This window comes from Catharus ustulatus, chromosome 8 (assembly GCF_009819885.2).
Source record: "Catharus ustulatus isolate bCatUst1 chromosome 8, bCatUst1.pri.v2, whole genome shotgun sequence".
Taxonomy (NCBI): Eukaryota; Metazoa; Chordata; class Aves; order Passeriformes; family Turdidae; genus Catharus; species Catharus ustulatus.
The window spans coordinates 19,786,848-19,909,560 of NC_046228.1; the positions used below are offsets into that span (position 1 = coordinate 19,786,848).

The 122,713-nt window shown below is 41.3% G+C and overlaps 4 protein-coding genes across 6 annotated transcripts; 2 read left to right on the top strand and 2 right to left on the bottom strand.

Annotated features, from left to right (window-relative positions):
* Nucleotides 1-2,383: 2,383 nt before the first annotated feature.
* LOC116999822 (2-hydroxyacylsphingosine 1-beta-galactosyltransferase-like) lies at nucleotides 2,384-15,127 on the bottom strand. Its single transcript, XM_033066820.2, has 6 exons — nucleotides 15,018-15,127; nucleotides 7,961-8,808; nucleotides 5,107-5,246; nucleotides 4,858-4,934; nucleotides 4,260-4,479; nucleotides 2,384-3,326 (listed from the first exon to the last, which is right to left on the bottom strand). Exons 2-6 carry the CDS (start codon nucleotides 8,804-8,806, stop codon nucleotides 3,011-3,013), a joined length of 1,599 nt encoding a protein of 532 aa, XP_032922711.1. The 5' UTR covers nucleotides 8,807-8,808; nucleotides 15,018-15,127; the 3' UTR covers nucleotides 2,384-3,010.
* Nucleotides 15,128-16,410: 1,283 nt separating this feature from the next.
* On the bottom strand, nucleotides 16,411-26,899 carry NOLC1 (nucleolar and coiled-body phosphoprotein 1). Of its 2 annotated transcripts, XM_033066565.2 has the most exons (14): nucleotides 26,767-26,899; nucleotides 26,600-26,655; nucleotides 26,400-26,521; nucleotides 25,248-25,363; nucleotides 24,330-24,477; nucleotides 23,716-23,825; nucleotides 22,910-23,060; nucleotides 22,251-22,394; nucleotides 21,772-21,861; nucleotides 20,864-21,010; nucleotides 20,067-20,636; nucleotides 19,252-19,364; nucleotides 18,782-18,862; nucleotides 16,411-18,536 (listed from the first exon to the last, which is right to left on the bottom strand). In XM_033066565.2, the coding sequence occupies exons 1-14, from the start codon at nucleotides 26,875-26,877 to the stop codon at nucleotides 18,378-18,380; spliced, it is 2,118 nt and encodes a 705-aa protein (XP_032922456.1). In that variant the 5' UTR covers nucleotides 26,878-26,899; the 3' UTR covers nucleotides 16,411-18,377. The 2 variants fall into 2 exon arrangements, with proteins under 2 accessions (XP_032922456.1, XP_032922457.1); XM_033066566.2 differs by lacking the exon at nucleotides 19,252-19,364 and having other exon boundaries at nucleotides 18,451-18,536.
* Nucleotides 26,900-26,993: 94 nt separating this feature from the next.
* On the top strand, nucleotides 26,994-70,198 carry PIK3AP1 (phosphoinositide-3-kinase adaptor protein 1). Of its 2 annotated transcripts, none has more exons than XM_033065822.1 (17): nucleotides 26,994-27,175; nucleotides 36,579-36,995; nucleotides 48,118-48,266; nucleotides 49,849-49,993; nucleotides 51,501-51,643; nucleotides 52,768-52,900; nucleotides 53,578-53,774; nucleotides 55,972-56,161; nucleotides 58,970-59,065; nucleotides 59,584-59,763; nucleotides 60,538-60,600; nucleotides 61,265-61,470; nucleotides 63,003-63,075; nucleotides 63,183-63,338; nucleotides 65,050-65,120; nucleotides 65,304-65,413; nucleotides 66,466-70,198. In XM_033065822.1, exons 3-17 carry the CDS (start codon nucleotides 48,192-48,194, stop codon nucleotides 66,518-66,520), a joined length of 1,893 nt encoding a protein of 630 aa, XP_032921713.1. In that variant the 5' UTR covers nucleotides 26,994-27,175; nucleotides 36,579-36,995; nucleotides 48,118-48,191; the 3' UTR covers nucleotides 66,521-70,198. The 2 variants fall into 2 exon arrangements, with proteins under 2 accessions (XP_032921713.1, XP_032921712.1); XM_033065821.1 differs by lacking the exon at nucleotides 26,994-27,175 and adding an exon at nucleotides 31,173-31,288.
* A 943-nt stretch (nucleotides 70,199-71,141) lies between these two features.
* On the top strand, nucleotides 71,142-116,253 carry TM9SF3 (transmembrane 9 superfamily member 3). The gene is made up of 15 exons (XM_033065823.1): nucleotides 71,142-71,252; nucleotides 79,052-79,247; nucleotides 85,070-85,192; nucleotides 89,890-90,050; nucleotides 92,199-92,276; nucleotides 93,197-93,328; nucleotides 93,854-94,020; nucleotides 96,388-96,482; nucleotides 98,347-98,477; nucleotides 106,562-106,701; nucleotides 108,187-108,255; nucleotides 108,347-108,493; nucleotides 108,649-108,732; nucleotides 108,843-108,919; nucleotides 113,328-116,253. The coding sequence occupies exons 1-15, from the start codon at nucleotides 71,175-71,177 to the stop codon at nucleotides 113,393-113,395; spliced, it is 1,746 nt and encodes a 581-aa protein (XP_032921714.1). The 5' UTR covers nucleotides 71,142-71,174; the 3' UTR covers nucleotides 113,396-116,253.
* The last annotated feature ends 6,460 nt before the right edge of the window (nucleotides 116,254-122,713 follow it).

Consider the following 122,713-nt stretch of genomic DNA (forward strand, 5'->3'; position numbering starts at 1 on the left):
GACCCTGCCAGGAGCAGGACAGAGGGGCAGAAGGCAGCTTGGTCTTGCTCACAGCTCAGCTGAGGTTGCAGCTCTTGGGTGAGGCTTCTTTAGTCCTCTGAAAAGTATTGACTCACGTCCTACTTTTGCTTGAGGGAAAAAAAAGGAAAAAAAAAAGCTTGCTCCCTGCTTGCTGCCTCATAAGCCACAGTTTCAATTTTTTAATATCCCAAGTTACACCACAGCCCTGCGTGCCTGCCTCAGTACCTATGACAGGGAGGGCATTTAGTAACTGCAGGCATGGTGCCCAGAGATCAGGCACCAAGCTGAAGGCAGAGCTGCATGAAGGATAAAGCTCACCTACATCCCTTCCCCCACCGTGGCTTTTAATGTGTGTATCAGGCTTCTCATTATTCCTAATTTAACTTAATAACTAGCTTAAGGCCTTGCTACACTTTCCTTCTGTATTGAATACTGAAAGAATAACAAGGAGTAAAGTAGAGAGAAAGCTATGTGTTTATTAGGAAAAGATTTACAGAGGGCAGAAATAAGTTGGAAAAGCTAGAGGAGCCTTCATCTTTAATGAGTGTATTCAAATACTTCTATAAAATCACCTTATAACTTACAGAATGGCTCCTGACAGTTTCTAAGCCAGTACACAGCTTTTCCTAGGAAAGAGTCTTTACTTCAGGGGTGCTTTTTAAATGCCCTCTTCTTACTCACAGAGTCCTTATCCAGGTTAGTGCTTTATTCCATTAGAAAGAGTTGTTACCAAACTTTGGAAACATTTTAATAGACTGTATATATGTCTTGACTCCCTGGATAGACATGCCTCCTAACTGTGCAATACTTTTGGGAATGAGAGCAGCCATGAGAAGTTCAAGAAGTTAAGAGCATATCTGATAGGAGACGACATGCTAATGCTGCATGTGGTGCTTGCATGAACGTCTTTTTGAAATTGTGAATAGCAAGGAGGAATCGTGGGAAAATAGACTCACATTTTTGTACGCCCACCAAAGGCTCTTGGGTTTCAAATATTTCTCTCTGTTCTTTTGCTTGCAAACAAAGCAATGTGCAGGTCTCTGTCCTCAACAGGCCATGTTACCTCCATTGGTGCACCAGTTTGCAAACCTGGTGTGTTTGTCCTCTCCCTCTGTTTTCTTCAAGTTCAAAACAATCCAACATTGTCACCAAGCTGCAAGCTTGCCAACTCTCTTCCTATATTCAGCCTAATCTAAACATCCAAACTCTCACGTAGGCAGCAGTAATGATCTCCTTCTTCCACCTCAGAGATTACAAAATGCCCCACCTCCACCCCCTTGTCCAAATTCATCTGCTAGGAAATGACAACAAGGTCACCATAGTGCAACTGGAAAAAGGCAGGAATGCTGAAAATTTGTGGCAATATCTTTTCTATCTAAAACCCAAATCCTATCAACCTCTTAATTTCAACTTGAAGACAGAAAGGTGCCAGGCAGACAGTGTTCCTATTACCTACCTACAATGCCCATTTCCCCCCAAATATCTATTAGCACCTTGCTCTGATCTCCCTCTTCCTACCATTAGGGACTCCACAGCTTCAGCTCAGAGGGCATGAAACCACAAAGTGCTGCTACAGAGCAAGGCTGATGGGCCATCCAAAGTCACCTTCACCTCAGCCCCTCTGCAAGCTGAGGCTTGAGGAGGGAAGACAGCACGGCCTGGCCTCAGAGGAGCCAGGCACTATCCCAGCCTAGAGCAGCCCAGGAGCCCAGCCAAACTGCAGTAGTAACATATCTTTCATCTGGAAAGAAACGCACATGGAACAGCAAGAGAGAGCAGAGCCTAGAACCACCAGTGAGGCCAGCTGTGGCAGTGGGGTTACTCTCAGCTCTTGCCAGCACTGCAATGGCCTCAGTGGGAGCATGGAGCAGAGCCCTCGATCCTCAGTGTGGGACACTGGTAGTGGACAGGTTGTGCAATTGCACCACAGTTATGTTTGCCTTGGAGTCCAGGGTGAGTAAAAACACATCAGGTATCACTCCATACCACAGCCCAAGTGGGGCAACAGTATTGTCTGTTCACATAGAAATGGGCAAAGCGTGCTGCTTCTGTAAATGTGGTGTATGGCCCATTGCCTCTGAGCTATTGGCTGCTGGTCCTGTGGTCCTGGCACGTGCTTCTGTTCCAGATTTTTCTTTCATCACAGGCTTGGAGATGCTATGGGCATGGGTGTGTGCCACATGAAGGCAGAGGAGGGAAGGCACTACATGAAAGCCTGCAGAAAGGCCAAAAAACTGCTGATGGAGGTTTGTGGAGACCATAGCAGCAGTAATGAGAAGGAAAAAGCACTTTAATCTTGCTTGAATAACTTCCTGTTACAGGAATCACAGGTTCACATTAAACCAAGACCAGAGAACTGCCACACGGGAGAAAGAATATAAGTTTATTTTAAAAAATAATAATTTAGCTCGAACACAAACTGGAGTGCAGAGTGTTGACTGAAGCAGGAAGAACAATATTTATCCACAGAACTTAGGCCAATTTTTCTCTCTTGTAGATGATACTTTCAGTGCCCTTCCTAATCCACAGCTATGCTTCAGGTATTTTCATCTGCACAAAAAGGTATCCTGACTCCTGGGGCTCTTAGTAAGAACGCAGAGGAGAAATGGTGTCTGCTGCACATGAAATGCTGTTCCTACCTCCAGAGCCTCCACGATCCAAAAAGCCAGAAGAGCAACACCAGCATCTAAACCAATGTGCAATATACAAAGAGAACAACTTGCACTCCTCCCTGGAAGTCTACCTACCTATGCCCCATTCCCAGCATCCTGGCCAAGTGCTCCCACCCACGCCTGAATTCACCCCCCCGCCCACAGGTGCTGTACACAGAGGTGTAGACACAGGCCTTTGCAATACTCCTCCCTCCCCTTCTCTTCTCATCCATACCTGCAGATCTTTCACCTCTCTCTGTGCCTGCATGCCACACATTTCTTGGCACAGCAGCAGTTCATTTCACAGTGATGGGATATGCCCTGGAACATAGTGGCCACTACTGCAATTTCTTCTCATCTGTGAAGTGGCCTTTCATGCAATTGCCGTTTTGATACACAGGGCTGGCCCCCTTCCTTCTGCACCAGACCACAGATTTGTAGAGAACAAATCCAATACCAGCCAGACACAGCAAGAGAAGAGCCAGTATGTCCAGGCAGAAGTACTCATACAGGGAGAGATCGTAGACAGCCGGGCGAAGGTAGGGTGCCCCATCGTGACGAAGGATGTACTCCAGCCAGTACACTGTCCTGTTGAGAGCGTGCATTGGTCTGTCCAGGTGCAGAGCTGAGATGTGCTGGGCTGCTTTTCTATAGCTGCAAGGGAAGATGGCAAGACATTTACCTTTTGACAGAAACTTCACACGTGAGAAGTGGCCTGAGACATCCAGTGATGCTTTCAAGTCCCAAATTATACCTTGGAAAGGGGCAAATTTCTTCCATTCTTTTTCTGAAAGCGACTCTGATGGCACTGGCCAGCCACGAAGGCATAAGCCAGAGTGTATTTTACTTTGTGTTTTGTTAACAACACTGACAGTTTGGCTTGCAAGTACCTGTTCAGTGAGTTCAATGTGTATGGTATTTTCTGAGGGGAGTTTGCACCCTAAGACCTCACCCAACATCAAGCAAAAGTTACACACTTGATGAGTGGCCAAACCATTCCAGGTATCAAATTGCAATACGTCTTAATAGGTAAGAAATACAAAATGTTTTAAAAATCAAGCTCTCATGCAGCATTTCAAAAAACAGCAGTTGCACATGTCCCATTAAAAAACAGGAGCCCTGTGCCCCTTTTCTGTCCCTGCTTCAGTTCTAGGAAAAAAACAGAGTATATGATTGACAGAAGAAGCAGACGGAGCATTACCTGCAATTCCCTCTCTGTTTCTACAGCCAAGTTTTTTTGGACAAGTTCAGGAAGGTCCCAATGGGAGGTTGTGATCTCACTCCCTGATGACAGCCTGGCATTAAGAGAAGAGGTCTGTTCCCCAGCATCTCAGAAAACTTTCTGAGAACATTACAGTCAGTCAAACAGGACTAGATCACACTCTTTGGCAGCTAATGTTGGAGTATCTCCTCCTGCACTGCATCTAAGGATTCTGAGGCACTGACACATGGTCAGCTGAGCAATGCTTGCAACTATGCTTGGTACAGATGCCACCACAGGCGGTATAGGGATCAACACAAAGACTGGTCCCTACACACTGTCTGCCCCAAGGAAGAGGAAGAGCCTGATGCTTCCAGATGCCTCACCTGGGGTCAGAGATGACTGTAATGACAGCCTGGTAAAGCTCCTCTTCTTTTACTCTGCTCCAGTCCATGAGGATACCCATGCCCTTCGCCTGCACTCTGGTCATGATGTCAAACTGGTCTCCATAGAAAGGAAATCCCACCACTGGCACACCGTGATAAATTGCCTCAAATATACCATTCATCCCACAGTGGCTGACAAAAGCTTTCACATTGGGGTGCCCTGCAGATAAAGAAATGGTAGCAAGTCAATGCCTTCCATGTTGCAACAGGGCTACCAGCAGGTTCCTCAACACACAATGTTGATGTTTGTTTAGGGAAAAACAGGCATGCTGAGCAGAAAGGATGCTTCCCTTTGGGATACATCTGGCTTTTGGCTGTCCAAAATTGCTGAACAGAGCCTGGAGAAGAAGGCAAATAGGAGCCAAGCAGCTTCAAGCAAGTGTTAGATGAGGATCATGTTCTGTACAGATCAGACACACAAGAAGCAACAGACTTAGATCCACAGAGGTGCTGCTATCCTTATGTGCCTTTACTGTGGTTTGGGCTAAACTCCAGGGGTGTTGCTAGTGGCACACGCATGCACAGAACCCAGTCTTACCTAACAGGTCATTCTGGGGCAGCCACCCCATCATCAGCGTATTCTCACCCAGGTTTTTTGGCTTCTGACCAAAATATCTGTGGGAGGAGACAGAAGAAGGGAAAAAAGGAGAAGAGAAACACACAGAGAACAATAATAAATTCAATCAGATCAAGAGACAGAAAGCAGATTCTGTGATTTGAAACAAATCACCCCTCAACATTGTTTTTCATCCAACTCAAATGAGAATGAATCCCGTTCCCTTTTCACCTCCACACCACCCTTTGTGGGAGGCGAGCAAATGCACCAGCCATCTTCTCCACCAAATCGCCCGGAAGAGCTCGGATCCCGATGCCAAAGGAGACAACAACGACACCTGCCTCTGCTGCTTCCACCCAGAGACGCAGACCCTGTGGGCAAAACACACACAGCTGCCCTGAAGTATTGCTGCAGAAAGGCCCTTCCCACTCTTGCCTCTGTCAGGAGAAAGCTGTCCACAGAGAAGATGAAGCAAAGTCCACCTGGAGCACAAGGCTACATGGTTTTCACCACACAATGAACTCTAAAACCACTGTGATTTTTGTACCCAGCCAGGGAGAAATTAGTTGAGCACCTGCTGGTCTCAGGAGTTTGCAGGTAGGTGTCCAAAACCTGCATTTCATAGCATTATCTCCTGCACTGGAGGTAACACAATTACTCTTTGACAAGAAGGGTTCTGGAAATAGAGGGGCTACACAGGAACAGCCAGGGCAGAGAAGGAGATTGTAGTAAAAAGAGGAAGGCTATTTTCCCATTACCACTAAGACAGGAGGCCTGTCAGGGTCTCTAGATGTAGGCTGATACAAAACATCACAGTCAAGAACAACTTCTTCCTGGAGAGTTCATACAAACTCTCCAATGTCAAAAGCTCCTGGAGGTGGCAGGAAGTCTTGCCATCTTGACAGGAGACTTCTACCCATCCTTGATAGCTACAACCACTAAAACCCACAGCCATTTGCCCTTCATTTAGAGGCTACCTGCAATGCCACATATACAGTTCTGTATCTATAACACAGTCTGTACTTTTTTCAACCAAATCCAGAAGGTAGAAGGGAGAAGAACTCAGCAGCCATAGCTGCTGTGAAGCAAACATGGACTATTCCCTCTTATGCCAGGCTGGGCCGAGTCTATTGCTCATTATTAATTCTGTCTTGCTTCAAGTTTCCCATGTATTCCTGTCAGGAGCATTTTAGGGAAATTCAACAAAAATCCATCTTTGAATATAGATACTTCCTAAAATAAACATGTAGGAGAACATGAATTAAAAAAAAAAATCTGTTATTAAAAAAGAAAACTAGAGTGATTAATTCAGAATATTAATTGCAGTCTAAAAGTTAGGGGATAAGAGTACAAAAGAGTTACAAAGCACATCTTAGTGTTACTCGCCAGGCATATTTCTCCTTTGTTGTATGCTTCAGAGACTCAAGCCTATCTTCTCAGAAATGCTTAGAGTGCCCTGAAACAATCCAAGAATCAAGAAGTTTACAACAGAGATATTTTGGTTTCTCCATTCTTTTGAGTTTCACATCCTTTGAGCAGTACAACCACTGAAATTGTTACAGAAGAGAAAGTGCTGGCTTTCCTTTTCTAAATAAAAGTACAATGACTCCTAAACCAGATGACTATGTCATCCATTATAATTGGGCCATAACATTTAACTTTCAGAAACAGCACTGAAGTTGCCAGGGAAGCATGGTTGACCACCAAATGTTCTCACTTTCTCTCAAATACATACCTATATTTAACCAAGTCCTAATTAGAAGCAATCAATACCACCGTGTTTCGAATAGGAGGAAAATATTTAATTACATTTCAGATGGGACATTCTATAAGGTACACCTAGACCTACAGAGGCTCTCTCCTCTGCTGGCATCCCATGATGTGGACACAGACATGCCTACCTGCTAGCATGACAGCCATCACCTACTGCAGGGCTCCGGACTTATCTCCATCATTGTTTCCTCAGGTGCCCTGGGGTCTGTTCTGGAAGCTGGGAAGTACATGAGTAATTCCCCTGCAAACAACTCCCTTCTTTATAAGGCAGGTGTGTACGTGGCCAGGTTGGACCAAGCCAGAGTTTTGCAAGAGCTGTGAGGCAGCCACCCTCTGACACAGCTTTCGGAGCACCCTACATGCGTTTCATTACCTGCAGGCCGTGCCACGTGGGCAAGGCTCATGTGCAGTCACACACACCTGGACAGCTTCTTTTTAAGGCACCTGATCTCACTTTTTTTTAACTGAAAAATATTGGCATCCACAACATCAGTTAAAGTTGCCACCAGAGATCTTGACAGGCCTCTTATAATTTAAATGTTGAAATCTTATAATCTCCATTTCAGACCCTTAGTCAGGACATCTTGACTGCCCAAGTTCCACTATCCAGGTTTATTTCCCCTCAATGTTTGTAAAAGTGGTAAAACAAGTCCTACTCTGCTCCAACACCGCCTTCAGCCAGAGGCTTTAGGACCTTGTCCCTCTGGATTTATTCCTGGGATTAGTGAGGCATAGGCTGGAGAAAGCCTTGAGAGGAGTTTTCAGGACTGAACCTTGTGAAAAAGGGGATGATGCCCTTCAGTTTTCCACATTTTGGGATTCTGCACTGAACTTAATGAAGGAACAGGAATAGCTCTCTCCTATTAGCTCTCCCCTAAGACCACAAGCTCAAGGGCAGAAATGCTCTTTGGGAAATAGGGCAAAGGAGGAAATTCTGGATTAACCTATCAGTGATGAAACAAAAGAAGATTAATTGTTCTTTCCATTTCCACTTCAGCACAGGAGCAAACAAATTATTTATTATCAAGTCTCAGGGGCAACACTTTTATCTTAGGAATTCCACACACCATTTTACATGGACAGTGAGGCCAAATCCAAGTTCAGAGTGGACCACTTAATTCCACATCCTCCCAGCAGCCTGACAGCCTTCAGTGTTCTCTGTCTCACTGATGCACCCACAAGCACCAAAACACAGCGGTTTTCCAGACAGTTGGGGCTTCAGAACTTTTACAAGGTTCTTCCAAAGAAGATCTGAACTAAGTAGCTTCCCCAGTTGATGTGCAATCATAGATCAAAGCTTTCTTGCACTTACCACTGGAAGGGGCTTTGCAGGCTCAGCGAGGATTCCCCCTGTGAAAATGACATGGGGGAGCGTTGGACGGGGGAAGTCCAACACCACGTCATTACAGAGGAAGAAAAGACTAGTTCCATGAACAAGGTCCAGCATGGATGTCTTGGGCTCCACCCTGTGCTTCTCCATGAGACGTTCAAACTTGGGCAGGATGACCAGTTTTGTAGCCACACGAGTGATTATGTAGACTAGAAGATTCCAAGTCCTACCAAAAAAGCCCATCCTGTCTGTCATCAGGGAATTGAATTCAGGGACATAGGCAATGGGGGAGGTGGCACCGATCTCTGCTGGGAACCAGAAACCAGTGGAAATCACAGCATATTTGACATGCAGGATGTGGGCCAGGATAAATCCACACATCTCATTGGGGTCCACCAAAAGCAAGTCAAAGTGCTCCCACTGGAGTTTCTGCAGAAGGGTAGAATTTCCCAGTACTAGGTCACAGTTTTCCAGGTACTTCTCCAAAAATGAAAACACCTCCAGAGAGGTCATCTTCCCTTGAAAGACACGCTTTATCTTCTCCTGCACCCAGGCATCTGCGCTCTCTGTGCTGAAGGTACCCCAGTACCTCTGCACACGGAATCCAGGCAGGGAGGTTTCCACATCCCGACCCTCATGGAGCAGCAGCACAGGGTCGTGGCCCCGGTCAGTCAGCGCCTCTGCCACCCGCATGAACACTCGCAAGTGGCTGTCAAAGACTATGGTGGGCATGATCAGCACCTTGGCACCGTGAGATGGCTCCACAGTGAATGCAGTCACTAGGAAAAGAAGAGCAGCAGGGCACGGTAGCACCTTCATCATTTTCATCACTGCAAGGAGACAAACACACCATTAATGTTGTATCTCTGTCATGTACTCAGTAACTAACAGCTGTGATTGTGGCTGCAAGCCAGGACTCTTGAGCTGGGAGAGCAATCTGGAGCTCTTCACTGGGTATCCATCCCTCCCCATCCATTTTGCCTTGCCCTATTAAAAAGAAAAAAAAAAAAAAAAAAAGCCAAAACCACACCCACAAAAGTACCCCAAAAACCAAAGTCAGATATCAGAGGAGTTTTCCAAAAAACCTCTTCTCTATGCTCCTAAGGCTCAAAAAGCAGCAGACTGACTTGCAGAGAGGTACTAAGGGTGAGTGGCTGGAGGAGCTATGCTGGGTCACAGCACCAGCAGGGACACTTACTGCTCAGTCCTTGATTACCGCTACAGAACCAGCTCAGCTGGATTTTATTTTTATTTCTGTCCAGCCAGAACAGCTGGTTCTCTCTGAGCCCTTTATGTCTGTGCAAGCTCACAGGGAGACCTGCAGAGCTTGGTGGAAGTGCCAAGAGGTGTGTTCTGGCTTTGGCCCTCACATGGCTGGCAGGGCACCTTGCTCAGCACAAATGGGGCGGGAGCAAGTCCAGGTCACAGCAGGACCCGCTGAGAGGAGCCCAGAGAGCACAGAACAGTCTGGACATACACTCCGGTATGGATCAGTCATGGGAGGCTCTGGGAAAAGGAAAGCAGGTTCCAGGATACTCATCCACTAGAAGAAGGCAAACCCAAAGAGCAATCCCAGAGATGTCATGCAACACCTGTGGCACACTGACGCCCCTTAGTCACACTCCTAAAGCCGTCATCCCCTCTTCAGTTTAGTGAAACACCCAAGATTTCTGTTGTGTAAGGGATGTTGCTACATCACTGGAAGCAAACGCGCCTCACCCACACCTAGCATTATTTTAGGAGAAGAATTATGTGATAATTATTTGGGAATAGTCAGAAGCACGGTAGTTTTTGAGAGCCCAGTTCAGACATGCTAGGAAGCAGCAGTGGGAAGAGGAAGAAGTTACAATGGGAACAACCAGAAGTGGATTTTGGATGGTCCCCACACACTAAGCCCCAGTGGGGCTGCAGGGATGTGGTAGAGCGGAATTTGGTACAAAATTTTCTGACAGTCCCTCCACCAGTGCTTGACCGATTAAGAGGTGGGAAAGAAACTAATGGACAAGATTCTGCTAAATACAATCTTCAGACTACCCTCAGCAGGTCTCTCTCTGGCCAAACTAAGCACATAAGGGTGCAGATAAAGGAGAATAAAACTGCTCTGTTCTTCCTCCATTGCTTTCTTGCCCCATGTGGAGACAGGATATGGGAAAGAAACAGAGCAGCTGCTGGTTGGGACCCTCCCCTGTTTCAAAGGCAATTCCTGCTAATGCTTGCACTCCCACCCTTCCCACACTGTGGGACAACTGTGTGGCTGTGCCTGCACGAGTGATAAGAAACACAAGAAAAGCTAACAGATACCAAGAGGGTCATTGGACCCACAGAACAAGAGCTCCAGGAGAATGTACACAAAGGTGATGGGCTGGAGGAGAGGAAGCATAAGCTCTGCAAGGAAAGTAAGGATTTGCCCAGCATCCTGCCTCCCTAACAGCAGGAAACAGGCTGTCCTGTAACAAAGTGTTGGTCACAACAGAGCTACAGCCCACAAAGCTGGTCTAGTACTCAGATTACTTGAGAGGCCCAAAGGGAACTTATCCTGCCCAACACCTGGGAAGGTAAAGCTTTTAGCTATGACATTCACAGCAGATCCAGGAGCACATGCTGCTTCCAGGAAGCAAGGGAAGGATGGCAGCCATGTACTCCTGATCTCCTCTGGGATGACAGGGAGTTAAGGAGGGAAGCAGGCATAGACTTGTCCTGGGGCACCTAATGGGTCATACATACACGTAAGTGTGCCAAGAAGAGTGGAAGTTTTGTATGTGGGGTAGGGTGTTTTCTTATTAGGCAACGAGAAAAAGATGAAGAAATAGTCCACATAAAAGGTATAGTTATTTAGAGAAAAAAATTGTCACCCATCTTCAGCAAGGACTGTGCTCTGCCATGAACCTATGTGCCAGACATTGCTGAGACCCTCAGCTCAGCCAGGGCCCTCTGGGGACTACCAAAATCCAAATGACAAGTAAGCTGTCAATCTCAGCCCTCAGGTCAGGGCCAGATGCTGACACAGTGAGACTTGCAAACTGCTCTTGGTGGTTTCATCTCTTCCAAAATCAGGAGCAATCCCTAAAGGTGCTGGCTCAGGAGCCTCTTCTCCCTGTGCAAGCAACAAGGGAGGCTGTAAATCTTGCTAAGAGGTGAGAGGATGCCAAGCTGCAGGAAGAGACTTTTCTCCTACTCCAGCTCAATACCACCAGAGATAATCTCTGTTCTATCCATGCTCAGAAATGTACCCATGTCATAGCTCCAGTCCTAGAGCTGTGCTGGATACACCAGATAAATCCCTGATTTTTAGTGCTATTGCGATATAGTGAAGGCTAACTACCAGCAAAAAGGGCACAAGGGTTCTCTGTCTCTTGTCTAGCAACTAGTCATTGTTGCAGTCTCAGGTTGATAGCAAAGTCGAAGGAAGTCCCAGACCTAGACAAGGGCTAAATAGCCCAACTGAGGAAAGGCTCAAAATCCACCTGCTCACCTCTCTAGTTTACCTCTTACTAACACTGAATAAAAAAGCTGCTCCATGAGCTCTGCAGCAGGATCCTCCAGCCTGGGCAGCTGCTGTGGCCAGTGCAGCACAGGCTCAGCCCAGCTCTCTGACTATGGGAGCTCAGCTACTGCAGGCAGGTAGTCTTCAACAGAACTTTCAAACACCTGGGCATAGGAATGTGATTCTCGGGGAAGGTGAATTCACAGCTTGTGCCTTGTCACAGGTGCAAAATCCAGTAAATGACAGATCCCACACTAGGCCTGAGAGCAGAGTAGACAGAACCATCTCCTTGTTTGTGGTCTGGAAGTCCTAGTGGCTACATGACATAAATACTGCAAAAATAACCCTGCCACTGCAAGGGGAAGGCTTGTAAAGAGAGAGAACAGACCTTTCCCTGTTTTCATGACAAGTGCTTGTCAAAGCAATGCCCCTAACATCACAGTTATCACTGGCAGGCAGAGTAAGGGTTCAAGGGAACTGTTGGAAAGCCCATGCCACAAATGTCTCAAATGTTTTAAGTTTCACCACAGCAGTATTCAGGGCAGAGCAGGCACTTCAGTAAAAGAAGGAACTGGGAAATTGAGGCTGTCACTGCAAGCAGCAGCATCCCCCCCTACACTGTCCACCTTCAGCTGCTAGGAGATTACTTTCAAAGTCACAGCAATGCATTGACACTGAAAAGTGAGGCAGCACAGCCCTCTGAAATGCCCCTGAGAAACCACTTACTGGGCTGAAATTTGTCCCATGATTTTGTCCTGCTTAACATGTTTGACAGGGTATGGCTTTGTTATTGATGGAAAATTACCCCGATCAGCTTAAGTGAAATAACTGAACAGCTACAGCTCTAATTTAATTCAGATACCTTTTATTAGACTGAAGTACTAAAACCTCTGATGGGGAGCAGTGTAAGCAAAGAACCCCACAAAGAAAGGGCTATGAACAGGTTCAAATGCAAGGTCTGCCATTTATAACTCTCTTTTTTATATTACCTAGTTCCTGCCCAGGACCTGGAAGAATTAGTTCCCCTCCTGCATCCTTGTCTCTTTGCAGCTCTTGCCCACAGTAAGAAATGGTTTCACTGAAAACTTCTCAGGAGTTAACAAAGCATCAGAATTAACTGAAAACCAAAAGCAAAAGATATCTTCACCTGGATGGTCTAAACTCTTCTTGAAATAAGATACTGAAGTTTGCCTGTTCTGTTGGGTATGATCCAGAAAAAACAGGACCATCTGCTACCATCACGTTGATGACAGCCAGCCTAACTGCAGCTAATTTATGGAAGCCAAGACTGTGAAGGCAGGCAGGTATGCAGCTCCAAGAGCAACTTTGTCACTGCAGGAGGATGTTGCACTACAAGCAGGGGCTGCTCAGAGGAATCCCTAGTAAAAACCTAGAGGATACAATACTGTACAAAGCAAACAAAGCACAGGTTGAAACAGGAAGTTTAACCATCAATCATATCCAGCCTAGAGCTTGGTGGGCTTCTGTACTCTGGTTTTGGTTTATCACTCTGACTTAACCAGAGTCACCTGGGTAAATTACACTAACACTAAAATATTAATATTAGCATTATAGTATACTAATCACAGTACACCAATACTAGCATTAGTATTTTAGTATAGAAAACAATGATAAAGGGAAAAAAACCCTTCATATATAAGTATTCCCTGTCAGTCTACAGCCCTGAGGGCTTTTTAAAATATTGTTTGCACACAGGCTGAATAGTGCACAGATACTCCACTCAAAACAACATATCTTTCTAGCTTTTTTCCTTCTACATATTCATGGCAGCCCACTACAAGCATAGAGAATGAAGGAAGTCAAGATCCCCAAAGGGAACAATCGCAGCAGTGATCAGGTCAGCATCAGAATGATTTATACTTTTCACCACATTGGTGCTACTGCTGCCACAAAACACTAGAAGTGCTTTGACTCATCTGTTTTGGACAAAGATTGATGTAGTTCCCAAACAGTTCCTAACTTTTGGTATTTTGGCCCATCTTCAACATCCTTCCTGTCTCATTGGAGTTATATGGAAGTTGTACAGGCAAGGTGGGAATCTGTGGGCTAGCAGGAGGTTGCCAGATGATAGATCACTGCCAGGGAACCATGATACTAAAGGAAATAGTGGTCCATAACAACTGAGAAAAGAAATAAACATCTGATCTCAGCTTGTCACAGTATTTGAAACTACACACATCTTCAAGACCTTGAGCTGGGTGATGGTGTCAGATACCACACATCTGCTTCCCCACCTGGCCTCTCATCATACATTCAATCTGTCTAGGTAGTAAGTGAGATTTCCCCCATTCAGTATCCACAGGCTTCCTGTTTGTCTTCTGAAAGGAACAGAGATGGTTTGTGACACCAGGGTGCTCTGCAATAACAAGTTCTTCCGGACAGCCTTTTTCCCTCGCTTACAACACAGTTGTAAGACAGAAGCAGCTGATGTGAGACTGTGTCCCTTTTGAGTGGTCTGAGGTCTGCAGCGTGGAAGCAAGTCAGAACACTATTTGTAATCCCTGGATGAAAAAGAAAGAACGGCTTGGGGCCATTTCCAAATAGTCATGTGAGCCATAGACCTCAAAGTGAGAGCACATGACAGGGCAGAGAATTATTTGGTCTTGAGAAGAAATTTTGTTTGTATGACACTTTTGGACTGCAGAGAAAACTGCGAAGATACAGTGCACCAAACCTTAGGGAAGTAGTCAAGAGGAATGGGGAGGAAAAGAGTCTTCCCATTTAAAGAAAAGTTATTTAACGTGCCAGAAGGTTGAGAAATCTCGTGTAGAAAGCTATGGGGACTGATAAAGTCCTGACAGACAAGTCTGATCACATTTGACAGAGTTACAAGAGTAGAGAAGCTAGGGGTGAGTCTTATCTTCAATGAAACAATTGACGCCCTCATGTAAAAGAAACCCACAACCAACCCAAAGAGCTTCTTCGCTGTGAGCACGCCAGAGGAATGAGACCTGGCTGAGCTACCGTAAACAGGGGTTGAAGAGGTTGCATAGGATGAGGAGGCAGAACAGGAGATGGAAGATACTCCTGAGATTTAATCTTCTAAAGGAAGATGAAGCAAGTTATACAAAAGCGCTCTGAAGGGGTGTCCGTGTGCCAAGGCTCTGGTGCTGCGCATTGAAGCAGATGCTGAACTCGAGCCTCTCTGGAGCAAGCCGGGCTGCAGATACGCGTCCGGGCAGAGCCGGGACGAGGCTGACAGCCGGGAATTCAGACCGAGTCGCTGTCCCCGTCTCTCCGGCCGGGCAGCGCTCAGGTGCCATCAGCTCAGCCGAGCCCAGCCCAGCCCTGCAGCGCTCCCAGCCCGCGGCTGCCAGCCCCGCCCGCGGCCACCCCGAGCCCCCCGCGCATCCACCGACCCCGCCACGCCGCGGGCGAAAGAACGCTCCTAGCACGGCAGCCGGGCAGGGCAGCACGCCAGCCGAGGAGCCTCGCCGGTGGGACGGGTCCAGCAGCACCGAGAAGCACCGGCCGCGGCTGCTGCCGAACCGCTCCTCCCGGGCCGCCCGCCCCCGGCGCGGTGCCGGCACCCACCTGCAGCGAGTCCCGGCGGAGCGCGGCCCGAGCGAGAGGCGCGGCGGTGCGGGAAGTGGGAGGGAGGCAGGGAGGAAGGGAGGGATGCCGCCGCCACCCGCCCGCCTTCCCCTTTCAAGCCGGCGGGCGCAGGTGGGGCCGGGCGGCGCAGCCTCGGCCCACGGGCCGCACCCCGGGCCGAGCCGAGCCGAGTCCGGGCTGTGGCACGAAGGCGGGGCCAGAGAGGGACGGGATGGGCACAGAGAGCCGCGCCTGCTGCCCCGGCACCTCAACAGGCAGCTGCAGCTTCTTGTGCCTCTGGCCCGGCCAGCGCGTCTGACCGCTGTCAGAGCATCTCTCCAGTGACCGCTGCCCGGACACCCCCAGGGCCAGAAGCCCCGTGAGAGGAGGGCAATAAGAACACGATCGTCAGGACAGCAAAAGGGAAAGGATGGTGCACAAGGGAATCGGGATGTGAGGCAGTGTTCCAGCACACAGCAGAGGGGGATGTCCTGTTGGTCCAGTTCCAGCACTAGTAACAGCTGTAACTGCACCACTGTGGCACTGGGAAACCAGGCCTCTGCAGCAGAGCAGAGATGTTAGGCTAAGTATGGCTAGTAGCTGCAAAATCTTGTGAAAGGACCAGTTTTTCCCAGGAATGTCAAACATGTCACTTTGAGAGTGTCATAAAGCATTTCCCACCCCAACAGTTGTTGCACTTGCTCAGTCAGGTGCTGATCTCCAGCAAGGCTAATGACATTCTTTACATCCTGTGCTGAAACTTCAGACAGCATTACATCTTCTACAGCCTCACGTTCAAGGTAGAAGGCTGTGGCAAAGAGTGTTGGTTACAGAGCACGAGACTCCAACGCACATGGTGAATCATCCCACCCTTTCCAGATAACCATAGTGCAAGGGGTTAAATTGTGCGTTACAGCACTCAAGATCTCCACAATGCCCTACCTACCTGCAAGTTTCTTTTCGTTGCACACATAGAGGAAGAAATCTAAGGGGACATACAAATCACTTATTTTAACTAGATCTATACAGGGGTTTTCAGTTATGCCTATTCTTTCTTCTTCCTATATGCTGGTGTTTTTATATAGCCAAATGCCATACAGCTGATTTGGCCAAGGTATTTGAGAAGACCTGATGAGAAATTCTGAAGGGAAGGGACTTACAAAGCCTCAGTTTCTGATATAAGCTTTTACCATCTTATCCAAATTTCTCAGCCACTCACCAGCCAGCTGCACAGGCCACCTTTCATTCTGAAGATCTGTTACATGTCCAAAATCATGTAAGATAACAAGTAGCTGTAGACAGATGTAGAGACAGTGCTATTACCCCCAAGCACTGGTACCCTCCTTTTTCCCACCCACTATTCCATACCTTTAACTACCAGATCCACTCAGACTACAAAGGCAGCAATCTTTATTGTCTGACACATTAAATTCTCACAGTTAATAGACTTTAAAAAACCTCAAAGCAAAAAAGTATTTTAAAGAGTTTCAAATATAAGTTCCTGATAAACAGAAAAAAAGAGGGCAAATGACAAGAAAGATGATATTCAAATCCCCATGCAGAAATACTCTTCCCACCTTCCTCTGGCCTCTAACCTTTACTTTCTTGTAATAACCATGGTCTCCTGGGCCCCTCTGTACTGTAGCCTTGAATCCAGGCCCCAGTGATTGTGCAAGCTGTGGGGGGAAGTCCTGAAAAATGCTCACTGGAAAAAGTTGCCACTCATGTACATGGGGGTGGCTCATCAAGTCTCATCCAACCCTCAATTAGGTGACAGTGCTTTGCACACAAACACAGCTTCCTGTAACCAGGCTTTTCTCATTGGCACCCTTTGGGGAGGGAATGGAAACATGGAAATCAGGCCCTGAACTACCACCTCTCAGTGGCTAGCAGTTTCATCACGTGGAATAAGCATATCTCACAGCCCACTACACTCCATTTCCAAACATGCACTACCACTATTCAACTCATACTGGCGGTGGGCGTAACCCACTGCTCCTCAAACTAATTAATTTAACCCACCTAACAGAGGCCAAAGTATTTGGGGAATATTTTCTACCAGATGCAAGCTGCACCTAAGTAAGGACGCAGTCACATAACTGAGTGAATGCAAGCCCACCCCTCAGTACACCATTATACTGTCAGTTGCTTATGAAATCTCAGTTTAGGCTGCAAGTTTCCCAACTTTTTTGTGGCTCTCTATACTGAACATATACACTTGTGGCTGGTACTTCAAACCTTACAGCACCAGGGTTTGCCTTAGTGCTAGGGAAAATGGGCTTTTTACTTCTCAAGAGGGACTTAACAGATGAAAAACAGCTCAAAGACCAAATGATCCAACTCAGAAAAAAAATTAAGGCATTAATGATACATTCATCTTGAGTCCTAAAAAGCTGCAGCTCACAGTGCTGGCAGTAAATGCAAGCTGGCACGTTTTATGTTCAGACATAACAAGGTGTAATGCCACACTGCAGCCAGAGCCTCTGAAACAAAAACCACTGCTTATCCACCTCTGCCTTTTGCTAAGAGGCCTCTGTATCTCCTCAGTCACCTTTTACCTTCCACCAAGTGAAACTTCACAACTTCCATGCAGTCAAGTTTCTGTACAACTTCACTCCCCAGCTACACTAATGGAAGTGTTATCAAGAGTGCCACAACAGCACTACAGACCTTGGTCTTTCTGACAAAGCCTCCACCTTACAACTGCAATTGATACTGTTATTTAACTACTAAACCATATTTAGAGACTGCTTCTCCAAATACTCTGGTATTGCCCTCACAGGAGTGCAAGGAAGAGGAAAGTAGGTATTTATTGCAAGGTGAAACCACAAAACAAAACAGAAAAGGAACCCTGTCACACTACAAGGGTAAACTTGAAATGTCAGGTGGTGGTGGGGATTACAGCCAGAGTGCTCAGATCAGTTGTTGCTCTTACAGGAACTAGTCAGAGGCAAGTGACATTACTTGTCTTTTCAAAGGCATGAGAGTTAAACTGGCTGAAGAAATGGGAGGTTAAAATACAAGACAATGATTTCTCTTTCTTCTACTACATGGGCAGGAAACCGAAAGTAAAAATCACTGCCAGCCTTTTAAAATAAGACTGTAGAAAATATAAGTCTTGGCGGTCACCCTAGTGGTGCCAATAACACCAGCTTAAGGATGGTTTCAAATCAGGAGACTAAAACAAAATTAGAAATAAAATAGGAAACATCCAACCATTCTTCCATATCCCCACACTGGAGCTGCCTGCCCCACAAGGGGCTTGGGGAGGTAGCATTCCAGGGAGGCTCGACATCCCTAATGTCCATATGCCCATCCAAGATGTTCTGGTGAGCAGATGGTTTATGAACTCCAATATTCTCAGTCACTATCAAATTTGACAGAATTGACTTGGGTCGATATAGTGCCCCCACGGTAGCTGCCTCGTTTTTTCTTTGTTTTCTCATGACGGAAAGATTTGCCTTTAGTGTATTTCAGGATGTTGTTAGCTTTCTCACCCCAGTCACCAGCTGCTCCTTTCTGTGAGAGATGGAGGGGAAGAAAAAAAAATTCAAGTCAGTACCCAAGAGAGGAAGGCAATGCCTTGCACTTGGCTGTACCCAGCAAACCCCAGCACATTCACACAGGAGCCGATACCATTCTCCCACGCGCCTCCTGGTGGAGGAAGTTCTCACCAAACCACTCCCAGAAGCACACCGAGGCCGCTCTGCAGACATGTAATTCCAGAGACCAATTGTTACCACTCTGGCACCACCTTACCCTACCTTTGCTTCAAATGAGTTATCAGCCACACGGGCATCCACCTCAATCTCTTCTTCCCTTACGCGGCGGAATGGAGAGGACGGCTGTAGAAAAAGAAAATGAGATACAGTAAGCACATACAAACACAGGTAGTTTAGTAACTACCTCCTTCCTTGCCCAGCAAATACAGAACCCTGTTCACATCACCTCAATCTTTAAGTGTTTCTCAGATTCACCATTCTTTCCCTGCTTCAAATCAGGCAGCTCAGGAGTGCTTCTGTGCAAGTATATCTGATCAGTTTTGGCCAGAATAATATTATGTTCTTATGTGCACTCCCTAGGGCTCTCCAGATGAGGTTAAAGTGCTTAAGGAGAGAGTAAAAAAACCAATAATCCTGTGGGCCCAACCACCCAGAAAAACCCCTAACAAGCCTACTTGTTCAGAAGGCAGAGATGCCTCTTCAGCCTGCTGCCACAGTCCACCCTCACTCACCCGTTTCACCTTGGGAACTGTGTGTGGTGTTTTGGCTTTGATCTTTGCTTTTTTACTGTGTGGTGTTTCTGTCTCCTGAACATCTTCCCTCTTCTGTTTCTTCCCGACTGTGCCTGTTAGATGTACAGCAGCAGAACTTTAAAGGCAGTGTTGGGAAAAGTAATGGCTTCTGTTCCCCAGAAAGCAAACCCAATGTTGACACAGGTGTGAGAACTGGTGCCTGCACTACTTCACCCAGAAAACAGACTGCTGTACCAGACACTAACAAATTCTGAGTCAGCAAGGACCTCCCCATGCTATCCTAATAAATAAAATTTAATGCGATAGAGTAGCTCTATATGAATGATTTTGCGTACTTGAGAGATTTCTGTTTGTCAAAATTTGCCAGATTTTGGATTTGTACCATATGCACTTGGATCTATCACTAGTGCATCACTAGTTGTTTTCCTCCTGGAGGGTTAAAGAGCGAGATTGTGCAACCAGGCATCAGCTGTGGTGTCCACTCCACACAGACAAGGTCCTCCAGCAGTCTGCTTTGCTGTCACTAAATCTTGTGCATGCACAGATGGCAACTGGCAACAACTACACAGAAATGTACTTCACATTACCACAAATTTCACTGCCAGCAGCTATGCAATATAGACAAAAAGGATCCCACCAAATTCAAAACTAGCCCTTCCCTCTTACTACTGCATGAGATGGCACAACCTAGTAACACACAGAGATTAGAATGAGTGTTGTTTCAGAAAGTCTTCCATTCATGCTTAGCTCAGTAACATTGCCTGACAGACCCACTTCCCAGACATTGATAATACCTCCATTGACTTTTCCAGTCTCTTCTTCAGAGCTGCTTTCACTGCTACTACTGCTGCCACCAGCTGGCTTAGACTTCTTGTTGGTCACAGCTACTGCAGATGCTTTTGCTTTCTCTGTGGAGGCAGTGGCTTTAGAACCGTTCTGCACCCCCTTCACTGCCTTTTTGGGCTTCCCATCCTCTTCACTGGAACTGTCTGACGAGCTGCTGCTACTTCTAGAAGCAGCTGCCTTCTTCCCTGCAGTTGCTTTTGCTGCCCCTGTAGATTTGGCGGCTGGTTTTCCTGCTGGCTTTTCTTCTTCACTGCTTGAACTATCAGAGTCAGATGTGTCTGCTTTGGGAGCTGGAGCAGGTTTGGACAATGGCTTAGCCACTTTGCCAGCTGGTTTAGCTGGAGGGCCTTTCTTCTTCTTCTTCTCATCCTCAGAACTGCTGGAGCTATCTGAATCAGAGCTACTTTGTGCTTTCTTTGTGGCAGCTGGTGACTTCTTTGCTGCAGGGGTTGCTGCAGGCGTTGCTGCTTTAGTTGTGGGCTTCACAGGAGCTGCCTTCTTGTCAGAACTATCAGAATCTAGAATGGAAAGAAAAAGAGCAATCCAGACTAAGTCCCATCCCTTTGACACAAGGCTAACATTCAGATTCAGTGCAGATATATAGTACACTTCATCATCTGGTTGAAACAATACTGCAACGGGTATTCCTGTCCAACCACACCCTCAGACCCTGCCTAGAAACAGAAAGGTCTGTACAGTAACAACATGCACGTAGAAATTCTCCCTCTCTCTCCCACCCCAATACCTGAGCTGTCTGAGGAAGAACTGGAGTCTTTCTTTGCTTGTCCAGGCTTGACAACTACTTTTGCTGGTTTGGAAGTATTCTTTATCACAGGTTGTTTAGCAGGGAGCTTATTCCCTACTTTCTTTTTATTATCTTCAGAGCTAGAATCTAAAAAAAACCAAGAAACATTCTTCAAGTTAATAGGCTTTATGTGCAATTTACATTAGTGGTAACTTGTGTGTAATTTATGGGTAAGTGAAAAATAAAATGGCTTGTGGTTCAAGAAAAAAAACTGCTGACACTCACTGGAGTGTCACACAACCTAGTGCTAGGGCTAGGTGTCTGCAGACAGAGTGGCAGCTGCCACCCAGTCTCTGCCATGGCACCAGAGATGCTGAGATACGCCACAGGAGCATCCTGAACTCACAGGGAAAGTGTAACACATAGGGAACTTACATGGGAAATACCAAACCTCAAACCTGGTCACTAGGAGGGACAAAGTACACTGCTTCCATCTCTAGAGTCACATTAGGAGAAAGTAGGCATCTTCTAAATCTATTTTGAACTTCATATGGTGATTACATTTTTATTTCAGAAACTTCTCCAAACACCATGGAAAAACAATCCCCAAAAATCTCACGACACAGGTGCTCAAGAAGAGTTTAACCATTAAACTTCTGTCAGAAACCCAATTCACAATTCCCTGCCCTTTTCATCCAGCAATATGGGGTCTTACTTGACTTGCCAATTGTCTTGTCTTATGGTCACACTCCACCTTGAATAGCAGGCTGCTGGTTTTCAATTTCACATCTTGCTAGCTGTGAGACTCTGAAGCTTTTAAGCTCATACACTAAGCTACACCACTGTAGAGCAACTTGGCCAGTAGAAACATTAACACAAAAGAATCAGAACTTGATTTCTTGAATTACCTGAGTCACTGTCAGAACTGGATTCAGCCTTCTTGCTAGTCACAGCTTTCTTCTGAGGAGCAGGGATTGTTTTAGCTACTACTGCTTTGCCTGCAAAAGCAAGTTTAAAATTAGGCCACATCCATACCAAACCTTTGTCCCAAGATGCAAATCTCAGCAGATGTGAAAAAGCTCCATTCTCAGTACAACAGCCACTCAGCCAAGCCACTGGAAGCCATGCAAGAACTTGGCTTATTCCCCCTAAACTAGATCCCAATGACTTTTCAAATCAGCATGTGCAAATCCAACTAAACCACAGTTCAGATCCACAAATTCTACACAGAGCTGTTTGGGATGCCTTCAAATTAATTAGAAGCTTCCAGAAGAGTAAATAGCAACATAGAGCAAAGACAAATGGCTTTTTTGAGGAAGCCAAGATCTTGCATAGACCTTGTTGGCACAATGTAGTGCTTCCCCTGCAGCCTCTCCTCACAACCTACCTGCTTCTGCCTTTGAGGGCACCTGCTCTGCCTCATCGCTACTGTCTGAAGAGTCACTGCTCTCAGCCTTTTTTGCAGCAGCCTTATTAGCAAGGCCCTTCTTTGTCTGTGCTCCTTGAGGAGGTGGTACAGCACTGTATGGACCTATGAAGAGAAACACAGCATCCAAATGCCGGCATGATAATGTGAGCAGTACAAGATGTTTTCTGTAGTTAGAATAAAGTATTTCTACTATTCACTTCCATTTATCCCCCTTCTGTAGCTACAATCCAACACTAGTTTATAATTTGAAAGTTTATACCGAACCCACTGTTACCTCCTTGTTTCTACTCTAACTCTCTTCTTGGGGTTCAGCTGACCCAATCATCTCTGCAGAAGTTTTCTCTGCACTTTTAGAAGAACGGGAACTTGTCAGCAAACTTTTTCAGAAAAAAAAACTGGGTCAAGTTTTCATTGTTTTCATTTATTGCCTTCTCAAATACTCTGGTTAGAGAGTCAGACTGACCTTGGATGATTGACCCTCTACTCAGACCAGCTCTCTACTGCAATCCTAAAGACATACCACATTGAACAGAGGCCCATTTATCCCATCAGCTAGACTGCAACTGAATGGCCATGGATACTTCACAAAAAAAACCTATTTAGCATTTTTTACGTACCAGACTTTGGCTTTTGTTTTGCAGGTGGCTTTTCATCATCTGAGCTGTCAGATGAGTCCTCACTACTGGAACTTTTCTTGGCACGTTTGGTTTTCCCAGGACATGCCTGAGTGGCTGCAGGTTTTGGCAGAGGTGATTTCTTGGGAACAGCCTTATCAAAAGAAATACACATTTAAAAAGGAAATTGCAGAAATCTTGTGTGGACAACTAGATGTGGATCTTGTTTAATTCCACACCTCACTTAAGAGCAAATTCTTAAAGACATAGGGAAAAAAATTAACAGAGGCTCTCAAATGCAAATTTTAAGAAACAGATGAGCACCATTCTCTTTCTAGCTCCTCTGCTATTGTCTTCTGCTTCATGAACCCCTAATGAGGAGCTCCTCTGGACAAAAGAGCAGAGGACTTATTGAAATTTAGCACCTGCCACATGATTAAAAACAACTATGATTATTTCTTTGTCACAGGAAATATTTTTAAACACTTTCCAGTGAAAAACTTAAAGTTACAGACAGTTAAATATGAAAGAGTCAGACCAAAGTGACTCTATATAATGGAAATACAATATGGTTATGACACAAGATGTTTTCCTGCAGAGGAAGGAGCAGAGAAAGTAATAAGGAGTTATTAGGGAAGAAAGCAGTACATGGAGAGATGCTAGAACACATAATCCCACTGTATGAAGGAGAAGCAGGTGTAACAGTTATGTTGAGCACAGCATCTGTATAGTCTGTCCCTGCAAGACTATAACACCCAGTTTTACTAGACTTCTACACTGTTCATTAAGTTTTTCATAGCCTAATTTACCTTTTTTGGTGCAGCCTTTTCCTCATCCGAATCTTCACTGCTGCTGCTGCTGCTACTGCTCGCTGCTTTTCCATTGACAACTTTGGTGGCTGCCTGGGCAGGTTTACTTCCTTTTGAGAGAAGTAAAAAGGGACATTGCAAAACATGCTATGGTAGATGAGGGATAATTACACTGAGTAGTGAGTACCTTAAAACCGAACCACAGAAGCCTATAGAGCAGATTAATGCAGTACTGCAAAACTGCTGCCTTATCCTATTGCAACCTTAGAGAAAGTTTTCCTGGAAACTGTGTCTTCTAGCTCATGGGAAGTTCCAAAACTAAAGACTTAGTAAAGATCTTCCCTGCTTTCTGAGGGGAAGACAATGGTAAAAGCAAAACATAAACAGTTATTCAAACAATGCAGTGTTCAGGACCAGATGTTTTATTTGCATTCAGCTCCACATCTCTATGTCAGAAAAGACTAGACTGGAGTGCAAATGGCAGCAAAAGCAGATTTTCAGACTGTTATGTTACTACATATGTATGTGTACATATGCATGTAGGTACAGTCCCCAGCACTCCTCCCTGGCTTTTTTGATTTTGCCCTTTACTCATGATACACAGTAACAGGTACCGGATTTAGGTGTTGCTGGTTTGGGCGGCTGCTTCTTTGGTGCTCCTTCATCTGAGCTGCTTGAGTCAGAACTGGAACTCTCTGCTTTCTTCTGAGGCTGGGTTTTGGGTCCAGCTTGTGGTGGCTTCACCACAGGTTTTGCACCTTTCTAAACAACAGCAGGAAAATCTGATTAACCCTCAAAGTCATGAAAAGAAAACAAGGCTAATAAGATGGACACATACACAGAGTGTACAAACAGCTGTCTTTCCCAGAGGCTACCATTTAGATTTGAAAACACCACTCTGCTTAGTGGTCAGGGTCTGAAAATCCAGACCATATAACAGGTATAACAATGTTGGTCAAAATCTCCCAGAAATGCATTGGAAGCCTCCTTTGCACATCACTCTTCAGTTCTGCCTCCTCAAAATGGGACAGCTCTGAGGCTGGCACTGTTCTCTTCCTTCTACAGATCACACTAGCTGGAAGACTGAAAATACTGGCAACTCTAGCTGGTCTCCTCTAGTGTACAATGTTATCACTCTTCCTCCCCTGACATCATTCTTCCTTGCCTCCACTTCAAGACCATGACTGCAGCAAGAAAAAGGAAAGATAAGATTCTCTTTTTACATAAACACACATCTATATATAAAGCTCAAACTTATAATAGCAACTCTAATTAAATCATTCTTTGCAAAGGAAAAGAAGTCTTCAGATAAGAGCAAGGACCAGACTTGGATATGAACCAAAACAGGTGCAGGACAAAAAATTAATTTTTCCTGGGACCAGTCCAAATGGCAGAATGTCATTTTGCATTGTATCTGCAGCAGCATGGGCACCTCATGGACAAGTGAGCCAAATTTGCCAGTAATTCTGTTGGTTAAACTTGCTATTGTCATTGTCAAATGTGCATTACAGATGCTGGAAAGAAAAGTCAACCTTTGCTGGCTTCTTCTCCTCCTCCGAGTCTGAATCATCACTGGAGTCCTCACTGCTGCTCTCTGCTGTCTTGGCTGCAGGAACTGCTTTTGCTTTGGGCACAGCTGATGCTTTAGCTGCAAATAAGGGAGAGCATACATTGATGACAAGTTAATTCACAATTTTCATGTACCTATATCCTGCACTAGTGGGTATCGGGGCAAAAAGATACATTAAGGTCATTAAACCATGACTGAAGTTCATAACAACTGTTTCTTGAGCAGTGGGTGGCAGACTGCTCTAAAATGGGTAAGCAAAACGATGAAACCAATTCTAGACTTTGTCACACAAAAATTCAAGTGTGGACTTCTATCATCAAAAAGGACAGCTCACAAAGAATGAGCACCCCCAAACTGAGGTAATATTAGATGGCTCTGCATACCTTCCAGCTTAAAGAAACTTGCTGAACAAGTACAGACTGGTGCTTGGAAAGAGAACCACTGCGATGCCATGTTAAGGTTCCAGACACCTAAATGTGTTTTAGCCAAATTCACTTCCTGGTTACTGACAGCTTTTTAATAATATGGAGCAAAAGAAACAGTTTTGTCTCCCGTTATATTTACAGCTGTCCTTATCACATAAAAATCAGATCTAAGTTCAAATTCAGCTTTAGGATGGCTCAAGTTGAAGACATATTTTCTTTCTGTGTCTCTCCCTCTCCTCATTTATTCATTCCCTCCTGCAAATCTACTGTTAGACACACACAAAGTGACTAATGAGAGATACAAGAACAGTTTCAGATAAAAGGGAAAAACCACAGGGATGTATTTTTTGATAGCACTAGTACAAGAGCTTGAAAGAAAAAAGGGTAGCAACCTCACACAAGCAGCAGGTGAGTATGGATGCCTGGCATTTCTCTGGATTGGTTAAAACCTTCTATGGGACACAAATTCTGCTAAATTTTAACATGCTAAAGAGATCAGCCTTAATTAAAATGAACAATTAAAATCTTCCACGTCATGGGCAAAAATCGAGATCAGTCAATACACACCTAATCCCTGATAGCTGCTGAAAGACCTCGGAAGAGCTACTGAAGTTGAGCTCTAAACGCACGTGAGAAGCCAATGCCAAACGCCACGTGCCGGCCTGCACTAGGGCCGCCCACAAACCCACCTGGCTTTTTGGCAGGGGGTTTCTCATCCTCCTCGCTGGAGCTGTCACTGCTGCTGGCGGACGGCTTCCTCTTCGCCTGGGCGCCGTTCGGGACCAGCTTTCTCTTCTTGGCCGCCGGAGACCTGCGGGCACAAGGGCTGAGCGAGGCCCTGCGGGGCGCGGGCCGGGCGGAGGGGCAGCCGCGTCCCGAGCGCACTTACCGCAGCCAGTAGGCGAAGATGTCCAGGAGGGAGGCCGCGTTGGGGTCCTGCTCCTTCTAAAGCGAGAGAGGCCGCGTTAGCCAGTGTCTATCAGTCAGTCAGTCGGTCGGTCGGTCAGTCGGTGAACCCCCGTCCCGCTCCGTCCCGCCCCGCCCCTCCCCGCTCACCGCCGCCGCCTCCCTGGCGAAGGCGCGCGCGGCGCCCTGGCAGCCGCTCTCGCGCAGGAACGCGAGCACGAGGGGGAACAGGTCACTGGGCACGGGCCGCCGCTCCGCCATGATGCCCACGCCGACACGTGCCGCGCGCGCACGCGCCAACGCCTGCGTACGTGCCTACGTGCGTGCGCGCGTGCGCACCTCCGCGGCCCCGCCCCTACCGCTCCTGAGGTGCCCGTGCCGCGCCGCTTCGCGGTTCGGTGCTGGCGCGGACGGACCGCGGGCAGGGACGGTCCTGTTGTGAGGGGATGGGGAAGGGTCCCCTCAGTGTTGGTGCTTGCGTCAAGGCAATGCGCAGTGCCGGACGGCTGCCTGTGGTGCAAAAGGGCTCTGGAAGCGGGAAGACTTAGACACAAGTCCGGTTAAGCCTCACTAGCTTACTCCTACTTGTAATCTGTTTTAGATCACTGAAAGGAGGATGCTGGGGGAATGCTGGAGAGCAAGAGTTAGGTTGCTCTAGGGAGGAGACCAAACTGAAAGCTGTGGGCAGCCTCAGTGCTGGTAGAGTCCTCACCTCGCACGGCACGGCACGGCACAGCCCGGCCCGGCACAGCCCCGCCCGGCACGGCACGGCACGGCACAGCCCGGCCCCGCCGGAACGCGGCTGGGTGCCGCTAACGGGATTCACCGGCAGCCTCGGGAAAGATGGGCTGTGAAACAGCTGAGCCCATACGGGAACGTACTGAATACTCGTACTAAATCCATACAGCAACAAAGGGAGTTGGTAAAAGTAACACCATGCTCCTGAAGCGGCAACCTGTAAGACAAAGAAAGAAAAGGAATTTGGGACAAGGCTATCTACATTATAGGCTGGAAGGGCTTAAAGGCTGGAGATAGGGTATGAAACAAGTATAGCTCCACGTAAGTGCTGAAGACCCGGACCTGACCCTAAATGGAGCTTCTGGAAAAGGGTGGATGTGGAAGCCCTGGATGAGGCTGAGCAGGACAAGCTTAGTGTGTTAGTGTGCTCGGAACCCTGATGAGGATGAGATTTCATTCACCTGTTGTATTTTGCTGTGACTTTAGTTACTTTTCTGGGAAAGTTTTTTTCCTGTGAAACTGCTCTGTTGGATGCAGCTCTCTATTCCTGCCTTTGTGGTGGATGGTGCTTTTGATATTCTTCAATAGAGTGTACTACAAAGCTTGCTGAGGGCCAAGGAAGAAGAGAGTGCTGTGCTTAAAGCCTAGATTTAGAGCTGAATAAAACCCAGTGGTAGGCAGTGTTTTGCTTTCTACATTTCCCCTACCTGCACTTAACTGTTTCCAAATAGTGCTGTTCTGCGCTATGTGGGTGCTGTGTGCCTCGGTGCCTATTGAACACACACAAATTAGTGGGCTCTGTTCTCAGCAAGGCATGCCTGTTGCTGGTGTTTCTGGAAAGCTTCCATTGTTTGCACTCATGGGGAAGTAGAAGTCAGCTCTTGTGGTATTTTGTACTGTAAGATTCTGTCATTTTGTACAGGTGCTGTAGCCTGTGTAGCAGAAAAGGGGTGTTCAGCTGAGATTTGGTTAGATATGTTTGCTTGTTTTTGAGATGTCTTGCCCCTTTTATGTATGGAATAACATGGGGCTGTGTTGCAGAAAGGAAACTGTTTGCAGGAACTAATATTTCATAACTTTTGTAGTTTCCCTCTACAGTAGCCTACAGCTACGAGCTTCATTTGCAAAGCTCAGCAAACTTTTGTGCTTTTGCCTGCATTGGAAAGGAAAAGATGCAGCTTTTGCTGGTGAACTCTTGTTTTTTTAAGCCCTGCTGTGTGAAGTAACTGCTGTGAGGAACCAGAAAATTACTGACTTGTGTTTGCTTTACTGGCTCGCTTTGCTTCTATGGTTAATAAGTATCTCCCTCTCCTGCCTGGCCTTTGCCAGTTAGGTCTGTTCCCTTTGCTGTGTGGCAGCTTTTCTTCAAAGCCGTGTGGCTCTCTAGGTGTGTTCCCCTGTGTTTTGCCCGCAGCTGTCCAGATGACCTGGCAGGGAAAGCCGTTTTGTCCTTGTATTCCCCAAGACAGTAGTGGGAGATCCTGGGATCTAAAGGGCAAGCAAATTCAATTGATTTATGTTACTGCTTGTGAATTCCTTTGTTCCCCTCACCTACTCCTCGTAAGTCATTTCAGTCCTCCCCTTGGCTCTCATCTCTTCTGTTAAGGCTGCAGGGAGAGCTATGCGTGGGATCTTTTCAATATTACAGTGACTAAACTGCCTCCAGCACCCGAGGTGAGGTGGCCCCAGTGCAGAGCAGAGTGGGACAATCCCTCCCTTGCTGTGATGCTGTCCCTGATGTCCCTGCAGGACAGGGTTGGCCCTCCTGGCTGCCAGGGCACTGCTGACTCACATTTGACTTGCCATCAACCAGGAGCCCCAGGTCTGTTTCTGCAGCACTGCTTTCCAGCATCTCATTTCCCAGCTCATCTCAGAGGAGAACGTTTCCATGAGAGGTCTCAGGCCTTTCTTCTCTTTTCGTGAGCAAGAAAAAGTGAAGAGACATAGCATGGGTATTCAAACACTCAATCCTTTCCATGTTACTGCTTGTAAGTACCTAGCAAAAAAAGCATTGGCTCCAGAAAGAGCAATCTAGTCCTTTACTTTGGACAGGGATTAGACAGATCCTTGGGAATAATGCTGCAAATGCAGCTGTGTTTGTATGCTGCAGTGAACTGAAGTGAGGAAAGACTTGTTTTCTCTCTCTATTTTTTAAAAATATTTTAAAAAATTTTTGTTATTATTATTTCTTTAGAAAATTTCCAGGTTGTGAAGGGGCTTTTGCCTCGGTTTGTCATCTGACTTTTTAGTTGGAGGTTGCTGAAACAGTGCATTAGCAGTTATTTTAGTTAAGCTCATTTATGGAGGCACATTAATTTCACTTTAGAGCCTTGGGAAGTTTAAATGCTGAAGAGGTTTCCTGTGGGCTTTGCATTGATTAAATAAAATGCAGAGTATTCTCAGTGACACTGACAGACATGGAGAAGCCCTGTGGGTTCCCTGGAAGCTGACTGTGCTAACCCTCTCTGTGATACTGCAAAGCTTTAAAAGAGAGAATTCAAAAGGTCATTTCATAAGAGCATGTTGACATTCTCATCTAACATCAGAGAAATTATTTTGTTTTTAACTTTATATACTGAAGTTAGAAGATACACAGCTTAACAAGTGAAATAATGCAGAACAGTCATAAAGTCATACATGGGGTTATCCATCTGTTTTAATAGTTGTTAATATATACTTGCTGTTCTATAATAGTAAAATAATTTGTTTAGAGACTCTTGTTTCCAACTAGTTAACTTTTGTCTTTCACACAAATCCCAAGTTGGTTCTGTATTTGCACACTTCTCCAGTGCCCATGTGTTCTTTATTCTAGTGTATATTTTGGGATGATTCAGAAGGGAAAGTTATGGTTTCTTCTTTGCATACCTGGAGTTACTCATCAGGAAGTGCTTTTTGTCCTAGTACTTCCCTATTGGGAGAACAAACACCTGCTTTTGGAAGACAGTCAGAGGCACAGTCTGTAAGCTTAAAGTAGGTTTTGAGTAAAGAAAGATTTGGAGGTAATAACAGAGTTTGACTAACTTCTAAGATAGAGTTAATTAGTGGAAAATAGTTAGTTTTTTCTGCTTGTAACCACCTCTGTTCTAACATCAGTGGTGACATTAAGCTGCATATGGAATGTCCACTGGCTGCTTGGGAATGACTGCCTCGACTGGGAAGCCAGATTGTAAGGGGTCTGCTTTTGCTGTGCTGAAGTGCATCAATGAAAGACCTCACCAGCACAAGTGGGTTTTTTTGCTAAGTTTGCAAAGGAATGGGCCGAATAATTTAGAATCTGTTGCTTTGTCTTCTGTGACAAAATCAGTAAGTTGAGTCCTACTCTGAACAATAAGTGTTCTTCTGCTGTTATTGTCTCTACTCGAGCATGATTACAGTCTTTGAGAAACTGGTAAATCTCATTTGAAAGACAGCATCTTCACAGATGAAAATACAGAACATCAAGCTACTTCATTCTGTAGGGAACAGCTTGGCTTCCCCATAGGAGTTTTCCTTGCTCATAGAAGACACGACAAAACCTAAATTAGGGATGAGTATAAAGCAGGTATCGGTTGTTCTTTTCCACAAGTACCGCTCCAGGTTTCTCGAAACCACCGTAACACAACTTCTCGTTGTAGCGCTGTTTCCTCGGCCACCTACGCAATGTGTGATTGGAGCCAGCTGGAAAAGGCCGTTTCCCTGCTCGGGGACGAGTCCCGCCGAGTGCGGGCAGGAGCGGCCCCGAGCCCGGCTCTGCAGGGGGCGCCGCGGGCGGGAGGCGGGGCCGGGAGGAGCCGGGTGCCGTGTCCTGTGCCGTGTCCTGTGCCCCGCGCCGTGTCCTGTCCCGTGCCGGGGGCGAGGGAGCGGCCCCGGGGGGATGCCCTGCGTTGCTGCGCTGCCGGTGTGAGGGAAGGGGAGCGGCCCCTTCCCTGCCGGCCCCGGACCATGGCAGCCCCCGGTAGGTGTCGTCCCGGGAGCCGCGGGAAGCGGCGGGCCGGGGCTCTCCGCAGCTTCCCCGCCGCGGTGCCGGCCAGCGGAGCGTGGCGGAGCCCTGCCCGCTCCCCGCTCCCCGCGGGGCGGTGCCGCCGCCCGGCTCTGCGCGCCCCTGGCGCTCCGCTGCTGGGAAAGGGGAAGGGGGCTCTGCTCTCCGGGTTCGGGGAGCGCTGGGGCTCTTCTGAGCAGCGGTGGTGCCTTTGCTCGTAGCCGGGCTGCCGCGCTTTCTAGCTTGCCTTGCTTCACTTGTCTGGAGTTCAGAACTTTCCTGCATCTTGAGCGCACTTCGGCTTGGCAGATCAGCAAGCTCTGAGGGAGAGTGTTCTGTAGAGTAATTTGGCCCTGTCCGTCTTTACCACTTGCTTGTTTTTCTGTGATGTTTTATAGAAAGTCAGTTTTTCCGAAATACGGCTTTATCCTTCAGCACCACTTCCTTTTGGGCGTGTGACTTGGTGCCCCCTTACCACAGGGGCACAGGATCACAAGCTGAGCTAGTCTGCCGTAATTGAAAATCTTTTAGCTAACATACGTGCAGGTAAAACTACTTAGAATAAAGCTGCAAACGCAGGGGGAAAGGGCTTAAGCCTGTGTTATGCAAGTCTTGCTAATGTCCAGTTTGCAAGTTCCTCTCCTCGCAGGGAAGCAAATGGGTTTTATCTAAAAAAGGAAAAAAACGTGCAATTCTCGGAGTGTGAAGTAACATTTGTGTTTCACTGACGCATATCTCCTTGTGAGGTAAAAATAAGCTAAATGCGGGCCTCGGGAGACTTGTGGGCAAAACTACTTTTCTCCTTATAAACAGGTGATTTCACAGAGACGCTTAAAAGAGAACAACTTTAGATTAACGTATCATAATGCAAATCTCTTGTTCCTCTCTGTGAAGCTGGGTTTGCAGAAATTTTATCTACTTTGATTCTGCTATTTCCTCTTACTTGTTTGCAGCATTTTGTTTAAAGTGAAGATTTTCTATTCCAGTTGAGTAAGAAGTCTCACTAGGATGTTAATAACTATTGCATGTGATCACTATTACTGTGCATTCCATGTATCCAGAGAATGCATTTATTTCATCGTACATCACTTAAATACACACGCTTCACATACTGAAATGTGGAAGATGCTGAGGACTTCTCTTAATGGCCCACCAGCAGTTTCTATCATCTCCTGGAAGTGCTTTCTCTTTTAAGAATTTGATTATTGAGACTCTTTGAGTTGCATTTCCTTTCTACCATAGGCAGTTGTCTTTCATGAAAAGTGAATTCCCATCTATCAAGGATTGTTATTTTGGACAGCAATATTTCTGTATCCTCCATACACATGAGTGACAAAACACACTGGAACAGTTTACATAATGCCTTTCCTATGTAGTCAGAATTGGAGATGGATATTTTTTTCTAGCAGATGAAAATAAATTGTTTGCCACTGCATATGGTTCTCTGAGTTGGAGTGAAGTATTTAGTCTCAGTTTTTTTACCTACTCTGTGGACAATGAGAAGTCATGATCTACTTATGAGAGGTATGTGAAAGATGACACAGAAAAGTTGTGTATTGCTACAAGTCCTGAATATTCTTTATGGGGCCCAAAAGTACAATGGAAAACTTTATGATCTTTAAATTGAAAAAGGGTCAAACCTTTTGGCTTATGGGATGAAGTAATAGATAATGTAAGATGTAGGCTTACCCAGACCTGATATGCCAGCTTCCCACATCTGTTTAGCCATTTCAATGGTAATCAGAACCTTATGATATGGCCATAAACCACTCTTGTGTGTTTGGTCTGAACCTGAAGATAATCACCTTACTGTTTGCAGACATAGTTTGGAGATGAGCCTGATTTGTTTGCTTCTCAGAGAGGGACTGTGAAGACATGGCATGGTCATGCATACTTCTATTCTCTTGCCATGAGTGTGTGTGATTTTTACTGAATTGTTCATCCTCTTCCATTCTGTGTGCAGTTTGTAAGCTAGGGAAAGCTTTGTGTCATGTCATTTGTGCTGTTTAATTTGTGGAGCTTTCACTTCAGTTATAGCTCTTAGGCATTTCTATGGTGCTGGTTTGTAATCTCATCAGTCTGTTACTGTTGCTGTATAGTGAAGTGTGCAGCTGAACACTGGAGAGGCAGTTACAGCTGGAAAGCAGTCCAAAGGTTATAGTTTATCATTGCAAACTGCAACAGAACTGCACCTTCATGATTTTCCATTGAATATATGAACATGCAATATTGTTATAGTGCTGACATTTTGTAAACTGAGGCAAAAGTATTTTTAATACTCTAAGCTTAGGAATCTAGTAACAAGATATTGTTAAAAATTTAAAATAGATCACACTTGTGAGCATGAAAGACTTGTGCCAACCAACTATTTTTCTTCATCTTGCTATTTTATAGTGTTCACATATTTCTTCCTTTAATTGAAGACATTTTCAAAACCATCCTGTCAAACCGTCTATCTAAGGGCTGTTTGGTTAGACAAATAATAACATGGTCCAGGAAGGAGAGTTCTGTGTCATTCTTCTTTTAAAGGACAATGTTGCAATTGGCATTATTTCTAGATTTTTGGGGTATTTTTAAAAACAGTCCCATTGCTGACTTAAGCTCTGCAAAACCCACTTCCAGTATTTTTGCTTATGAACACGGAGCATTGCTTTGGCTGTATGAGTGGAGTCAGTAATTTTATTTCTCAGTTCTCGTTTTAGGAGCATTGTTCCTCAGTTTATTGTGTAAAAGGCTGTTGAAGCTGAGGTAAGAGGGCTTGAGGAGAGCTGGTACACGATTAAGGGGAACTGTGCTCTCGTAGAGCAGTGCTAGCTAGGAAATCGATACCTTTCCTAAACAACAAAGGAAGTTTCTGCTGGATGCAAAGGTTGCACTGCTCTGGCAGGCAATTTGCAGTGAGTCTGTCAAATTTGCATCCTTTATCTACATAGTGGAGAAGGGAGGGATTCTTGGATACTTTGTGACCCTGCAGTGCAAGGCTTTTTTGAAGTCAGTGGCTCCTCCACCTTGTCTCCAAGCACAGCCTGGAGAAGGGCCTGTTGGCTCACAGGTTGTGGAAGCTGTGTGGTTCTAAAAAGTGGATGATGGGATTAGTTGTTCCATTTTACAGAATGTTAAAGCGCCTAGGATGCCACTACTGATTTTTCCGGAGACTGGAGGTGGGGCTGCTGCCAGAGTGTGCCAGACTCAGAGCTTTGGACACACCTCAGAGTGTCATTGTGTGGTCTCCCCATCTGTTGAGGTCGGGCTCAGCTGGCCACGGTGCAATGTGTGGGCTCCATTCTCAGCAGACAGTTGTGCTGTCCTTTCCCACTGTACTGCGTGTAAATCAACCCAGGGCAGTGGAAGCAGAAGTCTGTGGTATATTTCCCTTTCTAGATTAAAACTTGAATTCTGCTTGGTTTTCATGTTTTTACTCATGTAATTCTGTGTTTGCCAGGTGCTGTTCAGTCACCATCAGTGATATTTTGGCAATGGTGGTGTGCTCGCTGGTGTGAAAGCCATCTTTTTCACAGCAGTTCTGCACTCTTAGCTTAAAGATCCCAAGGTTTTGAGTCCCAGGGACTCTTCTTTATGTGTTTGCTGGATCCTCTCCTTTGGGAATGCTGTCTCCTACAAGCCTCCATCTGTGCTTCAGGAGCTGTATTCACTCATAAACATGCAGCTGTCCTAGTGAATATGTCAACACTGCACTGTCCATGTTCTCCATAGCTAGGATATCATCCTTTCACTGTGAGAAACTTCCTTATTGATGCAGGTAACCGTAACACTATCGGTTGAGCACTTGAGCACATCTCCATTCTTCTCAATTGTATCACTTCTGAACTACAGTTTTAAGCTGCTAATTGTATAGTTTTGGGCTGGGTTTAGAAACATTGTTCCAGCCTTAATTTATTAATGAAGGTTCTGGGGAAGGTGATAGAATAAAGTCTTTGGAGGCTGTGCCATTTTGGTTGAATTTTTCTAAGATGACTGCAAAACTGTCATCTTCCGTTCTGGTAAATTCACTCTGTAGATCCTCTTTATGGCTGCCAAATTTTAGGCGTTGCTTTCTGCTTTAATTGGAAAAAATTGCCTTTGCTTGCTTCGTGACAGAGATGGGTTGAAAATGTTGACATTTCTAAAGAGTCAAACTGGAATTAGAACACAATTTGTTAACAAGGTTTTAAATGCTCAGTTCTGAAATTTACCATGGACCTGAGCTGTAAACCTCAATTTTGAGTAAACTACATCACAGGTAAATGGAAAAATTAAATTTACACTTTAAAGTTTCCTTGAGATAGGTGGGAGGGTACTGTGTCATGTCACACTGGTTCGATTTGCATCTACTCTTAGCAAGCTGTTAATATTTTAAGTGCTTTTGTGCCAGAGCACTGAAATGCATGATTCTGTAGGTAGAAACTGTCTCTAGAGAATTACAGAAGAAGTCAAGTTTGGTGAGCATATTTTGGGCTGTCTTATGGCCACCACTGTTGTGTTAGCTCTTTCCTTCTGAAGAGAGTGTTTGTCATTCCAAAAATTGTTGGGAAAACTTTGTATGAGAGTTTTGAGGAAGGACTCTAATACGGCCTTGCGAAATGTCAGAAGTGGCTGTGGTGGGAGCAGTGGGGCTCATGTTCCCTTAGTTGCATGCATACTTTGCAGTCAGTTTGCTTTCTGCTGCAATGAGAGCAAATATCTAACACCAAGGGGCTGTAGTGACTTCCTGTAAGCATTGTGTGACCTCATTTAAATAAAGAACTTTGTTATTTTAGTTGTGCTGTTTGCTGTCTGCTCCACTTGGGCATATAATGATCTGCAGTTGTGTTGCAGAGACCCTAAAATTGCCTAAAATTATTTTACCTTTTCATGTGAGAGCAAACTCCCCTTTTCAAGCTAGTTTGTTTTGAAAGTCTGGTTTTTGTGGCTTTCTTTTTTCCTATCAGAATGCTTTAAATCTGTAAATCTCTGTAGTTTGTTTCACTTGCAACTACGTAGGAAATGCTCTTCTTTTAGGAAGAACATTTTGATTTTTTTCATTTTTAAGAATGTAAAAACTACTAAAATTTAGTGGAGTAGATGTAAGTAGGAGTTCATTCACCCTCAGAATTGCTTTGTGGGTGTGAACACCTCACTTTGAATAGACTACTGTTCTTTTGAAATGCTTTGTAATTTGTGACAGGAATTAGAGACAGTGCTGTGGGTGTTTCTTGTTGCAAAGCTGTGGGTCAGTTCATGGTTTGAATTTAATCCTTTTTCCTGTCATCATCTTGCACCTGTACAGGAGCCCCTGGAGAATATGATGTGCTGATTGTATATGCAAGTGACGCCGCTGAATGGTGTCAGTACCTCCAGAACCTCTTCCTCTTTACTCGGCACGTCCGAAAACATCGGATTCTGAGCTACCTGCTGGAAGACGACTCTGCCATCTCCCACGAGGAGCTGGACCTGTTCAGCAGAAGTCGGAGTATCATCCTTTTGCTGTCTGCTGAGCTGGTGCAGAGTTTTTACATTCCTCACATCCTTCAGAGCCTTCAGGAAGCTTTATGGCCCCCATGCAAAGTAGTCAAGCTGTTCTGTGGTGTTACAGACTGTGAAGACTATTTGACTTTTTTCAAGGACTGGTGTCAATGGCAAGAACTCACAAATGATGATGAGCCTGATGCTTACCTTGCAGCTGTTGAGAAGGCTATTTCAGAAGGTAAGCCCATAGCTAGGAACTGTGCTTTCTGGTTGGAGAAGGGAGACACATGGTACTGTTCATTATTTTAAACTGGTAATGTGCTTTACTTAAAGAACAAACTAAAGCATATTGTCCAACCCTTGTAAACTAGAAAGTTATTATGCAAACAAATTTTCTATGCCTGTTTGGTTGGTCCCTAATTCAGGAGAAATTACCAGCAACTTAGGGAACTTCTGAATTTGAGATTGTCTTGGGTGCCTGCTTTTGAAGCAAATTGAAAATGAAAACTTTCTATATTTGAAGTTCTGCCTGTAAACACTGTACTCTGCAGTTTATTGACCACAATCAATTGAAATCTGTCTTTATTTAGTTTAAGGAAAAGAATTATCTTTTTCTTCAAATTTGTCTCTGTCATATGAGAACCAAAATAAAGTCTAATATATATTCTCTAGCACTAGGTCTAAAAGCAAAGATGCAACCATACTGGCAGCGGATCGCTTTTTTAGCTATGATTAAAAGGCAGAGAATAATTAAAGAATTGCACTGATGGCTTTAAAGGTAACCCAACCAGTGTGAAAGTGATGACCTTGGAACTAGTGCAGAGGATTTACTAGCACAGAAGAATTAACAGCTACATAAGCCCAATCTACTGAGTTTTAATGTATTCCAAATTTCCCTAAACTCTAGAAAAGTGTTTAGAATTCCTTTTTCATAGTTTCTGTTGAAATGAAGGTGGAGAGCTCTGGGCAGTCATGCTGGTGTGGGTGTTTTTATGACATTGCATAGATGGCATTACTGTCAGCCTCAGCAAGACTACATCTTGGCTTAAGATTTATCTCTATTCCATGGCATAAATGAGGCAGTGTGTGTAGTGTTATGTGCATGAAGATGCCTTATGCCAGGATAACAACTGCAATAATCATGATGACAAATTTATCACAGTAAAAATGAATTTTGAAAGTCATGATCTTGGCCGAAACAATTCCTCTGAAAAAAGATTATTTAGGGATTATGCTGAAGATGTGATTCTTACATAACCAGGTCACAACAGATACTTCTTAGTATGTTTTAAAAATCTCTGTAAGCTGAAATATGCATCTTCCTTTCATGTACCTCTGAAAACATTTTGTTTTCTCAATGCTAGAACTAAACCAAACCTAGAGCTCACAGTCTGGCTCCTTTGCTTTCAATCTGGCAGAAGATAGAAAACAGTGGCTGAACTTTTATACTCTGAAAAATAAAACTGAACAGAGATTAAATTAGCCTTTTTGACACTTTCTGTCAAAAGCAAAATTTAGGTACTGTTTTCCTCCAAACTTGGGTCTAGAACACAGAACCAGTATTTTGTTGATTTTAAATACGCTGTTCAGGATTGGGGAGATTTATTACTGTTAGTGGGGTTGCTGAACATACCCAAGGACTGTCAGACTTATTTTAGGCCAGACTAGGAGTAAGTTCTAGTGTAGCTGAAGAGTGTGGGAGAATACAAAGGGATGTTGATTCTGAAGTCTTTCCCCAGGGGCAGTTCTTGCCGGTGTTGCCACCAAACTTGCTGCATGCCGAGCTGCAAGGCTCTGGAGTCTGACTTCTCACAGTGGATCTGAAGTCCTTCTCCATCTGTGCTGCAAGTTAGCATGTTCTGAAACAAACTGTGCTTTGGCTTCGGTTTTTTTTTTTAGGTGGTGTTTTGGAAGGGATTTTCTACTTTGGGTTTTTGTTGCTGTTTCTGCATAACAAAAAAATCAGCTTATTTTCTGTTTTCTCACTTTAATAAGCATGCATAGATCTCAAACGTACTCCAGAGTATCTGGAAAATACTTGAGTGAGAGAAAAATTGAGCTAAAATTAAACTCATTTGCTGTGGAGTCTGCTGTAACATGTTCAGGATAGTTTGGTACACAAAGATTCAGAATTTCTGGACTTCTGTTACTCTTACAGCAGTCATAGCTGATGTGGCTGTCGCCTGCATGCCATGTTGGGATTTTGGTTTGTGCACATCAGAGCAGTTGCATCTGAGCCATCTCCTAATTCTTGTGAAGGAAGAGCCTATTTACGATGGGCTGCTTTTATGGCCAAAGTATTTGGATGAACTTATCAGATCCTACTTCTGTGTGGGGAAAAAATGACTCTGTAACCTCTTCTATTGTGTGATTCTACACAAGTTTTGTGAATGGCCTCAAATGCAAATGTTCTGATGTTTGCTCTGAAGACAGCTCCAGGTGTACATAGTTCCTTTTTTGGGTGAAACTGTGAAAACTTTCTTCTTGACTGGTAAAAAAAAATCTGCTGTATGGTTTGGTTGCAGGATGAGCAACTTAAAATGTTTGTGACAGCAGACCTCTCCCACAGAGGAACACAGCCTCTGCTCTGGTCTTACTTAAGTTTGAATTTTTCCTGGTTGAGGCAACCCTTAATTCTTACAGCACGTAGCAGAGAAAGTTCATGACCGTATTTGAAATTGTTTGGGTCTGGGTGTCTTCCTCTGGTAAGTACTTCTCTTCACATGCACTCACCTGTACTTCTAACAGCAGTGTGCAAACTAGACCTGATGCTAAAATGACTCAGCTTCAGTTTCCTAATTTCTGAATCCTGAGCTAGTGAGGCATGGTACATGGTGCAGTCCGCAAATTCTTCTCCAGAAGCTGCACGCTGGCCCTGTGCAGGCTGTGCTGTTGCCTCTAGCACGGCTGTTGGCTGTGGTTTGTTTAGGGCATCATGGGAGCATGACACCCCAGACATCACATGCTGAAACCTATTTTAATTTTTATTAGCTTAGTGTGAATTCAGAAATGAGGAAACATTCATCTAGTTGACAATGGTGTGCTGATGCTGACTCTTGCTCTCTTGTAGATGTGGTATTTTTTCTTCTAAAGTTTCTTGATTCTGGCAAACTACAAAGCACATGAAGGTTTGCATTTGCAGATACTCCTGTTATCTGTGGGGAAGTTTTTCATACTATGCAATAACTGTGCTAAGGAGATGGAAATCATGGAATTATTACAGCTGGAAAAAATCTTCAAGATGGAGTCCAACTACTAACCTAACACTGCTAAGTCTATCACTAAACTGTGTCCTTCAATACCACATCTACATGTGTTTTTTAGCAGTTCCAGGGATGGTGATCCCACCACTTACCTGGACAGCCTATTCTGATGCCTCACCACCCTTTTAGTGAAGAAACTTTTCATAGTATCCAATCTAAGCCTCGCCTGAAACAAGCTGAAACTCTTTCATCTTGCCCCATCGCATGTTGCCTGGAGAAGAGAGTTTACAGCCGCCTCTTTGGTAGTTGTAGAAAGCAGTAAGTTCCCCCCTGGTCTCCTTTTCTCTTGATTAAACAATCTTTCTCAGGATATCTCTGTACACACCAGCTCAGGTCCAGCAGGGTATAATCACTAGCCAGAGTGCACTGACCATCCTGCTGCTTAACTGCTCTTGCCTGGCTGTGATAGCTCTGCTGTGTGCATTGAGCAGCTGCGAGTCTGAGCTGCGCAGTCAGAGTCAGTGACCTTTCTCTTCCTCATGTATTTGCAAAGCTCACTTGACATTTCAATTGCTCCAGTTTATTTGTCCCTACCTATGTTGTTTTGAAGCATTTCAAATTTCTCATTTTAAAAGCTGATGTTTCCAAAGCATTTACTAATTAATCAGTGGCTTTGAGCTTTCTGTATCCAAACCATCTCTTGTGGGTAAAAACACGGGGAAGTCCACATCTGCCCGAGATTGCTGGTAACTGAATATGTCAGCAGCTGTGCTGCTGATGGACAAGTGCAGACTGGCTGAGCAGAGCTCTTGTGCACTGGAACTGACAAGAATGAATGATGAGTACCAACAAACTTTTTGTGAAATAAGAGGGTCAGAAGTTGGTGTAAGGAATCATGTGGTGAAGGCCTTGGACAGTTGAGAACTTTTTTTGAGCTTTGTAGATCCAGAAGAGCTGAAGTGTTACTCCATCTACTGAGGGGCTTATTGAGACATGCCAGAGACCAAGGCAGTGAACTTTTTTGAGAGGAAAATGGCATAAGAAGAACCACATAGGCCTGTATAATTCTTCCTCCTGTTTATGTCAAGGAATTGAATTAACTTCCTGGCTTTCTTTTGTTGCACTTATGAAACCACAGATGAAACTTGAGCATTTCATTTAGGTTGGAAGGGACGTCATGAGATCATCTAAACTTTCTGCTCAAGCACCGTTAGATAAAGCAGGTTGCTTAAGACCATTTCCAGTTGAGTTTTGAATGTCTCTGCAGGTGGAGACTCTGCAGGACTTCAGTCTCTCTGAGCAACCTGTTCCAGTATTTGACCACGCTCAAGAGTAACAAAATGTTTTCTTGTGTTCAGATGGAACTTTATGCATTTTAGTTTGTGCTCATTGCCTGTTTTCCTGTCAGTGGGCACTGTGGAAAAGAATTGGGTTCCCTCATTAATTTCCTCCTGTCTTGTCAATATAAGATTCCCCTGAGTTGTCTTTTCTCCAGCTGAAGACTTCCAACTCTTGCAGCCTTTCCTGTTATGAAAGATGCTGTGGTTCCTTAGTCATCTTTATGGTCCTGTGCTGGACTCAAGCTGTAAAGATGAAGCAAACTTGGAATAAGCTACTCAGAATTTAAGGTCATGTTGGACAGATGTTCTCAACTGTTTCTCAACCCAGAGAAGTGAAGTTGTACATGTGAAATTCCCATCAGCTTTATGCTTCTGTAATTATTTGATTGCTTACTTTTGCTAATAGTTGCCATTTAGTTGCCACTGCTAAATTGTAGTTTGGCAGGAACTGCCATGCAGTGTTTACTTCTGGGTCTCAGTGCTCTGTAGAGGAATATGTTCTCAGTAGTTCTATCTCAGCTAATTACATCTATCATTGGCTTCTGACAGTTTATTGAAGTGACCTTGAAGGCATGAGGTGGTAGCATGCAATTCTTTCTTCCTCCTCTTTGAAGGGGTAAAAGTATGTGAATTCTTAAAACAATATTTTTCTCTGTTCTATTGTGTTTAAACATAAGATGTGGTTCTGTGACCCTACTCATTGAAGAGGAGTGGGTGAGCTATTAGTCATCCCTCTGGGTGCAAATGAGAACCTGCTTTGTTCTACGGGAGCTCAGCAGCCTGGCTGGTTCTCAGTGCCTGTCAGGGAGAGGAAACTGTGACGCTCTTGGACAGGAGTTCAGGTTGAGAGAACATGCTGGTAGCATGCCTGTCCATGCTTGGGTAAACATGGCTGATGCTGGAAAGTCAGACACTTTAGAGAGCTGGTTAAAAGCAATTGGAGAAACCTTAACCAAGCCCCCAAGGAATACTGTGAGTTCTCGGAGAGAAATGCAGGGATTTTCTTATCCATCTGGAGCATATGGGATCAAGCAGTTAAAATAATCTTCCCAGCTAGAGGATTGATTAATCGTTTGTCATTAAGGTGTTTTGTAAAGTCCCAGCTTATTGACATAAAAAGTACTTCATGGATTTTCTTTCATGGTAGTATAATGCTAGCAAAGGTGCATACTAGCTTTCTAAACAGAGACAATGAAATGATAGCCCAGAAATAGTAAAAGACAGAAACTGTTGTGGTTAAGAAGCTTCAGACTATAATAGTCTTTATGCACCTTGTAAATACTAATTGTATTTTTCTGTGGCTTGTGGTTCTGACTATCTCCTCACAGGTTGCTTTGTGGTGATGTCTAAGGCTAATTCTAGGTACCTGCTAATGAGAACTGCAAGGCTTTAAGATTCTTAAAGTAAGAACCAGTGGCCATCACTGATCACATTAAAGTGTGGAACAACTGAAGTAATTTCTGAAAAATCTTGGCAGAAGTATGTGATCAAGACAAAGATGCTTTACAGAGCAGGTCTGAAGAAATGTATGGAACAGTATTTAGGTTATTTCACAGTTTCACCTTCTTGTGTACTAGGACAGTTGTTTTATTTCCAGGGCTGAATTTTGTAAGATTTTCATGGCTGTTTGTTATTACCTCAGAAAACTTCTGACATGTTTTTCAAAAGTGACTTGAGAATAGCAGTGTATCTTGAGTTTTCCAGGGGGAAGTTTCACCAGTGGCATAGGCTGACCTTAGCATGGAGTGCTGAAAAAGTGTGTCTGCCTCGTTCTCCACCTCTCATCTGTCTGGATGTTTTGGTGTGGCGTTAGACTGCAAGGGTGGTATTCCAAGAGAAATTATTTGAGGGACAGGGAAAGAATAACTGCCCTTGCAGTAGTAAAGTGGTCTTAGATCTACTGAAACAACTCGTAGAACCACACATTCAGTCAAACAGTGACTGGTGGGATGTTTCCAAGCAGCTGCCCAACTCTCTGAGGTGGAGCTCCAGTTTAGTAGGTTTTTACGGAGGCTGTCTTTTCTGTCATGTGAGTGTTACGCATTGCGCTTAAATTGAGACAAGGAGGTACTGCAAGAGGAGATAATGAATTAGCAAGTTGGATATTCATATTTCTTACTTGCTGCTTCTCAGGAAGGCTTGAATCAGTCATGAATACATTGTCATTCTTGACATCCTTGAAAGTCATAAGAGCGTGCATATGCCTTTTCAGTATGTGTTGTCTCTTTCTGCCAGAAGCAGTGGAAGTGAACTAGTCCAGCCTCTCTTGCTTGAGATTTTGGTCATGTACACAATGTCTGTTGTCTGGGTAGCCAGAACCCTGCTTCTTCCTCAGTGTCTTCTCTATCTCTGTCTTGTTCCTGTGCACCCCAGCTAGTTCTTTAGGTTTATACAAATTGACCTCTAGACCTACAAGAACCTTAGCAAAACTTGACATAGTAAAATGCCCCTTGTTCCCTTGAAAAATAGTTTATTTAGTTTCAAACTGTGCATGACATGTGAAACATGACTATGGTCTTTGTAGAATTGAAAATCTGTTCATAGGTGCTGTGCTTGTGGATGAGCTGCTTGGGGTGAGGGGTTTGGAGAGAAGGGGGAGAGGTTGCATGCTTTTTCTGTTCTGTATGGACAGTTTTACAAAGTCTTAAATTTTCCTGTGTTGTGTTCTTCTCACTTGCTGTTTTTCTGAAGGCGTCCCTCCACTCAATTGAAATGGGAAGTGTTGCAGTAACACCCAGTTTTGAGGGCTTATCGCAAGATGTTTCTCTGATGGGCGTTGGTAAAGCAGGGGCTCTGATGTTAGCATGATGAAAGATAACTTTCCCTCTTTTCCCCGACTACTTGTCAGTACTTTGCTTCTTGCAAATGCAGCTGGAGTTGCTCCGGGAGACTTAATGTCCTTATTAGCACTTGGGAAATGATACTGACCAGTTGCAAGCTTCAGGTAAAAGCAGGAGCTCTCTTTGAGGGTCTTTCCTCTTGCTCTGAGCATAGTGAGGTGAAAATCTGAGGTCTTGTGAGAGCTAATTGTCTCAACTGTCCATGGACAGAATGTGAGGTGTTCACAGCAGTCAGCAAGGGGCAGGTCTGCGCATGCAGAACATAAGAGACAAGCTGTTGCCCAGTTATGCCATTAGCGTTAATATCTGGGTGTCAGAGTGCTCTGGACACACTGCTGACTTCTCCCAAGCAATCACATGTCCTGTGATGTAAGGGCTGACTTATGAGAAACCACAGCTGTCAGCTCCATGCCGATAGCCCGCCAGCTTTGCCAGGAGGAAATGGATGATAGGGCGTGCTGTGTGTGCTCTACAGCAGCAGGTCACAATAACTGGCAGCTTCATGAGAGTTTCTAAAGCTGCTAAATGGCTCTTGAAGCACATGTGCACGCCTGTATTTTCCTTGGGCTTTTCCGTGGGTGAGCGTCTGCAGGACAGCTGTGCAGAGGGCCCAGCAGGGCAGGCAAGAAGGGTGTGAGGCTGCTCTCTGCAGCTCAGCTGCTGATGCATCTTGGAGGGGTGCATGTTCTTCAAGGGGAAATGTGGTTGGGTTTTTTGGACCGCATCTCCTCCCCTTGCTGCTATTCTCACAAGTATTTCACAGACTGTCAAGTGAGGCCTGAGGTAGTCTGTTAAAAGGGAACAGAAAGGGGGAGCCTCTTATAACCAGGAGTCTTGACCTACAGCACATGGTCATGGAGAAGCTTAATTCAGGTATTCACTTAACTTTGTGTCTGTTGATCCCCTCAGTGGTGGCCTCTCTAGGCTGGCTATTATTGCAATGTTATAACTGCCAAATCTGTATATGCAAATGGGTTGTCATTACTCAAGTATCTTAGTGAGTGGAAAACCTGCTCTAACAATGCTTTGGAGCGTGGATGTTATCAAATGTAATGGGATGGTTTCCTCTTCCAGTGCTTGCATGTTCATCAGTCGGTCACTAGCACATGACTGGAACTTGCAAGATGAATCATAGGATCACCTCACTGCTATGTGGGAATTTGGTACTTTGCAATTTCGGTATTTTCTGAATGAAAAAACAGATGAATAATTCATGCCTGAAACTCTGAATGCCTGTTCCTTTAGCTATTAATCCAATTACTGATTAACATTGTGTGCTTCTTTCTGTATTTCCTAACAGCGCTGTGTTCACGTGACCTCCAGGCAGTCAGCTCTGTTACAAGAATGCAGAAGTACCATGCCAGAACTTCTTAAAAGCTCTAGTTATTCTTTATTTGCCAAATTGTTTCTAGTATCAAATAACACCATTAAAGCAGGAGGACCAGGGGGCTTGTTCTCTCCTTTCTCCCCCTCTCATCCTTGCGTGCTGTGTATATTGTAGCTGTGATCCAGAGTTTTGGATTGATTTTACTCTGAAAAGGACCACATGTTGGCCAAGTGAGGTAAAAATTACCACACTAATGGTTCTGTATTGGGTTAGGGATGAAGCCCTGAGGAACATGATGCTGGCAAGTCTCATTTGTGCATATATTGCAGGAACATCAATGTGTTGCTGTGTTTTGGTCATCGTTGGCTCTTTTACCTGCTGTGAGCTTAGTCTTTCTGATTTAGTCATATTGGAAGTAACCAAGAGAGATTACAGAGACACTATTCTAGTAACTAAGTTGCCTGTTTTCCCCAAAAGACACGGCATCTTGCTCTGCATATGCTAAACACCTGAATTGATAGCTTTCATGGAAGGGAAGGATGTGGGACCAGTGCTTTTTCTCCTGTATGCAGCAGGGCACTCCCAGATGGGAGTAGTCCATGTTTGGCTAAGAGAAGGGTTCCCAAAATGTGTCTGGTTCTTGCAACTGATGAGTTTGAACAGTATCAATTGAAATACTGAGTAAAGAAATATAATGCCTCAGTTAATTTTCTCTAACATTTGGTACCAGTCTGAAAATTCCAAAGACCACCTTCAGTACAGCCTTCAGCCTTGTGTCAAAGGAGGTCCAGTATTAAAATCTGTTTGCTAAATTACATGTACTGTTCTAAGTTTGTTTAAGAAATGATGTTAGTGGTCATGCCTTACTTGAACTTCAGAGCTGCAAGTGTTTGACTCTATTCTTTCTACAGCAAACACTAAAGGAGCAATCTACTTGTACTCATGTGAGTAGACTTATTTGCCATGTGGAGAGATTCACATACTTGGTTAAGTGTGTGTGCACCACAGTTTGTGAAAAAAAATTCAGCTGAATGATTTGCTAAGTTTTGTGGCTTAAGACTTGTTTCCTGAAAGTAAAGTTGATTTCATACAGTTCCTAAAATCCCATTTAAATGTATTGAAAATACCTTTTAAAGAATTGTGTGACAAAGCACTTCAAATATCTTAAGTTTAAATTTTTGGTGGTAATAATAATAATGAAGTCTACATTAAAATTCCTAACTGACTTCTGGCTTTGGTTTGAAACTAGGAAGACATGAACTCCTAATGGTGGCCCACTTATAGTTACTTTGTCTCTCCTGATTTGTGGAAAATTGATGTATTTGGAGATTGGGGGAATCTGAGTGAAATCGGAATCCTTGGCAGCTTTGCTGTATGGATGCCGTAGGTTTGACAGCACAGTTGATCACTTAGGTCTTTCTTATCAGGACTGAACGTTTTAAATAGAATATTTCTTACTAATATAAGAACAATGATAGTCCAAGTCTGAGATTTTATCTGGTAAATAATTTGTACTACTCTTTACAGATGTGTTTTATACTAAGTGGTAAATAACACATAAGTTCCAAAATGTTGTCTTAAATCCTTGGCTGCTCCACAGGCTTACAAAGTTTGGGAAATTCTGACCACAGGAGATAGTTTTTAGAAGTCATGATAGTCTTCTGACAAAATTGAGTCAGTGACTCTCACCATGTGTTCTGGGAGAGGGGGAAAATGGTGTGAACCATGTGAATCAAGAAGTCGAAACTAGCTAAATAAGTGTTATGTACTAAGTAGCTATGTAATTGTCTTTTGCTTCCTTTCTCTAGCTGAGAAACGTATTTCCTGACAGGGATAGTAATCTGTTTCCATTCTGGCTAGGTTTTTTTTCAGCCAGTGGTATCGATTCAGTTTGTTTGCACTTCTATCAATATCCATGCTGATTTTGGGAAATGAGAGTGAGAATGTTGTTTTGTCCACATGTATTGTAGGCTTACATGTGTTTATTCTGCTCTTGATTCTGTTTTGGTAAAGTGCTGTTATTTTTCAATGCAAAGGTTCTGGTACTTTTCAATACCACTCTTGTATAGAGACTGGAGCTTATGGCTCTTGTTCAACGAACAGAACCCCTTCAGAGTACTTAATGTTTTATTTTTTGATGCAATAATGAACTTGGGAATTGGGGTAAGCAGCACTGAGAAAACTAAACATGCTACTGAAATGACAAACATTGGTTTTCATTATTTAATTCAGGTAATAATTTAATAAAGGCTGCTGCTCATCCTACAGTGCATCAGTGTGCTGCTTAAGTCAGATGAGTTCAGATACTGATCATTCTTATATTAGACATTCACATTTTCCAGTCTAACACGAGGGGACTGTCCAGCTCAGCAGAGTGCCACTGTTGTTTGTTCTGTAAGCATATTCAGTGCCACTCTACTCCTTTTATGCCTTTCTGAATTTCCCCCTCAAATCCCCTTAAGGGAAAAAAAAAAAAAGAGGAAACTCTGTAGTTTCCCTTTCTTCAACTAGATCCCCTTTTCTGAGCATTACTTTGGGAGGAATAGCAAGTTCCACCCCACAACCTTCACATTTTTCAGGATGGATGTGTGTGATAAGCATTTTCAGCAAAGGGGAGTGTTGCAACAGGACTATGTATACTTTATTTTAGACTCAGGCTGTGACTCTGTGACTGATACAGAAACAGAAGACGAGAAGAATCCAGCTGACTCCCACAGATTTGCCATGAGTGAAGAACATGAATCATCCAGGAGCACTGGGGACCGTCCAGTGGTGCAGCCCAGCCGCATACAATGTGGGGTACTGTATGTCCACTCCTTGCGCTATGTTCTTACTGTAATGGTGCAACCCATTATGCTGCTTTGTAATGGTCAGCTTTATAGGCCTGGAAATTAGTCCTGAAGTCTTCTTCTGTCACCTTCCTGCTCAGCCGTCTGTCATCTATGTCTCTTGTTTGATGGTCTTGGCTCCCTAGGCCCAGGAGTAACTTGGTAGCTGCAGTGCTTGGTGCTGTCCACGCTGTGGTGTCACTTAATGACTGTCTCATTAACACAGCTGCTTGGCTTGGGTGCTGTGATGCAGGTGCATCTTCCCTTCTTCTGTTCTAGTGGTAAGTGGAGTAAGATGACTGTAGGGAACTGATAAACTCCACAGTCAGTATCCAGTTCTAATATGGCAGTTCTGGTGCATGCCTTGCAAGTGACCCTGAAAAGCTTGGATCACGGCTTATGTCTGAAAAACAGTACAGTAATTTCACGACTATAAGGCGCACCCTTTTGACTAAAATTTTCCTCAGAACCCGGAAGTGCGCCTTATAGTCCGGTGTGCCTTATCTGATGGACAAAGTTCAAAAAATTTGCCTACCCGGAAGTGAGAGCTGCGAGCCACGGGGGAGCTGGCAGGGCCATGGCTGCCAGGTGGAGGCGGGGCGGAGCAGCGGCGGGCACCCCCCGGCCCCGTGGAGGCGGAGCCGCCCCTCCAGAGGCACGCCCGGGCCCCATGGAGCCGGAGCCAGCCCTCCAGAGGCACGCCCGGGCCCCGTGGAGGTGGAGCTGCCCCTACACAGGCACCCCCCGGCCCCATGGAGGCAGAGCCGCCCCTACACAGGCACCCCCCGGCCCCGTGCAGGCGGGACGGCCCCTACACAGGCACCTCCTGGCCCCATGCAGGCGGCACGGCCCCTACACAGGCACCCCCCAGCCCCGTGCAGGCGGCACGGAGGGGCGACGGCCATAGCCCGGCCCCGGAGAGGCAGCACAGAGGGGTGGCGGCCATGCCCCGGCCCCGCCGGATACAGGCGGACCTGGGGGTCCGTGACACCGCCCCTGCCGGGTACAGGCGGGCCCCGGGGCCAATGGCTGCCGGCTTGAGGCGGAGCCTCGGCCAGCAACTGCACGGAGGGAGCTGGGGGCGGAGCCTCGCTGCAAAAAAAAAGTGCGCCCTATAGTCCGGTGCGCCTTATGGTCGTGAAATTACTGTACTTTTTAAGTATAGCATCGCCTCAGATGGAAAGAGTCTCAGTTTCTTTCGTTTCTGCTTAGAATGTGGCTGTGCTGCTTAAAGGAAGAAATGGTTAGAGTTGAAAGTAAATAATTTTATAAATCTAGCTCTAATCAGTTTATAAATATGTCTAATCTGTCTGGAATTCTATCAGTTTAATGCTTGTATCTATACTGGTGCAAGCTGGAGCAGAAACCACCTGCTCAATTAGTCTGTGGCTGGAAGATGCTCCTGAAAACAATTCACAACTGTGAAAAAATGAAAAAAATACAGATGGTAATTGATGTGTTAGTTGCAATGTGAACAAAATCCCTAGAAAATGGACTTAACCAAGTAAGTGTTTTTGTTTTGAACCTGTGTGTTGTTATGCCTTTTGTCTTAGGTGCAGACAACAGTTTATATTATCATGAAATGTAAGCTAGATGGTGAAATGAAAACTGAAGTTGAATTTTCTCCAGAGAATGCATCCTCTGTGCGTGTGCTGGCTGTGATGGAGAATGAGTACACAATCTCTGTGAAGGCTCCAAGTAAGATGGACTGAGTTTTTTTTCCCCCTCTCCTTCCCCATTGTTTCCTTTCTATCTCAACCTACCTGTCCTGAGAAATACCAGGGGGATAAGGGTAAAGAGTGCAATGCAGAAAAACTTCAGTCCAGAAAAATCTCAAAATTACGTTCTCACCTGTCATACTTTTGATGAGGAACTGAGAGAGACTGCTGCTTGTGGGTTCTGTTTCCCCCTCAGCTGCAGTAGGGTTGCAAGGTGGAAACACCTTGGTGGGAGTTCTGAAAACAGATTGCAGCTTGTAGAGCACTTTGAACTTAGCTGTGTGTTATGAGCACCACCGTATTAGCATTGGCAGGGCACCAAGAGAGAAGGTAAGTGCCAGTAAATAATTGCATGACTATAACAGTGTATGTTTAATGTGTAGTGATCTCTGTGATCAGAGCTGAAACTATTCTGGCTTGCCTTTTAATTTAGGTATGTTCTGTCAATCTATATATTTACATTTACAAAACTGAAGGTTGTCTAAACTTTAGGTTCACTGAACTTTAAAGGCATGGTTTCAGAGCCTTAAAGATTGATATTATTTTCCCAGCATTATTTGATCTACTTTGATCTGTCCTCTTGGAGAGTCATTGTGCTATTTTCTCTGAGAATAGACTAATAGTCATTGTAGCAGCTACCATAAAGTCAGTGAAGTGGGTTGATTTAAAGAAGGTGACCTCATGAACATATAAAGGCTTAATTTAATCTGTTTTAAGTCAAGACTTATGATATAAACACTGGCCTGGAAACTAACTTGTACTTTGAATTATAAACATGACCTTTACAGTAATGGAGTATACAATGTAAGGTCTGAAGTTTCTAACAGTAAGAGAAAATTTTAATTCCTTTGTTTTATTAACCATTTCATAATTTCCTGAGTTGCTAACATGGAAAGACTAATTTTAGCAGGATTCAAAATATCTGTGTTTCAAAGAGAAAGTTCAGAGTTAGAAATGTATGCTAGATGAAACATCAAGAAGCTCCAAGGTACAGATAAAAGATAATCCTGTGCATGGGTAAACTTGCAAAGCTGGAATTCCTTTTAATTGCTTTTATTCAGAAATTAGTGAGGCTGACAGAGGTTGCAAAATCTCTAGTGACTTTTCTGATTTCTCTCCCCTTCTTCCCCAGCTCTTTGTATTTATGGTATGGCTTTATAGACAACTCCAGAGAAGCTGGGGGTGGAGAAATGTGAGGCTTTGTAGTTCAAGGTGGAGCACTTTTAACATCAGTAGTCCAGTTAGCAGAGGAGCTAGCAGGTTATGTGCATTGACATAGCTATGTAGAAGGCAGTTTCAAAGTTCTTTCCTACCTAGTGTTCTAAGATCATGACTCTTTTAATGACTTTTCATGAATTCAATGTAGCAAAAACTGTTTTGGTATCCATCTGGCAGTATATCCAAACTCCTCCTGTCCTCACAGTATGTCCTGCAAACTCATGCCCATTGTTTGTGCTAATGGTGATTTTTGCTCTTTCTTTTCAAAGATTTAACCTCTGGGACAGTGCCTCTGCAGATATATTCAGGGGACTTAATAGTGGGAGAAACAAGTATCACTTACCATACTGACATGGAGGAAATCAGCAATTTGTTGGCAAATGCAGCCAACCCTGTACAGTTCATGTGCCAGGTAAGGAGTTCAGCAAACAGCTGCTTTGGAAACCAGCTCTTTCAGAGGCTAGACAAGTAGGCATAAGTAAAAGTGCTTGCCATGAAGTAGCTCTTCTGAAATGAAGAAATATGAGGTTATTTAGGGATTTTCACCTAACGCTAATATCCCCTTTTATTGAAAGCATGGGTGTTTTTTCTGTCTCTGGAGCACATAACTGGCTAAGGTGAGTCAGGTTATCAAACTAAGAAAAAGAAATGCAGTCAATCAACACCCACATTTAGACCTTGATGACTTCAAAAGATTGGAATGACAACTTGATATAAGTACCATAAAGAAATAAATTGTTTTAGAATTTGTACCTAGGCGTTACTACAAAAAAGATGTAAATAGTAGCAAAGATTCATATTAGCTGGAGGAAGTAGAGTAACATAAAATTATTTGTTGATTCTTAGCACTTCCTTTTTCAATACAGCCACTCAGTTTCCCTATAATGTTTTGCCCAATTGGGGTACCTGAACCCTATTAGAGGGATAAAGCTTGCACAAGGAAGTTTTCTGCTGTGTTGCCCTGTTGCCTGCCTGCGTGTTTGTGATCTGCCATGTAGTGGAAGCCTACAGAAAGCCTTGTTAGAAACCAATATACCTGGGGCAGGGGAGACTTTCCCTTGCTTTTTAGTTCAAGCTGTGAAGCAATTGGTACTGGTTGATGCCTCTGCTTAGGGAATATGCCCGCTTCCCAGTGATGAAGAACCAGTTCAAAAGCCAAACCCGTAGTGTGTACCTGCACAATTCAAAATGGACTAGTGCGTACTTAAAGCAGGAGTGACATTTCATTTGAACAACTTCAGAAGTAAATGTATATCTGCCAAGAAAGTAGGAAGCAAGTTTTCTGTACTTCCAGTTGCATGAATGACTTTCTCATTGTGCTCTGTCTTGTGGTGTATAGGGCTCTCATCTATTGAGGTTGATGATACTCTGTTTCTGCACCAGGAAGCCATGCAAGTTCTTTGTCTGACCTGAACATTTCTACCTTCTGTGTTTATACCTTTCTGATTGTATTAAAGAATAAAAACGCCATATAAATACCACCTTAACTGAATCTCCAGACTCTACCAAACAAAAGTGCTTTCCATTTATCTGTAGGCCTTTAAAATTGTGCCATACAGCATAGAAGCCCTGGACAAATTGTTGACGGAGTCACTCAAGAAGAACATTCCTGCCAGTGGTCTACACCTGTTTGGAATCAACCAGCTGGAAGAAGAAGATATGACAGCAAGTAAGTTTAAAGACTCTTGGTTTATTTTTAGATTTTCTTTCTATCAGTTACTTTACCTTGAAGCACTTTAACACTTCAGTGTGTGGGACCTGCACAGGCTGTCACAAAAATGTTGGGTCTCAACCAGGAAGCTAAATTTGATTATGTCTATAGAAGGGGGATTGCCATTTGAGTCAGGTGACCCTTTTTTATTACATGTATCATTCTCACTTCCCTGCATTGTGGCAGATGCTGCTATGTAGACATAAAACTAGAGTGAAAAGATGATGCTCCCCAAATGTCTCCCAGGTTTTCTGCTTTGTTCTTCTCTGTCTCATGTGCCATTTCTCCACAGCCCAGTCTTTTTCCCCAAACCCCATAAGATACACAGTGGGCACTGAGCAGTTGAGTTGGTATGCTGTCTTTTTGTAATGATGGTCTAAGAAGTCCTTGCAAATCTGTGGTCCTACATACATTTAAGCTATTACAGTGTCATATACCCCCCTGAAGGTTATGGGATTTAAGCCTGGAGATGCACAAGATAATTTGTGCAGTTAGTTCGATTTCGAAACCATATATATACTTTCAGGGATTTCACAGCTGCTTTGGTCTGCATGATTGCTGTGTCTGTTTCTCACCTACTGGCTTTGTTGCTGCTAAAGAAAAACTTAGGTTCTAACGGGCTCCTGTTCTCACAGATCAGAGGGATGAGGAGCTGCCAACACTGCTTCACTTCTCTGCAAGATACGGGCTGAAGAACCTTACTGCCTTGCTGCTGACATGCCCTGGAGCACTGCAGGCCTACAGTGTAGCCAACAAGTATGGCCACTATCCAAACACCATAGCAGAAAAGCATGGCTTTAAGGATCTGCGCCAGTTCATTGATGAATATGTGGTAAGAGGAGCTGAGCAGTCTTTCTGCCTCGTCCCACCCCGGGTGCAGGCTCTGGCCTGAGCTTGGCACTTAGTGTTACTTCAGCAGGAGTGATGGGTGATAAAGTGTGTTGTGGTAGGGTGTAGAACAGACATCCAGCCACACTGAAATCTTTCAGGCTGAAGGGTTAGGTATGTCTCTGGAGCCAGGGAAGTTCCTGGTGCTTTTGCACAGAGCAAGTAAGATGGAAGCAGAGACTGCCATGCTGGCTTCCATTCCTCCATCCATCTAATGAAGTTTCTGCAGGGATGTGGTTGGTGCCTAGTGTGCTCTTCTAATTCTGATCCTGGGAAAAGAGCCCCTTCATCCATCTTACTTTAGGGAGTAATATGGGAACAGAATATGTTTGGAAAGATACAATCGGAGGTGCTGTCTTAGTTGTAGTATGGTCAGGATTGCTTAGTAGCTCATTCACAGATGATCTGTGTAGTGGGCCTGTTCCACTTGATACCCATTTCTCCCTGCACTGGTATAACTGTCCATTCCCTATTTGTTCTATCAGGGATCCCAACTGACAGTCGATTTCTCTTTGAGCTAGCCCCACCCCCAGAAAACAGCACTCTGACTTTTCCAGATTGTGACATGGACCTGGTTCCAGCTACACCAAGCAATTGTTTCTGTGCAGTACTTGGGTATGCATAGAGTTTCTCCTTCTGTTTCAGTTTGACCTGTTTCTGGCCTGTAAGCTTCAAAATAACAAGGAGCTCCTTGATTCAGGTCACATGAATTCTATTTGCCTTTGCTTTAGGTTAAAAAGTTATGTTTAATTATCCTTAATATTGACTGAGTGTTGGGTGATAGATCTGCCAGCTTTAGTGTGATTCTTCCAGCCAATTGGTGTAGTGTTAAAGCCCTATTTAGGAGCATAGGTAGTTCTTGGACTTGGGCCTTGTTTCTTGGCATTATACATTAGAGCTAAATGAAAGTAATTTCATCTGAGATCAGGAGTGCTGCAGGAACTGTAAATTGTGTGATCAAAATCTTTGCATCGGGGTAAGTAAGAGATGTGCAAGAAGTCCTTCCGACCTCTCATTGCAGTACTGTGCTCCTCCCATGTTCTTTCCACCAGCACAGTGACAGAGCTGTGTTAGGAGTAGGTCCTCCTTACTGACTGTCAAACTGTCAGTGCAGTATGGTACAGAGCACACAAATCATCTGCAAGAGTGACCTGACGCTGCCAAGGTAGTGACCACTATTGCTAGTAGTTTGGATGTCTGAAAATCCAAGTAAACCCCTTTACTCGTGTAATTTTCTCTCTGGCAAAGGTTCCTCTGCACCTCTGTAAAGCATTGCATGAACTACTGGCCTGACCCATTTTGACTGTGGAGGGAAGCATGTGTAGATAGCTTCAACACACATGCCCTGTGGATGGAGGACCCATGAGCTGGCATTTGTGGATGGAAGAATATCTTATAGTATTGCAGCTGTTAAGATGGCTCTGCTTGTGACATAAGTGAAATTTGGGAATGAAGATGGGATGAAGCTTTTTGCTTCATTTTGCTTCCATGTGTGTGATTTGGTGAAGCCCTGCTCTATGTTGCAAATGCATAAGAAAGAATTCTGCTTTCCTGTGAATCAGAAGTTGCCTTTATTACATGAACTGCTGTCTACTGTGAGGTTTCCTGTTAATATCACAGAAAAGGGTCTGTGTACTCCCACTCTGGGTGTTAGATGCTGCTGCTAATGCCAAGAAACTGAAACTAAATCTACATCAAAGCTAAAACTTTGCTATTTTGCAGGTGCTCTGTATGTGATAAGTTCTACCTCTTATGGTTAGCTGTACGTGCCCCAAAATAGCCTTTGACCACCATTTGTATTTTTAGAATGAGCTCTGCTCGTGTTCTGGGAATTTGCAGACACTTGGTAGGACATGTATGTGATGGGGTGAGAGGCTGCAATGGCTACTCAGAATGTGTCAACAGCCCTTATTTCATCTTTGTTGCCTATTAATGCAACATAGATCTCGAAAGTTTGTCCCAAACAACTGTAGTGGGGATTTAAGACACTTGAGAAGTCTTAATCTTTGGGAATGAACTGTCTTCAGAGGTTTTTTCCATCATTGATGAAAAAGTGAGGTATCTTTTGTTTGCTTTTATTCTCTAGATAATTTATTTAAGAGACTTGATTTTTTTTTTTCCTTGCCCTCCTTCCTCTCCAGGAAACTGCAGATATGCTGAAGAGTCACATTAAGGAAGAGCTGATGCAAGGCGAGGAGGATGAGTCTGTTTATGAGTCCATGGCTCATCTGTCCACTGATCTGCTAATGAAATGTTCCTTGAATCCAGGCTCTGATGAAGAGCTTTATGAGTCCATGGCTGGATTCGTCCCGGGTGCCCCAGAAGATCTTTGTATGTATATTCATAGAATTACAGAATCACGGGAAGGTTTGGGTTAGAAGATGCCTCTAAAGCTCACCTAGTCCAAGCCCTCTGCACTGGGCAGAGACACCTTTAGATCAGATTGCTCAGAGCCCTGTCTCTCTTACACACAGTAGCACCTCAGTTACAGCTTTTCTGCTCTCACCACAAGGAGACTGTGCTGCAGTTCTAGCATCGACTGACTGATAAAATTGCTCTATACTTTTTTTTAATTGCTAGTGTACAAGATCAAGAGCTGTTTCTTCAGTGTTTCAAGGACTCCCTGAACCATGAGCAAATCAATTAATATATAGAAATGAGACTAAATTTTCTACCATGTCCTGCTTTTTGTCCTGAGGACTGGGTTCCTAGGAACATTCTGACACTGACAGAAAAGAACATTATGTAAGATGTGATTTTACTGACAGCTGGGAAACTGAAAAACAAGAGCTGGGATTCTAGCTCAACAACTTGAGAGCAAAAGGAAGTGAACATTTAGAAATACGTGTTCCAAAAAGATTATAAGTGAAAAATCATTATTCTAATCTTGGTTTATTGCTAAAAATAAAGAACAATTTCTGATAAATACACATATGTTTAGTTTTTTCACTATTGCATTAATATTCAGTGAGACCTGTTGAAAATACCAAATTAAGTACCTATGTTAAGCAATTCTAAATTTGCTGTTCTTACCTATCTGTTTGGTTTGACTTCATCCCACTGATCTATTTTATGATGCCCATAAGGAGCAGAGAATTTAGCTTCTTACAATTTAACTACCTCCTTAAGGTACTTAAGGACTTCTAGTGTTTCTGCAGTTTTTAAGTATGCTGTCGCAGGGGAAAAGCTTTCTTTTTGAAACACTTGTACTTATGGGCTGTATTGGTCTTGGACTGTTTTTCTCCTCTTTTAGATTAAATGATACTATAAAACACATTTTTGTTGATTATGAAGTCCAGAAGACTCTGTTGGTTCTTTCCTTGAAATCATAAACTCTTTTCTGCAAAGTGTTTTTGGCCACTGCAGGGATAGTTTTGCTACCAAAACCAGGATTATTCTGCCTTTAGGTGGAGATAAGCAGTAAATCAGGTTGGACTTGTAAGGAACAAAGCTGCTCTTGTTTGCAGCAATGAGAGTGAGAGTTTCTAGATGCTTGGTGAGTCTGCCTGTAATCAGTGCACCTCTGAATGGGGTTGATTGACTAAACCTTGGAGGGTTAAAAAACAAGCTCAACACTACTAAGCCAAACTTCCCTTCTTCCAGGCCTGAAATGCCCAGATCTCCCAGAAACTATGCACGGAATTTTCTTGCAAATTGAACTCCCTGTAATTTAGCACTTTTGAACTGGACTCTGAAAAGCCTCTCTTTCCTACTTCTTCTGGAGTTCTAGTGTGTTGCCTCTGCACACAAAGTTCTGCTGCCTTCCATTCAGGAGGCTTTTATTGAATTTCTCTGTATTCCTTACTGGTCTGTTAGTTTTTGCCTGAAAAATATTAACAGCTTGTCTGAACAGTGCTTTAAATGTACCTGTATTGTAACAGGTAAGTTTAAATTGGTACAGTTTTCAGCACCTAGATTGATTCTCTCAAAGTGAAAGTGTGTCAGTATCATTTAGAATACCAGTACACAGGCAAACCCTCACTGAAATTTATGGGAGTGCTGGCTGGTTTATGACAAATAAAGGATTTAAGCTTTTGTACTGACTTTAAGGTTTTTGAGGATGGCTTACTAGGAAATCATAATCAACTTCTCTTGAAGCACTTTTTCTAGGAATTACCCTTGTGTGAGTAGATATGGCTGTAGTGTAGAGGGTAATATCAGGGCTATTTTAGTTGCAGCCATACTGTGGTAGTGTGCCCCTTCATTGTTACCAAAATATGCTTTCACCACAGTTTTCAGAGATTGATTGAAGGAAGGTTAGGAACCACAGCGTCAATTTTTCTGGCAGGAACTTGTTTGAGAATAAGTTAACAGAGGACTGGAGCCATTGTAATGAGCTAAAAGTATTTCATATTCTCTCACATGTAACCCAAACTATGTAGTTTAGATAGCAGTAGATTTATGACATTGAAATATATGCCTCAAAAATTCACTTCTACCAATAAGCCTCAGAAATCCATTTATATCCCTCTTGTTTTTAATATCATTGGGAACATGGTTACCTAACATTTTATTTTAGTTTTAAGACTAGTTTTAGCATTATGGTGAGGTTGACCTTTTTCTTTAAAATCAGAATTCTTTATGTCAAAACACTGAATTAACAAAGTATCTTACTGTTTGCTGTCAGTCCTTTCTCAATACCAAATTATCATCTGACCCTCTAAACACTTTCCAGATCTAAGTAATTAACTCAGCCAACTGTTTTGACTTTATTCCAATAAATAAATAAAACACTATCTTATGTGTCATGGGAAAATTGGCTTTAATGTCTTGTTTTTCCAAGTCACACGGTTTCCTCTCCGGAGCACTGTACAGAGGCCAAAACTTTCACCTGGCCAACACATGCTCAAGAATAGCCAAAATTCAGTGCCTGCTTGAAACTTTGTCAGAACTTCTCAATGGCATTGTTAGTCACCCTCAAGTGTAAGCATAAGGCAGCTGAAAAAAATTTGTTCAGAGTGGACTGAACATAACAACTTAGAAGCATTTTTGGAGGAAAATGCCTGGTCTTTTGCCCAGCTTCTTTGATTGTCACCATAAAGTAGAAGTCCAGTTTATTATATCATATTACATAGTTGCATGCATTGAAGGATATAATTAACAGGTTCATCTTTCTGGGTTTTTTTTTTTTTTTTTCAGATGTAGAGATGCTTCAGTCCAAACCAGACACTCCAGTTGCTGGAGATGAAGTTTCTATAACGACGAAAGACTCAATGCTCCGCAAGTTTTTAGAAGGTGAGACCTATTTTGAGAGAAGAATGGCAGTAGTACAGTTAAAGCAATTAAACAGAACCTGAGATCTCTTCATGAGCTCTTAAGGATAGAATACAGCCTGCACTGTTAGCTATTTTCACACAAAGGACTAATTCTCTGTAGTAGTTCATAGACTGTCACGTGGCTTTTGGAAACCATTGGTCTGTTTGATTTGTTCACTATTACAGTATGTTAATTAACTGAAATTAATTAAACTAACTGTTCCTCAGATTCTTAAAGAGAGTTAGGAGATTTTTCACTATTTCTTCAAAACAGATGGTACAGGCATATTGGCAAACAGTCACATGCTGCTAGATGTTAATGACTTTATCAAGTCCTGTCATGAAGGTCTTTGGTAGATTTAAGGCACTACAAAACTGGATGGTTTTGGCTGTGAAATGGCCAGCTTGGTAAGAATGTGGTACATAATGCATCTGGAGGGAACCAGTGCTCAGTGAAGTGGCCAGGTTGCTATTCTTACAAACTCTACTCCGTTGTAGGTGGTAGCATGGATGTGCCAGATTCCGAGGCAGGAGGTCATGAGGAGTATGGTGAAGATGTGTACTACTCAGTGGAACAAGACCCTTTTCCACAGGAAATGGCTAACAGACCTCCAGTTCCTGTTCCAAGACCAGAATCTAGCTCTCCACAGCCAGACAATGAGCTGTACATCTCTAAAAGTGGGTTGGTTACCAGTGGAACTGTAGATCAGTGAACTGTAGAATGGCCTTGACATGGGCTCTAGTTGCCATATAAATGCCAGGATCCCTGGATTATTTGACTCTGGAGTTAGCTTACCTTTGGGATCCAATTCCATATTTGTTTTTTCATCTTTTGCCTACTCTGAAAATGTGGGGATGTTATATCCCAAGATCTTGGCCTAAGCTTGCTCATCATGAAAGCAGTAGCATGACAGATTACCCCAAATGGTATAAACAAATCCAACTAAATAGGAAAGATCCTGATATTTTAAGGATGCAACCAAACTAATAAACTGAGACATTGCTGAAGTGTAATGGTATCATTGATTCAACTGCATTTGTATAGGACATGATTTTATACCTCAGTACCTCCCTCTGAGGTGGGGTTTTACTGAAATTGAAGAAGATTGTTCCTCTTAGTTCATTAGGCAGCTTTGGAAATCCTGGTCATATATTATGAACATTCTGACAAGAACCACAATGACATGTGAGAGAGTAATTTCAGTGACTTCTCCTTCCTGCTGTGACAGGACTGTGGAGAAATCATGTCCAGATTTCTCTTAGAGGTAGCTGAGCTAAATTCTTTGAGGTCAGTAGAAGGGGAATTCTACTGTACAAATCATTGTTTCCTTCAGTGGACTTAGAAGGATAACACTAATGCAGTACAAAATTGTGTATGCTTACCATATTCATCCTTGCTATTTCTGTCTTCATGAGATGCATTTCAATATCTAAAGAATGTTTCTTTTGCAGTTTTTGCACAGAAGGCTCAAAGACCTGAGAACCTTTATGTTCCTAGAGGGAGAATTAAGAAAGGTAAGGCAGAAGTTCACCCTGAAAATCCTTTCAGTGATCCAAAAGCAGATGTGTTATGGTAGCTTCATCTGTGTGAAATATGACAGAACAGACTGTTTTGCAAAGCTCTGGGGACAACACTCCTCTATGAATGACCCAATCTTTTTAACCTTTTGTGACACTGGAAACTTTTGTAAGTGCAGAGTGTGTGGGGAGCACGTCTCATGTCTTGGGAACTCTTCTTTATGTTACAAATTAGTTAGAAAATGCCAGAATCAGTAGAATGAGTTTTCAGTTTCTGGGCTTGAACTACACAGATTACAAGACTGAGTCTTGCTTTGTGACTGGTAAGGTAAAAGCTCTGTTCTGTGAATTGCTGAGGAAGCTGGGCACTTAAAGGAATATGTTTTGTGCTCTTTAATTATGTTTTTAAGAGCAGAGCTTAGCCCTGGGATATATTTGTGTACAAGGCTACCTGTCAGCTGGGCTTTTAGACCTGACAAATAGTAGGATGCCTAAGAAGAAAACACTTCTTAGGAAACAGTCTGTAATATGTTTGGTTTTTTCCCTTTTTTTCTTTTTTATTTAATGTCTGCTGGATCAAGTGTGCTTGATCTATTTGTATTCAGTGAGGAAGGCAGATGCCACAAGTTTAATAATATTTTTGCTGGTGTTCTCATTTCAGAGACAATAGTCAGGCCTGTAAGGGACCTATCTCAATCAAGTATATATGATCCATTTGCTGGAATGAAAACCCCAGGTCAGCGCCAGCTGATTACATTACAGGAGCAAGTGAAAATGGGCATCCTCACTGTGGATGAAGCTGTCCTTCATTTTAAGGAGTGGCAACTGAACCAGAAAAAGAGATCAGAATCATTCCGGTTCCAGCAGGTACAGACTTATGCTACTGTTTAAGAAATACAGCTGTCTCTCTGGTATGTATCACAGGCTTCTCAGCCTGGGTACATTTTTTTCCTGGTTGGAGCAGGAAGACTGCTTACATAGCTCCCAGCTAGCAGAGTTCTCTCCTGCCACGGTGGAGCTGTTCCCAGTAAGCAGCAAGCAGTTTTACAGATCTGTTTGTCTTGCAGTAATATTGCTAGTTTTTGAAGATCTGTATAGAAGGAATTGGATCAAATCCAGTTAGCTAAATCAGCTTTCTGGAGGTCACCTAGCACCTACCTGCTGGCAGGGGACTTCTGTGATGAGCATTTAACTTTTTGGTTCTCATCCGTTTCAGATCAGTGAAGACTCTGTGTCCCAGATGGTGTATTGACTGTAAAGTCCTAGTTGGTAGATGTTCTGTTTCTCCAATTGTTTGTTGATGGCTACAGGACTGTTCTTTGCAGCTGGGCAAGGTCTAGCAGCAGTCATTAGTAAAAACAGAGTGTTTAGATGGCTTAACAGAAAGGAGGAGTCATTTTGTTGGCAGCAGTGACATAATGACTGGTGGAACTATCAGTTATAGTTTAAAATTTTCGTTCTCAAATTACAGTGAAGCTCCCTCTTTAAAACCACTGCCTGCTTCTTTTGTAACCTTTTGTTCTCGCTGTGGCAGTCTGGTGTCCAGTGGGTGACGTTGTTTTGGAAGTTGTCAGAACAAAGACAAGGCTTTTCTCCTCCTGAATCTCTCTTGGAAAGTTTCTCTGACACAGAAACAGTCAGAGGAGTTTCTTCTTCTACCAGAGAAGAACACAGTGCTACTTAAGTAAATTGATGTAGAAGAGATTAATTGGCATGCTCTGTGCCCCATACCATAAGCAGCTTTCAAAGTCTCTGCTCTGAGCTTTGTTTCATGGTATAGCAGTTGCTTCATCCGCTTTTCTACCTATTCAAGGGTTTCCTCCTCTCAGATGTATACATATTTCCCTGCTGAAAAAAGTTGTCTTTTTTCTCTTTACCTTTTTGTACTGTAAGGTGTAATATGCTGCCACACATGGTGAAGAGTCTTTGCATTTCTTCATTGGGGATATCCTGAATTCTGAGTTGTACCTCCCACTCTGGAATACATGGCAGCCTTTTCTGTCCCTGCAGTCAGAATTATCTGTTCATTAGTACAGAAAGGACTGTGCACTTACGTTATGGTGGGTCTTGTTTTTGTGCCAGTTTTCAAAATGCAAACAGAAAACATAAGGAGTTCTAAACCAAATCTGCTGTTTATCTGCAACTGTCTGTAAGTATGTGAACTTGACCTTAACATACATAATGAACAACCAAAAAAACTTGGCTTCTGAAAGGCACACATACGTTTCTGGAAGGAATAGGTTAAAACCTGTTGACATAGTTTGGACTTCAGCCAGGTCTATCAAGCTTTGTTACAGCTTGACTGCAAAGTTAGCTAAAATATAATACTGGTTTTGTCAGAAAATGGCTCATCTTCCTTTGTCCAAAGCCCTCAAAAGAATATCTTCTGATGTTTTTAGGAAAATCTGAAACGTCTACGAGACAGCATAACCAGGAGGCAAATGGAGAAGCAAAAAAAAGACAAAAGTGCAGGTAACAGTCCTTATGCAATTGTGTTTAACTCTGTCCTTAAATGTAAAACTGTCCCTTGGAGGCTGTAATTGCATAGACCTTTCTGAGCTGTTCATTTTCCCTTCCAGATTTGGAAATTACAGTACCCATTCGACATTCTCATAATACTTTGGGGAAACCAGAATGTGGAATATATGAATACACCCCCAGGAAAAGCTTTTTTCCACCAAAAAAAGAGTTAAAACGAGGAGACTGGAAAACAGAAAGCACATCCAGCACAACAAGTAAGCAAGCTCTGAGTGTCACTGTCCCCACAGGAAAGCTGGATGGAACACACTTCCCAAACCTAACCTTGGAGTCAACCCAGGGGACAGGCCTTCTGTTCCTGAATCCCAACACTGACAATGCCACCCCAAACCTTGCATGCCTCAGGCCAGCTGTTCTCGAAACTGTAAAAGCAAGTCCAGGTGTGCATCCAGTGGTCTGGGCATCTTTTGTCTGCATCTCTGCAGGAGGAGAACCTAAAAGCTGAGAAAAAGATTCTCTTGAGCCTTCTCAGGGAAGGCATGTCTTTAATTCTTAAAAGTAGATGGCAACTGCTTTCTTATTGGAAAGGATGCTCCTGTGCTGTGACTGCCAGCAGGCTGTGTGCCCTTCTGGCCTGAAGGGCTGTTGTATTTCAGTCTGGAAACCAGTCTCTGCATGTTGTTTCTTCAATTGTTTTGCTTAAAGGACAGCATTTTTCATTGTGGGACTGTGGGACCTCTTGAGTGACTTGGGCAATCTGCATATTCTTATTGTCTTTGCTTTTCATTATGTTTAATTTGTGCAAATTGGATCTCTGCATTCTTGCTCTTACTGCAGACTGAGCAATTCTCACAGAAATAATTTAGGATCAGTTTGGTCCTTTGAAAGGAAACCTGACATCCTGTGAGGTTACCATCTTTGTGACTCTTGGCAAGATGCAGCTGGCACACATCCAAAATAAGTGCCAGAGGCAGCTGACTGAGCCAGTAACTTGCATACAAGCTCATGTGAGAGTAGTGTTAACAAGTCTGCAGAGCTCGCCGTATGCAGCTTGGCACTCTTCCTCATGGTGTGATTGCGAGAATGGACCCTACCACAGTATTTAGCACTCTTAAGTGCTGCCATTTGTACCAGCTGATGAGACTTAGCAAAGCTAGCTGGAAGGGACTGCATCTTAGGAGAAAATCTCTCTAGCCATCATTTCAGTGTAGAGGTTTCTGAATATTAGTGTCCCAGTATTTCACAGCCCCTATAGAATGTTATGTATTTATGACTGAAAGCAGAGATAGCAGTGTAGGATATGTTTGTGAGTTGCTGTCATCTTTAAAGTTGGCATGACTGATTGCAAAAACAACCCTACTCTGAGTCCATGACAGTTAAATAGGTTTGTATAGATGGGTGCTGAAGGTTTGAACAAACTTTTTTTTAGCTTGGAAGTAGACTAGGAAACATCCTGTGATGAGTGGGGACTGCTGTAAGGGCGGGTAGTAAACAGTTATTTATTTGGAATGATAATTTTAAGCAGTCACTCCAGGAATGAATGTGACAGTACTCAGAGCCATCTATCTTCTGTTAAAGATACTGGGATTGATAATTTAAATGTACATAAGTGTTGGATGTGTAACCCTTGTGAAAATATCTGTCTGACTTGCCTGATGATATTGGCACTGGATCTTTTCAGTTACATTAAGGTTGTGAGTATTTAACCAGAAGACTGGACAAAGAAAGATAAGGTAGAAATTGAGTAAGAAAGCATAATTGAATGGCTTGGTCCTGTGGTTTGTGTTATATGAAATGCTGTTGTTTGGATCTCAAACATATGGGATAAAACAGTGAAAATAAATGAATCTAAACAAGCATTAATTATGTGTGTAAGAATTAAGCATGAGGTTAGAAAGAGCTCTGAGTTAGGGATTTGCTGTTAAATCACCAGGATTTATTAATCAGTTTTTCTCTTGCTTTCTCCAGGTAGTGCAAGTAACCGCTCCAGCACTCGGAGTATATTGAGTGTCAGCAGTGGGATGGAAGGGGACAGTGAGGTAAGCTCTCACCTCTGCTGTGTACTGCTCTGCTGTCCCTGAGTACATGCCTTTGTTATCATGAAAAAAAAAGAGCTCGGAGCTGGCACTGCATTTAGAGAAATGTCAAAATGTAGCCACTTCTTGTGAAGATACCAAGAACCAGATTCTGCTGTTTTGTAAACACCTCTCTTTATTTTTTAGGACAGTGAAGTCCCAGAAACAGCAAGGAGCCGTAGCCCAGTTCTTCACCAAGCAGAGAGGCTTCCTTTCCCAGAAAGGCCTCCCAGAGTGCCCCCTCGAGGTGCAAGCAGGTAAAACTAAAGTGCAGCTCAAAATGTGTGCTTTCAGTGAATCCAGAGGGAGCCTTGGACAGAAAGCAAGGTAGTTAGCAAGGCAGAAAGTGAGTGTGGTTTTGAACAAAGTCTACCAGACTGCTGTCTGTCAACACACACAGTTAGGAATTGTAAGGTCATGGTTCTTGTCTGTGTGTGGAGCAATCTGTTTCCTAGTTGATAGCAAGGCTGTTGCAGTGCTGTCCCTGTGGTTCATGCACAGCAAGAGGCAGCACTAGTGAAGCACACAACCCTTGCCATAGTAAGACTGACCCTTGGCAGAGATTTAGTACGTGACCCTTCTGAGAATATCCTCTTGGAACATGCAAAGTGTAGTGCAGGGGGAAGGCCTTTTTGGCATTCTCTTGGACTTTATTTTTACAAATTTTAGATCTCTCCAAAGCATATATGTTTACACATGTTTCTGGCCCTCAAAGAAAGCTCCACTGGTTTTATAAAAGGTGTTGAGGAGTTTTGCCTTGATTTGATCATAAACTTAAATAACGTGTAAATATTCCTTTATTCCAACCAGTGCAAGTCTGTGAGATCTATTCCCCAAAAAGTTCTCTCAGTACAGATACTAATAAAATTCTCCAACTGTTAAAGCAGTAATTGTCACTATGTGGGTGCAGCAAGGTCTGTGTTGTTGACTTGGCTTTGGCAAGGATATAGCTGGAATTTATCTGCAGTTAGTTTGAAAAAAGGTTTTGAATCTTTTGATGTCTTCCTATTGCATCTTCATTTCAGGAGAATGCTACTATACTATCAAAGTTTCACTCCAGCTAACTATTACAGCATCTCTTTCCAGTAAGAGTAGAATTATGGCAGCTGAAGAGCAGAAGAAATAGCTTGGGCAGGAACAGTGCTCTGGCAGCTTGGCATCTGCTCTCTTGCTCAATCAGCCTGGTTTTTTTCTTGTATGACAACTGATTGTACAGTATGCTTGCATATGATGTTATTGAATGCAATGTGTTATTCCAAACTCTATTTTCTACTACTTTTACATGCATTTTCATTCTGTTTTTTTATAGACCTGTAAGCTGTGAAGGCTTTTATCCTCCGCCTGTGCCCCCAAGAGGTCGCTGAATCTCTCAACATCTGTGGAATATGAGATTTTTTTTCCTGTTTATATATGTGTTTGTACAGATTTTTTTGGGGCTGTCTTAAATTATTTATAAGTGGGACCCAAATGATTTCATTCCTTTCATCCTCTCTGAAGCTCTGGTGACTTTTCCCATTATTTTCACTGGGACTTTTTGGCGTTCTATAACTTTTTTTGAGTTGGAAGAATTTTGGTGGTTTGGGGCTTCAAGAAAAGGTACCATCATTGGGAAGAACACTGATGTGTGACTTGGGAGCCCTGCACCAACACGAAGATGCCATTTGATCAAGAAAGAACACAGCACATGTGTCCTTTTAGGAACTAAATCCTGATTCAGCATTGTTACCAAACCTCTCAATACAGTCTACCAGGGCATGACAGGAAAACATGCTTAAAAAGTAAAGAAAGTAAAATGTTTGAAAAATGCTCATTACAGCAGGAGCAGGTGAATGTACTACTGCTTGGCATAACATTTTGGATACAATCATACTGACCTTTCAGAAGGTGTAGCATCCCCCTTTAGTAACCATTAAACCATGGGGGAGTGAGAAATTGTCTTCAAGAATGTATTTTCGTACAGCCTTGAAAATGCCTTTCCTTTTCCTATTCCCTCCTTGAAGAGGACAGACAAGGTGGTGTGTGTGCTAAATTTACCATGAAAATTCCTGAGGCAGCTGGTAAGGGACCTTCTGTATCCCAAACCACCTGTACTTAAGGGGCAGGTATGGTGTTACAAAATCACATAGCTGAGCTCTCAAATTAGAGAAGGAATTGGTGGCAGTGTTGTGTTCTGTGTCTTTTACATGTGGTCATTACAGCAGCAATATGAAGGCATTTCACTTTATACCCTGGAACAGTAGTGAGTCTCCAATTATCAGTGCACACCCCTCACAAATACCAGCTGTATTTTAGGTGGCTGCATTGGAAACAGCCTGGGGGCTGGACTCTGCTTGCTCTGCTGTTCCTTTCTACCAATGGGAATCTACAGCAGCTATGTCCAGCCTTTTTTCTGCCTGAGGGCTTACAAACTTGAGGCTTCCTGGTTTGGCTCTCTTCCACACTTTGAAATATCCCAACCCTTGGGGGACAAGTTTAAGGCTCTGGTTGTCTATGAGTGACAGAGATGGGAATTCTACAAGATAACATTCAGGGTAAAGAATTAAACATCATTGCATGCTTGGTTTTCAGGGATGGAAAAGGGAGAATGGCTTGAAAAACAGGCAGACACATCTGTATTAGGTGATCCCTCAGGTGTAGGTAGGACATGTAGAGCTTCTGTCTGATCATGTCAGCCTCCCTTCATCCATAGGAGAGCAGGGACAGAGTTGCAGTTCCTTTCTCTTGTAGGGTAGCAAACCCAATATGTGAAACTGCAGAAGTGACAGCAACTGTGACTTGACCAACACTGAATGGAGGTGGAGAAGCCCCTACTGCTTTCAGGGATATAGGCATATGCTAAATATCATCTGTGCATTAGACTCATAGGATTTGGGTTACTCCAAATGCAGTTCATATATCTTCTCCTTTTGATGACAGAGGGATGCAGGTGGTGTGCTGCATACACAGCACAACAGCTACAGAGGTGTCCTCTCTGTTTTGCTTTTTTTTTTATTTTATTTTTTAAAGGAACCTTATTGCTGTCTCCAGTAACTGCCACTATAGACTTTCAGTGACAGTTTGCTTTTGTTCACTGTAGCCAGGGCAATGGTGAGGTGAGAGCTGCCTTCCTGTGCTCTTCTTGGAACAAAACAAGGTTTCCAGTACCATTAGCTCAAATTGGAAGGAGGTTTTGGTGCTGAAATGAGAAAAATAGTAGCAAGGCTGAGTGAAGAAATTAGGGATGAAAGAGAGAAACCAAAAGAAGAAATTCAGCAGCTTGATTTAGCTGTCACATGCTTTGGTTTGCACACAACTCCCTGGTTTTGCTCAAAAATTCCCTGTCTTGGTGCTGACTGCAGCCGTGCCCCACACCTTGGAGCTGTGATGTGGTAAGTGATTTGTCTGCTTTCACATCTGCCAGGTACAACACGAAGTAGAATTGCAGGATGTGGGTAAAAACTGTAATAAGGCAGGAAAGGAAGAGCAAATTACATATGTATCATGCAGATTTTCTTTCAGTACTGTTGGACTGAAGCAGCCCAAGGATCCATCTTTCCAAGCTAATTTTTATTTCTGCATCCCGTCTGTGTTACAGCCAAATGTCCTCTATGGGAAGGATTTATCTGAGCATTTGCTAATACCATGGTTGTGAACTGGATATTTATTGCTTGTGCTGTGGAGAGACTTATATCTGAATTGCTGAAAAGTAGCTCATAAGTAGCCTTTCAGTCCCTCTCCTATTTGAAGCTTAGGTACTTCATTACTCTGACCTGACTTATCACATAAAGTCAAATGCTAGTGGGGCTCTGGTTTGGAGAAGAGGTGAGCCAAACTGTAAATACATTCTGTTCAGGCCCCTTCTGCACTGCTTAAGGGAGGGAAATTGAAGGTGCAGCTTAGTTTTAGGTGTAGTTTCAGGTGTTCCTGTCTCACTGCTGCTGGATTAGTGAGGGTTCTCAGTAACCAACAATCACTGCAAGACTCTCACCCTATCAAGGAAAAAAGGGACAGCACTAAAATGGCTTTACTGTTAGATGCAGGTGGACAATTGGATGCAGGCATGTCTTTCAAGCCTCTTACAGGCCAACAGCAATGCACCTGCTTAGCCACCAAAGTGTGTGTTCCACACAGGTTGGATTCATCTAGTTGCTTTCAGCCTTTTACATTTCAATGTATCCAGCCCTTGTGTCTGTATTTTGTCCTGGTAAGCACAAGGTGTGTGTTGCTTCCACCCAGGATGAGAAATGCACCGAATCTGAAGATCAGAAGAGACCAGAGAAAACAGCACACATGCAGATTAGTGATTGCTGCTTACTTAAGAATATGCTTGGAAGGGACAGTGGAAAGGGAAGTATGAAAAGTGTTTCTGATACATATGAGAGTTCAAGGACTGAAGAGTTAATAAAATTGGTTGTGAAAACTTAAGTGGCCTGGCCAGTTGTAGGGGTGTCAACCAATCCACCAAACTCAGGTGCCAGTTGGCAGGCCTGGGCCAAGTGTTTGTTCTTAGTACAGCATGCCTTGCAAACCCTGCTGCAGCAGATGGCTCTGGTTGGCCCTGTTGCTGACTGAGAAACTTAAGTACTGAATAAACTGAAGATGCTGAAGCCCCCTCTCTCTGTCTCCCAAGGGTAAGCTACTCTATTTTGGACTGAGATGCAATGACTAGAAAGAAACATATGGTGTTATCAAAACTGTCTAGGGTTTTTTTTAGTCTGTATGTGTGTGTAATACAAGCATGGTTTTTGCATGGGTTTTGGCAAGTATTTCTTCAGGGATCCTGCTTCTACTGAAACAGTGCATGCACTGTCTCCTGAATCTCTGGAAAAGGCTTCATATAAATATACCTTGTAAAATATGTTCAGGGAGGTAGACTGAATGTGTAAAACCACAAGATGAAAAGCTTTTAGAATAGGTATGATGGTAACAGGAAAATCTGTTTTCTGCATCATTTCTACACAACATGGATGACATGTAACAGCATGGAATTCCTGTCTTCTGCTCATGTCATTTGTTGTCTGTCTGCTTATTTGTTGGCTCTCTTTATTTGAGAAGTTCGTATAGCCCCACTCCCTTTTTAAAAAGAATATATACAATAACTTTTGAAATTTTTCACTGTGCTTCTTTAATTTAAAAGTTGTCTGATGAATTAGTGTTCAATACCATGAACTTTTTGGATTATGTGGGCTTTGGTTTGGTTTTTCTTACTGTGGACTTGTAGTTTGAGGTAGGTCCAAGTTTGGAGGGAGGTTTGTGGGTTTTGTCTGAGCCAGCAGAACAGGGTCCAGGTGCGGATGTCCCCCTCAGCACCTGCTGCTCCGTACGCTCCCACTGCTTGTGCAAGGGGCGAAGAGAATGGGCTGTGAATGTCACAGAATCACAGAACTGATGAGCTTGGAAAAGACCTCTGAAAGCGTCCAGTCCAACCTCTGCCTGAACACCACCGTATCAACTAGACCATGTGCAGTCTTTCCTTAAACCCCTCCAGGGCCAGTGCCTCCACCACCTCCCTTGGCAGCCCCTTCCAATGTTTGAGCAGCCAGTCCGTGGAGAAATTGCGCCTGGTGTTTAAGCTCGAGGCCATGTCCTCTTGTGCTGTCACAGGTTCCCTGGGAGAAGAGACCGGCCCCCACCTCGCTCGTCTCCTTTCAGGCCGCTGTAGGGAGTGAGGAGGGTCCTCCTCCTCTCCAGGCTCAACAACCGCAGCTCCCTCAGCTGCTGCCCCCAGGACTTGTGTGCTTGTACACAGCCCTGCGTCCTGCCGTTCCCACAGACCTTTACATTATTCTATCGATCAAAACGAAATATCAATGACAATGCCATCTCGTGAGAAGGGCCGCAGGCAGCCCGGGTCCCGCCCGCTCCCGTTCTGTGCCCGCCCGCGCTCTGTGGCCCCTCCCGCGCGCCCCGCGGGCTCCCGTAGCGCTCCCGGAGCGCCCCCGCGGTTCCGGGTGACGTGGCGGGCGGGGCGGAAGTGGCGTCGGCGGCGGGCGCGGGCCGGTGCCGCGGCGGGGCCTGCTGGGGACGCCGAGGCCCGAGATGGCGGCGCCCGGGCTGCTCCTGCTGCTCCTGCCGCTCCTGCCGCTGCGCGCCCGCGCCGACGAGCACGAGCACACGGTGAGACGGCGCCCGGCTTCCGGGGGAGCGGTGTTCGGGCCGAGCCCCCGTGCCGCGGCGGCGCGGAGAGCGCGGCTCGGTGGGCGGGAGGGACGGGGAGCCACGGGCCGCGGCCCCGGGGGGAGCGGGCGGCTGCCGCCCCGCGGGGCCCCCTCCGCGCCTGCCCCGCTGCTCGGGCTGTTCCGGCCGCGCCGGCCGGGGTCGGGCCCCGCGCTCCGGGTCGGCGTGAGGGGGACGCCGGGGCGCTCGGGGCAGGGCCGCCGCGTTCTCTGATCCGGTTTGCACATCCGTGTGCGGCCGGGCGGGGTGTCCCACCTTTTCCTGGAGCAGATAAACGCCCCGGCAGGTACGCGTGCTTTGTTTGGAGAGCGCTGTTTGCTCTGCGCTCCTCTCGGGAGGATGTTTGCTTTTGCTTCAGAGCAGAGCTCGGAGCCGGAGCCGCCTGTGACAGCCCCGCGGCACAGGGGGTGACAGTCCCGTCGGGAAGGGGCAGGGATGGCGTGGAGCGGGCCGGGCATGAGAGCAGAGCGGGGACACTGCCACGGACCCGCAGGAAAAATGGCTGTAAGAAATACTGCTGGTTGGAGCGCTCACGCATTGGCGTGAGAATAGTTTTTCTGAAGTGCTCGCAATATTACCCAAAAAGAATCTCTATGAAAAAAATATCAGTGCTTCGCCGGTTTCTGATTTTATGTCGGAGTGTTGTTTCCCGTGGCTTTCAGTATCAGAAAGTGGAAGTTTGTGTGATAAGCTGAGATGTGGTTTTGGAGCGAGACTTTCCTGAAAGCCATCTCTGTTTCCTGCAAGTGGAGTGGATTTGAGTGTGTCCGTGATTAAACGCTGTCTCTCGCTGACTGTCAGGACTTTCCGTTGCTCTTAGGCAGCGTGGCTGGTAAATACTTGCTGAGTTCCTTAACATAGTTTTCTCAAGGTGAGGTGTGGTAAAGCTTATGAAGTGTTCTTAATAAAACAGATAAATAGTATTGATAGTTTTTCTATAAGTGGTAGGTAATTAGTTGCCTCATTCCATGCATTTTTGAGGATTTTAAAACTGATTAGTATTGTGTTTATTTTTTGAAAGGGAAAGGGATTTATTGGTTCTGCAGTTAATGATGGAAAAGTTTATCTAATACTCAGTACTTTCAAGAAACAGATATTCTTTGAACTGGTTTAGGTCCCAGTTTTGTTGCTGAACCTATGCTTTAGAGTGAGGCTTCTGCAGAGATTTCAGCATAGCATTGTGTTTATTTTAAGGGCTGGTTGACTCGAGGGATTGTTCATTATTAAATTAATATTGGAAATCTTCTAGGAAAAAAAATAAAACTGTCACCTAATTTATTTGGGTTTGAACTGTTCCTTCAAAAGTGATTTATGATGTTTTTTAGGTCTTCTGAATGATTACCTAAACAATTACCCATGAAAATCTCAAATTCCTTTTGAAGGCTTGTAATTTTTTTCATCTCAACTACTCAGCTCAGAGGGATTAAAAGTCTATTTTGGTTTAGTATTCTTGTTCACACAGTTTATTAACCGAGTAGGTTATGTGATAGGTTAGGAATAGTTGGTGTAGAAAGACAGTTACCTTTTTTTGGAAGGTTGTCTCCTTGCTTGGGTATTTTGATATTTTAATCCTGCGTAGGAGATTGGAGTGGAAGCATTAACAGCATGAATGAAACATGATCAGGGTTTGGTAGTATACTGATTTTAAGATGAAGAACCTGAAGGAAATATTCCTTTAATACTGCATTTTAATGAATTTCAGTTTTAAATATGATTGCAGTCGGAAGATTAGTTTTCTTATAATCAAAGTGCTTTATTACATTTTGAAGGCTCTGCTGACTTTTGGCGAAGTGGAAGGGAAATTTAGCATTTGGTAACCTCAAACTGAATTTTTAGTGACTTTAAGACTTGAGACCTATTGGTAGGAATACACATCCTTATCTTTCCATGTCCTCAGTGTGCAGCTCTCTGGGGAAGGTGTGCTGGTTCATCCTGGCACAGCTGTACAGGGTGTTAGCAGTGCTCAGCATGTTGGACATGCAAAAGTGCTGCCTTAAGCTTTTAATGCTGTTGTAACATGGAGCAGTGTGCAATGTGTGCTATAATATGTGTTATATCTGTCCTTTATTTCATAATTGTGGACTTCTAAGCAAATATGATTAAAGGTAATTGTGAGAGGACTCTGCATGAAGCTCTAGGTCTATGCTATTGTTTCTGGAGATATGAGGTATGGATAGTATCACTGAATCAACAGCTGTGTGCTTAATCTTAAATTTGAATTACTCTTTAAAAACCACATTTGCCTTTCTTTGGAGGAAGAATAGTGTAAATATAATTATAAGATAAAGACATAGGTATTTAAAATGAGGGAAATCTTTGATACAACATTTAAAATCTGTATTGTCTAAAGATAGTACCACAGCATAACTTCAGAATACAACAGAACTGAAAACTTGTCTGGTGATTCTTTAACTTATTTTGATGCTTCAGAGCATGTAGTGTGATTGCTCATTGCCTGTATTATAATAATTGCAACGTTTTTTGACAGTTGTCCTTTTATTTGTGGAAGCAGTAGTATCAATGAGATACTGGTGGCCTTATCACAGTGTGTACTGATCCTGCAGAAGCAGGGCTGGGGGGCTCCTGCCTGGCCTTTGCTTTCGTATCTTCTGTTGCTAGACTTGTTGGAATTGATGATGAAATAAACAAACCATAAAACATTCTGAAATATCCTGTGGTTTCTGTTGCAGGAGAATGGTCTAGAGAGTAGGTAGCATTTTAATTTTAATGTAGCTTCAGTTTAATTGCCTGTGCTCTGTAAGAATAGAAATACATGAAAAACATTGAAAAATAAACCCAGCCTATACTGTGTAGCAAAATTTCTAATTTAATATGGTTGAGAAAAGCATTCTTGTTTGACTTGTACTCCGATGAAGTTCGTTAAAATCCTGAGCATGTAAGGCTTATTTAAAATTAGTATATACAATTAGGAACTTTGTATAGTATCTGAAAATTGTCAGTTAGAGAAACACTATGGAAGATATTTCAGTTCATGTAAAATACTGATTTGCATGTGAAGTTGTGCACAGATGAGCAGCCTGGTTTCTCTTTGAAGTTGTGTTTGCATTTTGAAGAGGTGAAATAAATGTCATGGAAACAGGACAGGTTGTGCCTGAGCAATCTCGTGCATCTAGGAAGTGTGACAGTGAAAGTACTGCATGTACAGTAGTGCAGGCTGGGCCACCACCAGTATAGTTCTAGACACATCTTGGTGAGACCTAAAATTCAGAGAGAAATAAAGAAGTGTTACTAGAAATAGCCTGCTTTGTCCAAAGGAGAGCATGAGGCTGAAATCCACAGTTTAATAGGGTGTGGATGTGAGCTGCAAACATTGAGTATTATCACAGTGCCCGATAGATAGCATGTCTGGAAGATACTGAGGACTACAAGCCTGGGATTTTACTTGCCAGGTGAGTCTTGCTTGCTGCCTACTGTATATCTTGGCCTGCTTCTACATCTTTGCTTTGCCAGTAACAAATATTGGTCCTTTTTTCCCCCCGAAAGATGTGCATTCTGGAGAGCATCATTTCAGACTTCTGTTCGAGAAAAGGAGTAAAAATGCATATTTTCTGAAAGAAACTGTCTTGATTTGAATTTATTTTGCTGAATCATCACATGAGATTTGGCAGTTGTAATCCTCTTTTTGTCTCCCATCTTTTTGGCAAAGTGTTTTTCTGGTTTAAAGAAGAATATCAGCAACCTGACAGTCTCATATCTTTTTCTGCAACCTTTTGTATACTGACTTAATCAAGCCTTAATTGTTTAGTAAAATAATTAGTCTATTTTTTAGGGTTAGCATGCTAATTTCTACAGTTGTGCAAAGAGAACACGAAGATAAACTTGCTTTTTCCACACCGTGAGTGCCCTGTTGGGTAACAGGAAAGAAAGATGCATGTGCTGTACTGAAGGTAGTGTCAGCATTGCTATACTTGAATAGTTTATAAACTGTAAAGATGTATGGAAGTTGTCTTTGCATTAAGCCTCAAAGTAGTGCACACTCCCAGTTTTTCACTAGTTGTATTACATAGAAGAGATCCACTCCTGGCCAGGTCAGGCTGCACAAGCTTCCTGCCAGTTCAGTGTTCTGCAGGAACTAGAGTGGACCCATCAGTACCAGCTACGAGGAAGAGCTGTAGATGAGTTGGATGTGATTTGAGCTTGCACAGACACATCCCTGCAGCCTCATGAGGGTTGTAGAGGATATGTAGTTGCACTTGAGGTGCAGGTTGCTCCTCCACAACCTGGTTGGCAGTTACAGGAAAAAGTTTCTGAAGGTTTGTGTCCCTTAGCAACTGTATGGTAGGTAACTTGTGTTAATGCTGAGACTTTTCAAGCTGCATCTATTAATATATCATTATATAGTCCATATAGTTAGAGAAATTACTGAGCTGGTATTAAGCTTAGTGCAGAAAAATATGCAAAGCTTAGAGACATTTTTTCATAAATTACAGTAAATGAAACATAAATAAAATTCTGTTTTGTAGCCTTCTGTCACATGTGGAAGTACTGAACTAGATGAGCCGTGGCACCGTGACCAAGTTGTTAAATGCTTGTGACTGTGAATATAATTAGGATCTCTGAGCTACATGCAGTATATTATCCCTTCATATGAACCAAAGCTAGAAGAGCTTGCTGAGATACACCAGAGTACAGATTGCAGCATCTTATTTGTTGACCTTCTTTGCCTTGTCATTTACTATGTTCATCTTGGCTTATTTTATGTTCTCTCTCTCACAGCATGACCTTTTTGCTGAAAGGTGTGCTATATGAAAGCTTTCTCAAAACCTAGCAGTCTCATAAAGAGATGACTGTACAGTCTCCTACAAGATATTCTGATGCTTTGTCTTGTCTAAATAAATTTTCCTTTGTGTTGGCACTGTTATTTGTTGTAGATGTTTTGATACTATGCAGGCACTAACGAAACAGAAAAAAAAATAAACCAGATAAAAAACCCACCATCAAACTGCCACACTTGCACTCTTTAATAGCCCTGTGTTCTTGCCACCAGATTACCCTACCACTAGGCTAAGAATGCAAGGATGAGATTGTCATGTCAGAGAAACGTATTTAAATGTGAAAGCTCATCCCTATAATGGACAATGAGCAAAACCCAGCAAATATAGATAGAAGAAAATGTCCTTCAGTTTCTGCTGGACACCACCCCCAAATTTAACCTGAAGGTGCTGAAGTTGCTTTGCTAATTACAACACTCTTAATTTGAGGAGGCCACCGGGAGCACCTGGTGCACGGCAGACAGCTGTGCCTAAGGACTGACTTGAGTGAAGTGTAACTTGGGCTGGCTGAGCTGTTGTGTTTGTTTATGTAGCAGTCCTGAAAAGATTTATCTTGTGCTGTTCTGGGGTGTTTGTGAGAAAGGAGGAAGTAATAAATGCAGACTGAATTCTTTGCATCTGTTTGATGTGGCCCCTTTTCTCTCTAGAGCAGGCTGATGGTATCTTGGAGTCATTGTGGGAAAAACTTGTAAGCCGTGAAGAAGACTAAGCCCCATGCAGATATGAGACAAGGAAAGACCAGACTTGTTATTGCAGATGTTGTAATTACTATTTAGTTACATTGGTAGATCAGAAAACATAGCAAGGTTTGAATGTTCTTAATCTGTGGGTTTCTGCCTCTTCTGTCACTTCTGGTGTCGTTCCAAAAATGTGGAGGTCCCAGCTCAGTATGAAACATGTCAGAAACAAGCAGCTAAGAAAAGCAGTAGTCAGTGCTTTCTTTATTCAGGCAGTCAGAGATGATCTCACAGACCTAAGGATGTTGTCATATTCTATTACTGAAGGTTGAACAGAGACATAGGTCAGCTCACATATAAGTTGTTTCGTACAAGTAGTGCTAAAGTGGGCTCTTGACAAGTTAAGACCATTTTGAGAAAGGGCTGGAAATATGTTCTGCAGCTGTTAGAGGAAGAACCAGAAGACATGATAGAAATAACAGGCTAGGAAGAGATATGGACCAGCTTGTCCCGTGCACCCTTGGCAAGAACTAGAGGCGGATTTGAAGTGCAGATTCCACTGTCTGCTTCTGCAGCTGAGGGGGTTGGAACTGTGATTTTGCTTTCTTTCTGTTTTCTTCACCAACCTTCTTTGGACAACTGTACTGCACTGGTATAACCTTTCTGGTTACTGGCAGAGAGGAGGAATGTCTACTTACTCTTGCTTTCTCTTGTTCACTTTTTATTTGATGCTTCTTTGACATTCTTTACCTGTCAGAAGTGCTCTGAAGTGTGTGCTCTGCGAAGGGGCAGGTTTGTGAAACTGGGAAGTGTTTGGTCTCTGCTGCAGCTCAGAATGAAATTAGTAAGATATTTTAAGTTTCCTGTTCAAAATCACTCACATAAGCTGGAATGACCTTCGTACATCTTTGTGAACAAAAAAGATGAGCCTTTGATTGAGATGGTGTGTTAGTTTAGAGAGATTAAATTATTTTCCAGAGCGTGTATGTTTAAATCCTTGAGTTTAACTTTTAAACACTTCATCTGAAGAATTTTTTTCCCTGTGCATGTACCTAATTATTTCTGCATTAACCTCTTGGTATGACTGTGGTTGTTCAGAATAAATGGAGTTGAAGAACCTTTGTTCATTTGTTAAAAAGGGAGATACAAAACTGTATTTGGTATTTCAGCTGTGCACTATATAGTAGTTACGTCTAATTAACATTTTACTTTCTTTTCTTCTCCAGGGTGTTCTGTGTTATAAGTAGGGTTTTTTTCCTGCCTTAGAAGTTACATTGTTGTCCCTGTCCCTCTTACTCTGTTGAAATTATAGGTGAAGAAGTTATGTTGAGTGAGAGACTTTGTGTAGTAATCAGCAAATCTGATACCTCATTCAGATGCATACAGATAAAATGCAAATTATTATTTCAGATAATTTAATTTTCCCAAATTCATCCAGTCTTTGAATACTGACTTGAAGTACTTTTTTCGTTGTTTGGAAGTAATAAGGGCTTGAAAGAAATTACTGGCTCCTAGAGAAGGAATCTGTTTTCCTGGCTAACAGTAGCTGTGGAAAGTGAAGAGTGAATGTTCCCAGAGAGAATTTCATGGCAACCACCAGACTTCTTGCTGTTTTGTTTTTTCACTGTGAGAATGTTGAAAATGCATCAAAATACAGTTCTTCTGTCTGACTTTGGTTCATGGCTACTGTAGGTATGCAGCAGTTTAATTTTAGTGCTTCCTGTGAGGCATTGTGCTCTTCTGGGAATTTTGAATGCAATTTATACCCTTGCTAAAAAGAAAGGGAGCTGCAATTTAGGAAAATTCAGAATATCTGTCAGTGGGGATAGATTGCCTGAATACTTTGCTGAGATCTTGTTTAACAAGACATAAATTTGGTGTTTCTTTCAGTTGAGATAAGCAGAGTTTTGCTTTTAACTGATGTGTGTTTTGACAAAATTAGTAAAAACTTATTTATTTTCAAGACTTCTGCTTTTTTCCACTTCTGCTCACTGCATCTTCTACATCTTTCTTAAATCCCCCTCGCCTGATACTTCACTGATAGGTTCTAAGAAAGTGTATCATCAACTTGGCTTTTTTTTTTCCTATGAAAGCAGGCTGAATTTTTTTCCTAGAATCCCTCTCATCCAGAAGACAAAAATGCTCAGCTCTCTTTAAATGTGTCTGTTGCCTGCGATTGAGCAACCCTGCTAGTTAATATGAATGAGAGCTTCTTGAAGGTTTTTATTCTGCTGGGCTTCTCATCTAACGCAATAACTTTATCTTTCAGTACCAAGATAAAGAGGAAGTTGTTCTATGGATGAATACTGTAGGACCCTACCACAATCGCCAAGAAACATACAAGTACTTCTCTCTCCCTTTCTGTGTGGGATCAAAAAAAAGCATCAGCCATTACCATGAAACCCTAGGGGAAGCACTTCAAGGAGTTGAATTGGAATTTAGTGGTCTTGACATCAAATTTAAAGGTAAGTGATTCAAAGTGCATTTAGTAATTTTAAAAAATACACAGACTCTTCAAGCTTGATCTTTTAACGTGAAGAACTGAAATTTTCTTGCTCCTAGCAACTGAGTGTATTTTGTATCATTGATTGCTATACCCTGCAAGGTTACTACACTGGCTTTTGAATTTACAGTGAAGTTTCCATATATGTGCCCTTGAAGGAATATTCTTCCAGCAGATATTGCTTCTGAAGTGAGCGATATAATTTTACAAAGTAAAACTAAGTTCTCTGCATATGAATATTCAATTAATTATTGGAATTAATATTCTGGAGTTACCAGTTCTGGAGATGTAATTTTTTCCTGTGATGATGAGTACTTGCAGACTCACTGCAATTGCAAAGGAATAGCAGGAGCTCAACATACTAAAGTTCCACCTCCACACAAAGTTGATGATTCTATCCCTCTGATTACTGTCTAGTTTAAAATAACTTTGACAAATATCTTTATAGTACTGTCTCTAACTCATCTTATGCCAGTCAGGATGGAGCAGGATGAAGTGGTTTGGTTTTTTTTTCCTGTTGTTTCCTGTCCTCATCGTCTTGCCATACTGTTCCAGTGAAGACATTTAACTTCTTTTGCAAATCTATTTCTTGGTATTAAGACCTGAGTCTTCCATTGCATTCTGTTTGTGCCTTTCAGATATGTGTAGCTAGTAGTTGCAGAACTTCAAATAATAACAGATTCTTTTTGTGTCTTGAATTTTAACATTTATTAATTGAATTCAATTTATGTTTCTGTATATATTTTTTTCCAGAACACTGCATTTCATTGCATCACTAGTGCTTAACTGGATGGAGAACTTAAGCATAGCATCTCTTGTCTGAGTATTTACAGTCAGATGGGATTTAGTTTGTGTAAGCTGTAAAAGTTTTATCCAAAACTGAACATCTGCAAAATAAAAGACCTAATGATGTTTTAGCAAGCAGTAGGATAAGGATCTTGAATAAAAGATTTCTAGATAGTTTGCTAATACCTTAAATTCTTCATAATTTTAAAATTTACATAGAGGATAGCATTGCCACACTAAAGGAGTTTTGAATTGAGTCTTTCCTTTTAAGAAAGAAACAGTACCTGTACAAACACAGGGAAACAGTTCTACTACTGGTTTGTAACACTTGTAGTATGCTGAAAATTTTACTCAATGTGGGAGAAATAGTTTTCGTGTCAAACCTCGTAGAATGTCCTCAGAAACACAAAATGGGAAGAACAATGAAGGCAACTGGCAGCAATTCAGCACAGTGGTGAAAATGAATAAAACTTCTTTTATCAGAATATGGGAAATGTTTGTTTGTACAGACAGTTCAATGTGTTATTTTCACTTTCTTTAAGTACCCCATCTTTACAAAGAGATTCTCTTATTCATGTGACAAATGCACTCTCTAGGTATAACACCAAATTGAAAAGACCAGAAGGTTTGTGAGTTGATGTTTACTGCTATGATGTAGCCAATGCACAGAATTTTAAGAATTAATTCTTGGTTTTAACACCATGGAGTTCAGTAGATTGACAATCTGTATTGGACCTGCAGTGAATTGAACTCCCAACCAAAGTGGCTGCAGGTCAGATGTTTTCAATAAAGCAGATTGTACATGGTAGCTGGTTTATTACTAAGTATGTGTACATGATGTGTGAAACTGTACACATGCACTTCTGGTTTTTTCTCTTGCAGTCTGGATAAAAGTCCTCTGGATAAAAGATGAGGGCAACAATCTCTTTGCTGTTAACTGTTACCCAGCAGCTTCTGCATCAGGAGCTGTTTTACTATTTCTAGCAATGCTTCATGAAGTGAAATCTGAATGGGAGTCAACTCTATTTTACTATCCTTAATCTACTGTTAAAAGTATTAGAATACTATTTTTTCCACATTTCAGAGTAACAAGTATAAATTAACAGTAATTATTATTATTTAGTATGAAATTAGTACTAGTATTTAATATGAAATTATGTAAAATTTCTATAATTCAAATCCCCTTGACACACAGGTTTTTAAAATAAAGAAATATAGCAGAGGATTGCAATACTTAAATTCGTTTTTTTAGAGGTTTAAAAGCTCCAAAGTCATAAACCCAGTACAATTTATATCCAATTTGTGTTGTAAGATTTGGATTTCATAGACCAGTCCTTAAGGTTTAGCATTTGTATAAAGATTTTTTTCCAGTTCAATTGTTGAAATGTGATGGTAGCTCAGTTTTTTGGTGACATTTTAATGACAGAACTTGTTCTTTGTGGAATTGGTGGTCACTTTTTAAATTTTTTTGTAATTGCAAATAGATTGTATACGTGAAATTGAAATAATTTTTTTTTTAATGGATAAGTTTTAGTTCAGTGTGATTGATACAGGCTTCAACTCTGCATCAGTGTTCCAGAAGTTGCTGCAATTAAATTGAAACAGGGCTATTGGTGTTTTTGTGGTGGTTTGGTTTTTTTGGTTGGTTTTTGTTTTCCTTTTTGTTAACAGAAGCTTGGTTGGGACCAATAGATTCATATGTTCTTGAGTAAAAGATACAGCTTGAAGGAGTGTTGCATATCTCAAATCTGCAGCTGAAATAATTAAGATAATAAGTAATAAACTTGCACAGATTTTCTTCATGAATATGTGAATCATATCTAAGTTCTGAATTAACAGGCATCTGTGCTTTTCTTTATGTACATTTGGCATTATGGCAAGATTAACAGTTGCAGGCATGTCTTTCTCTTTAAAGTATTGTATGAATTTACAAAATTAAATTAGATTTGAACTTCATACTTCTAGGTTTTTATCCTCTGATTTTACTCACTGTAAAAGGAAAATAGAACTATTCTAATAAATTAGCTTCTGCAATAAAAAATAATTCCCTTCTCAGCATTGTTTGACTGGACAGCAGGAACAGGTGGGGGTGAATCTGCCTGTTGTTCATCACATTCAGAATATTGTTTAGGCTACAGCTGATATTAGCTGAAGTACTAAACTATGTAAGTAAAACTGGCAGCTGAATCAGTTGGCATTGCCTGTATTTTTGAACTAGAATAAAAAAAACTATGATTTTTGCAGAAATGTGCCCTTCTGAGAGTGAGGATTTCCACTTGGACTCTCGTAGTGGTGACTAGTGGAGCAAATCTAATGTATTCAAGTCTCCATGAAGTAATGTTTCTTGTTGTATTAAGTGTAGCATATGAGGATACATGCAATCCTACAAGATAGCTGGATTTTCCTCCTGTTACAAGATGAACAGTCTTGTTCTTACATCAGTGGTTTCAAATCTGTATAAATATCTGTGTGAAGGAAGAAATGAATTATTAACATACACTCATATTGTAATATAACTTCTACGCTTTCAGTTGGCTTAATTATCTTGTCAAGCTAAATCTAGGATAATAATGCTTTTTAATTAATATGTCAAGTTCTTTACTCAAGTATTTGAGTGACATCCTCTGTTACACCTGAGACATAGTAAATTATTAAATGTATTGAACATTGATATAATAGTGACTTCAGTTTGAAAATTTATTTTTTATATTACCATACAGTGCCATTAAAGAAGAGAAATTTAAAGAGGAAAAGAATGTTTTAACAAAATTGCATTCTGTACTTCTTCAGAAATGCTACTAAATGACCATATTTCTAATGGAGAATTCTTCGCCCAAACTTCTTTCTGCAACACTTCTAGAAGGCTGACATTTAGTGTTATCAGATATAACGAAGTTTTATATGGTTTACATGTTTGAATAAAACCCCATTGATCTGAGTGTCCATAGAAAATTCGAAATCTGGCTAAGCACACTTGGTTTTCTAATGAGTCATACTTTAAAAAAATTTCCAAAATTTGCTGCTGACGTTACTGAAGCTTTATTGCATATCTGCCTCTTTGGCATCCCTGGTGCAGAAGCGCCACAAAACCTGCCTTTAACTTGACTCCCCTCTTGGATACACATCCAGCCATAACTTTGATGAGAGTTGTCCAACATATGCAAAACCTTAGAACTGGTAAAGTTGTAATGAAGTAGGCATTAGGTTCTGCAGCCACCAAATGCTGTTCTTTCATTTCATCATTTAACACAGTGGATTTAAGCTTGACCACGTAATCCTGTCCTGTAACTAAATGCTGGCTTCGGCTGTCAGTGGCTGGAGGAAGTAGCACTTGTCTTCCTTCCCTTGTTTTGAGGGTAGGTGAGAGGAACTGTGCTGTGCAGTATGGCTGACATCATATTCTATGTGTAATGTCATGCCTGTGTTTTGCAGGAACGGAATGAAATTGTTTCTAATGATTCTGCTGGGGTTTTGTGTGTGTGCCCTGGAGAAACTTGTAACACGATCAGTCCAGATTTGATTATGCTATCTGTGTGATGTCTTCTAGTATTCTGAATGCTGGGAATAAGGTCTGTAAAAATAGGGAAGACAGGGTTTTTTTTGTGGCACGCTGTTTCACTTCAAATGATATTGCAAAGTCTTTTTTTTTAACAGCAGCAAGTCGCGCTGTTTATATCCTAAAGCATTATATGCAGAATAGGTAATTTCAGTTGGTAAAACAAACAAGGGGCAAATTCCACAGTCTGAAAGCCCATGGAGTAATTTAGAGTAGGTTACAGTCTAACCTACCTGTGCTGGTACCACTGTGAACCACAGAGTCGCCTAAAGCCAGCCTGGCCCTGAGAATGTTGTTCATGCACTAAAAGCCTTGGTACATTTGTTGACTTGAATGATTTTGTAACTTTCTTTTTTCTCCAGAAAAAACGTTTGTTGACCAGATGTACTTGGCATATTTTGATTTTTGTTGTTATCAGAGAAATTATGTTCTGTGTTAGAAATATTCTGCTTGCCTGTGCTTTTTCTGTGCAGGTGATTTGATTTTCCTTTTATGCTTTGTGTTGTAGTTAGTGTATTGAAGAAAGTAAGCTGAATGTTGATGCAAATTAGAGCTGTACTTAGGGCATCAATTAATTTTATCTACTAAAATGGGTCCTCAATTCCAGTGATGACAAAAAGAGGAGAAGCTGGAATTCTTTGCTTTTACTGTGTTTCACTGTTTGCAGCATGAAAACAATTACTAAGATGTAGATGAGGGAGCTCTGAATCTGTTGCTATCTGAAGTCTTGTAAATATGGGGCCTTTCATCTTTCTTTGCTTGAAAAGAAGACATTAGGAAAGGAAATGGAGATGCGAAAGAATGGCTGCTGACAGTATAACTTAGGAATTGTAGATGGCTGAAAGAAGTGGATTTATTTTATTTCCAAATGCAGCCTCTTGTGCATTCTTTGCATTATTCCTATTTTTGTCTTCTCGCCTTTTTTTTCTGTCTTTACTCTGATTGCTTTGTTTCTTCCTTAGTGGTAGTTTCTTCCAAATTGCTGAGAACTTTAAAAAGTTTTAGGTTTTTTTACGAACATTATTCCTAGTCAGTGAAGCTGATTATACTAGAACAGATAGATAATGTTGTCAACAGTTTTAGGTATTTGTTAATCATTTCATGCCTCTTGTTAAAGTCTGAGAGATCTCATCTGTTTAAGGGAATCTACCAACAGCTTTTGTACCTTAGTTTAATGTGAGTGAAGCAGCAAAAGGATGCTGTGAAACCTTTCCTTTTCCAGTATGTGAGAAGCCTCTGCATGCAGAAGTGTAGATTTCTGAGCACAATTATATATTTGCTGTAATGGTTCCTTTTCGAGTGTCCTTTCTTGTTATCTACATGAGGATCTCCCCAGGAGGGCTTGGAGGCTTCAGCATTGTCCGTTCCTCCATTTGCTTGGTTTACCTTCACTTTGAGCCAGCTCTTTAATAAATGTTTAACTGTGCTTTAATTTTTTGCAGATGATGTAATGCAGACTACTTACTGTGAAGTTGACTTGGACAAGGGAAGAAGAGATGCATTTGTATATGCTATCAAAAATCACTATTGGTACCAGATGTATATTGATGACTTACCAATCTGGGGTGAGTGATAATACTATGCATTAATGACTGGATTACACCTACTCAAGTCCTGTACTAGTGGGCTTCATGGAGTTATTTAATGACTGAGCTTCCTTACAAGAATTTCACAAGAATATGAAACTCAAATGCAAGTCAAATTCACAAGAATGTGAATGAAGTAATAGAGGACATAGTCTTAAGCTGCTCCGTGGGAGGGTTAGGTTGAACATTAGGAAGCATTTCTTCACAGAAAGAGTGATCAGACTTTGGAGTGGGCTGCCCAGGGAGATGGTGGAGTAACCTTTCCTGGAGGTGTCTAAGGAAAGACTGGATGTGGCACTCAGTGCCATGATGTAGTTGACAAGATGGTGTGGGGTCACAGGTTGGACTCTATGATCTCAGTGGTCTTTTCCAACCTAGTTAATTCTGTGTGAAATAAGTTGAAGGCTTATTGCATGGAATGAACAGTAGGATGGCTGTACTAGCGAAATACAAAAACAGTGAAAAGCTGTTTTGTTTCTCAAGCTTTGATTTAATAACAGTAAGTTCTTAGGTTTAAATTTGTTCAAATGTTCAAGTGAGTGGTAATTAGGTAGATTACACATAAGGTCCATGTTATTGTGATCATGAATAACAAGGTTCATAAAATTATTTGAAAGTTGAAACTTTGTTTTGCTACTTTTCTTTATTACTCATGCAAAACCTGATTTTTTTACTTATATGGTAATTTAAGTATTACATGGTAATTATGGTAACTGTTAACAGTGTTGCTTTTCCGTCTGTTTATATGGAGTTTTATTTTGCTTATTCTTTTACAGTTCTCAGAATTTCTCTTGCTGAGTATTATTAATCTGGTCTTAGAAGTGCTCGTGTCTTGAATAAAAATGTGTGTATCTTTGTTGCCATTGTCTTCTAAAGTCTCTGTGTTTTGTTGCTCCCTCATAACCTATGATCACATACCTAGTAAAGAGTGCTCTGCAGATTGCACTTTGCCCTGATAACAATCAACCAAACTCTCCAAGGCCTAATCTCCCTTGTTGTAGATACAAAGTGAAAGGAAATGAAAAAAACCATAAAATGTTTTGGTAAGGTAAGGTCTTTGTTGCCTGCGTTCCATGAAAGAGGTAAACCTGCTCAAACTGAACAAAATCCCACAGCACCTACAAAAATGCAGTTCAAGTCATGCAAGAGAAGTTCTTTGATAGCTGATATGAATAATGCTATCCATCATTCATTCATTTTTGACAAAGGGTGCTTTTTTTTAGCTTTCTTATTTTAATTTGTTTTAGAAAATATCTGTCTGATGAACGTGGCAGAAATATGAACACTTTATTTATTACTTATCTGGTAGCCAGGAAGTTCTGGGGTTTTTTTGTTGTTGTTTGAATGTGTCTGTTTTTAAGAGATATCATTATAATGCCTGAAGAGAAGTACTTAAGTATTGATTTTGTTCTTTTCAGCTGATTTGCTTATTGTGTGTAATGGCTCTGTAACCGGGCTTGGAGTAGACCTGAATTACTCTGTGTGGCCTTTACTGTACTAGTGCAATTGCTGGTAGGCTTCTTAAAAGCATGCATGAGGGGCAGTTGTTGCTACAATGTTTTTATGGCTTTGGCCTTTCAGCAAAAGACCAATGAAGTATTTTTCTAGACTAGTGGCAGATATGTAGACTTTGAATTGCCCAAGGATGATGGATGCTAAGCTGACTTTTTTGGAATCCTCTGTGGCTAACAAGTCTTGGAGGCTATCTTTTTTTAGGATTTATTTTTCTGGTCATGTCTCATCATCTAAAATGCCAAAGAACAAAAATACCTACTGAATCTTCTATACACTGGCAAATTTTATGCTCTCAGTTAAAAAACCTGTTTTCCTGTGATTCTAGTTTTTTTATGTTTCCCAATAGTATGCATTTTATGCATAAGAAGTCAGCTGAAAACATGTAGAATCTGGGTATCAGATTTCTAAAATATTAAGAAGTTACTTTTGATAGTTTGGAACCTGGATCTCAAGCTGTGCTACATAATAGGGACTACAGGATCATAAAAACTGGTAATATTATGTAAGGATATAATATGACATCAGGTGTGAAAGCAAGTGGTGCTGACAGTTTTAGTCTGTCTCCCCTGTGGGTTAGGTAAAAGTACCAGGATTACAGATTGGTCAATATTAGCCTTTTATTAAAAAAAATTAATGAGTTCTTGGTGGGGGGCTGAGAAAGGAGTGGATGTTCCTGAACTGATCAGAAGTGTTTGTCTGCAAGTCTGAATGAATATTTTGGACCTTTGTGTTCCCAATACAGTGGAGAAAACTGGGAATATAGCTTATCTGCAATAATTTTGGTTTTTCTGGGTCTCTGTTCAACAACAGAAATGTTTCAGGCTCTGAGTGCTGCTTAAATCTTAAAGCACTGAGACTTGCTGCTTACTGAACAGTTTTTATTTTAAATATTTCTTTTATGAATATGGCATGAATGATACCATACACATGCCTCTGCCAGCTTGCTGGTGCTTTTGTATGTGTGGTATAGACTTACCTAGTACCACCTAATGTGGTGACAGGTGTGTGTGGCAGGAGAACAAGTGTCTTTTGCTTGATTTTTGTTGCATAGCTGTAACTATTTCTAAATAGTTACTAAATTTCAGTAATTATAATGAAGAAAACCATCAGGACTATTTAAGATACTTGGGTGTAAGAACTGAAGTAGTTACGACAGCATCTCTGAAATAATATGAATACTGAGAAGTGGTTTTTGGTTTCATGAAGATAATGTCCAGAACTGGTTACCCTCAACTTGCATTAAAAATAGCTTGTGCTGAATGACTTTTTATTACTGTGTGAAGGTTGTCATGTTGATCCACTTCATTTGAATTACCTGTCTTGAGAACCTTACTAACCAGCATTTATTGTATATCCTGTATGACACAATATCCTATTTCCTTTTCATTGTTGCTTGGCATCTTGTAGCTGGATTAAACCAAAATTGTGTTCCCTAAATGTGAATGGGTGGAGTCCTTTTTTAGTGCTACCAAAACAAAGTTCTCTCTGAAGACTGTAAAAGACAAGGATTAAGATGGTGCTAATGTTTGCTGAGAATTCTAGGCAACTTCTCTTTAATTCTTTTCTTAAAGCAGACTATTCACTTCTCTGGGCTCCTCCAGATGCATTCATGGCACTCCTCCTGTCTCCTGGCAAACTTTAGAGAAGTTCATCCTTTATGTTCTTTTATGTTGTTTTCCACCTTGCTGTGGCTTACTGACATCAGACATATGTACAAACATTAATTCTTAAAATTTGCCCTAGAAGTCCTCAAAATACCCTGTAAGGAGTAATCTATAACTACTGATAACCGAAGGTAGTGACATCAAACTGGCTTACATTGTTTTCTAACATGAAAAAGGCAACCAGATCTTTTGAAATGCATTCAGAAAAAAAATATTCCATTTTATATTTTTGCCTGAATTGCTGTCCCACAGTGGAGAGACTAGGCTTGATTGTTTCAGGGCATTCCATAACTATGTAAAGCACTGTGTTAGTTCATTCCTTCAGTGAGTGATTGATCAGAATGTCCTTTGAGTAGTTTAAAGGTCTTTATTGTCATGGTTCTGGATACTACCATAGGAACAGATGACATGGCAGGTGCCTGGCTGTATGGTGGAGGCACAAACTGGCACATGTTTCGTGTACATGGCATATACAAGGCAATCCTGACAGATGAGCATGAGTACAAAACTTCACAGAAAAATGCCACCTTGAAAATTAAAAAACAGGTGATGCCCAAAGGCCCTTTCGTATACCTGGTGCTCTGTGAGAGCCTCTTCCATATCCTTTACCTGCTTGTTCTCCCCCTCACCTTGTGTGTCTGGAGTGCTGCTTTGTTGTCACTTTCCATATCTGTACACCTCTTGACATCAAAGCTAACACTTAATGGCCTGGGAACTTGTTGACTGTTAAACTTTTTCTGTTTTCACCCAGCATGGCACGGTCTCTGGAATTCTTCTGTAGTAGATGAGACATTTTGCACTAACTTACTGAAAATTAAGAACTTAATCATAGATTGGGTGGTTTGAGCTGGAAAGGAACATGAAGATCATCTTGTTCCAACCCCCCTGCTCTCGACAGGGACACCTTCCACTAGATGAAGTTGCACAGAGCTCCATCCTTGCACACTTTCAGGGATGGTACAGCCACAACTTCTCTTAGGCAACCTGTTCCAGTGTCTCACAATCCTCACAGTAAAGAATTTCTTCCTAATATGAAACCACATTTTTGGCAAGCATTGGAGACCTATGTGCAAATGAGAGCCAAAAGCATGTGTTGGGAAGTCAACTAATGAGGATTACAGAGAGAAAGTAGAATTTTTAAGAGGAAGAAAAAGGAGTGAATAGATAGATGGAAGATGAGAAATTTTACAGGTCTTGGCTAAGTTCTCTTACGGAAAATGATTCTTTGTCTGTTCTTGGGTCTTCTGCAGTGTTTGGAGCTGCATGCTTTTTCTTTTGATGCCATTACAAAATGCTGCTTTCAGAGACCCATGGGTTGAAAGTGGAGTTGAAAGTGGAGATATTAGAGTTGAAAAGAAGAGCATAAGGTCTTCCGTATTCTCTGTTTATGTTGCTTTTTTAGCTGGCAAAACTTTTGTAATGCATATTAAAAAAAAACAAAACCAAACTTCTGAAAAGCATACCTGTAATAGATGCTTATACTTGTTTCTTATGCAGGGATTGTTGGAGAAGCAGATGAAAATGGAGAAGATTATTACCTTTGGACTTACAAAAAACTTGAAATTGGTTTCAATGGAAATAGAATTGTAGATGTCAATCTGACCAGTGAAGGAAAGGTGAAATTGGTACCAAACACAAAAATCCAGATGTCATATTCAGTAAGTAATTTGGTGATACACCTATAATAAGAAATTCTACATGGTGAAACAGCTCAAAAATAGGTAGTGTATACTATGATATATACTATGTACTGATATGTTGGGTTATGTTAGAAGAAGATGCATCTTCACTCCTTCAATTATTTTGTTTTGTTGCTGAAAAACCATGATAGTTTTATTAATAACAAATGTAAAATTATTATTTTTTAAGTACTCCAGACAAACTGGAGCTTCTATAATGTGCAGAAAAGTGTTTTAATGGGAAAGGAAGAAACCCTGAAAGGATGGAGACTAGAATTATAGAGGACCCATCGCGTGGGCACGCATTGTCTTCATGTTTGGACTTCTGATGTTTGTATCATAGGTTTGAACTGGATTCTGAGCTAGGATAAGAACCCACTGTAAGCCCTTATGCTTTGCAAGCAGTTAATACCAAAGTTCACTTTGTTTTGCAGTTCCAGTAGAAATTTCTTATTTGTATGACATGATTCATAAGGTTTTAAGTTTCTTTTTCTGAAGCTCTCTGCTATGATATTGAGTTGCTATGATAAAAGGTAATGAATAAACAATCCTTGCTGGTTGAGAAAATTTTTTTTTTCAGTTTTCCTCTTTATTTACTTGATGTTACTTAAATCAAGTGATGGTTCACTTGTCATGTTCAACACATTTGTATAGTGAAACCATTTTTTAATGCATTGCTTTTCTTCCATGTGTTAGCAGTGGACATCAGCATAGGATTTTATTTCAGAAAATATTCTTGACACAATTACATTTCTCTTGTGCTGAATAAGTTGTAGAGTTTGAAGTAAAGATAACTGGGTTTTGTATGTGCTTTTTAGAATTACATTTACACTGCTCTCCCTGTTTTTGCTGCAAAACTGATAGAAATTTCAGAATTTGCTATTTCAAATTGTACCAGCATTGTGAAGTGAATTTACATTTTAAGTTGGTTAGCGTTGAGTAGCAGCCAGTAGATATAATAAGATATTCCCTTAAATACTTTTTAACATACAAAGTTCAGGAGTTCTCTATTAAATTCAGTTGGCACCACTGGGCAATTGCTGGGCTGGCCTGCATGTGGTATTTAATTCACAGATTGTCACTGGTGGGCTTGTTCTAATCTGTGCTTCAGAGTGGCAGATGCTCTAATGAGAACTGTATCTACTTGAAACAATTTTGAAAGCTATTAATGTTTTGAGCTACTAATCTTGAACGAGGTTGTAATTTGAACTGTGGAACATTAATATCAAACCTCAAAGTGAGTAGTGCTGGCATCTTGGGGTTTTAAATATGTCTCAGGACTGTGGTGAGTGATTGGGATGTTCAATCTACATTTATATGCATTTTTCTGTACTCAGTAAGAGAACAGCTTTTGGAAGGCATAGTTCCTTCTCATCTACTTTAAAATAGATATGTACAAGAGGGCTGCATTTGTTTCAATATCACTAAAAATTCTGGTAATTTTTGGCATGCTTTTGAAAAAGATTTTTGGGTAGGTTTGTATTTAGTTTCTAAAATTGTTTTAATTTAAATTTTAAAATGCGGTCTTGCAAAAATTCTCAAAAATACTTTGTGCTACCATATTAGCACCATGTAGTTCATTAATGCAATTACATTTTCCAAATCCAAAGCAGTCCTCTCTGCAGCTGGTGGAGAACTGACTGCAGTAATATGCTGTTACCCTGTGATAATCTGTCCATAAACATACTCTGCCAGTTGGTTTCAGAGTAATTTATTGGCAGTTGAAGTATCTAGATTCATAGTAATTATGTATATATGTATAGTATATATATATTCTATAATAATGAAAAAGGTTTATTGTATTTGACAACTACAAATTTGTATCTTTGGTTAGCCTCACAGAGACAGTGAGAACTGAGGCAGTGCAGGACTGATTCTTCCTTGTTCTTAACCATAAGCATGGACAAAATTAGATCCATGAGGCAAGGTGGCTGATGTTCATTCTATGCCTGACCTGTAGATGCCAGTCTTTAAGAACATCATTCCATTGTTTTTTGCCAAACCTCATTCATATGGAAGGAAATATCTAAAGTGGATGACTTTTAATATGTGTTTGGGGTTTCTGCATGTGAGTATAGATAAAAATACTGTAAGGAGCTTCTTAAATATAAACATTTCTCTCTTCAGGTGAAATGGAAGAAATCAGATGTGAAGTTTGAAGACAGATTTGACAAGTATCTTGACCCATCTTTCTTCCAGCACAGAGTATGTATTGCTCTAAGACAGCCTTACAATACATCCCTTTAAAATGGTTGCATTCGTTTAAATGTTGTGCAGTTTTTGGATTACGTTTTTGAATTTTCAGATTTTCCAGATGTTCTGGGACACTTACACAGGGAGGTCTGACTGTTGTTTAAGTGATAGTGTTGCTGCTGAAATAGGACAGCTGCATTTTTTTAGAGTGTGTCAAAAATATGCAGGCAAGCTTCAAGCTTGCAGAAAATACAGGGTACTTCAAGAAAATACATTCAGGTGACAAGAAGCAATGAAACTTCAGACACATGACTGTGCAACTGTTAGCTGAATAAGTGCAGTTTGCCATAGGCACACTTGTTTCTGAAGTAAATGCAGAACAAAAAGCGTTACCTAAACCTATTGGCGCTATCAGTTGTGTTTAAATCTGTGGTTGTAATCTCCTTAAGGGTAGTGTGCTGAGCTGTGCTACTTTCTGAAAGTAGAGACTTTGCATTTGTTTGGAACTCAGTGAAAACCAGAAGGATATACTTTTGAGAGCAAAAATAATGCTACTGCACATTTTGATCCTGTGCAAAGCAATAATTCCTTTGGCTTTGCTACTTAAACCTCTTCTTTAGGAAAGCAGCAGTAAAAGGTGTTGCCTTTTGCTTACCAAGGGAGTGTGCACAGCCAGTTGTTCAAACTTTGCTGCTGCTTAACTAAGTTGTGATATCTTTGTCCTGAGCAAGGCTGACTCAGGTTTATGTATTGTGTTTCACAGGCCAGTTTTAGTGTCACTTTCTAAAAATGTGGTGTTACTTACAATAGGGTATGTTGTTACTTAGCTAGTGCTGACAGGTTGCCCTTATAGACATCAATTTATCCTTCTTGGAACAATTTGAAACACATTTACAGTTCTAAAATTTATGGATATGGGTTTTTTTTTGTAGATTCACTGGTTTTCAATTTTCAATTCTTTTATGATGGTGATCTTTCTGGTTGGCCTGGTGTCTATGATATTAATGAGAACTTTGCGAAAAGATTATGCAAGATACAGCAAGGAGGAAGAAATGGATGATATGGTAAGATCTGCATTCATGCTTTAAAAACTTTTTTAAGGCTTATTGTTTTCTTGTTGTACATTCATTGTGTTAGCAACTCTGAATGGCTTTCTTCAATTGGACAGAAAATGCCTTTTGTGTGTCTTGAAAGTGTTACTGCTTTTCTTTATAACATGCTTCTAGGCTGCAACCTAAAAATCTCTCTGTAGTCACTGTGTTAATGTTCATATCCAACCTTAGGATAAACTAGGTCCGTTCTGACTTTGTAGTAGAAGACTAATGTTCTCCTAAGTACCTCAGAGGCTCTAGGGACAGCAAGGGATTCTGATAGATTTTATTGTGTCATATATTCAGGTAGTAATTTGTTATTGTCTTCCATAAGCATCTGAAAAATAAACTTTTCGATTTGATGCCTTCAGAAGAGAAGACACACTTCACTTGAAGTTACTTTATGAAAACAGACCTTTTGTTTTTATGTAGCTTGTGTGTTTGTCTTTAATTGTCATGACTAGACTTAAAATTTGTTGTTGTTGTTGTTGTTCCCAGGACAGAGATCTAGGTGATGAGTATGGGTGGAAGCAGGTCCATGGAGATGTGTTTAGACCATCCAGTCATCCTCTAATATTTTCATCGCTTATTGGTTCTGGCTGTCAAATTTTTGCTGTGTCTCTTATAGTCATTATTGTTGCAATGATAGAAGATTTATACACAGAGTAAGTATAATTGTGCCATGTCTTCCATAAATGTTTAATAGAACAAAATAATTACAAAAGTATTGTTCTAACTGGCCTGAAAAAGTGTTTGAGAGTCTTTAGTCATAATCTTTGGATCAGATGTAGTACTAAGAAGTGCTCTTCTAGTTGGTAATGAAACTTTGTCCTACTGTTACCATGTTAGTCAGTCTCCTTTGATTTTCTCTTTTAGTTTGCTTTTTGAATGATTTATTATGAAACTAGATTGTTCTGCAGAACCACTAATAAAAAATGTGGGAAATATATGTATTTGAAGGTACATATTTCACTCCTGGTTTCATCCAGAGTAACAAGGTGTTAGTATATTTCTAACCCTATTTCCCCACCATGTCCTGTGAAGACTGAAATAGGAGTGTGCTCTCTTGTGAACAGTCCTGTTTTCTGCTGACAAGTCAATATTAAGTCAGTCTTATCACAAGTCTGCTTGGGAATGAAAATGTAATTCCTTAAGTTCTTTTGAACATATAGTGCTCAGCCTTTGTTGATGTAAAATCTCCAGAAATAGGTGGCTTGTGGTCCTGACTGGAAAGAATCAATTTAAAAGAAGAAACAATACTCAAGTTTAAATTTTAACACACTATTTGTAGTTAACCTAATTTCTTCCTTTACCCCTTAATTTAATTGAGATTTTTGGGTTACTGGGTAGACTTCATCTGTTTCTGTAGTGATTGTATTTTGGTATTGGAGGAAATTATTTTGCTTGCATTTTGGGTTTTTTTGGTTTTTTTACAAGTGATCTGTTTTAAGCAGTAACTAAACTTTCATCAGTGAATATCACCTGTCACTTGATTTTAACTAGATGTAATACTTCTAATGTGCCACTAGAGAGAACTCTTGCTTTTCAATTTAGTGGCCTTTTAACGGTGTGTTTAAAAAGCCACTCTAGTACCAGCAGAATTTTGGCATATTTTCATTTTTCCTAGGGTGTTATTCCCCTTTTTGTGCCTCATGGTTATATTTCTAGACAGGCATACACACTTTTAATTGTGCAGCATGTCAGCCCTTCAGAGGACAAAATGAAACCATTTCAGAATGTATGTGCCCTGTAGGGAAGCTGTAAGTTAGTCATGTCAGCTGTAAAATGTATCAGAACAGCATTATTAGAAAAATATACATGCACTTAGTCTTTTATTGCAATAGGCCTTTCTTCACTTTCAAAGTGAATTTAATTCTGGATGTATAGTGGAACAATTGACCAAATGTAGTGCAGACAATTCTTATGTTTTGGAAAATAGCACCAAGTCTGGTATTTTTACTGGTAGCCTGGATTTACAGTGGCAGTGCCACTTCAGACTGCGCTTGCTCTTGGGGATTTTGCATGTGTTTCTAAATTGTCTTAAGTTATGAGAAGTTTTTAAAAACCAGTGTTGGCAAAACAGTCCTTCAGTGTGTGTGACCAGCAGGTGTATTTGCTTTGGTCGTGCTGTCATGGAAGCCTAAGTGCTAAAGATTGCTTCTTTGAGTACAGCAGGCATCCAGGAGTGGTTCCTCAAAAACCAAAATGGCACTAACTAGAATGTCTCAGAGCAACTAATTTGAAGAAAGTACAGTAAGTCAGCTGAAAACCTACTGCTGTTTGCTGTCAAAGAATAGCAGAGGGATGTGGAGAATCAACTCTATTAATGAACAACATTTATATCGTATTCTTAGATCTGGTCTTTTAAAATGTATTTGGAAATGGCTTCTTGGATTTAGAATTATTAGCTTTGCTTGTAAAATTTCAGAAAAATTATGCCAAAATTAGTAGCCCAACATTTAATGGGGTGACATTTAAAAATTACTAAGCTCTTCTGATTGCACTACTTAATGCTGATTTGTGACTTCATTACAGTATTTATAGTTTCTAAATCTAATTTTCTTCCAGATGAGCACTTTCGATATTAAAAGTTAATTTCTGGGTGATGGAAGAAACATTATTCACAATCTTAGTATATTTTTGTTAATGCTGGCCTTTTGACATTTTATCTGCAGTTGAATCCTACACTTAATGTATATCATGTAAATAGTTATTTATGCACAAAGTACACACATCCAAATGTCAAAGTATCTTTATCAGAGGTGAGATTCTGTACTTCCATTAAAATAAATGCACATTAGAAAATAATGTAGTATGTAAAAACTCTCTTACCCACATTGAATTAGACTTGGCCAAAGCCTTGTATAGAAACAGTTCTCATTCTTACACAGATTTTACAATTTAAGCACTTCTAAATATTTGTATTACATAAAAATATTCAATAACTGCTTCTGCTAAAAATACAGGGGGTTTTTTTGCTCTAATCGTGTTTGGTTTTGTATTTAATACACTTAAAACATCCCTTCTTGTAGGAGAGGATCAATGCTTAGTACAGCTATATTTGTTTATGCTGCAACATCGCCAGTGAATGGATATTTTGGAGGAAGCCTTTATGCTAGACAAGGAGGTAAATTATTTTCATGTTTCAGCATTTTTATTGCATTGTTTAAGAGAAATTATTATTTTCTGATTTGCACTAATGTAGAAGTGCCCTCATGGAGTTAGATGGAATCCATTAGATTCTTAATAAACAGAAAATATTTTGAGCATTGTAACTTTCATATTATCTACTCAGTCAGTAGTGGCTAAAAAAGAAATTGAAGTTTTAGGTTAATTTAAAAGAGCTAGAGAACTGTTAACAGTTGTGACTTCTGAATTGCTTATTATATTCGTGTATATAATTCTTGGCTCATGACATCCACAGAGTGTAATAGCCTTTCCCTTTTGTGTAACACATTGTTAAACAGCTCATGTCATCTTCTTCAGATGACTCCTACATGATCCTCTTCTGTATGTACTAGGGGGGTTATGTTAGGCTAATGCAAAAAGAATTAATTATAGATTATTTCTAGACCATTAATTGTGGACGGGAAAACTGTTTATATCATCTTTTAAGTTGTTCTACTTTCCAGTATATGCTCTACTTTATACTTAGCAAATCAAAATGAGCATCAGTAGAGAGCAGAAGCCAAATAAAATTGACAGAAGATTCGCACAGGCTGTCTTCAAATGCTCCCCACTATGCCTCTGAGTTATGACCAGTTAGATTCTTGCAGTGCACTAGCTTCATCCATTCCCTGTACTGCAATAAAAGAATAATCAATATCTATTATCTTCTAGAGTGCTTAGAAAAAAAAATTCTGGTAAGTTCACCAAAAAAAATTTGTATCTTTTTAGCATGATAAACCTGTTAGTGTTCAGTCTCAACTGTACTTTGAGTTTGGAGATTAGAAGTTTGTTTTCATGTGGCTTGTTTATAAACCTAGCAATTTGTACAAAACCAGATCTAGTTAGAAAAGGGTTGCTGTGCTGTAATGTATTGTCCTCTATAGTTGAGCCAAATATGCTTTTTGCTTTACAGATAAACATGTATCAAAATGTGAAATGCTGATTATGTTGGCTCATGGTAAAAATATATATGATTGTCTTGAAAAAATATGCTTTTAAAAATTGTTTTTACTTAGTGCATATTAATATAATGGTCTATAAATATAGACAGTATTTAAGAGCATAAAAAGTACAGGGAATACAGACAGGGGAAATTAAGGTATTGCCCAAATGGATTTCTTTGAGCTCCTCGGGAAGCTATAAACTTAATAATAACTGTAACAAGTGTTCTGTTCTCTTGATGCTTGGAGTTTAGAAATCTTTCTTTATACCCTTTCTGCTGTTGAAGATGACAAGAGCCCAGTTTTTCTGTATATGAAATACTGTGACATTTTGCTTTATACCAGGGATAGCCTTTTCTTTAATGTGTCCTGACTGTGTGTGATCAACTTGGTTGGATGTAGCCAACCCAGAGCAGGTGCTGCCTGGAAGCAGCTGTAGTGCTGAGTTGTCCTGGGAGTGATGCTGAGCTCTCCTGTGCTCTCAGAGTGGGAGCAGGTTCTGCACAGGGACAGCTCTGTTTTCTCTGTCTCTTCTCTTCTGCAGCTACATACACCTTTAGATTTCACACTCCAGGTTCTTTGGCCGTCTTAGTCAGCATATGCTATTCTTCAGCTGAAATGTTCTCATGCTGTGTCCCTTTTCTTGTCTTCTCACCTGGCCTACTAAATTGATTAGTGTGCTGCATCTTGTGAGTTACCAGGAGTCAGATGAAGCTTTGTTTGCTCTTGTATTCGTGTAGTATGTTGTTACTTATTTCTTTTGCCTTTTTGTGGGAGAAGTAGTCAAACATGTAAATTCTGGAGTCTTTGCTAATAAATAAAAAAAGAAAGAAAAAAAGAGAGCTGTAAGATACAGTCCCATTGAAATGTCCCTTCTTACAGGAAGGCGATGGATTAAGCAGATGTTCATTGGAGCCTTCCTTATTCCAGCAATGGTGTGTGGAACTGCCTTCTTCATCAACTTCATTGCTATCTATTACCATGCTTCAAGAGCTATACCCTTTGCAACAATGGTGAGTTGTTTTATTAGAAAATTTAAACTACACTGTACACACAGAAAAAAAATATATTTTTAATCTAAATACATTTGTGAGTTGTAGCTTTAACTAAGTAGAAATTTGTCATGGGAGGAGGTTAAGGTGCTTCAAGTAGAATTCATTTTAATCACAATAACAACTGCTGGATGCCAAAAACAGTCTTATGTCTTAAATTGACAGTTCTGCTTTGTATTCAAGCTTAGTGTTTTAACAGTGTGAAAAGTTAGCAACTTGAATTTCATTCTGGATGGCCAGTGCAAACTGTTTATAATGTAGAGTGAAATACAAAGGGATTCAAAGTGAAAAATACTTCTAAGTCATTGCAATTAAGCAAAAAAAAAAAAAAATCAGGCAACAGTATGGGACAAGACATTCTGACCAGATGTGTATTTACAAAAATGACTCACTCTTTTCACTTTATTTAGTGTTGTTTACTGTCCAGTTATGGTCTTGTGTTTCCCTATCACTTGAAAAACTGTCCTTGTTGTAGTATTTTTTCAGTTAGTCATGATGACTCTCTCTATCTCCTTTGTTAGGACTTTGTGTTGGCCCCTTTCAAGCAACCTCAAATAATCCTGTGAATAAAATATAGGAAATAATCACGTGCCACTTGGGCAGAATTTCTGTTTGAGCTTGTAAGGGTTGGTGTTTTAAAGCAGAAATTTTTTTGAAATATAGTCCTTAAGATTGCTTTTTGTACAGTAGCACTGTTAAGTTAAAAAAATACCTTAATACAGGAAGTCTTGTTTTCTTTTCAGTAGTATCTGTAGCAAATCTTGGAATTTAACATTTTTCATAGATTTTTTCTTTTTGTAATGTGTTAGGTTGTTCAGATAATTCAGACATTCAGTTAGCCTTGGATTTCTTCTTAGTTTAAATCTACCACAAAATGAAGCTTAGTATCAGACCTTTCCATATTGTATTATTTGTGTTTGTGATGGGAATTCAGTATGTGACTGAAAATACTTCTAAAGAATACATTGCCAATGAATGAATGTGATAGAGATTATAAATGGTAACAAGAAGAGAGATAATTATTCAGGCAAAAACTTTCAATCAGTAATTTTTTTACTGATGGAGGAGTCATTCTGCTACGCTGCTGGTTCTAGTGACCTCCTTATTAACAGTATTTTCAAAGCATGCCTAAATACCTGCTTTTTACATTGAAATAATTTTTATAAAACCACTAAATGTAATATAAAGCTAAACATGTTTGTAAACTCTTCACTTACTTTTTCTGGTTTTCTTCTTTGAGAAATTAGATAAAAATTCTGTCATTGTGTATGTTTGTGTCAGTTGGTCAGTGTCTCAAAGCAACATTGTGTTGTTTTTTCTTTCCTATGCTAGCAGCCATTTACAATACTGTCATAAAAGTTTACAGCATTGATCTTTGATATGTGCAAAGAGACTGTTGTACTGCTAAGCAAGCAGTTATGGTGTCCCATTTCTCACTTGTGTTCTCATCTGGAGGCCAGGAATGCTGAGGGAAGGCGATTCTACCTGTGCTGAAACTTGTCTTGTGAATTTGTTCAACTGATTTGTATTTTAAGACCATGGGCAGGTGCATGGAAAAGCTAATGGATATATAAATCATCAGGGTTCACTTAATCAGGATGTTAGGAGTCTCTATACACAGTGATTTTAATGTTTGCAAGGTTTTATGAAAGCGTTTGAATCATTGTGACTATGGCAATAAAACTTAAGTGGAGTTAGCAGGCAAGCAGGTTATGAATCGGAAACTTCATCAGGATGAGCAACGCTCTAACGACTTCAAATCAACAACCTGGTTTGTAGGAGGAAATGGAAATTGTTTGCAATTACCATGTTATGCTTCAGGTTGAAGTCCCCAGGAAACCCTCTGGCTTTATGGATGAGATCCCTTTGTGTCTCTACCTCTGTTTTCAATGTAAAGAAGCTTCCAGAATTTTCTAATGCAAATTTGCTGCTTTCTTGGGGACATAAAACTTCTGTCACCTAAATGTACTAGAACTCAGAAATAACATCCTTTACCCTGACATGTCTTGACCCTCCATGATTTAAATTCCTGGCAAGTATTGCCCCTCATCTTGACTGTTGTAAATCTGGAAAAAGCAGAAACTGAGTTGCTGAAAAAAGTTCCTTATCTAAAAGGTTGCTAAGAGACTATTCTTAAGTATGTCATCCTGCACTTTGCCAGTTTTGCATTGCCCCTTCCCAGTGAAGTATCTCAGTAGTCTCTGTGACTTAATTCTTCCCTCCAGAGGATCTTCCTATGGAATTTAGGCAACGGCAGCTGATAGAATCAAATCCAGGGCATCCAAACTAACATCCAGTTGCTGCATCTTTCACCTACCTGGTATCTGCTTTTCTACACTCCGTCTTGAAGTCCTCATATGGATTGGATTCTTCAGGATCTTCATCCATCTCATTATAGTCTGTTTTGAACTTCAAAACTTTGTTCACTTTGTATAACTCATTCCTGGTGTCTGGGATCTCCTTGAAGATGCAAAGCTTGCTTCTGAAATCAGTCTTCATTCTTAGCACTCTGCCCTTAGCCCTTTTAGATATACTTGCAAGCTGTCTTGCCTGTGGAATGACAAACCTGCAGTGAAATAAGCCATGAACATGAAAAAAACCTTAATCTCTTCCTTGGGGTAGTTTTCAGCTGCCCTTCCCTTCAGAATGATAACAAGAATATGACAGATTTTATTCAAATATGAGACCTTTTTAAAACTTAATGCATTAAAGCTTTCCAGAGCTTCTGAAGGAGATACAAAATCTCTGCTTTTTTCACTCATCCCTTCACCTTTATAGAAGTGCAATGGGTACTGTTCAATTATTCATGCCTTTGGAGTCTAAATTTGATTCTTTGGTGTATTTTGTTTATTATCTCCTCTTACTAGTGAACACAGTTCTGAAGTAGTTATACATCTTGACTTAGTTTCTGTTGATGTTTATCGGTCTTTCTGGTGTATTTAACAATCATCTTTATAATTTTTGTATTTGAATTATATGTAAAAATTGGAGCATGGAAGATTTAAGAAGAATTTTAAATAATGGTATGTGAAGTGACTTCTCCATAATATATTTGAGGAGTGGGTACAGGTTCTGTGCAGAAATACTGACTAATACAGAATTTCTACACAGTACAGTATGACTGCATTTGAAGGGACCATTTTAATTCTGGCATTTCATAAGTTCTGACTGCTTACGTTCTTCTGTGAGTGATGCATAATTTAAAGATTTCCATTAAGGCTACTATGACTAATGTAATATTCTGACTGCAAAATCTATGCAACTTCTATTAACTGTTTTAAGATTTATCATTTTTGTTTTGTTTGAACAGTAGGTTCCTTTGTGGCTAAGGTTTCCAGTGTGCATTTTTAATGATTTAATTAAATAAGGGTAAGCACACTGCATTTCTTATTTCTCTTGGCATTGAGACCCTATTGTTTGCATCTTTTGCAGCTTTTTTTTGAAAGAAAAAAGTGTTTCCTCCAACAGATAGCTTAATCCAAGCTGCAGCTTTCCCTGACAGCTTTGAGTTCATATGAGTATTGACTGCCACTAAAAAAAGAGGACCTGGTAGTGCCAATGATTGTCATGCCTTGAGCCAGATAAAAAATGCACCTGGCTAAAAATAGGAAAAAATCCTATTACATACATTCAGCAGGGTGCTTCCTCAAATTGCTTGGAAGTGACTGTGCAACCCTTGGTCAAACTCCATCATTTTGCTGAAAATAGACACAGCTTAATTTTTCTGCCTACATTTTCAACAGTTCAATTTATTACCCAAAGCAACACTCTTGATTAACAACTTAGTTGAAATAAAATGAATAACATTTTATTTTGAAGTCTTCTATTCTGTTCTTTTTCTTGTTATGTTTGGACAATGTGCAGAAAGCTGTTATGTTATACAAATTTAGTAACCACTATATGGGAGGGAGTCTCATGACTGAAAGTGCATTTTGGTAGCTGACAGGGAAGATCAAGCTGCTGCTTTGACAGTTAATTTTTATTGCTTCTCTTCCCTGTGCATTAAGCAGACATGGCACCATAGCCTGCCAGTAGCTGTTTAATATTAGATATGCTCATAAAAATTTTAATTATCACCTTTGAAAGAAGTTTAATCTACAGTTGTCAAGAAATATGAAACATGTGGCACTAGGAAATAAATTACATCCTTCTTGACAATGTTTCCTTTCAAATATGGAAAACTGAATTTTGCACATTCAGTCAAGGGCAGTAGAATATTCTTTCCGCATCAAAACAGAACAAAAAGGAATAAAAAGAGTGCAGGCTTGGTGAGGTTGACAATCTCTTCTATGGCAAGTAAAACCCACAAACTAAATCGGCTGCTAGTGTATAAATAAGATATTTTTTACAACAAAATTGCAATAGTCAAAATAAAAGAAGTATTTTTTAAATGTACTGGCTTGGTACAAAAAGCTCACGTAAATTACTCATGTAATTTGTTTTGGGTAACATGGATTATAGAGAATCTCTGCTTGTTTGCTTGATGAAAAAATAGGTTTGAAGATGTAATGTATTTGCCTCATTTGTGTTTTATGAAGCAGTAGTTAGAACAGTTCTCTGAATTTCTCATGGCTGATGTTACAGTAATAACTCTTAAAGCACTCATAAAGCCATAACTTTCTTATCTCTGCCTGTCACACAGTCTGTCACAATCAGATTTTTTAGTATGTTGTCAGTTACTTCAGCAGGAGGGTAGATGTGTATTGGTCTTGTCTTCATTTCTCCGTTCAGTTCGTGATGGTAGAGCCCATTAAGTACCTGAACTGCTTTTCCCATTGTGTTCTTACTCCTTCAAACCTTTTAGGCAGCAATCTTTTAGCTTCATCTTTAAGACACTTGTTACCCCAGTTCCCACATTGCTTCAGTTGGGATTTAGATGCTGCTGAGTTCAACATAGTGTGTTCAACCAGTACTGGTTTTGTTGGTCATCTTACTAAAACCAGCAGGTTCTGTCATTAGGGTGGTCTTATCTTAGTAGAAAGAACATACACATAATCTTCATTTTGGACAGCTTGTCAGAGCCAAATGGGAGTAGGAAACATTCCTGAGCCTGTGCTATGGTTCATCTTTGTTTGCTAAATTTTGTCTCCTTTGCACTCTGGAATTAACTCAGATAAGTTTTAGACTCCTGAAATGGCTCCAGGATAAAAGGAAAAAAATTAACTTTGCTTTCAGGTGTCCTCAGAACCAGCATAGCATTAAGACAAGTGGCATTTCACTGTTTAACAAAAGTTGACTTTTTCTAATGCTGCTGCTAGGTATCACTGAAGATACTGGCTGTTCTAATTGAAATCAGTTACTTTTTCAGCCAAATGGATAACAGAATGTAAGATGTTACACCATTATCAATCATACTTTCATCTGATAATGAAACCACAAGCACTCAGATGTTCTGACAGATGCCAATTATTGGTGTACTGGGATTGCTTGCCTGTACTTACTGAAGTCATTCTTCAAGGAACCTTGGTGTGTCTCAGCTTGTTTTATGCAGATGAAACATTTTAGATTTCAAAGCTACTGCTGAATCAGTTTCCTGGATAACACACTGCCAAGCCCTGCTGGATCAAGTTGAGCCCTTTCCTTTCCCACCTGATTTGAAGCTGTTGGGCTCTACAGAGGGTGTCACTAGGATGAAATGCTATTGACAGCCTTGTTTCACCCAGTTTGCCAGCTAATCAGTAATTAGGCCTGGGTGCTTCTTGCTTGGTTCCTTGTCCAAAGTAATAATCTTTTGGTGTGGATTCTGTAAAATAGACACATTTTGCAAGATGGACAAATACAAAATGCTAGGTGTTGTTCCAGGTGAGCTTAGAGCCCAAGGCTGTTCCTGGGCAGTTTCTTTATGCAGTAAAGCAGTGGATTCTCTTTCTGCCACTGTCTCCAGTCAGGCGAAATTTCTAAGATCAAGAAATTAAGCTACAATCATCTTAAAACCTGCACTATAAAAGACAGTTGTGTCTGCATGAACAGTACAGATGCCCTTTCACACTGCCTGGATCTGAGCTTTCTGCCTCAGCCAGGTGTGAAACCTACCTGCCAGAACAACACCACAGAGCAGGATGGACCACCCGACACATCCAGGGGCCTTGCTGCAGGAAGCAGAGCATGCTCTTCTCGAAAATGGAAGTGGTTACAATATGTTCAGCTCAGAAATTCTTTGGCTCCCATCCAAGGCTTAATTCTTGAACATCTCTTTTACCTGCTGCACCTCAAACAAGCTGGGACTTTTTGGTGAAGATTTTAATAAATGTAGCACTCAAGATTATGTTCTTTGATGTTCCTGATTCTTTTTGACATTTTTCGCTGAAAATTCCCATCTGCTCATTCATGTAGACTGAGCAGTTTTCAAGGGCAGAACTTGTATCCATTGAGTGAGTTTTATGCTTCTCTTGAAATTTATTCTTAGGAAACCTCAGTGTCCTACTTGAAACATTATGCTTGCTTACCTGTGTTTTTTGAGTAATGGAAGAAGATAAATGGGAGATACTAAATTAATTGTGTAAAAACTGCTTTATTGTTATTATATTATTTATACTTCAAGTATAAGTACAACATCATCTCCTTATTTATCAGTGACACTTGATATTTTAGTGGCTCATGAAGTAATTCTTTAATAACCTCTCCTCAAAGTTACACAGAGCAGTCTGGAGAGTGCTTCTGCTTGTTGACCACCAGTTTGGTGTATCCCTCCTGTGAAGCATGAAGGCTTGCTCTTCCAACCCCAGGCAATGTTTTCCCTTCACATCTGACCTAAGCTAGCCAGTAATAGAAAAATAACCCACTGACTTTAGTAAAATGTGATTCACCTAATGCTAAGTTAGTATTGAACTAATGTCCTTCTTTCTTTTCAGCTGTTTGCTGTAGATTTCTTAGATATAACATACAGGAGCAGCTTTTATTTGTCCTCAGAGTAACTGGTTCTTAAGCAAGTCAATGTGTGCTCTTAGATATGTTCTGCTCTCTGTTGTTTTGCATTAATCTGCTGCCATGGACTTTGCATTCTGCTGGAGTGAAGACAAATGTAGCTCCTTTGCTCAGGAGGCACCAGGGTGTACACAGAGCCTGAGGCAACAAAGCCATTAAAAGGCAGTATTTTCATGTGTTTGCATAGAAAAGGTCACAGGGTCAGTATTCAGTACTGTGGTGATTGCATTATGGGCAACTGTTCTGTCTTTAGCTGTCAATATCAAAAAGTTACCAAACTCTCTAATGCTATTTCTTTTTGTGTTAAAGAGTTACCAATAGAGAATGTTTGAAGTTTTCCTATTTTTGGGTGATAAATTATGTTGCCTTTAAGAAATAGGAAAAATGGAGCTACAGAAGTATAGTGGCATAAAAAGATTAATAGTAGATTTTTAGAGAGGCTGTTCCTTTGGAAAGAGCTGGGGCATTGGCTTGACCTTTCCTGTGTTGTGCATAAACTTGATTTCTATATGTAAGTAGGGTTGTTGTGCTTCTAAATTGTATGCCTTTGCATACCTGTGGTCACTGGTTTATCAGTCTGTGTTCTTAATTGCCTGGTTGGTGCATAGTGGAAAAAATTGAACCCAAAATTGGTAGCATTCTTACATTCTTATTGGGTGGGTTGGTTGGTTGGCTTGGGTTTTTTTTTTTTTTAATTGGATTAAAAATTTTACTCAACAGTTGTAGTTCTGTGTGCATACCTGCTAGGTGTTAATTCCCAGAGGTTGCACTCTCTGCAAAACTCTTAAGAGATGCTGACAACACTTTATTATGAACTACTATGAAGATTTCCTTTTATTTCTTGTGCAATGGATTGAGTATAATGATTAGGTGGAAACAGTAAAGCAATCTTAATGGTTCTGTTCTCTCAAATGCTGAATGAAAATATACTTAATAATGTTTATTAAAAAGTTTCTCAGGGAAAAAATGCTTCAATTTGATAAAATATATGTTGACTAATGCTTCATAAGTAGGTGTATGATTCTACAGCAATAACTACTAAGAACTAATAATGGCTGATTATCTTCTATTGTTGTCTTAGACCTGTTTTTTAAATTGCAGCTGTAATTTTTTGCTTGCAGGTGGCAGTGTGCTGTATTTGTTTCTTTGTCATCCTTCCACTGAACCTTGTTGGGACTATTCTTGGCCGAAATCTGTCAGGACAGCCTAATTTTCCATGTCGTGTCAATGCAGTGCCTCGTCCTATACCAGAGAAGAAATGGTAAAGACAAGCATAAATGTTAACTAGAAATATTCTCTTCAGTAATTTAAAATAGCTTTTCTGGTGTTCAGCTTTAATGGAATAACTCCTTTTAATTTAAATTTAGTTGTGCCTAGAAGAACCACTCAACTGACATTTTCTTAATACGATTTTGCTTTTGAATTAAAACACCATGGTTAATAGTTGTAGCAGATTTTACACTCCCGGATCACTGATTCACATTTTGCCTGAAATGCTCTTTAGTCCCTGTGTAAAGGGGGTGGTGCCAACTCAGTTCTTGTATAGATATATTGACACTAAAATCTTTCCTCTTCAGTTAATGCCTTTTACAGGTTTGGGATTGAATGTGGCTTGGAGGCAGAACTGTTCTGATTAATGGTCTCCTTACACAAGCTGAGACATATTTGCAGGGTTATGGTGGGGAGAAAGCTTGCAGTGCTGTTCCTAATTCTGTACTTTTGTTGATGGCACAGAACCTAAAATATTACAGGTATACGGCTTGAACTGTGAAGAAGCCTTTATTATTTCTGAAGCGAATATAAAGTGGTGCCTAGTCTCAAAAAGTATACTTAGGTTTTTGGAAAATTATGAATGCAATCACTTTTTCCTATTAATTTAATTCTGAGGTGAAAGCAGCAAGCTACGGAAATTAAAATATTCTCAGAGGACTTTTTTAATAGACTTTTCTTGCTTTCCCTGTTCAGAGGAATGGAACAGACAAAGTGAAAGGGGCACTGAAACATGTAAGCCGGTAATGTCCAAGAAGTGCAGCACATTTAGTCTCTTGTTAGTGGTGGGTTGTGCAGGTCAGATGTTAGGATTTAATTTATATTGTGACCTGTATCTTGGAAATCTGATGGATTTTTCTGGATCAGCATGACAGTTAAAGATACTTCTCTTGACGATGATGAAGTAACACACCATCAATTTAGACAAGTCTCCCTATAAATAATAAAAGAAGCTGCAAATTAAATCTGGATTTAGCATCATTGCAAGTACTACAGAGAGGTCACCTTTTAGTTGACAGCGTCTTCTATATGTTCATGACTCAGTATAACATTAAAAATGAGCACTGGTTCTTATTTATATAACCATTCTCCTGTGAAATTTTACTTGCACTTTTACTGTGTTTTCACTGCCTTCATTCAGGGCTAGTGGATGTCCTGGGACTTGATTACTTACACCCTTTTTGTCAAGAAAGATTTTTCTGTGGCCTTAAGACTGGTTAGAAGGCTAATCTTATGCCTGTAGGTGATAGACATGAGCCTCATGTTTTGTTTCAGCTTTCCCCTAGAGTAACTTCTTGTTTTACCCATACATGTGACATTTTTGAGGGAATCTTTCTAATCTGCTGGTATGAGACAGAAATGTTCTTGTTAGCACACCTTTTAAACAATATTCTGTGCTATATTAATTATCTGGTCTTAATATGTTTATAAATTAAAAAAATTCAGTTGTTCCTAAACTAATCCTAATATCTTTCAGGTTCATGGAACCAGCTGTTATTGTTTGCCTAGGTGGAATCCTCCCTTTTGGATCAATTTTTATTGAAATGTGAGTATGCCAGCTGTTTCCCAGTTTGATTGAAAATTACAATTTAAGTTAAATTACAATATCATCTGCATATTTTGTTTACTCTCTTCAGGTATTTCATTTTTACTTCATTCTGGGCTTACAAGATTTACTATGTTTATGGCTTTATGATGCTGGTTCTGGTTATCCTCTGCATTGTGACAGTTTGTGTGACCATCGTTTGTACGTATTTCCTGCTAAACGCAGAAGATTACAGGTGGTAAGTGTTGCATTATTTTCATAGTTAACCAGATGGTGAGACTTTTGTAGAAAAGTAGTGTTTCTTGTGTCCTGATGGGTCTTTAAAGTGCTTTGTGCATCTTCTTGGGAAGTCTTTTGGCTAGTTGTATGATGGACACGTGTGTTGACTTTCAGGCAATGGACAAGCTTTCTTTCTGCGGCATCAACTGCGATTTATGTTTACATGTACTCCTTTTACTACTACTTTTTCAAGACAAAGTAAGTGATCCTTTTTTTACTAGAATGTCAGATTACTGTATTGCCAAGTAAGTTTTATTGATAAAAAATAGTGGAAACACCTAACATAAGTTTTTATCTTTCTTTTTCAGGATGTATGGCTTGTTTCAGACATCATTTTACTTCGGTTATATGGCAGTATTTAGCACAGCTCTGGGAATAATGTGTGGTGAGTTCCAGATCTTTTGACAGTTTTCTAACAGACTTTTTTCAGACTCGTATTTCTGATTTGAGTTAGTGGTTTTGGAATGTGTATGTCTGCAAGATCTACTCAAAAAGTCTTTAAGAAGAATCCCAAGAGCTTTCTGCTTATACTTGGTTCCTACCTTATATAGGAGATTCCTGTGGATTGTCTTCTCATAGGAAGATAATTTTTGTACTGTGCAGGCAATTTCACCCTCTGTGCAAGCTTGAAAATGTCAGTATTTGGCAAGAAATCCTGCAAAATAAATTCCATTTTTTACTCAACTCCAAAAGTTGAGACCACGCTAGCATTTTGCTTTGGATTTTTTACTGTCCCAAGACAAGGAGCTAGGTGCACCACCCATTGAGGCATCAATGATAGCACAACACTGATGACAGTACTGTATGTAGCTTGTGGCATGTATGTGTGAGGGTGAGCAGAATGGAGGACTGAGAGCTTGAGGATAACATTTGAGAAATAAGCATTGCAATATTCACAGATGAGGAGAGTGCAGCATGCTCCTGTGTGCAGCTGGATTTCTTTGCTTTTTAAGATAGTATTTTGACAGATGTTTAGAGAAAAACATAGTTCATGGCAGGGAGGTCATCTGATGAAGCCAAACACTTGTTCACATGTTAACTTTGTTTTTATGATTTCCTTTATGACCTTCAGAAAGTGCTTCTTGATTCTTTTATGCTTTTCTATAAAGTTGGGTTTTTGTGAGTGATCTTAATTGAATACTTCTTAGCAGTGAATGAATAGTCCTGTAGCTAGTGGGAAGATTACATGGAGTTATATTTGAGACATGAGATGTCTTACAGGAACTTACTTCTGTATACATTTCTTGATATCTTAGGAGGGTGGGTAATATCACATTGCTTTATAAAAAGGGGAGGGAATTCATCACTTAACAACTGAGTACCTGTTCCTCTTTTGTCTCATACAATGTAATTTTGCTTCATCAGATTCTTGGCACATTACAAGACTTCCCTGCTGTTTTGGTAGTCTTGCAGCCATTTTTTTTCTTTAATAGGCTTATACTTTTCAGCTCTAATGTTTTCTTTCTAAAGTACTCAGACCAGTATTGATTAAAATGTTTGTGATGCAGAAGCCAAACTTGTCCACCAGTTTCTGTAATTAAAATGTGTTTTAAAACACAAAAAAGGAAAATTGTCAAATGCTTTCTTCTCGTGGTAGGACGCTATTTGATGGAATATTAGAGTAAAATCCAAATTTTTCAAATACAGAAAATACTTCAGCACACTAAACTTTATTTCCACAGCTCTTTTGAGATTTCTTTTTGTCTTTTTAAATGTGTTGGAAGAGAAGCTGTGAGATTTCTTTTTACCGAGAAGTGCCGTTTTCAGCATGTGGAGTGGAGGAAAAAAAAACCCTGTCAAAAAGCATTTGTGTAGGGAACTTGCAGCCATTGAGGTCTAACAAAGACATTTGTGTTAAAGAATTGTGCAGTGTGTGTGCTACTGACTGTAGGTCTGTGAAAAGTGTGTGGAGCTGTTCTTTGGGGGCTCACACGGGTGGGCGTGTTGGGTATCACAGTTGGATGTGAGATGAACTAGTTAGGCCCAGAGCAGCCACAGGGAAACTCTGCAGGCATGGATCATCCAGCTCTGGGTTTAATGCCCTTGACAGTGCCTAGTGAACTCAATCCCACATGTACTGGGATGCTTTGATCCACAAAGTTTGCTGCTCTCTGCTGAGCATCTCAGTTCTGTGACCAGACAGTAGGGAGCACATGAGAATTTCCAAACCTTTTGAGTTCCTCGTGTTTCCCTCTTAGTGGCAGAAAAGGTTAAGACTCATTTCCTAACTTAGTGGAAGGCTTAGGAGCTACATAACATAGAAAGGCCTCTTGCAATACCACACTTCAGCATTCATGTAAGTACTGTAAGTATACTTAGAACTTTTTAAAATATTTGGTGCTTACAAAGTCACAACAGTAGTAATTGGTAATTGGTTTGAAGTAATACCTCAGTATTTGGATTTTTCTCTTTATTGAAAAGCTTGTTGTTCTGCTGAAATATGCTTGCAGTCTATTTCTGCTAAATCGGTACAGGCCATAACCAGGTTATAAATATCATCTGGTAAGGTGTTTAATAAATGAATAAAATATTTTCCTTTACTACTTTTTTTTTAATTTAAATGAGGCAGCTGCCCTGCATTTGTATCAGGAGGACATTCTTTAGTCCTCATTGCCCAGGGTTTCTGCCTCCCTGCCCAATGTTTTATTCAATGCCTGGGAAGTAGCCTTGAGGCTTAGCCCCCGCCTTGAGTATTGGCCATTAGTGGCCTTTATGGATAAGGCACCTCTCTGATTCAGAATAGGTTATGATTTGTTTATGGGGATGAGAGCTTGTGGTCTCAAGTGACTGCTACTCTCTACTCCTCCCTCCCCCTCACTTCTACCTCGTGCATTCTCTAGATCCCAAGTGAAACACAGTTAATGCTTCGTTCTCTCAAATCTCGGTTATACCTGGCATCACGTCACTAGAGGAGCTCTTAAAGAACAAGTTGTGGAATGTATCTCAGTTTAGCAACAGAAATAGGCATTGGATCTCTTGGCAGTGTTTGCTTAAACAGGAAAAGCTTGGCGAGTCTAAAAGCAGGAGTCCAGTGCCATTATTTTGTTCATTTACTTCATAAGACAGAAGATAAATTTCTTGACAAGCTGCAGAAAAATCTGCGTGTGCTGTGTATGACTCCAAGTTCACATCACCTCTTCACAGCCTGCTCTTGGGTCTGTCCAAGTGCTGCACTGGTCTCTCCTTGAACAGTCAGACCTCCCTTCTGCTGCATCCTCAGCTTGCTTGCAAGCAGCAACCTGATCTTGTGTGTGCTGTACTTGTTTTAATCAAACTCTACTTTGCCCAAGTTAGTAATGCAAATCCCTTGTTTGCTAGCCAGTGGATTGGTTGCCATGATATTTATACAACTTGGAATGCTGTGCTGTACAGAAGCTGAATCCACAAGCTTGTTACTGCTCCAAAAACATTGGAATGATTTATTATTATTTATTAAGGTTTACCTTGTGCAGATTTCTTCATTGGGTATGAATGCTGGGCTTTTGAGGGTCTAAAAAATCAAAACTTTGTGACAGCTTAATGGCTACTTCCCATCAGTCCCCAGGATTTAAAGAACTCTTCAGGATCTGAATAATTCTGTAGTCAGCAATGCCAGCTGCAGGTCTGTACAGCCCTAGTATTTTTGCTGGAAAGTTTTGCATAAAAACTTTAGCATTTTTTGACTTCTATATTTAATATGTCTTCTGCAGTTCTGGTGCATCCTAGTTCACTGCAGTTCTTTGTTCTGGGCTTTTCTTCATTGCTTCAAGGAAGGAAAAATACCTTTTCTCTTAAGAGTGCTCTTTACCAAGCATCCAAGCATTTAATGTTAGGAATTCTCTGCAGATTTACAGCCCCTGACTTCTCTATCCATCCCGTATTGTGTGACTGTCTTGGCAGTTAGACAGCAGTTGTCTCTTAATTCTTGCCTGATTTTCAACTTCACTTCAAACATGATGATAAGCCAAATTGACTTACTCTCATTTTGCATGGAAGAGTTGGAGACATTCCCTGCTGATGTTGTAAGACCACACTATTCACTGAGCCTGGCAAACCTGAGGTTCTGGGTTTGACCAGGTGGATGGCCGAATCTCTTTCTGAGAAAAGGCCTTTTAGTCCAGTACATTTCTTTGATTTTTCTGGATGTTCTTAATACTGCAGTATTTTGGGTTTAGCATAAACTGTTGCCCTATCAAAAGCTCAGTGACCTGCTCTCTTGTTACTGCTGTGACAATGCATACTTTGCTCATGACTCTTACTAATTTGAAAACCACAGGTTGCAATTTCTTTAACTACTAACTGCTACTTGTTAATGTCTTTGTACAGACCTCCATGGAGTGTAAGACTCCTGGGATGGGGATCTATTATTATTTGTGCTTTGCAGGAGGGAAGAACCATCTGCCAATAAAACACTCATCCAGAAGGCATGTAACTTATAATAAAAACCCTCCCTCCCATCCACCTTCCCTGCAGAGTGGGTGATTGTATGTTTTTTACCCTCTGCTCAGAAAAAATGGACTTGGTTATTGGCAGCAGTAGGGGGGCTGCTATATTTATCAAGGCCAAGTGAGCGTGGCCTCTTGGTAAGATGGCTTAATGGATTTGGATTGCTAGACAGGGGAAGTTCCTGTCAGCCATTCAGGGGGAATGTGGATAATTAGAATTTGGGAACAAGTACTGCAGGTAGAGAAGTTTCTGTGTGCAGAGTACGTGCTTTATGTGACTTTTCTGTTAAAGTGTGTGTGGTTTATGCCGCTGGCTTGTTTCAGTGATCAACTCTCTAACATACTCAATGCTTTTGGTTTATTTTGCAGGAGCTATTGGTTACATGGGAACAAGTGCCTTTGTTCGTAAAATCTACACTAATGTGAAAATTGACTAAGGAAATAAGAAAATTGAACTATGGATCAGCTCCTGTTTTCCTGGGGATGAACTTGCACAGCAAAAAGCGCGAGAAGAGATTTGGGTTTTAACACTGGGCACTATATGGGTCTCCATGTTGTGGATGGCTTAAAGTAACATCTATTTCATTGATCCTAGGTTCTTACTGACTGCTTTCTCCAACTGTTCACAGCAAATGCTTGGATTATATGCAGTAGGCATTACTACAGTACGTGGCTAATCTTTCCCCCCCAAAAAAAACCATCAAAAAACAAAAAACCTAGCTCATTAAAGATGAATAGACTAGCTCTCTTCAGTGAAGAGGACAAACAGTTTGTTTAAAGCATTTGTTCCATTCAATAAAATGAGGGAAACTTGGCTGCTAAAACTACTTGATTAGTAGTCTTCCTGGTACTCAACATTTCTAAATTATGTAAAAATGCTGTTCCAGAAAGATTACTCTTCTGATTTTTACTGCCATTGCCAGGATAGGAGGTATGTTTTGTATTTTCAACTCCAGGTGCTTTTTGGTTTATTTGCAATATCAACTACCCTACACTCATTTTTAAAAAATAATTTAAACATATATAAAACTCCCATATGCATGTAATATATCAGCTATTGTTCTAGTTGGACCAACTTCCCTTTATTTATCTTTAAAGTAATATCCAGCTACATCTTAAATCCATCCAAAGAAAATACAGTCTGAAGACGGGGTGTGTTCTCTGCAATGCAATTTACTGTACAGTTAGAAAGCAAAATGTTAAATGAAGAGGATTGTTTGTTTTTTAATAAACACTCTGAGGTCTAGATTAAAACAAAACCATCATTTTAACTGAATGTCTAAAGTGATTCTCCTTTTTTTCCAAGTTAGTCTTGCATATTTTTTTTGGGTTTGGGTTGAATGAAGATTTTTCCTTTAGACATCATACAAGGGGTAATAAGTGTATATAACATTAAATAATGTAACTTAGGTGTAGATCCCAAATGTATTTGGATGTACAGATTTACTACAGACTACTTTTTCTGATGATTCGGTGTAAAAATGTGTGAATTTGGGTGGCTTTTTACATCTTGCCTGCCATTGCATGAAAAGTTGGGGTTTCTTCACGATGTGTGTATGTCATGCTTTTCTGTTCTATTTCTCAAGCTCTTACAGGAATTAAATTTGTAATTTAGAACATTTTAATTTTTGTTAATCCTGTCTGAACACTTGTGTAACATCAAAAGCACAGTTGCTTTAGAGTGTTCAGAAAACTAAAATAAACTTTTCAGACAAAAATGTTTTGATTGTGAAAATAGATGAGTTTGCAATTGAGAATGTTTAAAAAGGCAATACTGCTGAGTGCCAGTTTCTGTATACAATATTAGTGTGGTTTTCATCTATCAAACCCCCCTGCTTTGAATTCACAATTTGCTTACAACTTTATTGTACAATACAACTCCAAAGTGAAATGAACAACCCAAAAAGATTCTTCTTGGCTGTGGAGAAGTGTTTTGTGATCCAGCCAGTGTACTGGGAAAAGTGGGGGTAAGTGTGGACTGAAATAAATGGGCAAATAAAGGTTAAGTCTTTCTAAGATGACTGTTAATTATGCGCTGTATTTAGTTAGAAAGATCCTGAATGTATTTGTGACAGATTTGAGAGCCACTGGGCTTGATTTTTTCATGGGTTTTTTTAGATGTCTGCCATGTAGGGATGTTTTCATCAGTTAAATAGAGCACCTGCCATGGAGAAGGAAACTTCCTGAATTTAAAAAACGAGCCAAATATTTGTATTGATTAGCACTGTGCTGTTTCTATATAAAAAGTACTGATAATGCAGTAGCCACGATGAGAAAGATCTGTGTTTAGCTTGGGTGAACTGTACAGGTAGGTAATAGTGGGAAGCAGTGCATGCTGCTGCACATGGCTTCTGAAAAGTGTTTGAGCTTTCAGCTCTGACTTCCCTGGCCAATTTTAACCTATCTGTCAGAAAATAAGACTAAATTTTCCTTCAAGGGAATCATTGGTGTCTGTAGGTGAGCAGTCTGCTGCTAAACAGATTTGTTTGTTTGTTTGTTTTGAACTACAGGCCAATTTTAAGATGAGCATATGAACAATGAGTTCGTCTTTGTTCCAAAATGTGGAGATTTACAGCAAATCATGGATTTTGTAGTAGGATTTGCTAGTGCATACAGCTGTGGGAAGCCCTCTTTTCATCCATGTTCTTCTAAATCTGAAGTGAGAACCCATTATCTCCACACAATAAATACATGAAGTACTCTGCCAAGATAAACGTTTTTTTAAAGGGAATGTTTTGATAATGGGTCTGCTTCTCCATTTAGAGCACGGCTATGTGAATAGTCTTATCAGAAACGTCACTAAACCGTTTGTGAATTTCATTTAATCACTTTTTAATGCCACAGGATGGTGGGCTGCCTACTTGCTTTTTCTATCCTTTGGCATCACTGGCTTTTGCATATCCAGATAGGATTGTATATCTTCTGAAGTGACATTGGAAAGATACTTACTGCACAGGCATTGCTTTTGTTTCTGTGAGCAAGTTCCTCCGGAGAAATACTGTGTTTAATTAATTGATATTTTTCTACAGCCACCCTAGCACATAAGCTGGGAGTTTGCTTTGTTTTCCCCCTTTTGGTTTCTGAAGGAGTGCAAAATGTGACCAGTTTTCAACAGCTTGTCTTTATGGTTGCTGTTTGGGGCAAGGCTGTTTGTTCCCCTTCCCCCTCCTTGCCCTCCTCCCCAAAACTGTGGGTATAGCTTGAACCATCTTGCTTAATAGAAATTGGAAGCTCTCTGCTTAGATGATGTAGTCCTTCCTCTTTTATGGAAGAAATAAAGATCTTACAGACAATACTCCTCTTACCATTGTTGTTTCTTAAGAGTTTCTGGTTCTTGAATTCAGGCTTTTTGATAACTCTTCAGTTGGCTGCTCAGTGCTTTTCTTCCCACTTCTTGGTACAGGGACCAGAGATTTAAGCAAATAGTTGCATAAGCAATATTCAGTCTTGACCAAATATTTTATGTAAATACAACTGTAAATATTTTCAGTTGAGGCAGACTGGAACACAGAAAGTGCTTCTTGAAATTCATACATGAAAATATATGGTGAATGCTGGATTGGAAGGAATGGAGACTGCAAATAATCATTACATTATGCTCTTTTTGATATCTGAGTGTTTTGAAGCCACAGCATCTATTAATTCCTCTCCAGAATTACATTCCAAAGTGTATAAAGGGCCCACAAATTGTTTTTTGAGGATAGTCCTAGGTGTATTTCTTTAACTAAAGTTTCAGATTAAAAGGCAAACCCAAAACACTTAACACTTTTACAGTTCTGGTACTAAACCAGTAAAATTGATAGCACATTCTTATCACTATCATTACTGTGGAGCTAACACAAATGAGAAAGTTACATTTTGCTCTAACTTCAACATGACCAGTATCTAGCCAAATTTCCCCCATGGAGTGTATATATACAGCTTCACTGAAGACAGCAAAATTCTGTAATTGTGAGTGCTTCAGGAATTTCTCCACTGGAATGTGTCCGGAAAGCATCAGCTCAGGGAAAGACAAGTCTCCAGTCTGTGGACAACTAAACTGAATAGTTTAGGGCTCCTGCTATCTTCAATGAATTCTTGACTGCAGCTTATGGTTCATTTCAAGTCTGGTGGAACTGTAGATTGACGAAGAATTTTGGATCCCCTGGATCTTTTCCAGGTTAATGCACTACGGCAGAGCAGCCCTGCCGTAGCTGTTAGCACTGCTGCCATCTAAAATCAGTGTCTAATACCACGGTTAGCCCTGAAGTCACGAAAGCCCCTGCTGTTGATGGACTTCTGTTGGAATAAAGCCACACTTGAAAGTGTCGGAGCAGTGTGTTTATGGCTTGCATTCTTCAGGAGCATCATATCTCATTAAAAACAAAAAAAAGTTTTGGTGCCATTTGTTTTCCAAAGTCTTTCAAGGGAACATTTTCATTCTGCTAAATGGCTTCAGGGAGAAAATTCTTTAAACTTGCAGAGGAGACATCTGTATGCATGTTCTGCAGGTCGTGTGCTTTTATCCAGGGGTGCATTTTCAGTTCAGGAAAGGGGTTCTTCCTTACTTTCAGTATTTACTTTCATTTAGTGCTTCTGACATTCTTCTTCCAATATTGGGGGTTTGGCTTGTATGGGAAAACTGTAAAGATGGGGAGGACCCATAAATCTGGAAGGCTTTGTGTAGCTCTTGGAGAGAATCACTTTAAAGGGCAGAAATTCATTTGGGAAAAGGATATGAAAATGGCTTTTTTTTTTCTAGTGGACTAACCTTTTTGAAAGGCAGACCTTGAAACAGATATGCTGTTGATAATGTCATTGCCCCTAGTCCTGTACCAGTTACAGCATTTTTATTTTCATCAATGTATTTGCCACAGTGCAAGGCTTTTACAAAAAACCAAGGATTCATCTGCTGTGGACGAAGGAGTGATATTGCCTGGTACCAGCATTTTTGGCTTATTGATGCACTGATTTTCTTACCAGCTCTTTATAATGCAATACAGAACAATTTGTCAAATATCTCTGGAGGTTCTCCCCTGCTGAGGCTTGTTTTGTTACGAAAACCAAACCCATTTGAACTTTCCTTACATTCTAGATACATCTTCAGGACCATGGGCTTGGAGCATTCCAAAACATCCCTTCATAGTCTCCTGCTTATCCTTCAGCTGGCATCAGGTGACTACAGCATTCCAGAAAACACATGCATTTGCAGAATTGGGCGTTTATGTACACTTAACAAAATACCTAATTTTATAAAACTTTACTTTAGGGTTCTCCTAATACTGTGTGGTGTGCTTGCCGATATGGTGCAGTGGTTACCTAGATGGATTCCAGTTCCCCAAAGCCTAGACATAAGTTCTATCAACTGGAAATGCTGGATCTGGCTGAGAAAGGCCAGTCTCCAGCAGTTCTGTGTAACAAGTTGCCCGACCTTAGACACCACAGTGAATTTTTTTTTTTCTGAACCCTGTGTGTCACAAGATTTTATTTGGTTTCTGAAATGTTTTGAGAGCTGTAGTAACTTTTTCTGAGAAGCTTCGAAACAGGGCTGGGAACATCATGTGAAGCTTGATTGTGAACTTCCTTGAAGGATTCAAGGAAGATTTTGTGGCTGCTTGTTCTCATTTTCCAAAGGTTTGTATCAGGAATTTCAGACTTGAAGCACTAAGCAAGCACAGTGGTTTTCTGTGCTGCTAGACATGTAATTCTTTAGATTTCATTTTACGCTCTTTTTTCATTCTGAATCATTTGTCTTATCACTTTATTGGGCTGAGAAAAGTGGGTTATGTAATTAACTTGGTGTGAGGCTTCTCTTGCTCTGCTACACAGGAGTAACTGCAAGAATAGGATGGAAATATTCTCCTTATTTTCTTAATGTCTTACCAGACATTAGCAGGTGAATAGTGAACATTACTTACTGTTTGTTTTAAAAAGATGTGACAGTTTTACAGAGTCAGGCACCCATTTACCTGCAAGAATTGGACAGCTGTATAATAAAATGTTGAAGCAATACTGTTAGGTTACTTAAGTTCTGCATTTGAATTCTGCAGAATCCATTTTATAATTTTAATTGGCAAGATAAAAGGTGATTTTTGTTGAGAATTCTTTTTCGTTTATCTCACTACCAGAAAGTGATCAAACATCCACTTTTGTCTGAAGCTGAAATTACCATAAATTTTAATTATGTGTATAGCAAAATAAATAATGAAGAAGGAAATCACTGTTGCTGGTTTGAGTGATCTAAAGAGTGACTTGTAAGATGAACCTATTTTAAGGTGTTGCTTACCTAAGAGGAAATACCTGTGTGTTCTGTCTGTGGTTTGGATGAAGATGTTACTATAGTTAAATCTCTGTACAGAAATCCTGTGCAGAAACTGTAACTGGGAAAATTCTCTGAGGCAGTTTTTGATGGAACAATATCTCTGCTTTTCTAGGAGATTCATTAAATTTTACCTACTTGTCAAACAGCCTTAACTCAGGTAGCATATGTTCCAGCTTCTCTAAAGGATGCCTGCCTGTGAACAGGGGAATGCAACTATCCCATCTTCATCTCATAACAGATGATTGAAGATATGTTTATACTTTCCCAGATTTATTCCTCTGCACAAAGAGAAGGGAAAAAAACCCCAACTTTTCCTATGGCAAACAGTACTTTGGAAAAACCAATGGATTCAGCTCTTCAAATTTTGAACAGCAGATGCTTTTCCAAAGATGTTTCCCATGCCCTTCTTCTTAACCTTGCAGCAGAGATCACCAAAACCACCAGCTTTGCTCAATGCTTTCCAAGCATAACTGACTCCTGTGTGAACCCTGAAAATGGATTTTAAGTGAAGTAATGAAACATCAGTTTGACATGCCTCAATTTGGGAAACAGTGGTCAAGCCAAAATTCATGCTTCCAGATAAGACACATTTCTCTCCCTGCCTCCCACAGCTTGTCCCTTTACAACTCAAAATTACCCCAGAAGTATCTTGGTTTTTCTCACATAGTTCAAGGATGGCATTAATGGTGGAAAAAAAAGTTTGTTGCTTTTTTTATGTGGGGTGACTTCAAATCCTTCCCACTGCTACTTTGGTGAACAAAAAGGAATCTTCCAACTATGGCTTACTTCTAGTGTTTGTAAGTGTCGCTGCCTGTTATGACAAGGCTGTTGTTAATTATACATTGAGTTGTTAATGCACAGGTGAATGTGCCTGTGACTGCAATGAGCTCTGTACAATGGATTTCAAAACTCCTGGAACACATTTAAGCACATAAAAGCATCTTAAAAGATTCCTTTTAGGTAGCAAATCATTTAACCTTATGGGAGGTACTTCCTGGGTGGTAATGCAATAAACTTGATTCAAAATTACCCACCCCCAATATACTGCACAGGAGAGTGACATGGGTGATGGAAAGAAGAGAGAGCACTGATTGATACTAATTTTATCACTTGGATTTGTCTGTGACTGCTCAAAGAAGGGACATCTCAAGAGTGGTCAACTCTATGAGTGATAAGTTGAGAGCAATAGACTGCTAGATACAAACCAGTCAGAGAAAAAAGGAAATGGGGAAGTGGTTTTGTCAGGGTAAAAAGGCCTGTAGTGGTACTAGGAGTAAATGAGCCTCTGCTGGAAGGGGATGAAGCAAAGGGAGGGTGGTGGTTCTGCAGAGGGCCCCATGGTGCCTGTAGGCAGGGATGCAGCTCATTGGGTTACACCTGCAGCAGGAGTTTTTTCCTACCATAAAAAGAAGCAATGAAAGAAGTTTAAGGAGAAGTGAGGGGCACTAGAAATGCAGAGGAAGAAGAAAGAGAATGCTCTAGGTTCAGAGAGTCATGCTCCATCTTTCCAGGACTCTGTCTGCCCTTGTATTGGTGATGCAAATACCTTAGTGTGTTTGGTTTTTTGTAAACTTGGCAGCAGCTGCGGAATCAGCAGTGGGACAGGCTCCAAGGTGCCTCAGTCACTTTGTTAGAAGAATTGGTGGACCCCAAGTGCTGGCAAGAGGGAAGAAGCAGGTCTTGTGGAAGACCTAACAAAGTTAGTGTGTGTTTTGGCCTCAGGACACATTGTGTGCAGGGATATTCCATTAGCACTAAGTAGCTCACACATAGCTTTGCTCATGGATGCTATTCAGAAGAGCTGTGTGCATTCCTGCTCAGCGAGGCTTGAAAGGACAGTGGATTTTGTCTGCGTGTGTTGGGCAGGAGAGGGTTCTGCAAAGGAAAAGACTGCCTTTGACAGCAATGGGTATGGATTGCTTTCTTTCCAGATAATTAACTATTGGTGTCATGAGTTGCTCTGCTGATGCGAGACTTCACTGACTTTTTAACAGCTCAGATGAAAAAGTTCCTTTTCACAGGGCTGTGTTCCTCAGTTGCACTGGTGTGGCCCTGCCAATCCAGATGACATGAGCTGATCTCCTAAACACCAGGTAACAGTCACTGCTCTAGGTACACTGCTTTGGCTGCCAGTTCCAAAGTACCATGATTGTTACTGAGAACCATTTCTGGAAGATTTGAGCAGTTCTCATGTTAGACACTTCCAGAGTTCCCCATAGTAAGCCCACATTATGTTTTGCATGTGGATAATAGTGATAGACTCCTCTGAACTCCCTCACAGACTCACTCTAATTGCACAGTTAAGGATCTGTATTCTAATTTGCTCTTTTCCTCCTTCAAACCTGTAGGATGTCCTCTTCTACATCCATCCATGTCTATAATAGAGGTGCTGTGTGCAGAAGAGGCTGGGCTCCCCAGTGTAAACTGTCATGCTGGAAGAGGTTAACAAGCAGTTTCCATGTGGTCAAAAGACTGCTCTCAGTGGGTGACAGCCCAGCTTTCCAAAGGGACAAGGATTCATGGTGCTGATCAGGGAAGCTGTTGACCACCCTTAGAAAGGTTCAACCTTTTGTTTTCCAGCTTCCCATACCTTTAGCAAGTTATATTGCCAGGACCTTTTTGCAGAGAGAAAAGAGCAGCTAGGGCTCATTCCATAAAAGCTAGGGGTTCTGAAACACAGAGAGGTGATCAGCTTTTTATTTTAAAATAACCTAGACTGCTCTTCCATCTGACAAAATCAAAGAAAGTAGCAACCTAATACAGAAAAAGTAAAAGTAGTTAGTGCATAAATGGCAGTATAAAATTCAGAAAATGGATGAAGTTACCTTACTAAGTTTAATCTTGATGTCTGTTTGTCTACACTCTTCTTCAAAAACCTACAGTGATAGAAACTCCCTGGTTCTTCATGGCAATCTTCTCTAGGACTTCCCTATTTTACTGCTAGAAAGTTTGCCTGAAACCTAGATCTTCCTTGTTTCATTGAACACCAGCTGTAAGAAACTCCAGTGTGTTTGATTAGCAGAGCTGTTCACCATCGTCTTCATGTCCGAGTTTGATGCAGCCTTTTTGGCTTCTGTGAAGGTTTGAAGACAATTTTAAATATTAAATGAGAGGCAGGGGCAACAGTCAGGAACAGTTTGCAGTAGACTGCATTGCTGCTGAGGAGATGCCTGAATCATGATGTGCCCTTTTGTGCTGAGTTATCATTCAGTGCTGAGGGCTGCAAGAGAAGTGACAAATTTATGGATGGCAAATGATTGTCTGAGTGAAGGGAGGGCTTGGAGCCTGTGCTGTACTGGGAAATGCTGCTTGATGATCCTGCTGTGGGAGCTTGGAGTTACACAGCTGAAGGAGCAGTTTTGGCACAGGGTATACATGTTCACCCCAAGAACACCCCACTGAGCTTGTGCCTTTGTCAGCTCTCCTGTGCTCACTGGGATGGCAGCTGTACCCT

Excerpts from the sequence above, each read along its gene's own strand:
- LOC116999822 (XM_033066820.2), bottom strand. The coding sequence starts at position 8,806 with ATGAAAATGATGAAGGTGCTACCGTGCCCTGCTGCTCTTCTTTTCCTA. Across the intron at positions 5,247-7,960 it reads CTGCAAAGCCCCTTCCAGTG|GGTCTGCGTCTCTGGGTGGA; the intron begins GTAAGTGCAAGA and ends TTTTGCCCACAG. Across the intron at positions 3,327-4,259 it reads ACAGTCATCTCTGACCCCAG|CTATAGAAAAGCAGCCCAGC; the intron begins GTGAGGCATCTG and ends CTTCCCTTGCAG.
- PIK3AP1 (XM_033065821.1), top strand. Across the intron at positions 53,775-55,971 it reads AGTTCATTGATGAATATGTG|GAAACTGCAGATATGCTGAA; the intron begins GTAAGAGGAGCT and ends CTTCCTCTCCAG. Across the intron at positions 60,601-61,264 it reads TAGAGGGAGAATTAAGAAAG|AGACAATAGTCAGGCCTGTA; the intron begins GTAAGGCAGAAG and ends TTCTCATTTCAG.
- TM9SF3 (XM_033065823.1), top strand. The coding sequence starts at position 71,175 with ATGGCGGCGCCCGGGCTGCTCCTGCTGCTCCTGCCGCTCCTGCCGCTG. Across the intron at positions 90,051-92,198 it reads AAATCCAGATGTCATATTCA|GTGAAATGGAAGAAATCAGA; the intron begins GTAAGTAATTTG and ends TTCTCTCTTCAG. Across the intron at positions 108,494-108,648 it reads AACGCAGAAGATTACAGGTG|GCAATGGACAAGCTTTCTTT; the intron begins GTAAGTGTTGCA and ends GTTGACTTTCAG.
- NOLC1 (XM_033066565.2), bottom strand. The coding sequence starts at position 26,877 with ATGGCGGAGCGGCGGCCCGTGCCCAGTGACCTGTTCCCCCTCGTGCTC. Across the intron at positions 24,478-25,247 it reads AGGAGAAGAAGCCAGCAAAG|AAAGGTGCAAAACCTGTGGT; the intron begins GTTGACTTTTCT and ends GCTGTTGTTTAG. Across the intron at positions 21,011-21,771 it reads CAGTTCTGACAGTGACTCAG|ATTCTAGCTCTGAAGATAAT; the intron begins GTAATTCAAGAA and ends GGTTTTTTTTAG.